At 42.2% G+C, this 124,856-nt stretch overlaps 1 protein-coding gene across 3 annotated transcripts, besides 2 other annotated features; it reads right to left on the bottom strand.

The window, feature by feature from the left end:
- Positions 17,657 to 95,789, bottom strand: ACTN2 (actinin alpha 2). Of its 3 annotated transcripts, NR_184402.1 has the most exons (23): positions 95,489 to 95,789; positions 64,316 to 64,430; positions 63,275 to 63,394; positions 62,097 to 62,183; positions 56,268 to 56,355; positions 54,532 to 54,610; positions 50,974 to 51,055; positions 47,770 to 47,855; positions 46,568 to 46,653; positions 45,620 to 45,730; positions 45,074 to 45,166; positions 42,756 to 42,986; positions 39,245 to 39,392; positions 37,512 to 37,662; positions 34,513 to 34,621; positions 33,024 to 33,164; positions 30,636 to 30,818; positions 28,207 to 28,341; positions 27,090 to 27,269; positions 24,656 to 24,802; positions 22,499 to 22,564; positions 21,115 to 21,273; positions 17,657 to 19,827 (listed from the first exon to the last, which is right to left on the bottom strand). NR_184402.1 is itself a non-coding variant. In NM_001278343.2 (21 exons), the coding sequence occupies exons 1-21, from the start codon at positions 95,612 to 95,614 to the stop codon at positions 19,669 to 19,671; spliced, it is 2,685 nt and encodes an 894-aa protein (NP_001265272.1). In that variant the 5' UTR covers positions 95,615 to 95,789; the 3' UTR covers positions 17,657 to 19,668. The 3 variants fall into 3 exon arrangements, 2 of the variants coding, with proteins under 2 accessions (NP_001265272.1, NP_001094.1); NM_001278343.2 differs by lacking the exons at positions 45,620 to 45,730; positions 46,568 to 46,653; NM_001103.4 differs by lacking the exons at positions 45,620 to 45,730; positions 47,770 to 47,855.
- Positions 91,873 to 94,205: an enhancer, noted in NCBI's record as "VISTA enhancer hs2135". NCBI's record gives its function as "enhancer in: heart[3/5]" and the evidence as "EXISTENCE:transgenic organism evidence [ECO:0001131][PMID:17130149]".
- Positions 95,844 to 95,933: a silencer, noted in NCBI's record as "silent region_2005". NCBI's record gives its function as "represses an Ori minimal core promoter by ATAC-STARR-seq in GM12878 lymphoblastoid cells {active_cell/tissue: GM12878}" and the evidence as "EXISTENCE:reporter gene assay evidence [ECO:0000049][PMID:35858748]".

Raw genomic sequence — 124,856 nt, 5'->3', positions numbered from 1 at the left:
GTGCTTTGGGGATAACAAGGATGTTCGAAATAGGATTTCTTCCCCAAAGAGGCTGCAATATATAGACCAAAAGTGGATATAAATGAGTAAGAACAGATCATAATAAATGAAATAATGGAAATACAAATGAGAAGCTACTGACTGGAGAAAAGGAAGAAATTAATTTAAAATATGAAGTATTGAGAAGGATTCATGGAATGAGATGGGTTTGAACTCTAATGCAAAAGAGAAGGAAAAAGAGTAGCCTTTAGTTGCAAGTAATTTTTGAAGAAGGGCACATGCATGATAGATGCTTTAAGCTCTACTATATATAAAAGGTCTTTCTATTGCTCATATACATGAGCAACTAGTTGGCTGTCTATGAAATTCTTTTATTTTTAATTTATTTTTTGTAGAGATAGAGTCTGGCTATGTTGAACTCACAGCTTCAATCAATCCTCTCTGCCTTAGCCTCTCAAAATGTTGAGATTACAGGCGTGAGCCACCATGCCTGGCCCTTCTAAATTCCTGAATGACAACCTTTTGCCTCTCAAAACTGATTGCTGTGTTATGATCACAACTTGTTCCCCTCAAAGTTTTTTTTAAAACAGCTTTATGGAGATGCAATTAACATACCATGTAAAGTGTACAGTGCATTGGGTTTTGTTACGTTACATTATTATTTTTATTATGGTAAATTATTTATAACATAAAATTTACCTTTTAACTATTGTTTAAATTTATTTTTATTTTTTTTTAGAGACAGAGACTCGCAATGTTTCCCAGGCTGGACTCGAACTCCTGGGCTCAAGTGATCCTCTTGCCTCAGCCTCTTGAACAGTTGGGGCTACTATTTTTAAGTACACAATTCAGTGACGTTAATTATATTCACAATGTTGTGCGACCATCGCTATTTAGTCCCAAAATTTTTCACCACCCCAGACAGAAACTCTGTAAGAAGAAAGCAATAACTCCTTACCCCAGCCCCTGGTAAATCGCTATTCTACTTTCTGTCTTTATGAATTTGCCTGTTCTAGGTACCTCATATAAGTGGAATCACACAGTATTTGTCCTTTGGTGTCTGGCTTATTGCACTTAGCATAACATAATGTTTTCAAGGTTCATGCATGTTGTAGGATGTATCAGAACTTTATTTCTTTTTATGGACTTACCTTCTGTCAATCTATTTCTGTACTTACCTTCTCTCTTCTGGTTCTATCAAATTATTGAAAGTGGAGTACTGAAGTCTCCAACTATTATTGTAGAACTGTCTATTTTTCCCTTCAATTCTGTTCATTTTTGCTTTATATATTTTAGGGCACCTTTGTTAAGTATCTTTATGTTTATAATTGTTATATCTTGTTGCTGTATTGGCACTTCTATCAATATATAATGTCCTTCTTTGGCTCTTATAAACTTTTTAAACATAAAGTACATTTTTCCTGACAGTAATGGAGCCATCCCAGCTCTTTTTTGGCTACTATTTGCATGAAACATCTTTTTCCATCCTCTTTGTGTCCTTATATCTAAAATGAGTCTCTTGTAGATAGTATATACACAGATATACTATCCTTACTTACTTTCTTACCCTTTTCTTACTATATCCCGTTTTCTTACTCAATCTACCAATCTGTCTTTTAATAGGAGAGCTTAATCCATTTATGTTTAATATGATTACTGATAAGGCAGGAACAAATATTCCTGCCCTTTAGCTATTTGTTTTTTGTGCATCTTATGTGTTTTTTGTTCTTCAATTCCTCCATTACTGTTATTTTTGTATTTAGTTACTTTTTGTGGTGTACCATTTTTATTCCCTTCTTTTCTGTATATTTTTAGTTGCTTTTTTAGTGGTTACCTTGGTGGTTACAATTCGCATCTTAAACTTATAACCATTTAGTTTGAACAATACCAACTTAGTTTCAATAGTATACACCCTGCTCCTGTACATCTTTGTCCCTTCTTTTTTATATTGTTATTTTCAGAGACTACATCTTTATAGGTTGCATGCCTACTAACATTCATAATTATTATTTGTATATCATTTGCCTTTTCAATCACCTAGGAAAAAGAGAAGCTACAAAGCAAACCAAAAGTACAAAAATACAGGCATTTGTATTTTATACATACCTATGAAATTACCTGTCCTAGTGTTCTTTACTTTTTTCTCGTATCTTCAAGTTACTGTCTACTGTCCTTTCATTTCAGCCTGAAGGACTCCATTTAGTATTTCTTGTAGGGCATACATACTGCTATTTGTGTATCTGGAACAATTTTATTTCCAGATAAACTTGCATTCTTTTTATGTTTTTTTTTTTTTCGAGATAGAGTTTCACTCTGTTGCCCAGGCTGGAGTGCAGTGGTGCAATCTTGGCTCACTGCAACCTCTTCCTCTTGGGTTCAAGTGATTCTCCTGCCTCAGCCTACCGAGTCGCTGGGATTACAGGCATACACCAGCACGTCTGGCTAATTTTTGTATTTTAAGTAGAGATGGGGTTTCACCATGTTGCCCAGACTGATCTTGAACTCCTGACCCAGGTGATCCACCTGCCTTGGCCTCCCAAAGTGCTAGGATTACAGGCATGAGCCACCTCGCCCAGCCTAAACTTGTATTCTTGAAGTATCATTTTGCCACATGTGGAATTCTTGGTTGACAGTTTTTTTCTTTCATGACTTTAAATTCGTCATCCACCTGCCTCTGGCTCATATGGTTCCTGATGAGAAATCATCTGTTAATCTTATTGAAGATTCTTTGTACTTGACTCTTAGTTTCTCTCTTGCTGCTTTCAAAATTCTCTCTTTGTGTTCAGGTTTCAACCATTTAACTACAATGTGTCTCACTGTGGATCCCTTTCAGTTTATCTTGCTCAGAATTTGTTGAGCTCCTTTCATGTGTATATTCATGTCTTTCATCAGATTAAGACCGATTTTGGCCATTATTTCATAAAATATGTTTTTCTACCCTCTTTTCCCTTCTCCTTCTAAAATTCCTATAATGTATATGTTGGCACACTTGATGGTGTCTGATGTGGTTAGGCTTTGTGTCCCCACCCAAATCTCATCTCGAACTGTAATCCCCAGGTGTTGCAGGAGGAACCTAGTGGGAGGTGATTGGATTATGGGGGCAGTTTCCTCCATGCTGTTCTCATGATAGTGAGTGAGTTCTCATGAGATCTGATGGTTTTATAAGTGTTTGGCAAGTTCCTCCTTCGCTCACTCTTCTCTCTCCTGCCATCTTATGAAGAAGGTGACTGCTTCCTCTTCCACCATGATTGTAAGTTTCCCAAGGCCTCCCCAGCCATGAAGAATGGTGAGTCAATTAAACCTCTTTTCTTTATAAATTACCCAGTCTTGGGCAATTCTTTATAGCAGTGTGAGAACAAACTGGTGTCCAACAGTTCTCTCAGACGTGGTTCAATTTTTTTTTTTTAAACCATGTTCTCCTCTGACAGGATAATATCAAATTTCTTAAGTTCCAGTTTGTCGATCCTTTCTTCTGCCTGCTCAAATCTGTTGAGTCCTTGTAGTAATTTTTAAATATCAGTTATTATAACTTTCAGCTCCAGAATTTCTGGTTGGTTCATTTTTATAATTTCTATCTCTTTATTGGTATTCTCATTTTATTGCTATTTTCATTGTCCATACATCACTTTTCTGATCTTTAGTTCTTTGCCCATGGTTTCCATTAGCTCATTGAACATATTTAAGACCATTGATTTAACATCTTGGACCAATAATTCCAATGTCTAGACTTCTTCAGGGATGTCTTCTGTCAAATTCTTTATTTCCTATGAATGGGTCATACTTTCTTGGTTCTTATATGTTTTGTCTTTTTTTTTTTTTTTTTTGAAATTGAGAACTGGACATTCTGAGTATTGTGTTGTAGTGACTCTGGAAATATAATTCTCCCACTCCTCAGAGATTGCAAGGTTTTCTTTGTTAAGGACTAGAGCCATCCTTTTGTGACCCTTTCAAATTATTGTTGCAAATTGAATATTCCTTGTTGTATGTGGTAACTGCAGTTTCTCTTCATTGTCTCGTCAGTCAACTAGTGACCTTACAAACATTTCCTTAAGTGTCTGGTTCTCAAAATAGGCAAAATAGATTATGCCTCTTGAAACTCCTCTTCAGTTCCTGTAGGTTGAAACAATGGATGACCTCTGTGCTGGCCCTTTAGCAATCAGCAATCAAAACACACAGCCCTGATTTTTGGAGGGCAAGGTTCTTATTGCCCACCTGGCTCCAGCAAGCCACACCAAGAATGCTTGCTGCCATCCCTTCAGGTGCCTGTTGCAGGTTTAGGGGATAGGAGATGGTAGTGGCTACTGCTGGAAAGCTAAAATTTTCTGAAATTTACCAGTCTCTTTATCCAGCACTCTCTCCTGGGTGCTGCATGTGTTCTACTAGAACCAGAATTCCAAAATACAGTTGATCTTTAATCAACATGGGAGTCAGGGGCACTGACCTCCCATGCAGTTGAAAATCTACATGTAACTTTTGACTCCCCCAAACTTAACCACTGATAGTCTACTGTTGACCAGAAGCCTTACTGATAAAAAAGCATCCAATTAACACATATAATACATATGTATTCTTACAATAAAGTAAGTTAGAGAAAAGAAAATGTTATTAAGGAAATCATAAGGAAGAGAAAATATATTTCCTATTCATTAAATGAAACTGGATCATCATAATGGTCTTCATACTTGTCATCTTCACGTTGAATAGGTTGAGGAGGAGGAGAAAGAGGAGGGGCCGATCTTACTTCCTCAGGAGTGGCAAAAGTGGAAGAAAATCCCTGAATAAGTGGATCTACGGTTCAAATTTGTGTTGTTAAAGGGTCAACTGTAGTTGTTTCAGATAGCCTCTGCCAGTTGACTTGTTGCTTTGGTGGAGGGACAGATGCCTGGACTTCCATTCCAACATCTCCCGACATGTGTGTTGTATTTTGGCATTTAATATGAAAGAAGAGAAATATGAACCTAGAATAATTTGTATTCTTTTGTGGATTATCTTTTTTTCTCTTTCTCACTTTTTCTGCCTGGTTAATTGTAGATTTTTTCCTTCTTTACCTTTATACATTTTAAAGGCAGCATGTATCTGGGTGTTTATTTTAATTCATTTTTTCTAGTTCATTGCATGTCCTTTTGCCTTGCATACTTAAATCTTTTATTCAGTTCAAGCAAGTCTTATTTCATAATATCTTCAATTACTGCTTCTGTTCCATCTATACTCTTACTTCCTCTAAAATAATTATTTTGGGTTTTTAAAAATTTAGGTTAGCTCTCTGTTTCTTATTTCTATTTTTTGCAAAACAATTTTTGTCTTTTAAAAAGCCATTTCCGGCGGGGCGCGGTGGCTCACGCCTGTAATCCCAGCACTTTGGGAGGCCGAGGCGGGCGGATCACGAGGTCAGGAGATCGAGACCATCCCGGCTAAAACGGTGAAACCCCGTCTCTACTAAAAATACAAAAAATTAGCCGGGCGTGGTGGCGGGCGCCTGTAGTCCCAGCTACTCGGGAGGCTGAGGCAGGAGAATGGCGTGAACCCGGGAGGCGGAGCTTGCAGTGAGCCGAGATCCCGCCACTGCACTCCAGCCTGGGCGGCAGAGCGAGACTCCGTCTCAAAAAAAAAAAAAAAAAAAAAAGCCATTTCCAAATGCATATTTTAGTTCTGCTGTTGCAACATTAGTTTCCTTTCATACCTATCCTTTTTTTATGTCAGCGCTTTAAAAAAACCTTTCATCTTAATTATTTTCAACTCTTTATGATTCTTCCAAATGGCTTTCTGGCTCCTCTTCCATGTATTTTCGTAGTCTAGGATTACTTTTTCTGTGGTTCCTATATTATTTTATTTCATTGAGTTTAAGACCCTTTGGTTTGTGCTTTAAAAAAAAAATCTTACTAACGGGGCACGGTGCCTCACGCCTGTAATTCCAGCACTTTGGGAGGCCGAGGTGGATGGATCATGAGGTCAGGAGATCAAGACCAGCCTGGTCAGCATGGTGAAATCCCTTCTCTACTAAAAATACAAAAAAATTAGCCAGCCATGGTGGCACGCGCCTGTAGTCCCAGCTACTTGGGAGGCTGAGGCAGGAGAATCGCTTGAACCAGGGAGTCGGAGGTTGCAGTGAGCCGAGATTGTGCCACTGCACTCCAGCCTGGCAATAGAGCGAGACTCCGTCTCAAACAAAACAGAACAAAACAAAACTTACTGAAAGTTATCAACAGAAGATTTCACATAACTGTGTCATGACTGACACCTGCCTAACAGCAATTTAAGACAGCATCAATTATAAGATGCATTCAGATTACAGAGATAGTAAAAATGGAAAAACCAAACAAATTAAAATTGGATCATAGAATAGAAACAGTGTGCCTAATTTTCAGAGTGGATATCTTTCTCTGAATTAATCAAGATTGTATTATCATTCTCTTTTACTGCCATTTCTTTCATAAGCTTTATTTTGTTTATTCTTTTAAAATTTATTAGTGAGGGACACCATAGCATCAAAAGATCTTCCCTTTTGGAAATGGGCTCATGTGGGTTCAAATTAGAGCTCCGCTTCTTACTGTGTGACTAGAGTAGTTTGGGTATAGGCTAGGCTGTTATGCAAAGAAACCCCAAAATATTGGGGTTTAGGTAAATCAGGAATTTTTTTTCTCATATAAGAGTCCAAAGGTGAGCAGTCCACTACTGATGGAACAAGTCTGCCATCCTCAATATCATAAGAATGTTTATATTGACTTCCGTAATACTGCTGGCCATCCAAGTATAAACGCTACCTCAAATACTTTTTAAAGTATTTATAGTAGAAATATAAATACTTAACAACAAAATTAAGCATATGTTTTAATAAAAGATACATCGTTATCTATTGGGTAGCACAATCTATTAGGAGTTAGTTGAGATCAGCAGACAGAAAAATACATAACAGCATTACATGATGAGTATCACCATGTGATTTATTTTGGGGTAAATCTACATGCTTAAGAAATAAGTAATGTAATTATTATACTTTTCTGTAATATAAAGAATCTTTAGCACACTCTGGCTGTCCCTCTGGGTCCCAAAGTACCCTTCAAGACAGGATGACTTTTTGAGTTCTCATTTACCAGCCATGCTAGCAACTATATGCAGGATGCTTGAGAGGAGATTGAGGTTGAGAATCCAGTAGGTGGTGCTCTCAACAATTGGTACAGAGTGACCTCAACAGGATTCCATTTGGGAGTCATACGGCTCAGTCTTCACTGTCCACGTCTCCTAATTCTTGACCCTCAGCAAGCAATAGTAGGCCCCAGTGAAAATGAGAAAGGTGTGCTCAGAAATTTTTGAATCCAAACTTAATATCAAAGTTCAGGGTGTCTTCTTTTTGTTTAATTCCGTTTCGCTATACGACTAAGGTATTCAGGAAAAGGCATGCTGAATGAAAAATATTGTTCATTTCACAAGTATAGGTTTCAGACAGGTTTATCAGAGTGCAGATAGGTATGGGGCACAAAAATTCTAACTGTGAAATGAAAAGGCTAACAAATAGCCTTTTTGTGTGTCAAGTGTGGGTGATAAGAAGAGAATTTAAGCCGGGCGCAGTGGCTCGCGCCTGTAATCCTAGCACTTTAGGAGGCCGAAGCGAGCGGATTGCCTGAGCTCAAGAGTTTGAGACCAGCCTGGGCAACAAGGTGAAACCCTGTCTCTACTAAAATACAAAAAATTAGCTGGGTGTGGCGGCGTGCTCCTGTAGTCCCAGCTACTCGGGAGGCTGAGGTAGGAGAATTGCTTGAACCGGGGAGGCGGAGGTTGCAGTGAGCCAAGATTACACCACTGCACCCCAGCCTGGGTGACAGAGCGAGACACCGTCTCCATTAAAAAAAAAAAAAAAGAGAGAGAATTTAAGCAGTTAAGAGACAGATCCAGTATTAGTTAATATCAACTTTCAAAAGGAGTCTATGTCAATCCAGTTCACTTTAGTCAAAGAAGATAAGACTAGTTGCGGACACTAAATTTCCAATTAGGATTGGAAGAATAAGCCAAAGTATCTTCTCTGTTCACCGTAGGCCAGGCCCTTATCTCAAATTTGGAATATTTCAGCAGCCTCCTCACTGAGTATGTCACTTTGTTGTCAGCAGATCTTTGGATAATTGTTATCACTATGCATGAAAGAATTCTGTGTTAAAACAGCCTTAGCACTCTATGGGGGTGGAAGGTGGGTGCTGTTGGTGTTTCTCTGCCTCTTTCCTGGTCACTTCATCTGCCCACTGCTCACTGTCTAACCAGCCCTCCTATAACACTTCTCATCAGGCACCTCCTTTATTCGCCAGTCAGCCCTCCTCCTTTCTGGCCACAATCTACTTTGAGGAAGTTGGCAGTGAGCTCAGAAGCATATATCCGTCTGCTCCACCAATGAGCTGACGTAGAGACAACTCATGCCCAGGAGCCGTGGTCTTTGGGAAGTTACTGGGGGCCTAAGCCTTGGAACAAAAAAAAAGGCAAACAAGCTTTGGCTAGTGGTGGGCATTGGCATGAGGCAGGTGCAAGCACCAACTGAGGCCATGTGTCCTTTGCCAAAGAAAACATACGTAGAGTAAGTTTAGATGTTATCATTCATTCAACAATGATTTATTGAGTACCTGCTGATGTAAGCGTTGTGATAAGCAGTGAGGATTCATGGATATGTAAAGCATGATCCCTGTCCTTAAAGAACTTGCCATCTATCAGGGGTATGGGCCAAAGGAAACCTTCCCTTTTGCACACTGAATGTTAGCTGAAAACTGAAAAAAAGATTAATAGGAGAAAAGACCTTTTAAATTTTACTTTAATGTGCATTGCACAGGGGAATCACAGAATTATTACCCAGTAATCCAGTGGGCACTCCAGATGCTTCTTCTTAGGGGAAGGAAGGGGAGATAAGGGAAATGTGGCGATTTGGGGGATTGTAAGTGATTTTTAGGGGGAAATGAATGGGCCAGGAAAACATAGAATGGCCTGGGACAAAGTCTATTGGACCCTCAGAGCAGACAATGGCTGGTAAATTATTCTCTTGGAAATGGGACCAAAGTAGAAGGCTATGATTTGTGACAAAAGTCTGTCCAGGTGTGTTGACAGAGTTCAGTCTTTCTTCCTGTGATATAAGTAGATGAAAACTGAGGGAAGGAACTAGATGTCATTGTTTTCTTCTTTGGCAGGTCCAGACCTCAGGCAGATAAGGGAACTGCAGGAAACAGCCTCTTTCAGCATCTGCTGGTGTCTAAGGGCCTTTCATTTAAAATAATCAGCGTACCTACCAGGGTTCCATATTCTGGGTATCAGTTTCTGAGGCCCAACACAGGGATAAAAAACTTCCAGGCCGGGTGTGGTGGCTCACGCCTGTAATCCCAGCACTTTGGGAGGCCGAGGCGGGCGGATCACTTGAGGTCAGAAGTTCGAGACCAGCCTGGCCAACATGGTGAAACCCCATCTCCACTAAAAATACAAAAATTAGCCCAGTATGGTGGTGGGTGCCTGTAATCCCAGCTACTTGGGAGGCTGAAGTGGGAGAATCTCTTGAACTGGGGAGGCGGAGGTTGCAGTGAGGAGAGATTGCACCACTGCACTCCAGCCGGGGCGACACAGTGAGATGAGACTCTGTCCCAAAAAAAAGAACTTCCAATTTAGTAATCTTGTTGGACACTAGACTGTTAAGGGAAAACTAGTGGGTTGGTGGGCTGCATTGTCTGAAAGACTTGGTTCATCTCTGATGCCCAGGCAGTTAAGTAACCTGTTTTACTGTTAACTCTTATAATAACTCTCATAATAGTATTGAATGTGTACATGTGTCAGGACATAAATAGAATGTAAATTTAATGTTTAAATTTAAATCCAGAGAACCGAAGGGCTTTCATACATCTGAAATAAACAAATAGTCTGCTTTTTATGTGTTTATTACTTAAATGAATATTCCAACAGTCTAGGAATTCATTTGGTTTTGAAAATTTTATTTATATAGTATTTCCATTTAATATTTTTTCCCGCAGTGGTCATTTTTTCTACCTATTTTTTTCTATGCCATTAAGTATGGAACATTTCATGCATAAAACAGAGTTGGGTGATTTAGACACCTGACCCTATGGGAAAAAAATGTGGATTTTTGATATGTTGGAGGATGGCTCCCACAGTCTACACTTGGGAAGGAAGTGGATGTGTTCTGTGTTTGGTTTTAGAATAAGAGTCAGAATCACTTACATTTAAAATTTATCTTGGGATAATGGATAAGAACAGTCTTAGCTGGGCGTGGTGGCTCACACATGTAATCTCAGCACTTTGAGACTCTGAGGTGGGAGGATCTCTTGAGCCCAGGAGGTCAAGGCTGCAGTGAGCAGTGTTCACAGCACTGTACTCCAGCCTGGGTGACAGAGCGAGAACTTGTCTCAAAAAAAAAATAATTAAAAAAAAAAAAAGAGTAGTCTTAGATATCAGAGATGTGCTTTCTTGTCCTGACTTTGTTGCCAACTAGCTGCATGACCAGCACTTACCCATGATTGTCTCAGTTTTCTAACGAATAAGGATAATAATATTTAGCTCAAGGGGACTGCTGTGAGGAGCAATTGTGATAATGTGTGTCTCTTGTCCTTTCTGAGCCTCAGTTTATCAAATGAAGGAATTTGGATGAGACTATCTCTGGGACATAATTTCCTGAAATCTTGATAATACCTTTAGATAGGTATTTCCCCAAATGCGGTTCACAGAAGGATTTTAGATACGTAGAAGATAATTTAATTATTAGTTATGGCAGACATGTGCTCAGGGTGTGTGCGCAAGGACTGGAGTTGGATTTGCTTGGCCTCACACAAACCCCGGCTGCCTGTGTACCATGTCCCACAGCTTTGCAGAATTACCCAAAAGAAGGAGGACAATGAACAATTTTAGGATAACCATTTGGGGGCTGTCAGATTTAGGAAAAGGCAATAAAGGTTGAATTGCATAGCAACTACTTGGAGCCCACACAGCTCCCCACTGGGATTCAGACACGAGACTCACTCAGCATATGAGCTTCCATGGGAATGCTGAAGTAGACCCCTTAACGGGAGGAGAGAGCTGTGTTCTGGGACCGCTGTGTACACCTCCTGCTCCCACTGTGACACCCACCGCAGTGCAAGGAAGGAACAGACAGTAGCCTTAACTCTTGTGGTCAGTTTCTCAGGCTCAGGGGCTGTTCCTTGGCAGGCTAAAGCTGTACAGTCTGAGACCAGGAATATTCTGCAGCAGCGAAGGCACTGCAGCAAACAATGGGGAAAGGACACCACACAGGTAGGAGATACCTATGTATTTATTTTTATTATAGTTACCTTCTATTTATGGAAAAGTAACTTTGCTTTCCCACTTACAATAATGATACATTTTCTTTTCTTCTTTTCTTGAGACAGAATCTTGCTCTGTTGCCTAGGCTGGAATGCAGTGGCACCATCTTGGCCGGGCTGTTCTCGAACTCCTGGCCTCAAGTGATCCACCTGCCTTGACCTCCCAAAGTGCTGGGATTACAGGCATGAGCCACTGCACCCAGGCAGATTTTCTGTTTTTGATATACGAAGTTAACTTAAAATAAAAATATTAAGAATACTGGGTAAAACATTGTGGTAGTGTACCAGAATGATTGGAGTTTGGGAAACACTGACACATTGTTTGATTGGATTGAATATCACTTGGCAAGTCTATTGAAGAGGAAAGGATCTTCAGGCAAATTCTGGAGATGGGAAAACAGGCAAAAACAACAAACAGGGCAGTAGTCTAGTCTATGGAACACAAAGCCAAGGAGGAGGAATGCAGGAGAAAATGAATCTGTGACCACAGAAAGAAGCAGAAAGTGAGAGGTCAAAGGGAAAATCAAAGGCAGCTTTTTCACACTGTGAAGAACCAAGTAGCTCAGTAACCTGGGGCAGCAAGCCTTGAGGCTGCCCAGATACTGACATCCAGCAAGAGGAGGGCTGATTGAGCTAGGGGACCCAGGGGGAAGAGAGTCTAGGCGTTATCTGAGAATGACAGAACAGGCAAGAAAACAATGAAGCTGTGAAATGTGAAGCCATTTTTGTGTGTGTGTAATTGAAAACAAAAAAAGGTACTATTGTTAAGCCTAGGAAAATTTGTTTATGAAACATGAGAAAATCCTCATTAGAACAGCCCTGAAACCCCTAACATACTCCATACTCTAAAGTGGCATTCTCTCTAATGCTCCCTTTAGTAGAAAGGAATTGACACATGTTCTTCTATCTCCACCAAGCTATGAAAACAGGTCTCAGCCTTTGTTCACACACTTTTACTTTTCCAGCCTGAGGTCCACACACATAGCCACAGTGCAGGGTGCCTCCAAGGGCATTTTCCATGGAGGATAAGGATAATTTGATTCACCAGGGCTCTGCAATCACAATTCCTTAGGCTAACATGCAAGCAAGAGTACCAGGCTGAAGTTCGTTTGTCATGACATGCCAGTATAACCAGCATCTCAGACACACTGGGTTCCTGGGGATCAAAAAAGAAAAATGACAAGATGTGAGGCAGTGCTGGCCAGGACCCTCCCCGTCGATGTTATCTGTAAATCTCATGAGAAAGCATTGCAGGACGGGCACAGTGGCTCACGCCTGTAATCCCGGCACTTTGGGAGGCCAAGGCAGGCGGATCGCCTGAGATCAGGAGTTCGAGACCAGCCTGGCCAACATGGTGAAACCCCGTATCTACTAAAAATACAAAAATTAGCCAGGTGTGGTGGTGGGCACCTGTAATCCAGCTACTTGGGAGGCTGAGGCAGGAGAATCGCTTGAACCTGGGAGACGGAGGTTGCAATGAGCTGAGATCACACCACTGCACTCCAGCCTGGGCGACAGAGCAAGACTCCTCAAAAAAAAAAAAAAGAAAGAAAGAAAGAAAGAAAGCATTGCAATGGAAGGTGCAAGTGGGGGATAAGACATTTGGCATACTTGGTCTTTAAGACCCATACCACGTGTTGTCTCTTTCATTAAACAAAAAATGTTCATAAACTATATTAAAGAGAACAAAAGGGTGTAGGTGGGGAAAGGGAAAGAATCTTGACCCCAGAGACATAGATACTCTTCAACAGCAAAACTGCTCACTTTGCTTTGATGGGAGTCAGATGGGTACTGAAGGAAAACTGTCTAGAAGAGAGGAATAAAGCATGTGAAGAGAAAACAAAGAGTGTCTTAAAATTGTGTTTAAACGTTCTGCAGTGCATGTAAAAATGAGTGAATGAATGAGTTGAATTTAGTACAAAATGTCATTATCTTCCATGATGAAAATGCACATAAATATCCATTGAGAGGGAAAAAAATGTGAAAATGTTAATAAAATCTAAAATATCATCAGTGTAGCTAGACAAGCTATGCTAAGTACACAACCAGGTCAGGAAGCTGTTGAGGTTAATTCTGTATTACTTAGGGTACAGCTGAGCTACTGTAACAGAGACCCTGAGTAGAGTGGCTTAAAGAACATACAAGTTGGTTTCTCTTTCCACATGGCAGTGTTGGGGTGAGCCAGCAGGGGCCAGCTATTCCTCACAGTCCAATAGGAACTGTGTTTCTTCTAAGCTGTAGTGGTGCCATCTCCTCAGACCTACCAAGTGACCACTAATTACACCTGCTGTTTTTCTCTGAAGTACTCCTTGTTTAATCCAATATAATCAGGAAGAGTTGGGGGAAATTGTTCATTTCAATACATCTTTGCTGATACTTTAAAAAATAATAAAATGCTTTTATATTATCATGTGGCTTAATTATATTTTCATCAAAACTTTGGAGCTGCAGATTTAGAAAACTGAAAAAATGGAAGACATCCCCCATGTAGCCTAATTACCAGTCTGTCTAAACAATTAGCTAGATTAGCCTGTCAGTTAAAAAAAAAAAAAAAAAAAAAAAACTGACTTCATTTTATGATTAAAATAAGCTGCTAACACATTTTGAGGAATAGTATTAAAACCACTGAAAAATAAATAATGCAACAACTTTTATAAAAGCAGTTAAGTCCAGATTAAAATGATGTTGTGCTAATATAATTAAACTTTTCACTATGTAAGTCTGTCTTTCTCATTTATTTATGAAATATATGTAGCTAATCCCAGCACTTTGGGAGGCCGAGGCAGGCAGATCATTTGAGGTCAGGAATTCAAGACCAGCCTGGCCAACACGATGAAACCCCATCTCTACTGAGAATAGAAAAATTAGCCATGTGGGGTGGTGCGTGCCTGTAATCCCACCTCCTTGGGAGACTGAGGCATGAGAATCGCTTGAACCCAGGAGACAGAGGTTGCATTGAGACGAGATTGCACCGCACTCCAACCTGGGCAACAGAGAGAGACTCCACTTAAAAAAAAAGGAAATATATGTAGCTACAATTTTAAGTTATTCATGAAGAAAGGAGGATGCTAAAAAGAGTGGTATTCTTTTGGAAAACATGCATGCGTATGTGTAAAAATCTTGTATCAAATTCAGAAATAATTCCATTATACCATTAGTTTTGTTGGACATACTAATAAAAAGTCTTTCCAGTGTATTTAAGGAAAGAGTGTAGACTGCTACAAATTAATTGGCCTGGTATGTAGTAAAAGTTTTATTTTTGGCTAATATGAATTAGAAGATACCACTTTAAGAGATGAAATAAAATCAAGATTGTAATTGGAATATTTTATGTGCTTTGATAAATATGTTTTGAGAACTTTCTTGTATAAGACACGCCAAATCTAAAATAAATCATGTAAAAAATTCCCGCAGGTTTTTTGTTTTTTGAGACAAGCTTTCACTCCGTCACCCAGGCAGGCTGGAGTGCAGTGGCATGGTCACGGTTCACTGCCACCTTGACCTCCCTGGGCTCAAGCAATCCTCCCACCCCCACCTCCCGAGTAGCTGGGAGTATGGGCATATGCTACCATGCCCAGCTAATCTTTTTGCATTTTTGTACAGATGAAGTTTCACCATGTTGCCCAGGCTGGTCTCGAACTCCTGAACCCAAGCAATCCACCCAACTCAGCCTCCCAAAGTGCTGGGATTACAGGTGTAAGCCACCGTACCTGGCCACTGCAGGTTTTATCTATAAAAACCTGAACACTATTGTGGTCTCAGAAGCACACTAGCCTATGCTGTTTGGTTGTCCAATGGTGATCGTCTAATTGAATAGCTAAAAAGAACTGCCTATGTTTAAATACATTTTTAAAAAGCCATTTTGATGGTTAATATCTCTTGTTGATGCTCTGGGATTTTCTGTTACTAATCTCCCTCATGAGCAATTCATGCTTGTGACAATAACTGAGGGATAGAAAAGGTAAAGTAAGCAAAACCTGGTATCACAGCCACCCCAATCCTTTATAATACATATATCTGATTTCAGAACCATAATACCATTTCGTTGTTTATACTAAGTATGCATATAATCTCCTTTTTCTCCCGTCTACAACTATTTACAGAATCTTTCTCCTCTGGTAGCTTGTCTTGCAAAGACTGTTAAATAAAGGTTAGCCTAAATCTGCCTCCTGACATATTTTAAGTTCAGCCTAAAGGTTTTTCCATACACAGTGAACTGTAACCTCACTGGATGTGTAAACAGATTGTAACCTACTTTTGTACCGATCACCAAGTTTTGGTGAATGAAAGGCAGCCAACTGTTCAAATTGTTTACATAAGGCAAACACCAAGCTGTAACCAATCCAGCAGTTTCTGCGCCTCACTTTCCCCCCTCAGTCCCCAAGTCCTCTCATGCAGCAGCACCAGAGCTGCTCTGTACCTGTTCTGATTCAGGGGCTGCCCAAGTCACAAATTGTTCTTTGTTCAACTCAACTCTGTTAAATTTGTCTGAAGTTTTTCTTTTAACAAGACCATGACAATTGGTTTTCTTATATCTTATATATCTTATATCTTATATTGGCTTTTTAATATCTGCCACTGTGGTTTCTTGGAAGTTCCCAGCCATGCAAAAGGATTTGCGAGTATGCCTTGGTGTACTCCCAGACATTCCATCCATTTTACAACAAGGAGGTCTGCACTGCTGGGGAGGTAACTCCTAAAAGACTTAAATCCCAGAGGGAATTCATGGCCAGGGGTCACTGACAAATCGCAACTCCTAGCACCTTAAAAAGAATAACGGTCTGTCAGTTGCTTAAGGATTGAGTTATTAATTAATGAATCTAAAAAGGAAAAACGACGCTGTCTTCTCTGCTGACTCCATCTGAAATATGAAAATGTCTCAGAGCAGTATAATTATTGTGTAGGCTCCAGGGAACCCGAAAGAGCTCAAGGACACAGTGGGAACTCAGTGTCTTCTTGTCAAATAATCCAGGGAAGCTGTGGGTGAATCTTTGTCAGCCTGGTAACAACTAGCAACTTCTGAAAATACATGTTTCTGACTCCGTATCACTTAGATTTGTTTCCTTTCATATGAAGCCTGTAAAGAGCTCATTTCCAGCTTATTTCCATGAACATAGATGAATCTGGTATACAGCAGGAATGAATACCAAGCCAAATGCTCTAATTTAAAACTCAGTTATGTCAAGCATTTCTGTATTACCAACCAGATGGCACAAGGGTTTGCCTGGCCATTTGTATTGCTCAACTATTAACCTTGCCAGTAAGGTCTTCTCTAATCATTTTATTAGACTTTTTTTCTTTTTTTTTTTTTTTGAGATGGAGTCTTGCTCTGTTGCCCAGGCTGGAGTGCAATGGCACTATCTCAGCTCACTGCAAACTCCACCTCCCAGGTTCAAACGATTCTCCTGCCTCAGCCTCCCGAGTAGCTGGGACTACAGACGCACACCATCAAATCCGGCTAATTTTTGAATTTTCAGTAGAGACGGGGTTTCACCATGTTGGCCAGGATGGTCTCGATCTCTTGACCTCATGATCTGCCTGCCTTGGCCTCCCAACATGCTGGGATTACAGGCGTGAGCCACCACGCTTGGCCGTTTTAGACTCTTGATTCTTAATGACCTTTCCTTTGCCTCTAATCCACGGGTTCTCATGGGGGGTTATTAGAAATTCCATGGAGTTTTAAAAAACTGCAGATGTCCAAGTCTTACCTAGACCTTCACAGCTTGAGACTCTGGGATTAGGGCTGAGTATGCATACATTTTAGAAAATATTTACTGAGGATTCTGAAGTGATCTCTTGGTTAAAAATTCCTTCCTAATCTATTCATCACTGATTTTTTTTTTTTTTTTTTTTTTTTTGAGATGGAGTTTCACTCTTGTTGCCCAGGCTGGTAGTGCAATGGCTCCATCTCGGCTCACTGCAATCTCCACCTCTTGGGTTCAAGTGATTCTCCTGCCTTAGCTGCTGAGTAGCTGGGATTACAGGCATGCAACCAAACCCGGCTAATTTTTGTATTTTTAGTAGACATGGGTTTTTGCCATGTTGGCCAGGCTGGTCTTGAACTCCTGATCTCAAGTGATCCGCCCACCTTGGCCTCTCAAAGTACTGGGATTACAGGTGTGTGCCACCATGCCCCGGGCCATCCATCATTCACTTCTAAATGGTTCATTGTTAATTCTCCATCTTATGTTCACCCTCTACCCAGTAAGCCTGTCTCTAATTCTTTAAGGGAGGCAAATACTAACCCAATGACTGTTTTTAATTCTCATGGAACCTTTAAGTGAGGAAGTTTGTTTGTAGTTAACCAAAGTAATGGTTATTTTTTGAAATAACAAAAATAGGGATTCTTTTTTCTTTTATAAATTAAGTTTAATTTAGAAACTTATAAACGTTTTAATTTTTGAGCATCCAGCTTCAGAAATAAAAATAATACCTAAAATGAGAGTATAAACATGTTTATTATTTTTCAGAGTTTACTTCCTTTCTTCATTTATTAGCAGATAGAGACTACTGACCCCCTCTCTTGCTGAATGTTGTAAAGAAATTAAAAGTTTAGGTAGATGAGTTACCCACACCCATCCTAAAACACCACAGAGCCCCCTAATAGCCTCAAAGGAAGCACAACTTTCTGGCTTTTCTATAGGGGTTTATGGCCGGGATATAGCACCTACTTGAAATAAAATAGAGTCAGAGTTCATCTAAACCACCCCAAAAGTGTTTGGCATTAAACTCAAGGATTCAAATATTTCAGGAATCTGGAAACTACCAATTACTTAATAATGAAGCAAATTAAGTGAAATTCATAAAGGTTGAAGGTTCTAAATGGCCCAGTGTAGGAAGAAGAGTCAAGCTGTCAGACAGCTTGGAATGGAAATATTACATTTCCAGCTGTTGGTGGAAATCTATAAAAATCTGAGCAAACAGACTGTAGGTAACAGACATGTTACTGCTTCTCTAGTAATGCTTTAATTGCTGTTTGCAACTGTTTTTGTTTGTTTGTAATCCATTTCCTGATCATTAAGGACTCAGATATAAAAAGAATTCCTGCTTTATTCTCTACAAGCTGTCAACAAGATGGAAAAACAGGGGGGAATTATAGCCTACAGCAGTATGAGCAAAAAGAAAGAATGAACATTCAACAGATCAAGATGTGCTAGCAGGAGTGCATGTAGCATCCTGTGTCATGGAGCAGGCCTTTAGACACAGAACCAGACATGGGACTTGTTAGGATACACTGTCCAATCCCAGGGGTGAACACACACCGCACACTAGCTAAAATATCTAGTTATTCCTACTACACAAAACATATGTAAAGCTTCCGCAAAAGAAAGAACTCACCTCCACTGCTGCTGAGAATTAGTCCTCTCCTACTCTAACTCTGGCTTCTCCTTAACCGGTCATAAAACTAGAGGCATAAGGAAGTCCTGACTGGAGAGCTAGAAGGATACTGGTTTCTGACTTGCCTTGTGATGAACCAGTCAGTACTACAGAAACCTGCTTATTTATAAACAGAGCACTTTTATGTGGTCATCTCTTGAGAACCTGTACTAATAAGCTCTAACAAAAAGCATGGGAACCTGGAATCAATAAATAATCCTAAAAACCTCATTTTACCTAGTGATTGCATCCTTCTCTCTGGCAATTAAACTGACTTCCACGTGTCCTTAGGTCTCTATTCTGGAGGATAAGAGAAGCATCAAAAAATCACTGACTGAGTTGACCATCCAGCCCTAAATAATGAAGAGATGACATAAACTATTTTAAAAATTGTAAGTGCCAAAAATCTTTTGGGTAGTCTTTTTAATCCCCGGCAGTTCCATCTCACAATATTAAATTCATTTGAAGATACAATAGTAATCTTTGGATAAGCATGAAAATAAAACATTAGAATCCCAAATATACTCCCCTAGGGGCAATCACATAAGCATATTAGAGATAAATGAAATTTTTTACAAATAGCAAACCTTTATTTACCAATTTGTGGTTTTTTCCCCCCGGTCTTAAATCTTGGGTATTTTGTATTTTCACATTTTTCACTTTCCTTCTGTCCCTAGATCCTCCTAATTTCCTATTACTCAAGTAATTTGTTCTGTTTAATCAAAGAAATCAACCTGATATTTCATTACATTTTGCTAAAAACTCAGAAATAAACCTATTTATGAAGCGCACTATGTCATATACTGTAAAAACTTCATTTTAGCCGTGTTATATTGCTGGCAATTACTGAACTACGAAAGGCTTTTTTTTTTCCCCTCTCTCTCTCTCAACTTAATAAAGCTTGTCAAAGTTTCCAGGAAACAAACTGTGACTTCCGCTTTTATTGCATTCTGATGGGATGAGTGATTACAGAAGCTCAGCATCACAGATCGCTCTCCCCGTAGAGTGCGGAAGAGAACGCAGCGTAATCCAGTGCACCAGGCACACTGCCTGGGCCCGAGTAGGCGGGCATCCTCTTGATGCAGTACTGGGCCTGATCCGGGGGCAGCTCCCGACGCAGCTCCTCCGCCAGGATGTATGGCTGGGAAAAAATACACACGTGTTTGCAGTCAGTTGCAGAAACACCACAACATAAACAGTCTTAATACTTACATATTTCTTGCATCTGTTTAATTTTTTAAAAGGACTAAAGAATAGGGAGTCTATTGGCATAGTAGTACCAGACAACCAACAGAAAGCCAAGTTTTACTTGTAGGAGCGTATCTAGAAGCGGCCTGGCCAGCAGGAAGGGTGATATGCTTCATAAAGGCAAATGGAGCATTACTAGTAGTTCTCAAACTGAGCCACAATGCGAGGATACGTACTATGATCTGCATTTCATACCAGAAAAGATGAAGCTTTTAAAAAAAAAGTTCAGTGGGAAATAGGACAATTCCAGCCAAATAGTCTGGTTGGTAAAAGTCAAAATAAGTAAATCTCAAATATCACATTATAATTTATATCATTATAGTTTGCATATTATATAATTTATAGTAGAAGTTTCTTAGTGGGGTTGGAGGAGCCATGGTTTCTTACCTTCTAAATCAGCTGGGCTATTTCCCATCCACCCTCACCCCATGGGTAAATGATTCATTTTAAAGAAAACATTATTTTAAAAATAGTTGGTCTTATCTGATTTTTAAGGTAATAAATATGGCTCTGTTACTGTGTTTTAGCATGCTAACCTCCTTGTGGTAATGTTCATTATCCTCTCAGCCAGAAAACAGGGTAAAATAATCCTGTCCCAAATTGAATTTATACATAGAGATGTTTTTATTGTTTGGGGGGTAAAATATTACAATTCTGAACTGGCAATTAAACTCCTCCTGAAGGTCTAGGCTACATGTAATGAAAAGCTTGCCAATTTTTTACTGACTGAACGGCTATATTTAACTTTGCTCCATGGCTGGGCACAAAGTCAGGGTCATTGATCCTTAGGAGAAGGTACCAGTTTTATAACATCTAAATTGCATAGTTTCTTCTTTCTGAGTCACATCCACCAACCTAGAATGTAAAACAGGGGTCGAACCAGTAGCGCGCACATACACACACACACACACACACACACACGCAAGTACAAATACACTCTTGTCCCTTCTATAAAAACTCAATGCAAGGCCAAGCACGAATGCCAGGAATGGCATGTCTGTTTCCTCTGTGCTGGGCGCGCCATTGTTGTGTGTCTATCTGCTGCCTTCTGAAATCAGTGCCAATGTTGTACAAAATACACCGGCATAAAAATGGTTTTTATTTACAACACTGTTGCCTTTTTTGTTAGAAGGATGTAGTGGACTCCTGCTAAAGCAGAAGGAAATCTGTCAATGCAGACCTTATCAGAAGCCAGGATCCGGAAGGAGGCGATGACCTGCTCGGCAGTGTCGGTGTCAGCCGTCTCTCTAGTCATGAAGTCGATGAAGGATTGGAAGGTGACGGTGCCTTGCCCGTTGGGATCTACCAGGGTCATAATGCGGGCAAATTCGGCTTCACCCTGGGGCAAAGTGGCAAAGAAACATGTACACGAACGGTACACAACTCTCAACAGAGCCGTTTTCATTCTTTCCCTGGTGACATGCCAATTCCTTTATGTCTGAAAACTGAATTATTACCTGCGTTTCCCTTCAGTCTTTGGACAAGATTCCCCTTAAGGGTGACTAAGGTTTACTGCTACCAAACAATTTTAAAAGTTGCTGGAGCTTCAAACCAGAAGCTTGTAAATGTCAGAAGTCTTTCCTCTCTGGGACCCACTGCTGGCCTTGATGGGTCACGTGACGTAATTATGGAAGAGGAGGTCAAAGCGGGAGCTGAGCCCTTTCCTCAGATTACAACTAGGAAAGCGATGCTGCCAAACTGAAGGCAGCTCAGAACATGGCTGTCACGACTGTAGTTTACAGTCCCAAAGAGAATCAAGGGAGGCCAGGTTAAAAATACTCATTAATGGGTAACAGAGAAGTGTCTGATATACTAGGACTATCCCAGCCCACAGGGAAATGTAAGTTTATCTTGGCTGATTTACGACTAAACCTTTTTTACCTTTCAGCATATTAGAGGAAAAAGCACTTGAAAAATCATTAGGTTCCTACTAAAAGCCACTGAAGTATACACTTTAAATGGGTAAACCGTAGTACGTGAGTTATATCTCAGTAAAGCTGTTTAAAACAATCAAAAAGCCTATGTTCTCATCTCCTTCACTAGAAAAAATAATCTGACCAATTATTGAATAAAAATAAATGCTTTGGTTCTGTGACTTTTTTTTTTTTTGATGGAGTTTCACTCTTGTCATCTAGGCTGGAGTGCAGTGGTGCAATCTCAGCTCACTGCAACCTCCGCCTCCCAGGTTCAAGCCATTCTCCTGCCTCAACCTCCCAAGTAGCTGGGACTACAGGTGCCCGCCACCACAGCTGGCTAATTTTTGGATTTTTAGTAGAGAAGAGGTTTCACCATATTGGTTAGGCTGGTCTCAAACCCCTGACCTCAGGTGATCCATCCGCCTCGGCCTCCCAAAGTGCTGGGATTACAGGCGTGAGCCACTGCGCCAGGCCTCGTGACTTTATTTTTATATAATAACAGTGAGACCTTCAAAAAATATTATCCTATATAATGAAAACGAACCAATCCCAAATGCACTACCTTGGTTTGAGCTTGTCATCTTTTATAACAGAAATCCAAATTCAATAAAATATCAAATCTTAGTACAATTTCAACTTCTGTCTTACCAGGTCATAACCCATGGAAATCAGGCAGGCTCTGAAATCCTCATGATCCATCAGGCCATTCTTCCTCTGTTGGCAAAAACAAAGGACAGAGCAGGTGAGCACAGGGCAAGATGAGCAACTCTACTTGACCAACTGAACAAAGATCTGGTAAGAGAAGCACTTTGAGCTCTGCCAAGGTCGTAAATGTCACCACTGACTTGCGAGAAGGATGGAGCCAGCACAAGGATGTTACAAACTAGTTTCTTAAAAATGAAAAAGAGGGGAGAGGAGGGTAAAGACCAGACAAAAACGAAAGGAGACCACACACTCAAGAAAACAGCAAAAGGAACTAGTCAGGAGCTCACTACTGCCACCTACTGACAAAGAATCATTCATGTTTAATTTGAACAAACTTCTAAACATGGTAAGTTCTGCATTGTACTCCTTGGACTTTTGTTGCAAAAGATTGTGATCATCTTGGATTCAAATCAATGTGCTTTCTTCCTATAAAGTAGCCCCAATGAGTGAGAGTGTCTTTCAACAAGAGATGGTTGTGTACAGGGATGACGATCCATCATTTCCCTCCTTGGAAGAAAAATGACTTGGGCTTTAATGAATGCAGATACGTCAAATCACAGCATGCTGCTGCACAATAAAGGTGTGCTGAAGCTATAAGAACGTCAATATCCATCTCTGTGGATAATTTTTTACTTATGCCTAGCTCTCTGATCAGAAGTCCACTGTCTGAATCCTCCAAAAGGCCCAAATCTGACTGGTCTATCTAGCCCAGAGGCATTTTAGGAACGACTGATGGACATTTGCAAATCATAACAGGGCTCCATGCAAAGTAATGGTACATCCCTTTTAGTGATCTTTAAGAATTGGAACGTAGCTAGTCGTGGTGGCTCACGCCTGTAAGCTCAGCACTTTGGGAGGCTGAGGCAGATGGATCACCTGAGGTCAGGAGTTCAAGACCAGCCTGGCCAACATAGTAAAACCCTGTTTCTAGTAAAAATACAAAAAATTAGCCAGGCATGGTGGCATATGCCTGTAATCCCAGCTACTTGGGAGGCTGAGGCAGGATAATCGCTTGAACCTGGGAGGTGGAGGTTGCAGGGAGCTGAGATCACACCATTGCACTCCAGCCTGGGCACCAAAAGCACAACTCCATCTCAAAAACAGAACAAAACAAAACAAAACAAAACAAAACAAAAAGAAAAAAGGCCAGGTGCGGTGGCTCACACTTGTAATCCTAGCACTTTGGGAGGCCAAGGTGGGTGGATCATGAGATCAGGATATTGAGACCATCCTGCCTAACATGGCGAAACCCCGTCTCTACTGAAAAAAAAAAAAAAAAATTAGCCAGGCATGGTGGCAGGTGCCTATAGTCCCAGATACTAGGGAGGCTGAGGCAGGAGAATTGCTTGAGCCCGGGAGGCGGAGGTTGCAGTGAGCCGAGATCATGCCACTGCACTCCAGCCTGGTGACAGAGCGAGACTCCGTCTCATTAAAAAAAAAAAAGAAAAGAATTGGAGTGTGCCTTAATAGTCACTCACTTCCAGCCACAGGATTAGTAAATAGTATTTTCTCATAAAGAATTGGTTCTACTCAATATTATTCAAATCAGAATACTAGATGATATTTTTAAAGCAGCACTTAGCTTTTTATATGCTTTTACTACAAAAATTATCACCATTTTATTGCTGCATGTCCTTAAAAGAGATCATGCATCAATTTTGTTAATTAAAACAGAAAACTGAGTTTTATATGTTGAAAGAATGGGTTAAATTATGACCAGATGCTTTTCCTAAACAGTTGCTTAGGAAAAGCATATCAGAGTTTTGTATTTAAGTCTTTACGAAATGACCTAAAGCCAACAATCACATTTTGTGAAGAATACACTTTGACTTAGAACAAATCAGCTTTGATGTCAACTACAAATGCATTCTATTAAGTGATCTGTATGAAACAGCACACAAACCTGGACTTTGTGTCACCTTGAGCAACATCAAAGCTTAGGACACTTAGTTTTGGTGGCTATTTTCTTTTGTCATTAACTATCCTGTTTCCCTGTAAATGTTGTGGAGCCTTAAGACTTAAAACGAGAGCATGCATATTATTTCAGATACATTGTTTAATGTCCCCAGTATTGCCCTTCAAATAAGTAGAGAGTGGTACCCTGTCAAAGTGGTTGAAGGAGGCTCTGAACTCATTCATCTGCTCCTGGGTGATGCCCTTCGCATCTCTCGTCAGGATCTGAGTCTCCACCTCATTGATGGTTCTGGCGATGGTTGTCAGCAGCAGCTCCCATCCAACACGAATGTGCTATTGAGGGAAAAGGGGAAAGATCAGTTCTAAGTCTCTCCAGCATGTCAACTCTGCCTCTTTACTTTCATAACAGTACAGCCGACTCAAAGGGCTTACTAAGCAGGGCTCATGATAGCCTTCCCCACACTTGAAAAAAAATTCTACTTTGTCATCTGTTGCAAGATTCTGTAGTGAGAAGTACTCACAAGCACCCACCAGGGTTCTAACAGTGGCAGCGGGCACTCTGCAGTATATACTCTATAACCAGGGTTCTAACGGTGGCAGCGGGCACTCTGCAGTATATACTCTATTACCAGGGTTCTAACAGTGGCAGCGGGCACTCTGTAGTATATACTCTATAACCAGGGTTCTAACGGTGGCAGCGGGCCCTCTGCAGTATATACTCTATTACCAGGGTTCTAACAGTGGCAGCAGGCACTCTGCAGTATATACTCTATTACCAGGGTTCTAACAGTGGCAGCGGGCACTCTGTAGTATATACTCTATAACCAGGGTTCTAACAGTGGCAGCGGGCCCTCTGCAGTATATACTCTATTACCAGGGTTCTAACAGTGGCAGCGGGCACTCTGCAGTATATACTCTATTACCAGGGTTCTAACGGTGGCAGCGGGCACTCTGCAGTATATACTCTATAACCAGGGTTCTAACGGTGGCAGCGGGCACTCTGCAGTATATACTCTATAACCAGGGTTCTAACAGTGGCAGCGGGCCCTCTGCAGTATATACTCTATTACCAGGGTTCTAACAGTGGCAGCGGGCCCTCTGCAGTATATACTCTATTACCAGGGTTCTAACGGTGGCAGCGGGCACTCTGCAGTATATACTCTATAACCAGGGTTCTAACGGTGGCAGCGGGCACTCTGCAGTATATACTCTATTACCAGGGTTCTAACGGTGGCAGCGGGCACTCTGCAGTATATACTCTATTACCAGGGTTCTAACGGTGGCAGCGGGCACTCTGCAGTATATACTCTATTACCAGGGTTCTAACGGTGGCAGCGGGCACTCTGCAGTATATACTCTATTACCAGGGTTCTAATGGTGGCAGCGGGCACTCTGCAGTACATACTCTATAACCAGGGTTCTAACGGTGGCAGCGGGCACTCTGCAGTATATACTCTATAACCAGGGTTCTAACAGTGGCAGCGGGCACTCTGCAGTATATACTCTATTACCAGGGTTCTAACAGTGGCAGCGGGCACTCTGCAGTATATACTCTATTACCAGGGTTCTAACAGTGGCAGCGGGCACTCTGCAGTATATACTCTATTACCAGGGTTCTAACAGTGGCAGCGGGCACTCTGCAGTATATACTCTATAACCACGGTTCTAACAGTGGCAGCGGGCACTCTGCAGTATATACTCTATTACCAGGGTTCTAACAGTGGCAGCGGGCACTCTGCAGTATATACTCTATTACCAGGGTTCTAACGGTGGCAGCGGGCCCTCTGCAGTATATACTCTATTACCAGGGTTCTAACAGTGGCAGCGGGCCCTCTGCAGTATATACTCTATTACCAGGGTTCTAACGGTGGCAGCGGGCCCTCTGCAGTATATACTCTATTACCAGGGTTCTAACAGTGGCAGCGGGCACTCTGCAGTATATACTCTATAACCACGGTTCTAACAGTGGCAGCGGGCACTCTGCAGTATATACTCTATTACCAGGGTTCTAACAGTGGCAGCGGGCACTCTGCAGTATATACTCTATTACCAGGGTTCTAACAGTGGCAGCGGGCACTCTGCAGTATATACTCTATAACCAGGGTTCTAACAGTGGCAGCGGGCCCTCTGCAGTATATACTCTATTACCAGGGTTCTAACGGTGGCAGTGGGCACTCTGCAGTATATTATCAGGATTCTAACAGTGGCAGCGGGCACTCTGCAGTATATACTCTTGTTTGTCACTAAAAATATTTTCCCATTTACCAAGTAGCAGGATGAGCCCTGAGTTATACCTGCTGGCTCCCAGGGAGATCAATTTGGGCCTAACTGGCAGAAATGCAACAGTCCAGTTTCTGGCACTCACCTTGAAGAAGTGTAGTGAATTTATGGTGGTGATAATAATAATGATAATGTCACTGTTGGTAATACCATATAGTCCTCGATATAGCTCACGAAGCATTTCCACAAATAGTGACTGGAAAGGCTTAAAGATCCCTAACTTTCATACTTGTAGGTCTTAACAGGAACAAAGAAAGACAAGTGCATGAAGAAAGCACCCTGAGGAGGTGGCATGGTCCCCGTGAGAAGTGAGCGGCACACGCCTGTCTGGCTGCCGTACCTCCATCGTGTAGTTCGTGTGCTTGTTGTCAAAGACAAGGGCCTCCTGGATGAGCTGATGGTCTCCCTCCAGCTTGTCGATGTTGTTCTTATAGTTGATGATGTTGTGCTCATACTGCTTCAGCTGGTTCATCTGGTCTTCCAGGGCTCCTGTGATCTGGATGGAGCTCCGGGCAATCTCCTGAGGGGGGCGAGTGAGCAAGCAGAGAGAGAAGCAGAGTGAAGTGCCCTCTAAGGGAGCTCGGCACGAGGCGCCGTTCCAGACCCTGCATGGGATGCTAGGCCAGCGTCAGGCAGCGGCCAGTGTCACTCGGTTCACTTTTCTCAGAGGAAGTGGGGACTGGGTAGCATCGCAGAACAAAACAAGGTCTAGTTCTAGTCTGTCTAGAAAATGAGGAAAAAGTCAACCAAGATCCAAAACAGAGAGGCAAGAGGGGTCAGAGATAAGTCCTTCAGCTTCTTGCTGTGGGAAGGAAACGCCCTCGGGCAGAGCTACCCTGCTCTGGAGGAGGCTGGGGGTGGGCTGCCTGGGTGGAGCTGCCAGACAGATTGAAGACCCACGGGATGCTTCCTCCATCAGAATTTCTTATATTTTTACATGGTCTCCGCTTTAAGAAAAAAGTCAATATTTCAACACCAAAAGGGTGGTGGGACAAGAAATAAGTGGGTCAATAAATGTCTCCTGGCTGTTCTTGGTGATCAAAGGACAACAGGGTTACTTAAAGACCACTGTCCCTGAAATGTTCTGAAAATGCAAAGTATTTGTGGGCCTTCACGTGTCCTCCTTGTAGGGATAGATGGTTTGAAATCCAGGCCCTGCAGAGGCCAAAAACGGAGAAAGCCCTGTCACCATTTTTAGTGAGAAAATAAACAGAACCCAGCAAGACCCCCCTCCCCTTCCTTGAGTGCCGCCTTCCTGCATTCCATATTGTGCTCTGGTTTGCACACTGTCCCCAACAGCCAGGGGCTGAAAGATAAAGCCGGGGTGATAACAGAACGGTGCTCCCACCTGACTGAGTGGGTGGCTGGAAACCACAGCATGTGCGGTGTCACTGCTGCGTGGCTAAAGGGACTTATCGCAAGGCTTGTGAACAGCGCCTGGGAGGGCGCTGGCTTACCTCCATCTTGTTCTGGATCCAGGGCCCAATGGCATTGGCTTGGGCAGCAAACTGGCGCCTCAGACGCTCGTTAGCATGCTGGCGAGCCAGCTCCTCCTGCAGGGATTGATCGCGGATGGGCACGAGTTGCTTCACCTGTCAGGGCCCAAGGACAACAAGGGTTAGAGGCCAGCTGTGGTCTCATAGGAACAACCACAGAATGCGGGAATAGTCCAAGGGGTGGGGGTGGGAGTGGAGAAGGAGAAACGAAGGGAGGAGGGTGTAGGGGGAAGGAAGAGGGAGGATAGGGAGGAGGAGTCCCTAGTCTAGGGACTACAGGATGAGCTTGATTTAGCTTTGACTGCCATCTAGTGCCACCAAGTGCCTGCTGAAAGACAGGATGAGCTGGAGGGTATTTAAGAGCCTGCATTAGGAGCAGCGACCATTCTCCTCCAGCCAGAGGCTCTAGGCCTGCTGCACAACTAAGTCAGGGCCAGGTCCAGAGTACAGAGGATTTGTGAACTTGGATGCAGGGAACACTGGCGTGTTTATTTTCACCATCTCGGATTAAAATGTAGCACTCCCTTTGTTTATGAATGACGTGGACAGCAAATCTGCAGCAGTATTTAGTAGTCCCTGTGACCTTATCACAGCATAAATCATAGACATTCCATACTAACGTTACGGTTATGCCTGCCTCTTGCAACAAATATCACGTACACTCAGCCCTACTCCAAAATTATTGGACCTGCTGTTAGTTCTTGGTTTTAAACGTGTTAGTAAAGAAGCATATACATGACAATAACTTTAAAGATATTTGAATAACTACATTTCAATATAATTTGTTTCCTTGGTAATATTAAATATTTTTATAAGTTTACAAACATTATTATCAGAAGGAATCCACAGGCTTCCCCAGACTGCCAGACGGGTTCATGACACCAAAATGTGAAGAGCCCATGCTGGGTTCATGAGTTCGATTCTTATACCTTGTTGGCCCACAGAAGAGTATACACCTGTCTACCTGCTTTCTGTTCCATTTGTGAGTTACATTTTAATGCTATGCCTCCATTCTCTTTCAATCAATGGAAGAGAAAAAACTACTTCAAAAATCTTTCTTTGTGTCATCTGCAAAACTGCTACTAAAAGCATTATTATTGTCTTTTTGTTTTCTTTAACAAAAATCCATTTGCTTTATAACTTACTGATGGGAGAAAAGTTTGTCTCACTTTAAAAAATGATATATTTCTGCCCAGGCGTGACGGCTCACACCTGTAATCCCAGCACTTTGGGAGGCTGAGGTGGGTGGATCACCTGACGTCAGGAGTTTGAGACCAGCCTGGCCAACATAGTGAAACCTCATCTCTATCAAAAATATAAAAAATTAGCCAGGCGTGGTGGCGGGCACCTGTAATCCCAGCTATTAGGGAGGCTGAGACAGGAAAATCACTTGAACCCACGAGGAAGAGGTTGCAATGAGCCGAGATTTTGCCTCTGCACTCTAGCCTGGGCAACAGAGTGAGACTCTGTCTCAAAAAAATAAACATAATAAAAACGAAAAATAAAAAATGATATATTTCCTCCCCCCGCCCCCACCCCCGCAAGAAAACTACTTAAATCAGTTTGTTTCCTGTCTCTCTTTGGGTGTTCGTTAGGAAGACCAGAGCTAAATTTAAAGCTCAGATGCACTAATTAACTACTGTTTCTCGGATAAATACTTTCCTTTTCCTCATACCTGTTTTTGTCTTTTGCGCTGTTTATAACTAACTTGCAGCACGTGTGTTTTTATAGTAAAAGCCACTTCAGACCCACGTGGTGGACTTATTCCTCAAAGACTATGATTGGCATACTGAGATGACTAATTGTGCTATAATTTCAACCATGAAAAGAAATGTCCCAATCTTAAAAATCAGACAAAAGGGCTCAAATTATCCCATTTGGACCATAATTACATTTGTCGATAGTTGCCCCAAATTTAAAAGGCTGCAAGTTAGTAAGAATACTTTCATTCCCAAGATGTCGTTTTCTAAGCAATTTTTCTGCATTTAAAATTCATACACATCTGGGACATGTCTATATCATATTCTAAAAATTCTTTTAAAAAGTACTGTAAGTACTTGTAACCAAGTTTTTAACCAAATTTCCAGTTGGGGCTTTAAAAACCATTTCCTTTATGGTATTAGGATCATAACCTACAGTGGTTGTGTCAACATTTATAAGATTTTCCTTAAGTAAAATAATCTCTGCTTTCTTTCCCCACAAACTGCAGACGCTGCTGAAGGGTCCTTAAGAGTTTGTCACGTTTTGCCTGTGAAATTTGGGATAAAGGAAAATCCTGATCATGATGCAAAATGAGGCCGTCACCCTAAGTCCCCGAGGCGTTAACTTCCTCCTTCGACGTCAGCTTCAAGAATGCCCCCTGGTCCCACACCAGGCCCTCAGCCACCCACCTTGTCCCACTTGGTCCGGAGCTCATCCATGGTGACAGTGCTGTACGGGTTGCTTGAGCTGATTCTGATGTTGTAGCTCTGAATCACCTTCTCCACCTCGTTCTGGATGGCCATGATGGACTGCCGCTCTCCGTCCGCCTCGGGCAGCGTGGCCTTGAACTGCTCATGCGCAGTGATCAGACTCTACACCCGAGACACAAGTGGAGAAAAACAATGTGGCTTGAGTGTTAATTTCAAAGGCTTTGATATTCCTTTCCGCACACAAGTAAATGCCTTGATGATTGCAAGAGTCTCTGGAGAAAAACACATTCTGAATGCTTTAGAAAAAACTCTTTAGGTACACAGAAGTCAAGTTCCTGGAAAATGGAAAAAGGATGTCATGATGACTATTAATAATATTGGTGGCTATTCATGTAGAGTCTTTTAAAAAATAATTTTTTTTAATCAGTTTTCCTTTCACTGATTTTGATCACCAGCTATTGTTTAGGTCTTTCTTATTTTCTGCTGACGAGCAGAACTTAACTTAGCGGCACTTCCTTTTTTTTTTTTTTTTTTTTTTTTTTGAGACAGGGTCTCGCTAGGTCACTCAGGCTGGAGTGCAGTGGTGCAATCATGGCTCACTGCAGCCTTGAACACTTGGGCTCAAGTAATCCTCCTGCCTCAGTCTCCTGAGTAGCTGGGACTATAGGGCATACATCATGATGCCTGGCTAATTTTTTTATCTTTTGCAGAGACAGGGTCTCATTATGTTGCCCAGGTTGGTCTCAAACTCCTGGCCTCAAGTGATCCTCCCCGCCTGGCCTCCCAAAGTGTTGGGATTACAGGTATGAGCCACCATGCTCAGCCCTTAGATGCCCTTTCTAATGGCCAGTGTTACCTTTGCAGTCCTACAAAAGCATCTAACATTTGCTACCATTATATCTAAAGAAAACCAGGAAGTACATCCCTATTCCTCAAAAAGAAAAGGTCACAGAAACCAACTCTTCCCAGAAGGCTCTCTAAAGAGCCATTTATCAAACCTATTCTTTGACCTGAACATGAGCAGCCCCACAAATTCAGCGGCTCAAAGACCTCACTGCCTCGTGGAGCACCTTTGAGTGTGAAGCTACTGTTCTCTTTAGGTGCAGCAACAGGTCAGCTGCCAACAGAGCTTTGACAAAGAGTGTGACTTCCAAGGCGTGCTTAGAGGTCTCACTTATTCCAAAAATAAACGATTTTAGACTGTTGGCCTGTGCTTAAGAGTGCACGCAGGAAACACCATCGGAGCCTCTTTCAAAAGGCAACTCCAATGTTCATGGAAGCACTTTCTTTCCCCTGGCGTGCAGGTGCAAACCCTTCTAGACGGCTCCTGGTAGGGAGGTGTGGTTTCAAATCCCAACCTTCAGGATTTCCTTTCTACTTGGATTCTTTTTGATGACATATCTATTTTACAGAAAAAAAAGAGTAAAAAGTATTTTCTCTTTTTATTCTATTATACATCAAATTCACTGTACAAATTCTCTAAATAAATTATGTCCTGGCTAACCGAGATTAACTTTCCTCCCTAACGTCACCACTTAGAAGCTTTGTTTATAGTTCTGAAGTTCCAGAAAAAACTATAAGCAGAACATTTTAGATTGGCAGTAGGCAAAAGGTAGGTGCTGATTTGTGGCTTCTTATGGTTTACAATCTGGCAAAAAACTCTGTAGATCTAAATAAACAGTAATATGCACACGTTTGCAAAGTAGTTAACTCAGCAGCTAGTACACTTACAACTTTTTCATGAATAACTCCAAGAGCACATATGTTTATTTTGCTCAATGATGCAGCAGTTGTTGTAGTTGTAGTTGTCGTTGTTGTTGTTGTTGTTGTTGAGACAGGGTCTCACTCTGTTACCCAGGATGGAGTCCAATGGCGTGATCTTGGCTCACTGCAACCTCTGCCTCCCAGGCTCAAGCGATCCTCCCACCTCAGCCTTCCCAGTAGCTGGGACTCCAGGCGTGCACCACCACACCCAGCTAATTTTTTTTTGTATTTTTTGTAGAGACGGGGTTTTGCCACATTGGCCAGGCTGGTCTCGAACACCTGAGCTCAAGCAATCCACCCGCCTCAGCCTCCCCAAGTGCTGGAATTATAAGCATGAACCACTGCGCCCAGCCTCAGCATTCTTTTTTAAAGAACAGAGCTTCTGAGACACATTCACCATTACTTGATTGATTTTAACGGGTTTGCAACACAGAGTACTAAACACATTTTTAAGCTAAGGTTCAAGGGTAATTTGGGCTTTCTAGCCACATTTGTTAATTTTTTTTTAAAGCAAGAAAACAAGAAACCAAATAACAGGACTCTTAAGTTTAAATGACAACTCACTTCTAATGCATAGGGCATACAGAGTTGCGGTTCCATTACCTGGATCTCCTCAATGCTGTGGACAATGAACATATCTTGCAGATCCTCCATAGCGCCCTCCATCCAATTGTTGAAAGGAGCAGCCCTCTTGGCAAACTCCAGGTGAAGCTGATCAATGGTTTCTAGCAATTTCTCCATTCTCTAAAGAATAAAGAGAAGCAAGCATTATCATAGACTAATTAAAAAATTCACTGAAAGTGTAAGTAGGCGTTCCATAAGAACAGACTATTCTCTGATATTCTGTTAATCGTATTAGCATGTGTCTACAAAAGATTACCCGATGCTCAAACAATTAGGCTGAGCCCTGCAGGTCTCTGAGGTGCCTTCTGAATCAAAGAAGGATTTCATAACATCCAGAGCAGCCTCATTTTTAAAGTGTCTAAAGTACTTCACTACATGCTACTTTTCTGAAAACTGAGACTCCACATACGGCATACTGTAACTTGCTTTCAGCTAAAGCAGGACTTTATAAGAGGACCTGATTCCCTAACTGTGCCAGATTAACAGAAAATGCAGGGCATCTTCCACGTTTTAGAGTCAACATGTGCAGAGAAGTTGTGTGCCTTTCCCAAAGTCACCTACCTAATGGAGAGAGAAGGAACTGCAGGTTCATGCTCTCAAATCCTCATTCAGGATTTAACACAGATCACCTCTTGCCTTTCTGGGCATATGAAAGCACAAGATTTCAAGCAACAGGATGATCCTGCGCTTGTTTCCCATGGCAGACAAGTGGGGGCAGAAGGGGAAGGCATCTCCGTAGCTTTAAGCCTTCCATAATTAGGTTCATTTTTCCCTCCTGTTCTAAAATGTTTTGTGCTGTCTCTGTTACATGTCTGGTCTTTCTCTTGACATCTCTTTCTTTAAGCAGATATGTCACAGCCATTTGGCATTTGGGAAGCTTGATATTGGGTTATCTCAAAAGTATCATCAGAGTCAAGCAGAAAAGACTCAGGGAACTGGTAAACTGCTGGTTTCTCTCACGTGGGAGATGTCTTCCATGGTTAAAGACAATTAGGGGCAGTTAAACACAAGATACCCACTGTGTCTTACACTTAGTCTTACACTTAAATAAGGCCAAATTCGTCCCAATTCTGTTTCCTATCAATGTACTCACTTCAACACTTGGTTCCATCTTCCCTTTGCACATCTCTGATTTCCCGACTCACTCACAGCTCAATTTACTCAGGTAGAAGGACTTTTGGAAACGTACTGTTACTACCAGATACAAAGTAGATTTATGCCGTAATCTCATCACCCCTGGATTTTTTAAAATTGAAAAATATACTTCGCTGCTGTCTGGATAAATTACAGCACAAAGCTCCCAACTTCCCATTTCCCTCTTTCTTCCACTTTTCATGTTTTCTTTAGAGGTTCCTTTCACTAGGCAACCTGTTTCATGCCACAGAGAAACACACAATGAATACCAGTGATTTAATTAAAGAGCTTCTATTAAAAGATTTCATGTCAACAAGTGGCTTCAATACTTCACCTCTAGGGCTTCTCTCCTCTTCTGAGTAAGCGTTCCCAGTCGGTCCCACTGGTCACAAATTTTCTGGCACCGATCATTGACATTCACAGCGTCGTGATAGTCCAGTTCACTATTAAAAGTGAAAATAAATAAAGATTAACTTTCCCAGATGATGAGAGAAAATGAACATGGGCTAAAAAAGAAAAATAACAGGGAAGTTTAAAAACAAAAACATCTGAAATGTATCCACATGGACATAGAGAGTGGGCTGATAGACAGTGGAGGCTCAGAAGGGTGAGGGGGTGGAAGGGTAGGTGGATGATGAAAAATTACTTAGTGTGATTTCATACAATGTATGTTATTTGGGTGATGTCTACCCTAAAAACCCTGACTTGGCCACATGTAGCAAAACTGCACTTGTGCCCCACCCCACCTACATTTATACACATAAAAGAAATAAAAAATAAAAATCTGATAGAGAACTGGGATGGTATTTCAGGGTTTTGTTAACTGTCATCACTGTAAACATCACTCCTCTCAGATAAATCACAAGAAGAATTCATAAAACTTTCGCTGGCCAACAGATTTCTAAACAGAGAGAACCGTTGTCTTCTTAATGCCGCAGGCTCAATTTATTTCCCCTTCCTTTTCTTGGAGAGGCCCCCAGAGAGCATTATTTCTAAGTGGCAATGTCCCTATGAGTGAAGGTCGGAAGACATCACTCTCTGACCTGGAGGACAGTCCTGTGGGCCAGGATGCAGCCACAGTGACTGGGGAGGGAAGAGTCAGCCTGCGCCACATTGTGTCCTTGGCTTCCCTAGAAGGGCACTTGGCCTCACCACTGGGTAGAGTATCAGGTCCAGAATGGCACCATGACTTTATCTAACATAGCGGGATTTCTGAAATGGGGCCGAACTGAGCCCTTCCACTTAGAGACAGAAAGGTTCTGACTCATCTAATGCCACTAGAGTGACAAGCAAGGGCAAAATGATTTCTCACTAAATCCTTACTTTTCCTTGCCAGATCCATCTATGCATTCTACCTGGGGTCTTTCTGTGCACACCACTGAAGCAATTTTTTTTTTTTTTTTGAGACAGGGTCTTGCTTTGTCATCCAAGCTGGAGTGCAGTGGGGGTGATCATACGTTATTACAGCCTCAGACTCTTAGGCTCAAGTGATCCTCCTGTCTTAGGCTCCCAAGTAGCTGGGACTACAGGCATGTGCCACTACACCCGGCTCTTTTCAAAAATTTTTTAGAGATGGAGTCTTGCTGTGTTGCCAGGCTGGTCTCGAACTCCTGGTCTCAAGCAGTCCTACCTCCTCAGCCTCCCAAAGTACAAGGATTACAGGTATAAGCCACTGCACCCAACCTAAAGCAAATTCTTAACTAGAAGCTTAACCCAGTACCTCCAGGGATAACAAGTTTGAATCCTGTACAAAACTTAATCACCTTTTTCATTCAGATATAAATCAAGAACCATGGAAGTTTAAAGACATCTTCAGGAGGCTGCTTCAAAAACAGTCCAGGATTAGACAACTTTGAAAAGTCCCCTCCTACCCTACCAAATCCATTTTCTTAAAGCTTAAGTTCGTTTTCTTTTTTTTTTTCTTTCTTTTTTTTTTTTTTTTTTGAGATGGAGTCTTGCTCTGTCGCCCAGGCTGGAGTGCAGTGGCCTGATCTCGGCTCACTGCAAGTTCCGCCTCCCGGGTTCACACCATTCTCCTGCCTCAGCCTCCTGAGTAGTTGGGACTACAGGTGCCCGCCACCATGCCTGGCTAATTTTTTTTTGTATTTTTAGTAGATACGGGGTTTCACCGTGTTAGCCAGGATGGTCTTGATCTCCTGACCTCGTGATCAGCCCACCTCAGCCTCCCAAAGTGCTGGGGTTACAGGCGTGAGCCACTGTGCCCAGCCAGAACGTGGCAGTTTTAAAACGTAATATATTGAAATAAATTTTTATTATTTAATTTTTGAAGTTACCATTATGTGACAGGCTCTAAACATTCTACAGATGTATCAGTGATTATAATGGTGGGGAAAGGAGTAGGAAATAAAATGTTGTCTTTATTACAAGGGAAAAGGACCTGAAGAAAGCTCAGAAACACGGCATGGAGGCTCTTCTCCCTGAGGGCAGCCGCACCCCAGGGCTCACACTACACAGAGCGGGAACTGAGAACATTCACTCCGTGCCAAATCCAGCCTAGGCTCAAATGTCGTGTCAGTTCTTCCCATAAAACCAAACGCATGAAAGTGAAACAGCACTTAGGGGATGATAAAGCAAAGTGGGGTCCTGACGTCTCTTCTGCACACGTGAGGCAGTGCCCACTTTTTTGTTTTATTTTGTTTTGTTTTTTGTTTTTTTGAGACGGAGTCCCGCTCTGTCGCCCAGGCTGGAGTGCAGTGGCGCGATCTCGGCTCACTGCAAGCTCCGCCTCCTGGGTTCACACCATTCTCCTGCCTCAGCCTCCCGAGCAGCTGGGACTACAGGCACCCGCCACCAGGCCCGGCTAATTTTTTGCATTTTTAGTAGAGACGGGGTTTCACCGTGTTAGCCAGGATGGTCTCGATCTCCTGACCTCATGATTCGCCCGCCTCAGCCTCCCAAAGTGCTGGGATTACAGGCGTGAGCCACCGCGCCCGGCCAGTGCCCTCTGTTTTGCTTGGTTTTATGTTGATTTCAGGACAGGCTATATTCTGCTTCTTGCACCTGGCCTGGGTGAGGCCGCCTTCCCATAGCTTTCTGGGCCCCAATATTCCAGACTTATTTCTCATCTTGCTGGAAGCGGAGCTGCCTGTGCTGAGGGCCGGGGTGCTGCTGGATGGTAGGACATAGGGATTCTACCACAATCTAAGAACCAAAATCTGTTTCTACATTTAAAGAAACAAGGAGAATCCCTGCACAGAGTGCCTCCAGCGTGGTTCCCTCTGCGTTTAGTCAGGAAAGGCAAGGCAGGCCTTTCTCTCCCCTCTCTGTGGAATCCCAGGGGCTCCCGGGAGGACGGAGGGCATCTGCACATACTTGAGCTCCTGCGCGATGGCTGCGATCTGCTCCACGCGGTCCTGGTGCGCTGCCAGGTCGCTCTCGAACGCCTCGTGCTTCCGCAGCAGAGCCCGCACCTCTGTCAGCGACGCCGACTCGTAATCCTTCTGCAGCAAGATCTGCTCTTTGCCTGCAAAGGTGGTAGCAAGAAAGTATGAATATGCTGAGGGCACAGCGGCTTCCTCATGCCAGCCACATTCTCAGGGAGCGGTGAGATTCCAAAGAACCAAGAGAAGGGGACAGAGAGGGGCAGGACTGAAGATGCAGGCCAGGGTTGTGATGGAATTCAGGCTGTTACCTGCTGAGGATGCCCCAGCCCCTTCTCAGTTTTGAAAGCTCGTGTCTCCAAATAAAGGGGAAAGGAGAGCATGCTGAGTGCGTTTTTAGAAAAAAACCAATTTGTAGTCTTCATCATTCTAAGTCACAAGTATCTGATTCCTGCATGATCCTCAGTTAAGTTACTAATTATTCACTCCCAAGAGCTACCAGGGATGCTTAGATAAAACCCCGGTGCTCCATTTGTCTATCCATGAGTCCTACCCCACCCTAGTTCCTTTTGTTTGAAAGCTATACTCTGTGTGCTTAAATGGAGCCTGTGCTTTGTTTTTCCTGATAATAAATATTAGAAATTTTCCTCTCTGACCCTCCACTTACATTTTCCCATATAAATATTTCTTAAATCCAGTAACTGCTGTGGTCACGAGTGGATCCACATTTATCCCCTGGCTAATGACCTTTAAGAATTCTATGAAATTGGAAGTGGAAAGCAAATGTTCATGTATTTAATGATGACGATGTACCACTTACTGTGTACTAGACGCTACTCTAAATGCTTTCTAAATACGAACTCATTAAATCTTCATAGAAACCCTATGAGGGAGGTCTTACGGTGATTCCCATTTCGAAGAGGACACTGAAGCCCTGCTAGATTAAGAATTCATCCGGGGCACACAGCTGCTATGCATCAGAACTGTGCCTCCAACCCACCTGGCTCCAGCTTCCTTGCTTGTAACTACCTGTCTATGAAATATTAAAAATCAAGCAACAATAAAAGCAAAAACCATAGAATGAGGAAAAATCTCCCCAATCTCAAAACAGATTATTATGTGATGGGGAAAATGCTTTATTCTTCTGCCTTGGCAAGAAGGACTATTTAGTCCAGGAGACAGCTAAAAAAAAAAAAAAAGGGCCATATTCTTATGTCTATGGAAACCGGCATGTGTGTAAGGCCTGAAAAAAGTAGATGAATGCAAGTGAAATAAGAAAGTTAGATTATACATGATATCTTGCATCCTCCCTCCCAGATTTTCTACATAGGATATTATGTTGCTCTGTGGCATTTAATATATATTCTACTGGCAGAGGCTAGTGGTTGGCCCAGGGCTATCTGACTACCAGTTAGGGAATGAGTGGATACTTGTGGAATCAAACAGAAAACATGGAAGGAGGCCAGGCCTTATGTAGGTAGGTATGTAAAGAACACATTTTGGGTGCCATTTTGGGAAGAAATAGATTACCTGCGTGATTAGAAACTAAATTTTCATGCCTACCTCTTAAATAAATTTGGCACTGAGACAAGAGCAGAGAAAGGTGACGACACCTACCTTTAGTGTCACAGACATTAGGCACAGAGTTAGTAAGGATGCATCATGGCTCTGGGCATGGCTCAACTCTGGTTTTTCAAAAATCCAATCTGACTCCTGTCTACTTACCATAAGCCCAAGTCTCGTGCGTTGAGGCCTTCTGCCTGAACTTCTCAGCCAGGTGTTCCAAGCGCTCCAGTCTCCGAATCTCATTGAGCAACCACTCCTCGTAACCCTTCTCAGCCTGCTCCAGCCTCTGCCAGGCACCAGCAATATCCTGGGATGGTTGGAAGCCAAGGGAAGCAAATGTGTAACAAGCACCTTCGTTACATTCTGGCCTCTCAGGCTTCTTCTATAAATCCCTCCACTACATTTTGATGGTGTTTTCCTTTTGTTTTCTTTTCCTTCCTTACCCCCCACCTCAATAACCATTCAATTATTTGGCTTCCAAATGTCTTAATTACAATTCACTGGGATCTTTTAAGACTAACATAGTTGTTATCAGCGATCCTGACACTTCTCCAGATGTGGACAAAGATGTAGAGGGCTGACAATTTCTGGCTACAAGAAGATAAAGCCTCAAGATGACTCAGTTCAAAACAACCCTTTTATTATGATTATTGTTTTGTTTTTTTTTAAAGAAATGGAGTCTCGCTATGTTGCTGTTCTCTAACTCTTGGGCTCTGGCAATCCTCCCACCTCGGCCTCCCCTGTAGCCGGGATTACAGGCATGTGCCACCACACCTGGCTTCCAAAACAACTCTTATTCAGTGACTGGGGTGAATTGTTCAGCCAGCCAGCCATCAACAACTAATTACTGGGCATCTAGCATGTACCAGGCACTAGTGAGAAACTCTGTAAGGGTAAACAACACCTCTAAAGTTCCCATGCAGCTTCCATGGTGGTTGGGGGAGAGAGACAGTCATTAAGTACTTAAGCAAGTTCATTTCGGAAAGCGATAAACAAAATGCCGTATGGGAAAAAAAAAGCAGGGTCAAGGGATACTGCCAGCCCTGCCCGTCAGGGTGGTCCCTGTGGCAGGTTACTTACAGAAGACCCCTCCGAGGAGGGGGCATTTGAGCTGAGTCCTCAATGACAGAAAAAGACAGTGATGTGAGGAAGTAGGAAACGAGGGCTCCTGGGCAAGGGGAAAAAACTCGAACGCCCAAGAGGGGATGTGCTGTGCGTGCGGGAAGGACGGCAGGCAGGGGGTGTGGCAGCGGTGGAGTGCCTCAGGGCAGAGGGAGAGATGCGTTTGGCAAGCATGCAGGCCCTTATAGGCCAGGATAATGAAAATGGATTTTACTCTCAATACTTTGGGGAGTCACTGGAGGGTTTTGAGAAGAAAGGAGATGAGATCTGATTCACATTTTTAAAAGACGACAGAGGCTGATGTAGGCGGGATGAATTTTAAGGGGCAAAAGAAAAAGAAGAACCGGTCAGCAGTTACTTGCAGGGTCCAAGGAGAGAGAATGGTGGCTTAGGATAGGCCAGTGGCCGTGGAGGTAAAGAGAAGGGGATTAAGAGCATTTACTTACGATGTATTCTGGAAGAAGAGCCAATGGGACTGGCTGAAGAACTGGATGTAAGAAAGTGACAGAAAGGGAAGAATCAAGGATGAAACCTGGGTTTGGGGGTTGGCAACTTAGAGGACAGTGATAGAATTTACTAGGATCGAGGAAACCGGGAGGAACTCTTTTGGATATGTTCAGTTTAATATGCTATAATATATCCAGGTGGATATACTGGCCTGGAATTTGGGGAAAAGTCAGAGCTGGAAATGTAAAATTTGAGAGGTATTGGCATTTAGGTGGCAATTAAAACCATGGGCCCGCCCAGGCATGCTCGCTCATGCCTATAATCCCAGCACTTTGGGAGGCTGAGGTGGGAGGATCGCTTGAGCCCAGGAGTTTGGGCCGCCCCTGGCAACACAGCAAGACCCCATCTCTGCAAAGAAATAATTAGCCAGGCATGGTGGGATGTGCGTGTAGTCCCAGCTACTCAGGATGTTGAGGTGGGAGGATCACTTGAGCCCAGGAGATTAAGGCTGCAGTGAGCTGTGATTGTGCCACTGCACTCCAATCTGGGTGACAGAGCATGACCATGTTTTTAAAAAAAAGGAAAAAGAAAAAACAAGCCATGGGCCTGGATGAGATCACCTGGAGGGTATAAAGATGAAGAGGGCTCAGCACCAAGCCTGAGAATCACCAACATCTACAGGTAGAGGGAGGAGGCAAGGCCTTGAACAGAGATGGAGAAGGCCTCGCTGGTGAAGGAGGAAGAAACAGGAGGGCCAAAGTAGGAAGAACTTCAAGAATGGGGAAATGGGCAGCTGGGCCAAAAAAACTGAGAATGTAAAAATAAAAATGATCCCAGCACTTTGGGAGGCCGAGGTGGGTGGATCACAAGGTCAGGAGTTCGAGACCAGCCTGGCCAATATGGTGAAACCCCACCTCTACTAAAATTACAAAAATTAGCTGGCCGTGGTGGCGGGCACCAGTAATCCCAGCTACCTGGGAAGCTGAGGCAGGAGAATTGCTTGAACTCGGGAGGCAGAGGTTGCAGTGAGCCGAGATCGTGCCACTGCACTCCAGCCTGGGCAACAAAGTGAGACTCTGTCTCAAAAATAAAAATAAAAATAAAAATGACTTGCTCTGACAACATGAATGCCATTGACTTTGGCAAGAACATTCTTGGTGGAAGCAGGGACAGAAGCCAGTTTACTGCAAGTTGAAGGGTAAGAGAAGTGAGTGAGTTGGGGCTGGGCGTGGTGGCTCACGCCTGTCATCCCAGCACTTTGGGAGGCCGAGGCGGGCGGATCACCTGAGGTCAGGAGTTCAAGACCAGCCTGACCAACATGGTGAAACCCCTTCTCTACTAAAAATACAAAAATTAGCCGGGCGTGGTGGCGGGCACCTGTAATCCCAGCTACTCAGGAGGCTGAGGCAGGAGAATTGCTTGAACCCGGGAGGCGGAGCTTGCAGTGAGCTGAGATCACGCCACTGCACTGCAGCCTGGGTGACAGAGTGAGACTCCGTCTCCAAAAAAAAAAAGTGAGTGAGTGAGTGGGGAGGGAGCGGAAATAGGTACCACAAAGAACTCCTTCTAGATGTTTTGCTGTGAAGGGGAGCCAAGAAGTTGCTCGTGGGAGATGTGGAGTCCTTGGTTTTAGCTTGTGACTGGCAGATTTGACAGCACTTTTGTATGCTGGTGTGCATGATTCGGTGGAGAGGGAGAAAGTGACAATGTGGAAGAGAGGGAGATAAATGGAGGACTCAGACTTTGCGAAGGTGAGATGGGTAGCTTGTAACAGCAGGGAACAGAAGACACATGATCTAGATGCTGGTGGACATGAGGGGCCAAGGCCATGAGGAGGGACGAGAGAAAGAGGCTGTTCATCGAGCGTTTCCTAAAGGTCTGCTCTTTGTGGGACACTGTACCCCAGTGGCAGCTGGATTCAAGAAGTACATGATGGTTGGGAGAAAAGTATTAAGAACAAAGTGGTTACAGGGCCAAAATGATATTCACACAACTAAAAAGATTCAAGAAGTCAATGCCTCCTCCTGACCCAGGTCAAACGCCTTTAGGCTAGAAGGAGGGCTTCCCGTGGCGCCAGGAGGGCTTGGCGCTTGCTACTCACCGACACCATCTTGCCCTCGGAGGGCATGAAGGCAGGACGGTTGCTGATCCGCAGCTTGGTCTGCAGCGTGTTGAAGTTGATCTCCAGCTGGCATTTCTCCTGCACCTTGGGTGGCTTGTGCTTCCGGCGGTAATCCCGGAAGTCCTCCAGCTTCTTCTGCATGGCTTGCATGGTCTTCTCGGGAGTCCGGTTCTCCAGCCAGGGGATCGTGCGACGAATCCATTCCAAAAGCTGCTCCGCAAACACAAAAATACTGCTGAAGACACCAGCAAGCCCCCTCCCCCAGTTAAAAAAAAAAAATGAGGCATCCAATAATTTGTAAAGGATGAATGTTCCTAAAATCACTGAGATGTGGTACCTCTACGCACAGAGGCATGAACGAGATGTTCAGTGTCCGCCCATGGCCGCGAGTGATCACCCCAACGATACCAAACACAGGTCGAAAACTTAAAGTGAGCACGTAAAGTCGTGTCTTACAAAAATGTGACGTTTACAAGAAACTCAGGGACCAGACATTAGCAGACAAATGCTGGATGGAGCTTTCAAATTAAAAAAACAAAAAACAAAACAAAACAACCCCAAAATACTTGACATGGCAGAACTGTAGTGTAATAAATTCAGCAAAGAACTGGATTTCACTTAAAATGTGTTTTTAAAAAATAAGCTCAAATCTAATTAGATTACTTACTACACAACTGTATTGTAAGCCTGGGCCTAACTCAATGCCAAAGTGTATTTTGACGTCTAGCTTTTAAGTAAATCTGCATGATAAAAGCGAACGTGGTAGTGAATCCCTAAGGACAAAATACACATGCACCTCTTGAATTACTACCTAGGTCTTAGAAATGACTTGCTGAAAACCCCATCATTTACACTTATGCCTACTGAGCACTTGGAAAATGACAGCAGATTCGAATGAAAAATAGTTTAAATGGTGATATACCTAGAGTCTAAGGGTTTTAGGAGGATAAATGAAGGACCCAGTAAGAAAAGGAAGAATTGAATTCCTAAGGATCCTCTGGCCTTCAGTACTGGCCATGCTTCATGTCTGGCAACCCTGTCACTGCCATTCAACAATGCCATCAAGCTTAATTTTTCTATAGCAGCAGTATGAAGATATGAACTCAGTATCATAAAGTTACACTACTATTTATTGGAACATTTATTCCAAATGTCCTGATACTTTTCCCAATAAAGACCAAATATCAGCTAAATTAAAAAGAAGGCCAGGTGCGGTGGCTCACGCCAATAATCCCGGCACTTTGGGAGGCCAAGGCGGGTGGATCACCTGAGGTCAGGAGTTCAAGGCCAGCCAGGCTACCACGGTGAAACTCCATCTCTACTAAAAATACAAAATTAGCTGGGTGTGGTGGTGCACGCCTGTAATCCCAGCTACTTGGGAGGCTGAGGCAGGACAATTGCTTGAACCCTGGGGGCGGAGGTTGCAGTGCGCCAGGACTGCCCCACTGCACTCCAGCCTGGGCCAGAGAGCAAGACTCTGTCATAGAAAACAAAACAAAACAAAACAAAGCAAAAAATAAGGCTTGGCAAAAATTATTTGGTCTGAAGTATGTGTCACTGTACTTGAGTCCAATTTAGAGAGGAGGTGGCTGGGGGCCTCATGCAGCCCATGCTTGTATTTGGGAAAACAGTGCAGATGCAGCGAGGATACTGCGTAGTCGCTACGTATGCTATAACAAGAACGAAAAGAAAAACAACCTGGAAACTGCTGTCCTAACCAAGAGTCTAGCTGAAGAGCTCTGGAAAGGCACCACAGAAACTCATGCTCAAATATTCTGCAGGGAGGGCTCTGTCTTCCCCAGATTTCCTCTGGGTATTTATACAGACACACGAGCCCGAGCCAGCTCCGCACACCAGGCTGGGCCAGTTCCTTTGACACTGGGTCCCTATGTGGAGTGAGGCTTTTGCATATGGAGTGCATCCTATGTGATGTTGGTAGCCAGTGAACAGGAAAAAAAAAAAACAAGTAACCCAAGGTCGTCTAGGGGTGTCCAACCCTGGAGGTGCAGAGCTGAGCAGAGAATCGCATTCTCCTATCTTCAGACATGCAAACTATACCTTTCTGCTTTGGGATCGTTGGAAAGACCACTGGGGATTATGTTTTTGCCAAAAGTTAGGTTACTACAATAGGAACAACCTCAGAGATCAAGTGTATTTTCCTACTTTCATCCTATCTGAGATGAAAAATGCAAAATATATATATATATATATATGCCCCCACGGAGTATTTTTTCACCCTCTGTGCCTCAGCCCCTGCGTGAGGATGGACAGAACTGCAGGTCACCAGTTTCCTTTACCTCACTCGCTAGCCTCTCATATTCTTCCATCAGCCTCTCATTCTCTTGATTCACAGCAAGAACCTTACATATCCTGTTAGCCGCTGTCTCGGCCTGTAAAACACAATAGGTAAACAGGACGGCTCTGTCGACGGGAATGCGCACACACAGCATGGAACGAGGTGGGTGATGAGAGGGGACGAGGAGGGTGGCGTGCTGTAGACGGTGCAGAGTCTAGCTTAGGGTGCGGTCAGACTGAAGGCATGGCTTATGCGTACTATGAATCATTTCACACCTTTGTTACAGTTTTCACACAGACTTACACGGCAGGCTGATTAGACTGTAGGGAATAACGGGGAGAGAGCATTAGTCTAAAACACAAACTCGGTAAACATCCAGCAAGTTAGTCACAGAAATATTTGGGTCCAGGAAACCAAGATCTTGGGTCCCTGAATGTCCACCTGAACTCTCCACTGATCTCATGACGATGGGATGGAGACTCCCTGAATAACATTAGCCTTTGGAAATCAAGGCAAAAATAACTGGGGCAGGAAAATCCAGATATACCATTGCACTTGAATTCACTGAAGACCTCCTCATCTCCTGATATGAACATGTAGAACTTTCTGGAGGGGGATCCTTCCACAGAGCTGAGTGTGCTTTAAGACTTTGTCTAACCTAGATGAGAAGTCATTGAGGTAATACACAATTCTCTGTCATCTTTCGTGGAAAGGAACTTGGGGCAGGAGTGGCAAAGCGCCTTGAACCATAACTGTCTGATGGAACAAGAGAAGCTTGCCTAACTGGCTTCTGGGCCCGCAGCCTGTCCCCAGGCCTTTCCTTTAAAGTCCTCATCAGCCTGTTAGCATCCTTTCCCAGTGATGGGCTTCACAGCGGTCACTGAAATAATGCATACTCCGCCCACTGCAGTCTATCAAGATCCTCCAAGGAGAGGAACAGAAACAGGTGAATATGCAGAAAGCTGAGGGCCATTCTTCCTCAAGGTCCCTTGGGCTATTTGTCTTGAGAAATGTGAAATTTTTTGAGGTTCCAACTCTGTTATCCCCTCCACTATTTCACTTAAAATAAGATTAGTCTTGAAGGATGTTAGACCAAATCACGGAACTGTGAAGGCAATTTCTAAGCAGAGAACAAGGCCGGGTTGGAAAGGCATTCATTTCTCCTTGCCACATTCCCCCTTTACCATTCAATGCATGTGGCTCAATTTTCATGGCATTTTTTTTCTAAAGCACAAATACTTTCCACAACTTACTAATGAAATAAAGGAAATGCATTAAAAGTAAAACACATAAAAACATTTCAGGAACTGTCTAAAGTTAAAGCTGTTAAAAAAAAGTTTTCACAGTTTAGAACTTGCCATATGAGGTTATTAGAAAACACTCAGAAAGATTCCAAGGTAAGATGTGAAGCGCACAAACACACACTCAAGTATGCACACACAACTAAAACCAACAGAGAGTAACACAACAGCCCGGACGGACAAGTGTTGAGTACCTGCTCCGCGCCCGCAAAAGCGTGGTAGAAGCAAGAGACGTACGTCATGATGGCTCTTTCATCGGGTTTAGGGGTGTTCACGATGTCTGAAGGGGGAGAAAATAACACAGGACGCGCGCACACACACACACCACACACATACAGACGAAGGAGAGAAACCAGGGAGAACAGAGGGAAGAACAAATTGGTTTACACTGACCAGATTTCTGTGTTTCATGGGCCCGTGGTCCCGAACCTCAGGAAGGCCATATTGTATCGAAATGATTCGTGAACAGGATGGTTTGAGCCAGCATGTTTTTTAAGGATCAAACTGAGGGCTTGTTTTCTCCCCCACCCCTTGATGGGCTTTTAAAGGTGCATTCAATGCTTTCACATGGAAACCTGGTCTGTTGCAGATCAGAGCTTGTTACCCCTTCCTCGTGACTCCGGTCCTCCAACCGCATCAGGGCACCCGGCCCCTCTGCTCTGGGGAACGCAGGTCACTTTGCAAGATGCGGGGAATATTCACAGGGCTGCAATGGGCTATCTGTCTTCCCACTTCCCCTTCCCCACCCAAACAACTGTTGGGGATTTCTACTCTGTAAAGTGCCTTGCGTGAGGATGAAATTCACTGGAGAGGGCAGCTCTTTTAATAACTTCAATACATACTTACCATACCGCTTATAGAAATCACCAAGAATAACAAAACATCTAAAGAGAAGGGTCTACATGGCTTGTGCTTATTAAGACTCGCTACTATTTCTACTAATTGCTGAAACAGCCAAAAGGAAGACAGAAAACAGAACCATGAAAACCTACATCCTTTCTTCCTCCATCTTGGCAACACCATTTTTCGGTAAGTTGCTTTTTAACCTCGTTCATAAACTTGGGTCAGTCAATGGGTCAGAGTGAAGTTAAAAAGATACCTGACAATTCCCTATGGTGAAACCTAGTCATTGGGTTTGCAGAGACTATGAACAGAAAGGATGTGGGGTTGTGTAACTATAGAATCTTCCAGAAAACAAACATGAACGGCATACCACTGCATGAACAGAAAGTAAGTTTCAAAGAAAGCTAGACTAAAAAAGACAAACAACTGCCTCCTGGGAACCAGACAGTCTCCTTACTCGGAGGAGAGGGGGGAAAAAAGAGGAAAACAATTGAAAAAAAATTAAGACACAGAAGGTGAAGGGTGAGCAGTGACTCATGGTTTACATCCTCACCTTCTGTGCACCAGCAAAAGCATGATAGTAACAGGAAACATAAGTCATTATGGCTCTTTCATCGGGTCTGGCAGTGTATACTAAATCTGTGTGGAGAAAAGAAGGTTAACCGCGTGGATGTTCTAATACCAGCAGGCTTCTGCTAAGCACTTCCTCAGAGGTGTTGGAATCAGGAATCCTCCCCCTTCGCCCCCATACACTTATGTTCCTAACATTTTGGCTCAAATCAAAGAAGTCACACCTGCAAAGGGATTACTCTCTGTGCACTTTTGAGAATAGTCAAAGGAAACAAAGGAATTGCCAAAGAGAACGCCAAGGCTAACCCAGAAGAGCCCTAACCTAGCAAGAAAGGCACCTCCACGGACAGAATTAGGCCCTCGGAATTGAACAGAGTGCACACACCAGCACACTCACCAGGACTTTCTATTACTACACACATGGAGGGCCCAGGGGTCCACAAGATCACTTCTGCAGGTTTTCATGGAGCAAATGTACCCACAGTTCTAAACCTAGTCTGCACCTCAAACAAAGATTTGTGGAGGGAAATAGAGAAACAATTTTTACAACCTTGTAAAAGCACAGTAGATAAGTTTAGGAAGAGTTTCACCAGTTTTTGCTACAAATAACAGTTCATGGGTGAGTGGGCCGATGAGTCACTTGAAAATCCCCACTTGGGTTCAGAGACCAACACAAATGACAGGAATTAAGGTCCATGGCAGCAGACGGGAAGGCAAGGATTTACCAAAAGGCACTCATGATCTGAGGAGACCTGGACCTGACATTACCATCAAAGAGCAGCAGAAATTTTAAACTGCTGATAGAAGGCATGGGAATACAGGAATACAGGGAATGCGTGGCTAAATCTGTTAGGCAGTGATGCCACCGCACGCTCTACACGCTAGGTGGCCAAGTTCAGAACTGTTTGCCGGAAGATTCTTTTGAGCAATTATTCTGTAAAGATAATAATACAGCGTGTGAGCATTCTTCTGAACCATTAAAAGGGAAAGACGAAGAAAAGTATGGAAGATGAGGAGGAGGAAATGAACACAGTGCTAACACACCCCATCTGCCTGGAAGGATGAGCAGAATGGACATCTGCCCAGATCAGGACTCAGAGACTAAGGAAAAACCAAAGAACTGAGAAGAGAATATTAGCAGCGCCAGAGTAACACTGATGATGATCCTGCCAATAATTCTACGTGAGTGAATAGGAAACTCATCCCCAGTTTAGGATACTAGGGAGGCATGAATAAACTGGAAAATTTACTAACTGTTGCCTATTTTCTCCTCTCTTTAGTACCCTGGCTATTAACCCAAGTGGGAAAACTCGAGATAGTTATTTATCATATGAAAGGTCAAAAGAAAGAGCATACAAATATAAACTTAGCTTAGGACAGATGGAAAAAGAGGAAAGGAAATTTCCTATGTTCCTACTTCAGTGTTTTATAGACTTTGTCCCTCTAATGACTTTTAGAGAAACTATAAGTAGAATTCCGAATAATGCATTCAAGTATTAATAGCCAATAATACAGATGTTTGATTAAAATGATTAATTAATGAGCAAAATTAGAGTTCTAATTGAAAGATTGCTGTTTTGGGTTGAACTGCATTTCCCAAAAAGATACAGTGAAGTCTTTACTTCCAGCACTCCTGTGAATGTAACCTTATTTGGAAGTTAGATCTTTGCAGATATAATCAAGTGAGGATGTGGTCATGCTGGAGTAGGATGGGCCCTTAATGCAATGTGACTGGTATCCTTGTAAGAAAATATTCACAGGCCAGGCACAGTGGCTTATGTCTGTAATCCGTGCACTTTGGGAGGCCGAAGTAGGTGGATCACCTGAGGTCAGGAGTTTGAGACCAGCCTGGCCAACATGGTGAAACCCTGTCTCTACTAAAAAAACAAAAAGTAGCTGGGCATGGTGGTGCATGCCTGTAATCCCAGCTACTCAGGAGGCTGAGGCAAGAGAATCTCTTGAACCCGGGAGACAGAGGTTGCAGTGAGCCCAGATCCCACCACTGCACTCCAGCCTGGGCGACGGAGTGAGACTCTGTCTCAAAAAAAATAAAAAATAAAAAATAAAAAATAAAAAGAAAAAGAAAAGAAAATATTCACAGAGGGGAAAAGGCTGTGTGAAGACAGAGGGAGAGATTGGACTGATGCTGCCACAATCCAAAGAATGTCTGGGGCTTCTAGAAGCTGGAAGAGGCGAGGAAGAATCCTCCCCTAGAGGCTTAGGGAGCTGCCTACTCCTTGATTTCAGACACAGCCTCCAGAGCTATGAAATTTCTGCTGTGTGAGGCTGCCCAGTTTGCAGTAATTTGTTACAAAGGCCATAATACAATTACCAAAAGCAAAGAGGAATGGAAGATTGACGACTGACTATAATCAATTTCCTTAGTTTTCCCCAACATCACTAATTAGTGGAAGTAATGGACCACTAGGGAATAATAATATTTACAATAACGAACAAAGTAATATATGAATATAAGCTTCTTGAGGGCATAAATCATGAATAAATAAAATGAACGAATGGTGTCCACACATTTGTGCTTTCAGTGGTCTGCTGTAGGTACAGCTCACACAAATTCACCATATAAAAGGGACAAAAAGTATTTGAAACAAGTCCCCAGAATGAGTGATACTGAAGTGCAAAATATATGGAAGTTCTTTCAGCTCTAAATAAATTAAATTTAGATGAATTAAAAACAATATGTGAAAGTTTGGATGGTACACTGATGGTTGAATGCTCCATATTCTATATTTCAATTCTCTAACTTCTGGCTGGAAGGAAGGAATTTTTTTCTCTTAAGTATGTCACAAAGGGATTTATTTGCTACACTTGTCTCTAAGTGGTTAGGGAGAAAACATTATGTTGTTGGAAAAAATAAATACAGGAAATGTTTTTTTAAAATTATAAATAAAAGCATTTTGTTTCTTAGCCAAAGCTGAACTTTTTACCAAATCCTTTTCCTGTAATTTTGCTGGCTTGTTTGAGGGTACAATTTTTAAAAACAAATTTTATGAACAAGCTACACATGAAAATCTCTACTACTTATGTGGCCAGTGACAGAAATTTGTTAGGAATCCAAAGTACTTCGGATGTAACTTCGCTATAAAATTTTGCAAGGTCCCAATGTGTAGCCATAACATTTGTAGTCTTCAAATTTCCTGTAACTCAGCAAACACAATTTTCATCTCACCTTCAGCATCCAACATTTTAGGAATATCCAGGTGCTTCTCAGCGATTTCCATGGCCAGGTTAATATTTCCTATGGGGTCATCCTGTATGAAAACCAAGACAGTCAGATTTTTAAAATATATTTTGAAACAAGACTTATGAAGAATGTTTCTTATGTACCTCACTTTAGGCCGGACACCTTCCCACCCACACACAATCATAATAGTGTAACTTTCCTTTTCATCTTTTCCCAATCACTTCAAACATTTAGAGAAACATCAAAAATGACAGAAACCACAAAATCCATGCACACTCCAATCATAAAGTGTGAACAAAGAGTTTAAGAGAACAGATGCATTGACAAGAAAGGACACACTGAATCCATCAGAACTGATCTTCAGGCCTAGAAATAACATTTAAATCATTCTAAATAATGAAACATGCATTTTCCAGACTTGGAAGGGGATCTTGGAGAACCAGCACCCTGATTTTAAATATTGGAAAGCTGAGGGGTAAAGAGATGAAAGAAAAATGTTGCTAGCTAAAACTTTTAGCTGACTAAAGAGTGTTACTAGTGTTACAAAGGGCAAAACTCATGTTAAAGCAAGAAGAAATGACAAAACCTGAAAATCATTAAGTGAATTCATGAAAAAAATTTTGTTCTTAAAATTACATTTACCTTCCACCGTAAAAACTAGTTAAATATACATAACATAGCAAAATAAACTTAACCAGAGGTATATAACTAAAATAGTGAAAACAAAGAAGATGCAACATTTCTTATTTTGATCCACTAGAGAAATTCAAAAGAAATTAAGAATTTCAAAAGAAATGGAGGTAAGATAGAAAAATCAAAATGAAATGTGACTTTAACGAATTTTAATAACAAAGTCATTTCAATATTTTAGAAACCGCAATGTTTTCCAATGAGCACAATCATTTTTATACAGTGAAACACTGAAAAAGTGCAGGTTTCAAATATATTCACAGTGCTCAATGAAGAAACCAAAGTCAGCTTTCTGGCCTCACAGAGTATACAGCGATTTCAGTAAAAAAAAAAAAAAAGTGTTTAACTAAACGTTCTTTTAACAAAGCTTATCACCTGAGACTTTGTGAAAGCTATCTCATTTAGAGTGTAATTTAAATGATAAAATGTGCCAATTAAGTATTGATTTCCTACCTCAGCTATCGGCCATGTGGCCTCTGGTAGATTACTAACTTCCCACTTTCTTCATCTGTAAAACTGGGATAATAATAGTACCTACTTTACAGGGTTACTGTGCATTGTGAAGATTAAATGTGCACGTGGGATTTCATACATATGCATATATGCATGTGTGAATATACATGTATGTTTATTTGTTTATAACAGTGCCTGCCCTGGTGCTATATAAGTATTACTTGCTATTGTATTATCATTTTTCTGCTTTCTTAAAGATGACCAATTACTACAGATCTACGGATGTTTTGTAATACAAACTGACCATAATAAATTGCTAATGAAACTGGGTCTATGCAGTACAATCCCCTCATTTTGCAAATGAGATTAAGATTAATTGAAAAGAACTGTACCCTGTCTATATGCTTGGAACATTTCAAAGTAATTCAGGGGATAAGAAAATACATCCATTGAAAAGCTGGGAAAAAGTTCCGTTTTCATGGGCTACCTTAAAATATTTCATTCTTAACCTTTAGGATACCAGTAAACTCTTCACATGCTACCCTGTATGCCATGGAGGCAGGCTGGGGGCAGGAGGTAAGCAAGGGATAACTAAAAAGGTGGTGGAAGCCAGGACACTCTTCTTACGACCATCCATGCCACACGAGTGAGGTCAGCATGCAAAAGGGCTGGAGTCCACGCCCAAACACAGCAACAGCACGTGAATGGCGAGCTCAGCACACCAGCACCCGGCAGGAAACGTGTAGTGGCTACTGCAGAAATGTGTAGTAAGGGTGGGCCTTGCTTTTACCCTTAAGTCTTTACACACCATTCTTTCTTTTCTTTTCTTTTTTGAAACTGAGTCTCGCTCTGTCGCCCAGGCTGGAGGGCAGTGGTGCCATCTCGGTTCACTGCAACCTCCGCCTCCTGGGTTCAAGCCATTCTCCTGCCTTGCCTCCTGAGTAGCTGGGATTACAGGCGTCTGCCACCACACCCGGCTAATTTTTGCATTTTTAGAAGAGGCAGGGTTTCACCTGCCACCACGCCTAGCTAATTTTTGTATTTTTAGAACAGACAGGGTTTCACCACCCATGATGGAAAAAGAAATCAAGGTCCCTTCTGAATCTTGTGGATGCTCTGTGCTGCCTTAGTGAATCTTGTGGACGCTCTGTACTGCCTTACACACTATTATCTCTAAGGCAGCACAGAGCAGCCACAAGCTTCAGAAAGGACATTGATATCTTTTTCCATCATAGGTTACATTGTAACTACGTTTTTGTTTGGGAGTTGGTGTGTCACCCTGTGGCCCAGGCTGGAGGGCAGTGGTGTGATCACAGTCCACTGCAGCCTCAAACTCCTGGGCTCAAGCAAGCCTCCTGCCTCGGCTTCCCAAAGTGCTGGGACTACAGGTGTGAGCCACCACATCCGGCCTTAAAACTACTTTTAAAGAAAGAATTTGAATACTAATCTGAGACTTAAACACACTAAACCTTTACCTTAAAGGCAGAATTGCAGTTTTCTAAGTTAAATTTTCTGAAAAAAAGCAAAACTAAAAAAAAACGCCTGCCCCAAAAACTTCTTATGCAAGGCTACAAATGATATTTTCTAACAATAACAAGACAGTTATGAAGTAGCCCTTGTGTGACGGACGAGTTAATCAATTCTGAATAAATATGTCTACAACTAAATCCTCCAGAAAAAGTCAAGGGAACTTGACTTTAAAAAGGCTTGGATGGGCCGGGCACAGGGGCTCACGCCTGTAATCCCAGCACTTTGGGAGGCTGAGGCGGGCGGATCACGAGCTCAGGAGATCGAGACCATCCTGGCTGACACGGTGAAACCCCGTCTCTACTAAAAATACAAAAAATTATCCAGGCGTGGTGGCGGATGCCTGTAGTCCCAGTTACTCGGGAGGCTGAGGCAGGAGAATGGCATGAACCCGGGAGGCGGAGCCTGCTGTGAGCCGAGATCACACCACTGCACTCCAGCTTGGGCAACAGAGCGAGACTCTGTCTCAAAAAAAAAAAAAAAAAAGGCTTGGGCTATCTGAATCTTTCTTCCCCGCAAAAATAGAGGTTTCACTTCTCATATTTAGAATCCAGGAATGTAAAATCTCTAAGGAACATATAGAAAGCCTTCATAGTAAATCAAGCCAAATCATCAAACATATCTTGATATGGGCAAAAAGGGATGACTTAACTTTGGGTCTTGTTTTCCCTGATTTTAAGAGGTAAGTGTTTTCCTGGCCACTCTTCATACTTGGATCATGGGAAAGGCTAGCTGGGAGAATGTGCTTTTTCCTGGTGGCCGTTTCTGCAGGTGGCCCTGGGGTTTGTGCTAGGCTAGTGCTGATGTGCTCATTTGCAGGACATGCTGAGACGCGTGGCTGGGGACACTGCATGCCAGGCCACCCAGAATAACCTTGTTAAGCTTTGAGTAGTCAATGAGGTCAGGCCGGTGTCGGTGGATGAGGGCACAGAGTCCAAGGCCATCTTTCCAGCTTCACAGCCGTCGAGAAGAACAGGAACACGTGTTAGTGGAGAGAAAGAAGCAGCCAGCATCTGCACTCAGTCAGATGTTGGCCTTCCTTCTGTCTGACTTCATGCACGGAGGGCCCCATGTAGCTTCCTCTTTACCCCGCCCGGTGAGCTTGAACACTCATCTTCTTCCCAGGGTCCACGGTACTCCTCTCCTTTTGACTTCCTTGCCTGAGACTTGCCCTGTCTCCTGCCCTGATCTGGTCCGTGCTGGCACAGGCAGTGACAGGAAGGGAGATGTCTCTACTGCTGTCCCTGCTCGGCCAGTCCCAGGGTTCCTCTCTCTTCTCCAACTCTCCATTCTGGCCCTTACCCCTGAGTCTGCCCAATAAATATACACAAGGACGTCTACCCTGCAAATGTCCAGAACACACTTCCTCTAAAAGTTTTTAGGACGCTTCAAAAACCTCCATTAGGTCCCAGATACTCCTCTGTCTTTAAGTTCTTTTTTTTTTCTTTTTCTTTTTTTAAGGCAAAGGCATGTAGGTGAAGGAGGACATGCAATTAGCAGGGCAGATGTTTATTTCTGGTCTGTTCCGCCGTAGACACCAGCTCTAAATGCCCCATAGACAAGGGCAGGCCAGAGCTTGCTGGCGACAGCGGGTTCAGTGACAGCAGAGTGTGGGAGTTCTGTTCCTCAAAGGGTCTGGGGAAGGAGACCTCCGTGAGAGTTATCAGTGCTACAATGCTGAAGTACTTGGGCCAACTAGGAGCCAGAAAAAGAAAAGCAAGATGAGTGGATGCAGATCTGGGCACTCTGACTTTGACACCTGCAGAAAGTCCCAGCCCTTGGTAGCTCCTCTCATCTGCCAAACAGCATGGTGTAGGGACAAAGAAGGATTCTCTTCCCCTTTGTCTTCCCAAGGCCTGGCTCAGTGCCTGACACTTGGTAGACATTCTGAAAATATTTGTTCAACTAGAAGAACCTCCCCAATTTTTCACCGTGGTTCATCCTTATCTTTCCTTTTTCTGATTATCTCAGTGGCCTTTTTGCATTCATGGGTAACCTAGCATCCAAAGGTGAAAATATAACCAACTCTTTTACTTCAACATCATAATGACCACTCTACATGAGAAAGACTGAAGCAAGTGACAGAATCATGCTCTCCCCTGATGTCGAGATTTCATTCATCTCATTTCCTACCATTTTTCAGACATAATTTTTCTCCATCTTTTGAATTTCAGCAGAGCAAAGCTGATGGATGAAGGATCTATTTCCTACAGGGCTGAGGGCTGAAGAGTCGCTAGTGGGGGGTACGCAGACTCTGCCAGGGTCTCCCTCATCCCTGAGAAACAACAGCCATTCCTGCTGCCTTTTCCCAATACCAGGGTGAAGGCTAGAGTAAGATGCATGCTTACACCCCCAAACTCAGTAGCATCCTTCTGGTACTGCAATACCATTCACTTACAAATACAGTGCTGTTTACCAGCATGCTAAGGCTTAATCCAATGTTTTCCTCTGGGAGACTTTAAGCATCAAGAATTCTACAGCCTGAGTTCTCCTCGATACATAAAAGGCTTCTCAGACAGGAGGAAAACACGGGTGCACACAAACACTGTTCCCCATGCTACCCACAGATTCCACTGAGAATACAAGGACCAGGGGCCCTGGGTGCTCACCTAGTATGGAAGTTCTGAATGTTCACATTTCTATAAGGAGCAGTTTTCCTCTGACACCAAAGCAGCAGACCTTCTTTGGCAGATGTTTCTGTAATGACAGCCAAGAAAAAGTGGCCCCAGGGAAATGCCGCTTAGTTCACTTAGCTCCTAGTCACTTTTGAAACAGACCTCCCAGGGGGTCGATCACCCAGGGGGTCTCTTCCTACAGCCTCGGCAAGTGCATAGGAGCCAGAACCCTGATCTTGGTGAGTAAATTCTGATGACACTTAGGGACTTCAAAAGGACAATGCAGGAGCAGCCACAAGCTCCAACATAAAAAGACACTAAAACTAGACTTCAGGGTGGTTGGTGACTCGCCCCTTTTTAAATGAAAATACTTTTTTTAATTTTTTTTGAGGCACAGTCTCACTCTGTCACCCAGGCTGGAGTGCAGTGGTGGGATCTTGGCTCACTGCAACCTCTGCCTCCCGGGTTCAAAAGATTCTCCTGCCTCAGCCTCCCGAGTAGCTGGGACTACAGGTGCCACCACCATGCCCGGTTAATTTTTGTATTTTTAGTAGAGACAGGATTTTGCCACGTTGGCCAGGCTGGTCTTGAACTCCTGACCTCAGGTGATCCACCTGCCTCAGCCTCCCAAAGTGCTGGGATTTTAGGTGTGAGCTACTGTGCCCAGCTGAAAATAAATTTTTAAAAACTGTGTATACCCCATTGTGTGAGGTGACACTGGGGGCACCTATTATTCGGACCAGAGACTAAGTGTCCAATTTGAAAAGGAGGCTGTGGATGCTGACAGACCTTTCCCTGCCTCTTGATTGACTGCATCCTGAAAGTACTAGCAAAGTTTAATACTGAGCACAATCTGTAATTGAAGTGAGTCTTACAGGACAATTGGATCCTTTGTATTCACTTAAGGTTTACTGTACACAATCCTGAAAAATATGCAAACATAAATAGTCTACAGTGCAACTCACATGAAAAAATAAACTGTGTGTAGTTGATGACAACTAATCTGTCATTCATCTGGTTTGTAATTCATACTCTTAGGTAAATGGAATTCACAGATGCTACCACATCTCAAATGTATTCCTTTGCCCAGTGATTTTGTAACACTTAAAGGGTTTTATTGGTAAATTTCAAGTTTGGCCAATTGACTTCTCACCAAAAAAAAAAAAAAAAAAAAAAGGAAAAACCCAGCACCATCTGTGATGACCATAAAAATGTGCCGCTCAGACGTCCCACGGCTTCAGCTGCGAGCACAGGGCAGGCAACTGACGTGCCAGCTGCAGCCCCCTGAATGCACCACACCCCTGCATTCCCACTGAGGCCACATTCCCCAGAGCTGCTCCAGCCAAAGACTGGGGGGTGAGCAGCAGAGCTGAGACACCCCTATGCGACGTGAGACTCCTCTCAGGGCAGCCTAGGATTAAAGACTCCATCAGCCTGGCGAAATTAACCTCAGAACTGCACTGCAGTCGGAGACCTTCTTCCCCAAGCCTCCTCCCTTCCTCTTCTCGGCCCAGGTGTCAGCCAGGAGCTCTGGTCTGAAGGCTCCTCAGGCATCTCCTGCTCCCTCCCCTTCATCCTGCATAGGCATTTTCCCCAAAAAATCTCCTGCACTTCTGGTATGGCCTCAATGTTGGTGTCTTCCCGCCCATCACCAAATTCATATGTTGAAGCCCTAGACCCTAATGTGCCTGTATTTGGAGATGGGGCCTTTAGGAGGTGCTTAGGGTGAGATGAGGTCACGAGGGTGGGGCCCTCATGATCGGATTAGTGTCCTCATGAGAGAGACACCAGGGAGCCTGCTCATTGGCAGGTTCTCCCCCACCCCCACCCACCACGTGCGGCACATCAAGGCAGCAGCCATCTGCAAGCCAGGAAGAGGATCCTCACAGAACCAGACCATGCTGGCACTCTGATTTTGGACTTCCAGCCTCAAGAACTGTGAGAAAATAAAGGTCGGCTGTTTAAGCCATCCATGCTATGGCATGTTTTTATAAAGGCCTGGAAAGACTACAACAATTTCTAGTAAGTCTTGGCACTTGCTTCCTGGAGGACCCAAACCGACACACATCTAAACAGCTCCTCAAAGCCACTTATATAACTTAGGATTCCGCCTATATTTAAATGTTAACAATTTAGAAATTCCCTAAAGCATGTCGATTCCTAACTAACATGGGGCCTTCCATCTTAGGAAGGGGTTGAAGTTGATTTTTTCAAATGAAAATAATTTTGTAATTATTTATCTAAATTGTCCATTTTTAGGCCAGGCACAGTGGCTCACACCTGTAATCCCAGCACTTTGGGAGGCCGAGGCTGGTGGATTACCTGAGGTCAGGAGTTCAAGACCCAAGATGGCGAATCCCATCTCTACTAAAAATACAAAAATTAGCCGGGCACGGTGGCGGGCACTTGTAATCCCAGCTACTTGGGAGGCTAAGGCAGGAGAATTGCTTGAGCCTGGGAGGCAGAGGTTACAGTGAACCGAGATTGCACCACTGCACTCCAGCCTGGGTGACAGAGTGAGACTCCTGTCTCAAACAAAACAAAACAAAACAACACAAAACAAAAAACTGTCCATTTTAGTTCATACTTTCTTGGACCCATAACCCAGATAAAATACACACACCCCTAAAGTTCCATGTGCTATAACTTGAACAACTCCTGTGCATGTCTTTTAATTAGCAAGTGCTAGTTAAGGGAAAATAAAGTGAAACTGTTAAGACTTAATTAAAATGTGAATTGATATGGACATTGAAATCTGGAACTCCACAGCCAGTTGTTCTGCCTGTCTTTGCAGTCCTGACCAATGAAATTAAGAAGAAGAAGTACATCAGGAAGAAATAATGGGATGTATTTAATAGAGTTTAAATAAAACTTACCAGGTTAGAAAAGCAAACAAAGGTACAGTATATCTACAACACCTTAAAATTGCCACTGAAGTTTAGATTTACAAGTCACGGAGTTTCACTTAATTTCTGCCTGAATATGTGTGAACACTCTTGGGCCATGAATGCCGAACAAGGCTTTTTCCTTCTTCAATTGGTTACTACAATCAAAGCTGACCCTCCTCCAACCCCAAATCCAGTTTTAGGCTTTCAGCAAAAGGTTAACAACCTTGTGTGAATTACGTACATTACTGGAAAACCTACTCCCGAAAGGTGTATGGGAAAGTGGAAATGCGGCCATTTGGCACAAACAGGTCCACACACAAAACCCTGATCATGGTATAAAAAGCATGTTACAGATTGGCAGTAACATTTCTCATTGCATCACAAAGCACTGAATGACACCCCAAGGAGCTCCATCATCTACTTACATCTGCACTGCCTTCATCAACAGATATATTAATCTCTCATTTTCTTTTTCTTTTTTTTTTTTTTTTTGAGACGGAGTCTTGCTCTGTTACCCAGGCTGGAGTGCAGTGGTGTGGTCTCAGCTCACTGCAACCTCCACCTCCCAGGTTCAAGCGATTCTCCTGCCTTAGCCGCCTGAGTAGCTGGGATTACAGGCACATGCCACCACACCTGGCTAATTTTTGTATTTTTAGTAGAGACGGGATTTCACCATGTTGGCCAGGCTGGTCTCGAACTGCTGACCTCATGATCCACTCACCTTGGCCTCCCAAAGTGCTGGGGTTACAGGCGTGAGCCACCGCGCCCGGCCTAATCTCTCATTTTCTTTCTTGGAAGAGGCCCATCATTTTGCTGAAGGAAACTCACTCCTCAAAGAATTGTTTCTTTGATTCTAATAACAATGAATTTTTCAACATACCACACATCATTAAAACAAATAAAGATGATTTTTCTGTAGACTTACAGAAGTTAAATGAGGTTGTTAAACAATTACTCCATGAAACTAAAACAAATAAAAATATAAATTAGCAAACTGACAGTATCTACTGTGTTGGACACTGCAGAACCATCTGCTTGAAGAGATCTAGTAGGTACTTTCCTAATAAAATTATAATTTTTTAATGTTTAATTTCTTAGTCTTGTGAAGAGCAGATTAATATAGCCTTTTATCGCAAAATTTTACAAAATATTGTGATTTAGCTATCTTGCTTTGGGCATGTTAATAACAATTTTGGGGAAAACTCTAATGGATAATACCATTCATACCTACACTTGAAATATAATTAAGTTTGAATTCATATTATCACTAATTTAAAATTTGTAACCAATCAGAAACAACTTGAGGTCAACTTCACCTCTGTAATATTTGTGGAAAAAGGATTTGCTAGACCAGCAACAGTGTGACCAAGATTTCTAAAAGTAGTATTTATTTAAAGTGGGTTCAACAGTTTAAATATTTAAATTTAGAAGTATATAAAAACTGATAAAATTATTACAACTTACAATTTTTAAATAAAGCAAGAATTTTAGGAAGCCTCTTGTTTCTTTCATTAGCATAAAGGAAGGTACTGTAATAGAACTATATTGTACAAAAGTTTTCAAAGTCAGACTATGTATTAATTCAAGCTGGCTGTCATTCCTGAGCTTGAATTGTTTTAATGCCATTAGATTTTAGTTTGACTTTTAGATGACATAAGTCGGTCTCCGGTGCCAGAAGGGAATAATTGAAGTGAGTTTGAAGGTCCATAAGGGCAAGTACTGCAGGCTTCATGTCAGCTGGTACAAGTAGGCAAAGTGTTGTTTCTTAATGTTTGTTGGTTGATGAGTACCTAAAATCACTTAAAAAGACCAGAGTCTCATGCCTGTAATCCCAGCACTTTGGGAGGCTGAGGCGGGCGGATCACGAGCTCAGGAGATCGAGACCATCCTGGCTAACACAGTGAAACCCCGTCTCTACTAAAAATATGAAAAATTAGCCAGCATGGTGGTGGGCGCCTGTAGTCCCAGCTACTCGTGAGGCTGAGGCAGGAGAATGGCGTGGACCCAGGAGGCAGAGCTTGCAGTGAGCCAAGATCGCGCCACTGAACTCCAGCCTGGGTGCCAGAGTGAGACTCCGTCTCAAAAAAAAAAAAAAAAAAAAAAACAAAAAACAAAAACCAGAGTCAGAGGCTACTGTGGCCTGGGCAGAATTATAAATAACGTCTCCACCCCTTACCACTCAGGTACCTGGTTACCTACTGGATTACAGAGTCAGAAGGGGCCAAATAGTTGGACAATGCAGCAGCCCTGAAACACATTCTGCAGTTATACACTTTGTGATTTGAGGGCCAAACAGGCAAAGTTCCAATTTTAAGAATGCCAATTTGACACTTTTCAACAGTGCTGAATTCATCAAAATATTTGGGAGTGTAGTTGGTGTAAAAGACTAAAGATTTTTATCTTCAGTGGCAGTGTCAAGGATTAAGATTCTATGATAATGATGAAACAGTAGTTAGGCCAAAAGATACAGTGACAATAGAGGTCTTGTTTAAAAAGAAAAAGAAGAAAAAAGAAAAAGAGAGGGAGAGAGATAGGGAGGAAGAAAGTTAAGGAAATAACAAACATGGGTTGCAACAGATTCTTTTTTTATACCAGGGGGAAAGAAAGTGTTTCAGTTGTAAGACTAAAGAACTCTGCCATAGCTGTAAATTTACTAGTATAATAAGCAATCAAGAAGCTCAATAAATGCTCATTTTAAAAAGCGACTTCTGTTCTGAACATGTGCTCATCTTTTGCAAACCGATTCCACCCCCATGAATGAAACAGTGCTGCCGAGGTCTTTTCCTATACACATACAAAATTTATAAGAACCCACTTACATGTCTCTCATTCAATCATGTAAGTGACTGTTGGACTTTAAAACATCTTGCTCAAATTTTAATTCACAAGCTCAATTTACAGATTATACAATTAGACTTTTAACCATGTCTTTTACCTTCAACCGAAATATCCTGAATAGCAAAGCGAAGGATGATGGTCCAGATCATACCCAGGGTCATTTTCACGTTGCCATCAACAATTTCTGCAGGTAAGAAAACAACAAATTAATGTAAAGATAACATAGTCTGTACGTAACTTTTTTCCTATATATAAATGTTGACTTCAGAGCTATTGGAAAATGTGCATATGGATGGAAAGACCAGTTTATGTTTTTATAAGCACCGCAGTATGTCTGGTTATAAATACAGTATTCATAACCAAATGTCTCTAGTTTAAATAAATTCTAAGTTAATAATAAGCACAAATCTTGCATATGTATTATCAGTGAAAACCACCCGGGAGTTTCCAAAGTTTTAAGATGTAATAGCTAAGGTTTTTTTTTTTTTTTGAGATGGAGTCTCACTCTGTCGCCCAGGCCGCAGTGCAGTGACACAACCGTGGCTCACTGCAACCTCCGCCTCCTGGGATCAAGCAATTCTCCTGCCTCAACCTCCTGAGTAGCTGGGACTACAAGGACTACAGGCATGCGCCACCACACCCAGCTAATTTTTTGTAAATTTAGTAGAGATGGGGTTTCACCACGTTGGCCAGGCTGGTCTTGAACTCCTCACCTCAGGTGATCTACCCGCCTCAGCCTCTCAAAGTGCTGGGATGAGCATGAGCCACTGTGCCCAGCCATGAGCTAAAGTTTTAAATAATCAAATAAAGAGAACACAGTCTCATCTTTACCCTGACCCTTCTTACGGCATTCCGCAGCTGACAAGTAGCAGGACTCAGTTGTGCATACAGAGATATGGGTGGAAATCTCAGCTCCCGCTGACCTCACCAAATTCCCAGTCTCCCATAGAGAACAAAGAGGCCACTTCCTTCCTATTAGTTAGTTCTTATTAAGAGTCATTGGGATGTGTAAGTTCTTTCTCAGTCCTTTAAGTCTTCTGAAGATGACAGCATTATATTTAATTCTATGCTTTACAAAGAACCTAGAGCTTGGTCTCCCACTCATGGTACCATTTGTTCTTATCTTTGTGCACCGAGCGCCCTAAGAGAGAGCCTGATACAAGGCAGGTACAGTAAATGGTGAAAGGGAGGGAAGAAGGGGAGAATTCAAGTCGCAGCCCACACCTACGCTATTAGGTCAGTGTGGCAGACAGGACCACCCACCACACCTCTCACCTTCAGCGCCAATGGACACCAGTTTCACCCCTTTGCTGGCTATGTAATCCAAAGCTTTGTTGACATTAGCAATTTTGTGGAACCGCATTTTTCCCCGGTCAGGTTTGGGCAGCCTTTCCCCTGTTGGATGAAAAGAGAATCATGCAGACATAGAGACAGTGACCTCTTGATGCGGAATCAAGATGCCAAAACTAAGCATCCATCTTTTCCTTAAAAAGAGAAGGTTACATGACTATTTCTGATGTGTGCCTGGTCTCTCTAAATCACAGCAATGAGGGAACACTAACCCAGAAACTTTCAGAATCAAATGGACCAGCAGGGAGCCATACTATGAAGGACACATGCTTTTCAGATCTGCAGGGAGAGTCTGGTTTGGCCCATGATCCAACTTACAAATGAGTAAAAAGAGAAGCTGGTTAGAGTCCCTGGAGTATTCAGAGTTGCTGGCTAACGGTTAGAGGAAGTCAGGATGGCCAGTTAAAATCACAGAGGTGGCTGCCAGGGCTCGTTCGACACCTGATTATGAAGACAGATGGATCAGGGCAGATCTGCCATAATCCTTCCCAGTCACACTTCTCCAAAGGTGATCCATTCTCTAGTCCAAAGTCTAAATCAGCCAACTGAAATTCAGGACAAATCATAGCCCCACTGGGATTTTAGCTTATATGTTCAGAGTTCTGCCAACATGTACAGTAGATTTTTGGATACAAGATGATTTCTGGAATACACTCTAGCTGGACGAAGAGTAGAAAGGGCAGCATGGAGGGAGTCGTGTGAAGTCATTTTTTCTTCTCTTATTTTGTTTCAAGCTTGGTGGTATAAACATTATTTTAATAAGTGATTTTTAAAGAGAATTCACTCCTTTTTTTAGAACGGAAAAATAACTCCAGGCAGATTGTTCTTTGGAAAGGTTTTCTTTGGCAATAATACCATGTTCTTGCCCAGCCAAGTTCAAAGCGAACTTCTGATGTAGTCATCTTTAAATAGATGCTCACCTACTGATAACACATGAAAGCATAGGATGGGATATATAACACCAACCTGAGATGACTTCCAAAAGCAGCATGAGCTTAAGGCCATTCCTGAAGTCTTCCTCGATGTTCTCAATCTGGGTGCCGGCTTTCCTTAGGTGGGAGTTACACCAGGCAGTGAAGGTCTGCAAAGAAAACCAAACACGGTTTAGCACAGGTCCATCGGATTTCAGATCCCTTCCTCACAGACGACACTTGACACCTTACACGTTCTTGGGAATCTACAAGGCTGGGGCTGCTTGGGCTTCTAGAGGATGCAGAATTTGATGGAAAGAAGAACTGGAAACCCAAAAGAACGATTTTAGTAAATTTTCCACTTTAGAGATAAAGACTCTCTTATTGGATATTCCAACCTGAAGAATTTTTGCCTTCCATTTAAAAAGACACCACATTTATACCTGTATCTTCACCTTTTGAAACCCTTTTACTTTGTAGAAAAGATAGATTAAATTAAGATGTGCTTATTTCTTGCTCACAAATATGCAAAATATGCTTGCTTGCAGCAGAATAGATGAATAAATAACAGTGTTTTGTTTTGTTTTGGAGACAGGGTCATCCAGCTCTGTCACCCAGGCTGGAGAACAGTGGTGTGATCATGGCTCACTGCAGCCTCAACCTCCCAGGCTCAACTGATCCTCCTGCCTCAGCCCCCTAAGTAGCTGGGACTATAGGCATGCACGACCACACCTAGCTAATTTTTTTTTAGAGATGGGGTCTTGCTATGTTGCCCAGGCTGGTCTCAAACTCCTAGACTCAAGCAATCCTCTTGCCTCAGCCTCCCAAAGTGCTGGGATTACAGGCATGAGCCACCATGCCCAGTCTAAATAATGTTTGAAGAATGTTCAAAGGCCAGGTGTGATGACTCACACCTGTAATCCCAGCACTTTGGGAGGCTGAGGCAGGGCAGATCACTTGAGGTCAGGAGTTCGAGACCAGCCTGACCAACATGGTAAAACCCCGTCTCTACTAAAAATACAAAAATTAGCTGGGTGTGGTAACGTGTGCCTGTAGTCCCAGCTACTCAAGAGGCTCAGGCAGGGAAGTAGCTTGAAACCAGGAGGCGGAGGTTGCAGCAAGCCAAGATCATACTACTGCACTCCAGTCTGGGTGACAGAGTGAGACTCTGTCTCAAAAAAAAAAAAAAAAATGTTCAAAATGTGTTGCTTTAGAGGAGAGGGTGGGTGATATTGTGTAGCAGAAAGAAGAGAGAAGGGACCCATAACCAGTGATAACCTAGAACTAGTTTATCTCGGGTGAACAACAGTTTTAAGCTACTAATTAAATCAATTAAACAAATTTGCAGTATAGTCTATCATTGAAAAAATAATAACAATAACCTCCTACAAGCATATTCCAAGCACTGGACTACATCCTGGATCTCAAAGGTGACTATATTCAACCCTGCCTTTGGAAGGGATCACAGTCCAGTCATATTAACAAATTACTAGGGCAAATCTTCGGCTGAAAATGGACCATATATTAAGTGACATCTAAAGTTATTCTGTTTATTTTTCCAGCTTCTTTTAACTTGGCTTCCACTTGTGCCCTATTTCCTGCCAAAACCAGATTAGAAATGTTTCTGGCAGCTGCTGGCTAAGCATGCAAAATGTCCCCTCATCCCACAACAGCTGCTGGGCTTGAGAACAAAGTGCCTGGCACATCAAACTGGGGAGTAGGGGACACACAAACAGGGTTTGTGTTCAAGATGAAAACTTCAACCTATCAAAAACAGGCTGCTTCTAAGTCAGACTACAGAAAGACAAAGTGTCCATAAAAATGATTTTCCTGGGTGATAAAGAGGATTTTCAAATCTGACTAATAGTTTCTCCTTTCAAGAAGGAGGTGACAGCATTTAATTCAAGGACCAAAAAAAAAAAAAAAAAGAAGAAGAAGGGATTTTTTGGATTTACAGTAATAAATTTTACCCTGAGAGCCTAAACTAACAATTATGTCTAAGCTTTAGTCAGGTCTAAACAGAAAAGATACTCTAAGCCATCCACTTTATTTATTTTTATTTTTTATTTTTATTTTTTGAGACGGAGTCTTGCTTCCAGGCTGGAGTGCAGTGGCATGATCTCAGCTCACCGCAATCTCCGCCTCCCGAGTTCAAGTGATTCTCCCGCCTCAACCACCCTAGTAGCTAGGAATACAGGTGCCTGCCACCACACCTAGCTGATTTTTGTATTTTTAGTAGAGACGGGGTTTTGCCATGTTGGCCAGACTGGTCTTAAACTCCTGACTTCAGGTGATCCATCTGCCTCGGCCTCTCAAAGTGCTGGGATTACAGGCATGAGCCACCACACTCGGTCTTAAGCCATATACTTTAGATCTATACCCAATCAGTGTGGTAGCTCCTAGCCAGAAGTAGCCACTTAAACTTAGACTAATTAAAATAAAATTTAAAAATTAGCTCCTCAGTTGCACAAGTCATGTTTTAAGTGATCAAAAGCCACATATGGCTAGTAGTATTGGATGGTGCAAATATACAACATTCCTATCATCACAGAAAATTCTACTGGACAACACTATAGATAATTAAGTTTTGTTTTTTGAAGGTAAGATTATGATAAGAATTCATTACTTATTTTTTAACATATTAATTTTATGTATTTATTTTTTGAATGAGTAATAGGTTTCTTTGGTATAAAACTTCAAGTGGTAACAGGGTGGGGGGAGGGGGGAGGGATAGGATTAGGAGAGATACCTAATGTTAAATGACGAGTTAATAGGTGCAGCACACCAACATGGCACATGTATACATATGTAACAAACCTACACGTTGTGCACATGTACCCTAAACCTTAAAGTAGAATAAAAAAAAAAAAAAGGAAAAAGAAATTCAAGTGGTACGAAAGGGTTCAAAGAAAAATCCATCCTCTCACCTTTGTTCCTTGGCTACCCAATGCCCTACCCCATAAGGAATGAAGCTATCAGTCTCTTGCATATCCCTTCAGTGGTATCTGTGTATACATAAACACACAGTGAGGAATGAAGCTATCAGTCTCTTGCATATCCCTTCAGTGGTATCTGTGTATACATAAACACACAGTGAGGAATGAAGCTATCAGTCTCTTGCATATCCCTTCAGTGGTATCTGTGTATACATAAACACACAGTGAGGAATGAAGCTATCAGTCTCTTGCATATCCCTTCAGTGGTATCTGTGTATACATAAACACACAGTGAGGAATGAAGCTATCAGTCTCTTGCATATCCCTTCAGTGGTATCTGTGTATACATAAACACACAGTGAGGAATGAAGCTATCAGTCTCTTGCATATCCCTTCAGTGGTATCTGTGTATACATAAACACACAGTGAGGAATGAAGCTATCAGTCTCTTGCATATCCCTTCAGTGGTATCTGTGTATACATAAACACACAGTGAGGAATGAAGCTATCAGTCTCTTGCATATCCCTTCAGTGGTATCTGTGTATACATAAACACACAGTGAGGAATGAAGCTATCAGTCTCTTGCATATCCCTTCAGTGGTATCTGTGTATACATAAACACACAGTGAGGAATGAAGCTATCAGTCTCTTGCATATCCCTTCAGTGGTATCTGTGTATACATAAACACACAGTGAGGAATGAAGCTATCAGTCTCTTGCATATCCCTTCAGTGGTATCTGTGTATACATAAACACACAGTGAGGAATGAAGCTATCAGTCTCTTGCATATCCCTTCAGTGGTATCTGTGTATACATAAACACACAGTGAGGAATGAAGCTATCAGTCTCTTGCATATCCCTTCAGTGGTATCTGTGTATACATAAACACACAGTGAGGAATGAAGCTATCAGTCTCTTGCATATCCCTTCAGTGGTATCTGTGTATACATAAACACACAGTGAGGAATGAAGCTATCAGTCTCTTGCATATCCCTTCAGTGGTATCTGTGTATACATAAACACACAGTGAGGAATGAAGCTATCAGTCTCTTGCATATCCCTTCAGTGGTATCTGTGTATACATAAACACACAGTGAGGAATGAAGCTATCAGTCTCTTGCATATCCCTTCAGTGGTATCTGTGTATACATAAACACACAGTGAGGAATGAAGCTATCAGTCTCTTGCATATCCCTTCAGTGGTATCTGTGTATACATAAACACACAGTGAGGAATGAAGCTATCAGTCTCTTGCATATCCCTTCAGTGGTATCTGTGTATACATAAACACACAGTGAGGAATGAAGCTATCAGTCTCTTGCATATCCCTTCAGTGGTATCTGTGTATACATAAACACACAGTGAGGAATGAAGCTATCAGTCTCTTGCATATCCCTTCAGTGGTATCTGTGTATACATAAACACACAGTGAGGAATGAAGCTATCAGTCTCTTGCATATCCCTTCAGTGGTATCTGTGTATACATAAACACACAGACACACGTCTTTTTTTTCCCTTTGGTCCCTTTAACACAAATCATAGGATATACATTGTTCTATACTTTGCTTGGCACAGTGGCTCATGCCTGTAATCCCAGCACTTTGGGAGGCCAAAGTGGGTGGATCACTTGAGATCAGGAGTGCAAGACCAGCCTGACCAACACGGAGAAACCCTGTCTCTACAAAAAATACAAGACTAGTTGTACATGGTGATGCACACCTGTAATCCCAGCTACTCGGGAGGCTGAGGCAGAAGAATTGCTTGAACCCGGGAGGCAGAGGTTGCAGTGAGCCAAGATCGTGCCATTGCACTACAGCCTGGGAAACAGGAGTGAAACTCCGTCTCAAAAGAAAAAAAAAAAAAGAAAAAAGAACAATATATATAACCTAGAGATCATTCCATATCAGTATAAATTCTTTGTTTTTATGGCTGTATAGTATTCCACTGTAGTGTATAAACCGTATTTTATGTAACTAGCTCCCTATGAACGAATATTTGGGTTGTTTCCGGATAATTAAGTTATTACAGTAAAATACACCCCAGGCCCCATCTTCAGCAAGTAAAATTACTTTAAAGGAATTTTTAAAACTGACAATATTAAGACTAATCACATACCTGAGTTTTTGGGAAAGGCACAAAAGAATAGTAGGTTGTTAAAAAAAAAAAAAAGCAACTGATGGAGAGAACATATAATGAGATAAACATTTATAAAATTTTTAAAATTTAAATTCTACTTAAAAAGTGGGCAAATATTGCTGGTGAAAGTCATCATACTTTGTCTGTTATTTAAATCTCTTCATAATACAGGCATCAGAAGCACTTCTGGATATATCCCTAAAAGCTGCTCATGAAATCCCAAGCTTCCTGACCCCAAACCACAGAAAGTCTGTTTGAAAGTACCTGTTTTTTGTTTGTTTGTTTCTGTAAAGAGATAAGACGGTCTCGCTCTGTCACCCAGGCTGGAGTGCAGTGGTGCTATCATGGCTCACTGCAGCTTTGAATTCCTGGGCTCAGCGATCCTCCCACCTCAGCCTCCTGAGTTGATATTACCTTTTTATAGATATATATACAATGAAGGTAATTTACCATAGGTAATTATCCACTTGTTCAAATCCAGAGAAGGTCAATTTATTTAGTTAAGCCTAATGAAGTTTCCCTATCTTTAATGAATACTCATAAGAGTCAACAAAGGTGGTGACTAACTTAAATGCAGAAAAAAGACTCCAGCTGTTCTGTGGTAATAGCTTATAAAGAGCCCAGTGCCCTCTGAAAATGAATTTTAAGCTTTATTAGAATGTTTAATTTTTATTCTATTTCCTGTTTTAATTACCATTGCCTAGGGAGACTGTTCCTACGCATCCCCTATCACCCCTGTTTCTGTGAAAAGTCTGTTAATCATGGATAAGATAAAAACAACAGTAGCAACAAAACCCCACACATTTGAGCCGAAGCCTTCTTTGTGAACTTTCTTGTTGTTTGTATCGCAACATGCATCTTTAGGGTTCTTGAAAACTAAACCTTAGAGAACTAAAGTGGAAATGAAAGTGGGTCCATGCAATTCTGGAGGCAGGCTCTTTGGCTTAAAACAGATTACCAAGCCATATGTCCTTTCTTAAGGGAAATGTTGCTTTACTGAATCAGATACAGACCACAGAAGAAAGAGGCCAATGTCTCCTCAACTTATAGCTCAATCCAGAAGCTGCCCTGACACATGCAGAACCCTCCAACCTCCTCTCTTGTTTTCAACTTAAAGCCTCCTCTACCTCTCTCCTGAATAACAGCTTATTCTCTGTTTCTCTGCACCTAGCCATAAATATAAACACTTTCAGCATCCCAAAAAGTAGGCACATAAAAAGTTTCAGAGCCACAAAAAGAAGACCGAGATGGGAAGCCACAAAACCATCTATCCCCAGAAAGAAAAGACAGATGTTTGTAGTCCTGGCCAAGCGTGGTGGCTCACACCTGTAATCCCAGCATTTTGGGAGGCCAAGGTGGGTGGATCACTTGAGGCCAGGAGTTCAAGACCAGCCTGATCAACACGGTGAAATCCCATCTCTACTAAAAATATAAAAACTTAGCCTGGCGTGGTGGCGCATGCCTGTAATCTCAGCTACTCAGGAGACTGAGGCAAGAATCGCTTGAACCCAGGAGGCAGAGGTTGCAGTGAGCCAAGATGGTGCCACTGCACTCCAGCTTAGGCAACAGAGTGAGCCTCTGTCGCAAAAAAATAAAAAATAAAAAGACATGTTTCTAGTCCTTACCACCCACCACAGAAGTTAAGACAAAGCTAAGGAAAACAGTGTTCAACAGTGTTCTATAGATGGAAATGCGGTGGAAGACAGTCTCACTATGTATATTCCTTAGACAGCTGGAACAAATATTAGGATCTCTTTCCTAAACATAAAGAATTGCAACCAGTGAGTCCCTGGCCAGGGTGGGCAGTCAGTGGGTGCAGATGCTCTCCACTGGCTATACAGGCCTTCCCTGGATGCAGATGGAAACTCTCCTGGGCACCACGTTCCCGTGCCTTGGAGTCATACAGATGCTTTCAAGTGTAAGGACTGAAGGATACTCAAATGATCAGCAGTCTCTGCCTCCATTATATTCCTGAACATGATCTAGAACAGCGGTCCCCAACCTTTTTTGGCACCAGGGACCGGTTTCGTGGAAGACAATTTTTCCACGGGTGGGGGGTAGGGAAGGGGGATGGTTTCAGGTTGAAACTGTTCCACCTCAGATCATCAGCCATTCGATTCTCATAAAGAGCGCACAATGTAGATTTCTGGCACACAGTTCACAGTAGGGTTTGCACTCCTATGAGAATCTGATGCTGCCGCTGATCTGACAGGAGGCGGAGTTCAGGTGGTAATTCGGGCAATGGGGAGCAGCTTCTGCTCACTTGGTCATCCGCTGCTCACCTCCTGCTGTGCAGCCCGGTTCCTAACAGGTCACGGACCAGTACCAGTCAACAGTCTGGGCGTTGTGAGCCCCTGATCTGGAGACCCGGAGGATGTTCCTCAACCTCCAAAACATGGTGGTTGAGGAAATATCAGTTGAAGGGGTTTTCCAGAAGCATTTGCTGGCTACAATTGTCAGTCTCATTCAATGGCTTGGAGGACTTGCTAGCAAAGTCCCTAATCCATGGGAACTACAAGAGTATTGCTTTTCTCAAAGTGAAATTATGTAACAGGACAATCAGCACAATGTGCTTAACGGCAAAAAGAAAATGTGCATGTCCTTACTGAATTGTTGAGACAAACCAGTGTTATTCAATCGCTATGCATTTGTATTTGATTTCTTTTTAAGTTAATGAAGCCTACATCATATCAACCTACATTCCCTAAGGTAAGGGTAGGAAAAGTCTTTTAATCAAAATGAGTGAAAAATGTGATTATTTACATCATCCTCTTTGACTACGCATGTGCACAATTTTACCTAGAAGAGATTATTACCTAGGTACACAGACGGGGACCCGAAAAATCAATCATGAGTCTGACATGGTTCCCTGAATATCAGTCCATTTCACTTATCAGTGAATTATTAATTCTTTTAGCAATACGGTTCTAAGCCTGGGCTGGCTTCTGTAAAACTATCTGTTCAACCTTCATCATTCCATTTTCTCCAAAAAAAAAATTTGGCAACATATCTATACATTTCCTTTATACTTCTTTAACTAGCTTTTTCTTTAATAATAATTACATAAAATAATCATTTCAGATCACATTTCCTAAAATGGAAACTCATCCCAGACGTAGGGCTTTCTGAGTGAAATGAACCAGAGTCTGCTGAGGACTGGGATACCCAGGCACAGCAGAAAACTCAGGGGTGAGCAGGCCTGAAGAACATGTAGCTTTTAAACCTACCAATTATAAGACAGCATTGTCTGTCAGGTGAAAAATGGTCTGGGGTGCTGCTGAGCGTTCTCTGTTGAAGTTGCATATCATTTCCTTTCCTCAGGGAGCTGAGACATCAAGAGGTCTGCTTGGTCAATTCCAAGCCTTCCCCAACACTCATCACGACCTGCATCCTGTGGGGTGGGACAAGCAAGCCCCAGCTACAGCGGCAGTGGTCCCCGAGATGGGGCATGGAGGACAGGCAGAGCTCGGTCCAGCCTGCAGTCATGGCTCAGAACTCGAATTGTATTTCTGACTCTGACACCATGCAATTATTTGTCCTTCACATCCTGATCCTTTCCCAGATATACATACATATATATATATACACACACACGTATATATATATATACACGTATATATATACATGTATATATATACATATATACGTATATATACATATATACATATATATACATATATATGTGTGTGTGTGTGTGTATATATATATATATATATATATATATATATATATACAGTCATTTGTCATGATCAGCTTTATGAAATAGTTCAAAAGATTATTGAGAGGAGAAGAAAGAGGCCGGCCAACACTACCTGTATCACGATGGTTCTGAACACCCTCTCGTGTGAAACTACTGGAAACCACAGCTCTGTTAAACTGCTGTTCTAAAAATGCTCCATTTATTTTTCTATTTACAGCCATCACTTTAATAGTGTTCTTTTCCACTTCACAAATTCCCAATTTGCCAAGATTACCTCTAATCGGTTTCCTGGTTCTTTCTAAATATTAGAAAAGTAAGGAGGCTCTGGAAAGCTGCATATGTCGTAAAAATCACTGACTAAAGTGGAAGAGGAAGGTCAAAGCCGTCTCTCCAAAGTAAATGCAATTTCCGTTTTACCCTTAAGAAAGGAGGCTCTGCCCTCATAGAGAGTAGGTGGCCTAACCGTCTGTGAGGGCAAAAAGTCCTGCAATCTGCGTGGAGCAGAACATACTGGTTCACTACAGAGCGTCTCAATCCCCCCAGCCAGCAAGGCCCAAAAGGTACATACATCACACGAACTGCGCTGGAAGCAGTAACATCTCAACCAATGAGCTGCCCCAGAATCACCAGCAGCAACCTTACATTTAAATGTTCAGACACTCAACCGTCTTGAAAAACGTTTAGAGAGTGTTGGCATCTACATTAAAATCAAGAAAGTCTACACTAATATCAAGGAAGTTCTCTAGATCCACAAGCCACTCATACTGGTGACTAACCACTCAGCACAACGAAAACTGAATAATCATGACTTTGAAAATATCCCTCCAAATCTTCAATGTTGCCAAGTACTCAGATACACCTTTCAACTATCCACACAAAATTTTAAAAATTTAATCAAAGTAAGGATTATGTAAATGAGTGTGTTAATCCCAAGGATTTTGCTTGTGCTACAATCAATTATCAGGATGTCCTGGAAGTCCATTTGAGGCCTTAATGTTCTCATAACTTACATAATTAGGCATCTAACTACGCAGCAGCCCTTTTATTCTCTGCCCACGAATCTCTGCTTGGTCTCCAAGGTCCTGTTAGATAACATGGTATGCAACAGCTCAGTCCAGCAATCCCTAAAAAAACACAGGCCTTAAATCTGAACCCTGGCTTCGTGACCTGCTTAGTGTCTAGTGTGGACAAGTCAGCTCATCTCTCTGTGGTTTGTTCCCTCCCCCAAGAAATGCATTATGATGGCCAAGTGCGGTGGCTCACACCTGTAATCCCAGCACTTTGAGAGGCCGAGGCGGGTGGATCACGAGGTCTAGGAGTTCGAGACCAGCCTGGCCAATATGGTGACACCCCATCTCTACTAAAAATACAAAAATTAGCCAGGCGTGGTGCCTTGTGCCTGTAGTCCCAGCTACTTGGGAGGCTGAGGCAGAAGAATCGCTTGAACCCAGGAGGCGGAGGTTGCAGTGAGCCAAGATGGTGCCATTGCACTCCAGCCTGGGTGACAGAGTGAGACTCCATCTCAAAAAAAAAAAAAAAAAAAAGAAAAAAAAGAAAAGAAAAGAAAAGAAAGAAAAGAAAAAAGAAAAGAAAAGCACTATGAATCTAACTCAATTAGTTTGCTGTGAGGTATGATGGATTATAAGCGACTAGGAAACATTTCTATGTGCCATAGAAATACAAAGAAGAGCAATCAGCGACGGCAATTCCAAGAAACTTGAGTGGTGCCGTGGGGTTGAAACTGAAAGAGAATTAAATCATTCTAAAATCTTACTCAGGTAGGGCGAGATTGCTCAGAAAAATAAAGACAGCCTATAGTCACGATTTAAGCCTACTTGAGCATAGGAGATATTCCGCCTCCAATAACTAAGGAAAAACATGCTGTTGCTTAGCACAATTCATGGAATATTGCTGCAGAAAGAAAAGGGGTGCAAGAAGGTCTCTGATCTAAGAATCCAGAACCCTGCCAATTCTTCATCTTTTCCAGATTCATCACAAGTATTCATACCCCTGCTGGAGAGCAAAGAGCATCATTAACATATCTTCATTTCCTCTGGTTAGAAAGTGTTCAGAACATCCTTTTTTACCTATAGGGGGCAAAAATATTGCCCATGCAATTGAAATAAACTTATTATTAAGGGACAATTAAAATAATGGGTGACATTTGAATCATGACTTGGTTCATAATACACCATGTCCAAAGAGCCTTAAAATTAACTCTTGTAAAAAGGCAAATCCCATTGCTTTCCATTGCAAAAGGAAGACCCACAACCGGCTTCCCAGGCTGTTACATGTCTGCATGCATACGTATTATTAATCAAAAAACCCAACACAAGGTAGTCTCTAATCCTGCCTTATTCACCTCTGCCATCACTCAGAAAACCCAGCACCCAGCAGGTGCGCCTGCATTCGCACACACAGAGCTTGTACCTGTTAAAGTTTTCAATACTTCCAAGTTTAAACTGTGATGATCTCAGTTATAAATAAAGTGGAACTTCAACAGTATCAAAAAGCTGCTTTTATTAGGTTGGTGCAAAAGTAATTGCAGTTTTTACCATCAAAAGTAATGAGTAAAATAATAGCTTGAGTTCCAGTTACATTGATATAGACACTGAAATATACACTGATACATACCCAAAGACAAGGTAAGAGAAAGAGAGGCAGCCTTCTGTTCTGTTGATTCTCCCCCAACAAACTCTGCCTGGATGCAGGATTCAGAGTCTCTTTCTACCCAATGCCATTGTATATCTAATGATCTCAAATTAAAGGGTAGGAAAGCTCACAAACAACTCAAGCATTTTCCGAGGCCCCATGACCACCACCATTTGAACATTCTAAGAAATGCTGGTGAAAGTGACACACAGAGAAGCAGGGATCTTTGTTTTGGGCTCTGGACAGTGCCCAGAACACAGTGGCATTCAGTAACTATTTGTTGAATAAGATCCATTTGTCAGACTTTCTGGAACCAATCAAAGAGGATACAAGTCAACATTTTTTTTAATAAAAAGAAACCTGAGAAGCTAAAAATGTGTATCTGCTCAAGTTCCAGGTTTTTAAAATTTCTTATTATCATGTCAAACTTAACTACAGAATCCTTAAATGTTAAGAAAGATTCTATAATCTTGCCAAGAAAAAAAAAAAAGAAAATACCTTGCAAAAATAACAGGCAACCTCACAGCTGAGGGTATCTAAAAATAGAATCAGGCTAATGGATGACACTTTAAGTGGAGAGGTTAAAGATGGTTCTCCCAGCACTTGAAAAGATTGTCTTATCCAGGTCTGGTTTTAATCAAATTCTGCATCACAAATTTCAGGCTTCCACTGCCAGGCTCACAAGACTGATTTCCATTTAGTCCATGGGCTATTCAAAATACAGAAAGAAAGGCACTAAGCTCTGAGACTGTATAACAGGAAACACTCTTTTCAGGGTTTTCAACAAAGCCAAATCTAGCCCCGACTAATACTGGTTTGAGGAATGACCTCTCCGATATATGGAATCACCCCCATAACTTCCAGAAAGGATGGAAACTATGGAATTTGGAAAGGTGAAATGCCTGATAAGGCAACTTTATACAGGGAAAAATCTATGCTCCAACGGGAAACTTCTGCATTGTCCATAAGCAGCCCTTCTAGGCTCTTCTACAAATCTACAGGTCACAGACAACTGATAGCAATGCAAAATAATTCTGTCTACAGACATTCAAATAAATCAAAGTAGAGGGACACTCCACCTCCCACAGAAAAAAGGGCCCCTCCATGTGCACATTCATTTCATTCCTGCTCCACAAATGTGTCTTACCCTTTGGATGCTCTTTTGGACTGGTTGTAACGGCTTACCAGTTTCCTCATTAATGAGTTGAAGAACATGTTTAAATATTCATCTTTATATTTGTATGACAGTCATGATTCTACTTTTATTTGAGAATTGTATTTTAATACTTTCTGGGTCTTTCTTCTAAGAAGAGTCCCACATTCCAATAAGCTAAAATATTCATTTTCTGATATAAATTTTAGTAGTTTCTGTGATATTTTTTATATATATATATTTATACACACACAGGTATATATTTATATGTTTTATCCATTGTTCTTGGCTCATAACTCTCATAGCCCTTGTTACAGTCTTTTGCTGTCATGCTAGGGTGGCTCAGGCCTCAGGAGCAGGCTTTCCCTGGAGGGACTCTAATTTTCCCTTGTCTTTCTGGCTTGGAGCTGGCCGTAAAGCAATGATCTGACCTACCTTATCTGACTGTCGGTCATAAGACCCTCATTTCAGAAGGAGTCCTGCCACAAACCTGGGAGAAACGAAGGCTGCACAGACAGGCTAAGAAGAGTCTGAACAGACAGGCCTTGTGGGGATTTTCCCACTCAGCCTATTAGTATTAGATCACAGCCTTTTTGTCCAATCACATTTCCCCACGGTTCTCCAAGCTTCAATTATGCCTATCCAGTGAGGTCTCCTTCAAAAGCCCACGAGGATGGAGTTTGGAGAGCTTCCAGGTTAACTGAACACGTGGAGGTTCCTGGAGGGCGACCTGCTGGGGAGGGCATAGAAGCTATGCACCCCTTTCCCCCATACCTCACCCTATGCATCTCCTCATCAGTATCCTTTTAAATCTCTCATATCATAAGCCAGTAAATATACGTACCTGTTTCCTTGAGTTCTGTGAGCTGCTCTAGCAAATTGATCAAACCCAAAGAGGCATGAGAACCCCAATTTTAAGTTGGTTGGTCATTAGTTCTGGAGGCCTGGACTTGAGATGGTGTCTGAAGGGGGGCAGTCTTGAGGGACTGAGCCCTCAACCTGTGGGATCCGGTGCTATCACCAAACGGACAGTGTCAGAATCAAATACACTGGAGTACACCCAGCTGGTGTACAGATTGCCTGCTTGGTGTACAGGGTGGCGGAAAGTGGGAGGAGACCACACACATTTGGTCACAGAAGTCTTCTGGGTTGACTGTTGTGGTGTGAGAAGAGAAAACACAGTTTGAGTTTTTTCCACACTCAACTTCCATGAAGACAGAGAGTGATTAATACACAGGAATGATACACAGAACTGAAGTCCATCATATGTTGATCTCAAATTACAGTACGCTTCCCTTGTCCTGTGAAACTAACGACTGTCTTAAGTTGAAGCTTGAGGCAGTTCCTTTTCCACGTCAAATTCTACATTTAAAACTCCGTATGCATCCTCATGTTCCCTCTTATCCTGATCACCATAAATAATACTAAATTTGGGTTGAATTATTTAGCATTTTTCCTATTTCATAAAGATCTTACATTTATCAAGAAGCTAAAGTATTTCCATCTGTTAATTTCCTTCCTGCTTAAGAAAATTTCCTACAAACATTTTATTACCATTTGCAGGAGTCCTTAATACTCAGTCTCCTAATTCTGATTTTTCAGCTGCAATTACTTATCTCTACCTGTCTTTAATCCTCAAATTAGAGTGAAGCAACATAACAAGGTCACCAAACATTCGGAGCTGTGGATTCCTGAAGCTAGTTTGCAATTCAATCTAGCTCTACATTAATTCCAAGGGCGTTTTAAAATTCTTGAAGGAAGATTTTAATTATTAAAAAAAAAAAAAGATAGAGCATTATCTCTCCTAAATGAGGGTTAGCAAATGATCCTGATGAAACCCTTCCCCCACCTTTTAACTGTTAAATTCAAGAGTTAAGACTAGAAATATGAAGATTCTTCCCAAACTATTTTAGGGCTAGAAGCATATGTTAAACTAACCAAATCAAATTATCTTTAGAATCAAAGTCTAAGACATGTTTGCTCTAAAAGGCAAAAAAAAAAAAAAAAAAAAAAAAGGTAGTAGGCCCAAAGGAACGCATGAAAGCTATTGGTGCCTGGTCATTTGAGCTTCAAGATTTTCTAAGCCAGGAGCCTGACTTAGCCACTAGCTGAATGTTGTGTGGGGTCACACCTGCCTCCCCCAGGCTGGCACAAACTACGTGGAGAATTCCTTTGAGGACTTTCTGGTAAGTAACCATATTAAGGCTCCCAACAAACAGCCTTACATCTGATTGATCCTGAGCTATGCTTCTCAAAATAACTTGTTCCCTTGGAGCCTGGGTAATTACGTGCAAGATGTGGCTCTGTGACAGGGCAGACCCAACTGTTGCTCAGTTTTAGGCAGCAGCAGCAGCATTTATTGTACTTTCCTCATTCTCTTCTTAGGGATGAATTCAAGCTAAAAGAAAAGCACACTGATGATTCTCCTCTCAACCCATCCGGCAACTGGGGAAGCAGCTTGTACTACACAGACAGCAAAATAAATATTCTTTAATTTAAGTTCACCATACTGCTACTATTTTCAGGGACCCAAATAAATGGCTGCCTACACACAGAGATGCAAGCATTCATTTAGAATGAAACAGCTCTCTGTAATACACCATATTCTCTGCATTGCTGTCCCAGACCAGAGAACAATTCTAAGTAAGGAACAGCCCACAGTCAGGTACAGCTATAGCTTTCCCCTACATATGGGGAAAACTCTGATTAACATATGCAATAAAAACAGAGAAGCTGGGCATTTCCAATGTTCCTGCCAACTCCACACCGGAGGGAATCAAGCTGGGATTTCCTCCTCCAAGAGTTCTTCCCCAGGGCTCCTGCTGACTGGTATTCAGGAAAATGGGTAATAAAGTCTTTACATCTGGAGCCATTTCAGACCATAGCATATTAGAGTATAAAATACATAAATAGATGCTTCTAGACTATAGCATAAAGTGAGCTAGTAGGCACTCGGCAAAATGTACACACTTGTTTTCTCCAGGTTGTGACTTTTTTAATATTTAAAAACTTCTAATTTTAAAATGTAATATTTCCTAAATATTCTACAATAAACAGGTATTTCTTACGCAATTATTTAAATACATATCTTTAAACAATAATTCAGGAGAGCATAAACATTCATTAGCCTAGATTTCTAAGTTATTTTCTTTGCCCTTCCCTAGTTGTCTGTAATGATGTCGGCTAGCTTTACTTCATTAATCGTCCATATTCCTAATGGAGGGGGAAAAAAACGACTTAACTTGGATCCAATCCAGCAATCCTAGCGTTCTGAAGTTAATTTTGCTCAATGAAGCGCTACTTCAAGACTTTTTTTACAGCTTCACATTCAAATCCCTGTTTTGATATCACATTTTAAAATCCTACTGGAAAGGGTACAGACTGCCCTATCCTAGGACTGCAGAATAGAAATCCTTTAGAGTCCTTAATATCCAGTTACGCAGATACCAGTTACAGCAATAGAACTCACCGTCACACATCAGGCATTTCTGACATGATTTTTCCTGCTTCCCTACCAAGTTCTTAAAGGCCTCCATGGTGACAGCCCTACCTGTGTCTCATTATAGAAATGAGGGAACTTGTTCTATTCAACATGATTTATCACACAGTAAATACATTTGTCACCATTTCACTGCTAGATTTTCAAGTGCCTGAACATAGAAATAAATTCTTATAATTTTCAGAAAAGACATACTGTCAAAAGAGCAAATCTACAGACAGGACTTTGGTAACTGGTCCAGATCTTTAAATAAGGTTTAACTCTTCATTTTGCAGATGTGTAAAATAAGTGTCATTAATGCCTGGCCCATATTAACATCAAATTGTCTAAAGTGTAAGTATAAATGACATTTATAAAACCATATACATAGCATATAATACAAAACCAAAAGTATAACAGTCAACCCCGTTTCAGAGGGCAACCTGGCCCGCAGGAGGACTCAGCCGGGCTGGTGGCCCCACAGCCCTCCAGTCACAGGGCTCACTTTCACGGTGTTCTACAAAGCTTGGTCTTCTAAAAGATTTATGAATTAAAAGATTCAGAATTACTAGACTATATATGAGATATATATACATATATCTCAAAGTATTAAAAATCTCACTTCACCAATGTTTCCATTTTTAAAGTTCCAGAAACAGGCCAGCACTTTCAGAAAAGGCATTACTACCCTATGTACAAATTACTTGGGGGAAAAAAAAAGTCACTTGGGTGTCAATATGAGTTTAACCTTCCATGAGGCTGCCTGTGTATGTCCTCAGAACAGGGAGACCAAAGTTTGTAGTCTAAACTGGGCCACTTCTGAGAGTCAAAGGAGGTGCTATTTATAATTCCTCTGGGACAAAAGCCACAAACTGGGATTGTCCCGGACAAACCTGGAGATAGGGTCACCCCACCTCTGAAATTACTCCAGCCACCTTGGTGTCAGTTCATTTCATAAGGAACAGAGGCCCTGACAGATGAAGTGACTTGCCCAAGGTCACCGGCTACTGTGCTGCTCCTCACACCATCTCTCATCTTTCAGGGTTAAAATGAAAGGCCCCCCAGCACTTTTCTGAGGCTACCCAGAACATTCCCAGATATGTGGGAATTCACATCTTTAACAGGGCAGGGGCCTGCTGTGTCTAAATAAATTCCCCGGAAGCAGTCTTGGCAAGACGGCCCCTAAAAATAACCTTTCCCGAAGAACCTTTTCAATGTCTGTTCTGCTCCTTCCTCTGGCTGTATTCCGGGGGTGGTGGAGGAAATACAGAAGCAGAAGTATCAAATTCAGCATCCTCAGACATTGTTCCCACCTCCTGTCTCAAAGTCAGGCTTATCACTCGAAGCAGTAACAGCAATGGTCAGTGGAGCTAAGGGAGGACTCATCTCAATAAACCTGATAGGGATGAGGGTCAGTTTATAAGATCAGGGTGCAGTACGAGGAGAGGGCTGTGCCTCACACACAGTAAATGTACTACCAGTACTGACTTCATACCTGGGCACTGTGGTAAGCCACCCACATATACAGGCCTCCCCATCTTCCGCTGAGCCTGAAATTCACTGGAATTAGACAACAGGGTTATTGCCTCAGAAAAGTCACCTCTAAAAATATCAGTGACAATTAGCTGGGTGTGGTGGTGCATGCCTGTAATCCCAGCTACTCGGGAGGCTGAGGCAGGAGAATGGCTTGAACCCGGGAGGCAGAAGTTGCAGTGAGCCGAGATGGTGCCACTGCACTCCAGTCTGGGCTATAGAGAGAGACTCCGTCTCAAAAATAAGATAAATAAAATAAAATAATAAAATAAAAATATCAGTGATCCCTAGAAAGGCAGGTCTTGGGAATCTTTCATTTTTAGGCATAGAAAATGATGACAGTAAGTGCATGAAAAATCATAAGGAGAATGTGGGGTCTGGGGGTGGTGTACAGGTGAAGCAGACCTAGGTGGCCAGAGGCAGCTGTGGGAAGTAGGGGGCCTTGGGAAAGAGGATTTTGAAACAGGGTAAAGCAACAAGCAGTACTCATTAGCCTACTTCACAGTTTTACTTCATGCCAGTTTCTTTCATAGCAAAGTTTTTATTAACCATTCAAACTTATTTTCCTTTTAGTCATCACCTATTCATGAAGCTTGGTTTTTCCTTGGCCTACTGGATACGGAGAGATTCATTATATTCTCTCTGCTTTGGGGTATGATTAAAATTTCCCATAATAAAACTTTAAATAAACAGGATTTTTTTAAATTGCAAAGTGAGTTCTCAGTACTGCCATTTCAAAAGATGCTAGGCTCAGTCCCTGTGGAGCTCTGATCTGAGAGGGCATTCCTGTAGATAAAGACACGGCACCCGTAGGAGGATAACTCTAATCTATGCTCCTGCCTCTGAAAGTCTCATTTTCTAGTTCCAAAAGGGAGTTGACTCAGTGTCTCAGGCATCCGGGCTTCTTTTGGAAGTGCGTCAGACATATCAGCATTCACTCCGATAATGTGCCCTTCATGGGACGGCCCCTAAAACTCTCAAGAAGTTTAGCTGACTTCTCCTGTGGCCCCTTCCCTCCCACTTTGGTATTTCTGTTGGACAATGCAACTCCTAAAGCTTGACTGGGGGAAAATCTTGGAATGACAATATGGACCATGCCTCAAAATTCCGTTTTCTCACTGTTATCAGACATTCCCAGTTGCACCAGTTTAGAAATTAAAAAATTCACACACACACATATGCCCTTCCACAAAGGTAGGAGGTTTGTAAGTGGAAAATCAGAAATACTGAATCCCAGGCTTCTGCTCTGGGTTGGTTACAAATCCGAGCAGAAAGCAACAAAAACAGATAAAGTTTAGTGATAAAAATCAAGACCCTTACAGTTAAGCAGCCTGGATCTGAAATCCAGCTCTACCACTTTCAGACCAAAAATATGCAATAAAATAATTAGTATCTCCATATTTATAAAATTTCAATTATAGGAGAGAACTATTTCTACATACATTAGACAAAATTCTGTGTGCATTTTCCGGCTACCACTTCCCCACCCTCAACCACTGCTGGGCAACTCACTTAACTTGAGCCTAGCTAAAATAATGAAGATAATATTCACCTTTCAAGATGGTTGTGAAGATCCAGTAAAATCATACATAAGGTTAAAACAGTGCCTGGAATTTCTCAATAATAGTTGTTTCTCTGTCTTCTTCAGCAAATCATTTGGGATACTAGGAATAATATGTGAAAATCTCTCATTTTTCAATTCACTGGTAAAAATCCACATATTATCACTTTTACTGTCTGATCGGAATATTTTTTGGCTTTAGTGTTAGACTGAAAAAAATTACAACATCCTCTGCTCCAAATTCTAACATGAAAGGCCAAATATGCAATAAAATAATCAGCCACCTTATATTTCATAAAATTACAATAACAGAATGGAAATATTACAGTCTATAAAACACAAAACGCATGGTTTGTATTTTTCTAATCTGACCACCTGAATACCTGCCTCCCCTCAAAAATGTGTTTGTTTCAAAACAGAAAAATATTGCCCTCTACACATAATCTCTAAGTGGATTACGGTTTTCTATATGGCTTTTACGATTTTCATGACTGTTCTTTCTGACACCCAAAACATCTACAATATGTTTTAAAACCTTAAAACAAAACATCTAAATGAGAACAATAATTCATTTCCTTAATTCTATAAATGATACAACTGAAAAAGGAAGTCCTATCTTGGAGTTTAATTCTACATCATGTTTTTTTTTTTTAAGGCATCTTACAAATGTTCAATAAAGCCTTCTTTAGCAAAGCCTATCAATGACCATTCTGAGTGCAGAAGAATTTTATGTCACAGACTTGAGCACACCACCGTAAGTAAATTCATAGTTTTTTGCTTCCTTTGAAAATATAACTTGTCTGGGTCGGGTGCGGTGGCTCACGCCTGTAATCCCAGCACTTTGGGAGGCCACGGCAGGTGGATCACCTGAGGTCAGGAGCTCAAGACCAGCCTGATGAACATGGTGAAACCTTGTCTCTGCTAAAAAAAAAAAAAAAAAAATACGAAAATTAGCCAGGCATGATGGCAGGTGCCTGTAATCCCAGCTGTTCAGGAGGCTGAGGCAGGAGGCTTGAACCTGGGAGGCGAAAGTTGCATTGAGCCAAGATCGTGCCATTGCACTCTAGCCTGGGTGACAGAGTAAAAGACTCTGTCTCCAAAAAAAAAAAAAAAAAAGAACTTGTTTCGTGAGCTAAAAGATATTGCATTCCACAGCACCAAAGCTTTGGTTTCTGTTCCAGTAACTAAACCAACTTCAATGCCAGATTCAAGCCAACTGGCAAAGTTCCAATAGAATACCAAGGTGAGATTTCTCCAGAAAGAAAATCAAAGACATCTTGACAGTTCAGATGGTTCCAAGTTGTCTAATACATGATGTTTTCATCCAGAAAAGCAAGACTTCCATGTTCAGTTCCCAACATTGCTTCCTCTAGGAGTCCTCTAGTCTTAGCTCACTTTAGTGCCTTCTGGGTAGATCCTCTTCCACCTATCCCCTCAGAGTTGCAGCCATTGCATATGTAGATAACTTCCGTACCTAAATCTCCAGCCTTGACTTTTCTCTTTTATCCATTGGATATCAAGCCCTCAATCCAAATTCCCCATATTTTTTTTGAGACAGGGTCTTGCTCTGTTGCCCAGGCTGGAATACAATGATGTAATCATGGCTCACTGCAGCCTCAACCTCCCCAGCTCAAGCCATCCTCCTGCCTCAGCCTCCTGAGTAGCTGGGCATACAGGCACACACCAACACACCTGGCTGACTTATGTATTTTTGTAGAGATAGGGTTTCACCAGGTTGCTGTACCTGGCTTCAAATCCCACATTTTTAACTTCTACAAAACTCAAGAGCCCCTTTACTTTTACAAATGAATACCAAAGACATTAGAGATAAGGCTAGAAATGATTAGAATTCAGTTTTACAGCCTGGCTATTTTGTGGTATTGGTCAAGGGCATCAAATATAGTGGGACAACAATGGCCGGGCACGGTGGCTCATGCCTGTAATCCCAGCACTTTGGGAGGCCAAGGTGGACGGATCACGAGGTCGAGATCGAGACCATCCTGGCTAACATGGTGAAACCCCATCTCTACTAGAAATACAAAAATTAGCTGGGCGTGGTGGCGCACGCCTGTAGTCTCAGCTACTCAGGAGGCTGAGGTAGGAGAATCGCTTGAACCCGGGAGGCGGAGGTTGCAGTGAGCCGAGATTGCGCCACTGCACTCCAGCCTGGCGACAGAGCAAGACTCCATCTCAAAAAAAAAAAAAAAAAATAGTGGGACAACAGCAGTAAAGTTGTTTGGGTTGAAATAAAGAGACTGTAATTTTTGGAGGTCAAAATGGTCAGCATCAAGTATTTCATATCGTTCTATCTTACATATAAATTATCTTAAAATCCTCATAAACAGCAATGAGATTACCTACCTTCTAAAAGTTAATTGTCATCTTCACATCTTGTTTGACTATAACAAAATAACTTAAAGACTCCACATGACTTTAGAAGATAGGATTTCTTGATTTGTCTTTGCAATCTCAATTATAACTACCTTTGCAAAACTCAATCATAGCTTCATATTAAATACTGCTCCCATTCCCCCAAAACAATCTTTTTTTTTTTTTTTTGAGACAGAGTCTTCTTCTGTCACCGAAGCTGGAGTGCAGTGACACGATCTCACTGCGCTCCAGCTGTGAGTGCAGCTCACTCACTCCAATTCCAATGAGTCTCCTGCCTCAGCCTCCCGAGTAGCTGGGATTACAGGCGCATACCACCACACCTGGCTAATTTTTGGATTTTTAATAGAGATGGGGTTTCACCATGTTGGCCAGGCTGGTCTCGAACTCCTGACCTGATGTGATCTGCCTGCCTCGGCCTCCCAAAGTGCTGGGATTACAGGCTTAAGCCTCTGCGCCTGGCCCCAAAACAATCTCATATTCACCTATTTGTACATTTGGTTCTCACATTCACTAATAAAATATAGGTCTTTTCTAAGATAGCATGGCTTTTTATGAAAAGGTTGTAATGGATACTAATAAGAATCTGTTTTCAGTGTATAATAATTTCTAAAGACTATGACCAACACATTTACCCCCTAGCAAAAACAAATAAGACAAATCAAAGTTATGCCAACTTCTTGGTCTAGGGCTTGGCATGTATGAAGACTGCATATGCCAGTTCTTTCCCAGGACCACAGAATCACCTGCAATCTTGTCTCCATTTTCCAATTCCAGCACTGTGAAGCACACTGCATCTTCAAAAAAATTTCCCCATGTTTTCTATACAAAAACAAATTTAAATTTATACGTCTCTGAATCATAAATGAACTTGGAATTTTCTTTATTAAGTGGGTGAAGGTTTTCAATCTGGGCAGGGGGGGGGAACTCATTTCAAATCAAATTCAGGTTACCAGAACTTTTTCTCATAAATATGGTGACAAATTTTATTATGATATACATAAATCTGTATAATTATTTTTTCAATTCTAAAAGCTCTAAATTCCAATTATTGATGTTCTTTTTTTTTTTTTTCAGACACAGCACATCTCTTAACTTTTTTTTTTTTTTTTTGAGACAGTCTCACTCTGTCTCCCATGCTGGGGTGCAGTGGCATGATCTTGGCTCACAGCAGCCGCCGCCTCCCAGGTTCAAGTGATTTTCATGCCTCAGCCTCCCAAGTGGCTGGGATTATGGGCAGACATCACCATACCCAGCTAATTTTTTTTTTTTTTTTGTATTTTTAGTAGAGACTGGGTTTCGCCGTGTTGGCCAGGCTGGTCTCAAACTCCTGGCCTCATCTGATTCACCTGCCTCAGCCTCCCAAAGGGCTGGGATTACAGGCATGAGACACTGTGCCCGGCCTGAACATTTTTTAACGAAAAGCTTATTTCTCACTCTGTCACCCAGAGCGGGAGTGCAGTGGTGCCATCATAGCTCACTGCAGCCTCAAACTTCTGAGCTCAAGCAATCCTCTCACTTCAGCCTCCCAAGTAGCTAAAACTACAAGCACACGCCACCATACCGGCTAATTTTTAAATTTTTTTTGTAGAGACAAGGTCTCTCTATGTTGCCCAGGACACTCTCTAACTCCTAGCCTCAAGAGACAGCCTTGCCTCAGCCTCCCAAAGTGCTGGGAATATGGGCATGAGCCACCACACCCGGCCTCGACAGCTCAGACTTACAATAAAAATCAAGTCAGGGAACTCTTTTCGGGGACCTGAGAAAATACTTCAAGAGAACATTTTTAAAAAGCATTAAATGAGTATGAGTTGGGAGTTAACACATTCAGAGCTCAAAAAGTCATAAAGACTGCCAAAAAAGATGTTAATTGTTAAAATGAAAGTTTTTTTAATTTAAAAAGTAATTGTACTAAACGTTTCTTAGAAATGATTCATAATTTCTTCATTCAATAAATGTCAGTGCGGGCCAGGCGTGGTGGCTCACACCTGTAATCCCAGCACTTTGTGAGGTCGAGGCGGGTGGATCACTTGAAGTCTGGAGTTCAAGACCAGCCTGATCAACATGGAGAAACCCCGTCTCTACTAAAAATAAAAAAATTAGCCGGGCGTGGTGGCAAATGCCTGTAATCCCAGCTACTCAGGAGGCTGAGGCAAGAGAATCACCTGAACCTGGGAGGCGGAGGTTGTGGTTAGCCGCCGAGATTGTGCCATTGCACTCCAGCCCGGGCAACGACAGTGAAACTCCGTCTCAAAAAAAAAAAAAAAAGAAAAGAAAAAAAAAAATGTCAGTGCAGACTCTGTGTGAGTCCAATGAGGCACAGGGACCTACAGAGAAGAGCTACTGCTCATAGCCCTTGTTGGGGAGACAGAGCATCAGGTGACCCCTGCTCTAGAAGGCAGACCTCTCAGTAAAGCAGCTGCAGAAGGAGGTACTACTAAGATAGGTGGAGGAGGGAGGGTCTATGGAAGAGACAAGGGCTCGAGTCAGACACAGTGACAGGCAATCAGGGACATGAGATCTTTAAAAACCTGCAGCAGGGATACTGGGGTGGTGAATGAACAGACGATGGGGCTAGTTCAGGCCTGGCCTCACAAACCACCATAAGAGGCTTGAACTCTCTCCTGAAGGCAACCAAGAACCACAGAGACACTTGAATCAGGAAAATATCACAACCAGGCTTGTGTCTTATTAAGATCATTTTTGGCAGCATCTTGGAGAAAAGCCAGCAGACGAGCATGACCCTTGGAAGGGTGACAAAAAGGGAGGCCACCACCCTCATCTCCGCAGGGAAGGTGGAAAGCCTGAAGGCCTTGGAGCACACAGGGAGGGGAAGAGGCAGGGTCCAGAGGACTCCACGGGAGGTGGTGACCCAACGGCCGTGGTGTGGGAGAGGAGGAGGGGGCAAGGGTAACACTCGGGTTTCTGGCTTGGGCGCCTGGAAGAAAGACATTTCCATTCACCATGAAGGGGAACCAAGCAGGAGGGTTTGAAACACCTTTGGCTTTGAAAACACCTTCCTTACACCAGCCTGGCTGAAGCAGATGCCCCTCCTCTGTGCTTCTCACAGACCACTCCTGTCTCTTGAACTTGGCTGTAAGCTCCTTAAGGGCCATGGTGGTGTCATCAACTCTCTCTGCTGGTCCCTAGGACTACAAAAATGTTTGCCAAATGAATGAAAGAATGAACCATCATGCTTGTGTTCCATTTATATTTTGCTCCTCACCAGGGTTGCAGGTAAAAACACCTTGTAGTTTCCAATCTAGAAAACTCTGTGTGTGTGTGTGTGTGTGTGTGTGTGTGTGTGTGTGCATGTGTGCAGATGTTTGTACCAAAAATTTTCCTCAGTCTTCTTCAGAAAGGCCAAATTCTTGCACTTAAGGTTTTCCTTCCTTTGAAATTTGTCTAGCATAGTAGTTTGCAAGCGTCTCCCCCAATCTCTGCTTTCTGTTCTTTCTGGAAGACTTAGTGCCGTTCCCAGGGAAACGGCGGTAGGATTCTGACTGTCCTCCAACGCATTCCGTGTGAACTCCTCTGCTCATCATGGTAGCACCCTCACCCACTCCAGAACTGCGCCTTTTCTGTAGGTGTCTCCCAGCTGCAGCAACCGACTGCGGTGCTTTCTGACAGTTTTCTGAGGCTGCGTTAATTAAGTTTCCCTGCTAAGAGTTATATTCCTCCTCCCACACTCTGGAAAATCTTATAATGGGCTTAAGTTTCTTACCTGGTGAATGTGGCTGAAGGCCTAGGGCAACCCCGGGACACATCACGGTGTCCCAAATAGGATGTAAAAGCAAAGAGTGTTTTTTGTGCCTCAGAACTCCTGCACCTGTGATTCTCCGTAGCAAACCACATGTATATTTATTACAGTCCCTCTGGGTGCAGAGGTTTCTTAGTGCCCACACAAGACCCTGCCTTTAACCTCTTCTTTGACACTTCTGCCCATTAAGAACTTTCTCTGGCTCTCAAAGACTATCTACAATTCCACCTCTCCCTCCCAGCAATGGCCACATGGACACCGGATTTGCCACCTCAGCACGGTGGCTCCTTTCCCTGCACAGAATAATGACACATCCTGTAAATACTTAACTTCTTATCCAGACACAATCTCCCAGTGGATAAACAGACTCTCCTCATTAGTTTGGTTGTTGCTTGTCAATACCACTGTCTTGACATTAAAGCCCAGGAGCTCTAATGGGGAGGATCATATCTACTTAATTGGATTTATACCACAGCCTACTGTGGAACAACATGTGGTTATTTAATACTTCGTATAATCCCTCCTGATCACTCTCAAATTGATGCCTTCCTCACCACTGCTTCTAACAGCCCCCTTGTTCTAATCCTCACCACTTTATCTGGATGGTCCCATAACAGGCTTTTGCCTGGGTCCCCCAGCCTCAGGCCCTTGTCCACTCAGATTTATCTCACCAACAATACTAGTTCTGTAAGCATGGGTCTTCCCAGCTCAAAAAACCTCTGGAGCTCTGCATGTCTTGGAGAATGAAGTCTGCACTCACCTTAGCATCCCAGGCCCTCTATAACCTGGCCCTTTTTCGTGGATCCAACTTTCTAAGTTTGAATATGCATCTTTAGCATCGGGTATTATCTCCCTATCACACGTGCACAAACACACCATGAGCCACAGACATATCCGATACAGAGCTAGGCTTTGGGAGACCTGAGTCCTGGTCTAGCCACCTTGGTTACTTTCTCCTTCTATACTCTTACCTTTGAACTTCTCCCATCTCTTGATGAAAGGGTGAGTGAAGGGATGTAAAAGGGCTTTGATAGTGTCAAAGGTAAACACTTATTATACTACACTTATTATTTTTTTATTTTTTGAGATGGGGTCTTGCTCTGTTGCCCAGGCTGGAGTGCAGCGGCACGATCACAGCTCACGGCAACCTCAAACTCCTGGGCTCAAATGATCCTCTGGCCTCACCCTCCCAAGTAGGTAGGATTACAGCTGTGCACCACCACACCTGGCTAAATTTTTTATTTTTTTTGCAAAGACGGGGTCTTGCTGTGTTGCCCAGGCCAGTCTCAAACTCCTGGGCTCAAGCAATCTTCCTACCTTGGCCTCTCAAAGTGCTGGGATTACAGGCATGAGCCACTGCACCCGGCTAACTTTTATTCTTGCACTTATTATTAAACAATTTCTTGTTAAATATGCACTTATTATTAAACAATTTCTTATGTTCCAAGTGTTCCAGTATATAAATCCTATCTTTAAAAGTACGCCAGGCTGGGTGCAGTGGCTCACGCCTGTAATCCCAGCACTTTGGGAGGCCGAGGTGGGCAGATCACAAGGTCAGGAGATGGGAGACCATCCTGGCTAACACAGTGAAATCCCGTCTCTACTAAAAATACAAAAATTAGCCAGCTGTAATCCTAGCTACCCAGCACCTGTAATTCCAGCTACTGTAAGGCTGAGGCAGGAGAATTGCTTGAACCCGGGAGACGGAGACTGCAGTGAGCTGAGATCACACCACTGCACTCCAGCCTGGGCGACAGAGCAAGACTCCGTCTCAAAAAAAAAAAAAAAAAAAAGTACACCCGAGGAGGGGGGAATGGGAAGCTAGTTTTTAATGGGTACAGAGTTTCAATGTGAGATGATAGAAAAGTTCTGGAGACACAGAGTGGTGATGGTTGTACAACAATGTGAATAGACGTACCACCACTGAATTGTACACTTATGATTAAAATGATACATTTTCTGTTATGTGTATTTCCCCACAATTTTCAAAGTACATCAAGGTCACCAAGGGCCAAATCTCATGCTCACAAGTCCCTCACAAGTCTAAGCGCAGTGCTGATTAACAAATATTCGGCGCACAAGGATAATAATATTTGAACATTTACAGATCACTTTACAATGTATAAAGCCGCTTCACCATAAAACAGTTTAACCATTTGATCCAGACAAAAAACCCTGTGAGTTAAGAAAGACAGGTATTTATCTTCATTTTCTAGGTGAAGAAATTGAGACTTGAAACATTTAGTGATTCAACTGTAGTCGGGTACCAGGCAGAGCTTCGACTCATCTGGGTCTCATGAATCTGAGAAATGTCACAAGCTTTCTGTTAATCATTGGAACAAACAATTAGTGCCTTTTCTCCTAGGAAAAATTTATGCAAGAGTATGTGTCATTAGGCAGGAAGAGCCTTCACCTTGTGCTCTAAATCAGCAGCTGCTGCCCACAGAACAAGGGCAGGGGCAACTCGAAGGCTCCCAGGCTCTCTATTTAATCCGAACCCTGTGGGCGGCTGCCTCTGTACACGCATCCTGCCAGGCTGCCTGACCCAACATGGCAACACATTTGCCTAAATGCCAGACTGACAGGAGGTGCTCCAAGGTGAATCCAGCCATCTCAACTGTGAAGAGTACAGAAGAATCTGAATTTCTTTAGGGACTATTAAAAACAATCAGAACACTTAGAAAAGTTTATCTATCATCAAGCCACGGACTGATTATGGACATAAGGACCCTTTACGTATCGACACATATTTCGTGTCCTTAAAAGGTCTGCTCTAGCCTCCCAGTACAGTTAAGGACAGCGTCCTGAGCTTGTGAAGATAGCAAACATATTCAGCATTGCTGCTCTGACAAGTCACCTCCCAATTAGGCTTCAGTTGAGGTACAAGCTCTATGTGTTCCTTGGTTCCAGGAGATGTTTACTTCTAGACACCAACACTCTAAAAGTTTCAACAGTCCACTGAAGAGGTCCCAATTTACTTAGAAATTGATATCCCTAAACTGTGTTCTATATGGTAGAACATTCTAACTCCAAGAGTGTGTCTCAGCATTTCAGTGTCTTAAAATATTGTATCTGGGGCTGAGCATCGTGGCTCATATCCTTAGTATCAGCACTTTAAGAAGCCAAGGTGGGAGAATGGCCAGGAGTTCAAGACCAGCCTGGGCAACACAGTGAGACCCTGTCTCTACAAAAAAAGTTTTTAAAATAAAAAAATTAGCCATGTGTGGTGGTGCATGCCTTGACGTCATGGAGGTCACTTGAGCCCAGGAGGTCAAGGCTACAGTGAGCTATTATCATGCCACTGTACTCCAGCCTGGGCAACAGAGAAAAATCCTGTCTCTAAACATTACATATTTTATATATATATATAAAATATACATATGTGTGTGTATATATATATATATATATATATATATATATATATATATCACATCTGTAATACTGCAGGCATTTTTCTTCTACCCTTGAGTTGTATGAATTAAAATACTTCTTTATAGAAAATATAAATATTCCTAACCCTATTAACACACTCTTCTGTGTAACACACTCTTCCTAACACACTCTTGAAAGAGAAGGTAGACACGTTGAAACGCCTATTCGCACTCATGCTAAACCCACTATCTTCTGCATTCCCTTCTCTTATAAAACTCATTACACTTTTATAAAGTCCTTCTACAGCAAGGCTTTCCTTCCACACCACAGAGCAAGGATTACCATAGCCCATGAGACTCTCTGAACTGTAGATATAATTAGGCATCACATCCATTATAACGCCACGGACGTCATCATGTGCTACCAGCATCTGTTGACAGATCTCATACCCAGCATATCACTGAAATGGCAAGTGTGGAGAAGGCAGCCCACAATAGAAACAATGGTATTTTACCCTTGTCCGGTTCCAGCAGTTTGTCTCATGGGACATAAATAGAGGCCACTGCTCTGGCCACACTGAGCTCACAGTTCAATATTATTTTACTGACTTGAGCAGGGTCTATACCAAAAGTAGAAATAGAGAATCTTCTAGATCTCTCCTAATGTAGTTTTTGCCCCCCAAGCATGTACAACATTCAAACTATCTTAAAAAAAATTCTCACCTTAAACTTTCTAACATTATTTTGGACTGGGATCAGGAAGTATGTTATTTTTAAATAATCAACTTTACTTCAAGTGCTATGCAATTATAATAATACAGTCAACATAGGAATCCCAAACCTAAAAGAATTCGAAGCCATATATCCAAAAATACTGCAAATAAGTTAAAAGATTAAATATGGCAGAAGGGATGTCAATGTGGCCTCTGGAAACTGTCATTACCTCTATCCTGCTACTGTACTGTACTTAAAAAAAAAAAAGGCAACAGAAAGCACTGTGATTAGACCATCACTTTCAAAAATGATGGGCAGACTACCTGTCCAATTCCTTAGCTATTTTACAATTCCTCATAAGAAAGCAATTTTTAAAACAAAGACCCGGGAGTTATCTTTTTTTTTAATCCATGAAAAGTGCAGTAATCAAAATTTGGGGAAATTCTTTTAAAAAAAAACACTCACTGCTAAAAATTAAAGTCACTTTTTAACTTCGTGCTGATGGATGATGCATCAGCTGGTCCAGATGACACATTAGTAATCCTCATGCCTCGTACTTCCTTCACAATCAGTCCTTTAAACAATAGTAGACGGCTTGAAGTTTTGTTTTTTTCTATTTATTACTCCCATTTTCTAAGAAAGGTAGGGATGGTAAAAGCCTTAAGAAACTCGGGGAGAGACTGAAATGTAGCTAAATTAGAGCTTTAAAATAATAATAGTAAATGGTATTTTAGGAGAGAGGGTAGACAAGAGACATCCTGATATAAAAATAGTGCTTGGTTATTTGATAATCATCTCTCCTTCCAGCTAACGCTGTTTGCTGCGAGAGGAGTTTGGGATGTGTGTTCTCCACCATCATACCCCTATTCACCAAATACTATCGCACAATCAGCTACAGTACCCATTATACAGAGATTCCCATACACACTATGGTCACCACAGGCTATCCACCTAAAGCAGGTCCTTAGAAGGGAAATCTATCTTGCCCCACGCCCAGAAAAATAGGCGGAAAAAAGTTCAGAGCGTTTGGCTTTTGCCATAACCCCGTTATCTTAAGGTTGGGTTGGCAGGTCTCTGTTGTCATGTCTGACCCAACCAGGCTCCCTGCCTAGTCAAGTAAGAGGCGGGATTAAGCCTCCTGGTGAGCATTCCCTATTTATTCCAGCCAAGAGGATCAAGAGGAAACCTTGAAAAAGTGGAATGTTCCACTGGGCCCCCAGAGAACGCCAATCAAAATGGGGAGGGAGCTTTTAGAAGCTGGCTGACTCCTTCGTCCCTGTGTGCTTACCTCAATGAATTATAAATAGAGTGTGAAATAATTGTCACTATCGGTAAATGTCTAGTGTTCATACAACATCCCTCTCCAAGGAACCCAAAAGATTGAATAAATGACTTTCCATGACTCTAGGGGCAGCCCGGTGGAAATTGCAATGAAGCTGATGTTCTTTTGCTTCTTTCAATGGGGAAGAGAGAGGCTGGGGTAAATGGACACAAGCGGGCCAGGAGAGTATAACTCGGGGGCCAAGGTCACAGACTCAAGGGGTCAGGAGCAGACCAGAGACCCCTTCAGATCTGGTCTAACGCGGGTTGGTGTGAGGAACAGAACCACATCTGTACCTCCGATGCTGCTAGCGCGCGCGCACACACACGACGCCCAGTGTCCTGCCTGTCCCCGGACGTGTCCTCTTTCCTAAGGGGCCCCCGGGGCTGCGAGGGCACAGGACAGCACAGCACCTCCACAAAGCGCCCTCTCGCCAGTCGCCAGGCCACGCGGCCACGCGCACGGGAGCCCCGCGGGGGACCCGGCCCCACCACGCGCGGGCGGCCCGCGGGCCCCTGCTGACCTTCCTCTGCTGCTTCTCCCAGGCTGGGTCCAGGAGCAGGTCGCGGTCCCACTCCTCCTCCTGGATCATGTACTCATCCTCGTCGTACACGTAGTTGTACTGCACGCCGGGCTCTATCTGGTTCATGGCGCTCGGTTGGCCGGGGCTGCGGCGGGGCGCGAGGGGCTCGGACGCACGGGCTGACTGGCAAACGGACCCACGGAGGCGGCGGGCGGCGGGCGGCGGGCGCGGGGTGACCTTCGCGCGGCTCCTCTCGGGGCGACACGCCTGGGCGCTGGGTCTCGGGCGAAGCACCAGCTCCGGCTGCGAGCAGCTGCCGCGCGGCTTAATAGCCGCGCCGCCCGTCACGTGGCCGCCCGGCCACGCCCCCGCCGCCACCGCCCCCGGCCCCGCCCGTCGGGCCCCAGCCGCCCCGCCCCGAGCACGTGCGGGCGGACAAGGGCGCCGGGCCCCTCCACTGTCTCCCCTGCAGCCGCCGCCCAGAGGCCGCCTGCACGCCTTCCGCCGAGGCCTCCGGGAACGTGAGGGGAGCGGCCGGCCCCGAGCAGAGCCACGCCTGCCACCCACGCTCTGAGAGCGGCTGGTTAGCGGCGCGGGGTCCGTCGGTGTCCCGGGTGGGTGATCGCGAGCCAGGGGAGGGACACCTAAGAGGCTGGGTCCCTGACCACCCCAACACAGCCAAGTTTTCCAAATATCATTTGGATATTCGCGTTTTCCATATATTCCCACATATTCATTGGAGACCCCTCTTCTCTCTCTCTCATCTCTCTCTCGTGCCTCTCTTTCCGCTCATCGGTCCCTCTCTCTTGTGTCTGTCTCTCGTCTGTCTCTCTCTCATCTCTGTCCCTCTTTCTCCAGTGTCTCTCTCTCATAGATCTCTCTCATATCTCTCTCTCATCTCTGTCTCTCCTGTGTCTCTCTCACATGTCTCTCTCTCCTCTCATCTCTCTCTCTCTCTCGTGTCTCACTGTCTCTCATCTGTCTCTCGTGTCTCTCTCCTCTCCTCTTCTCTCCTCTGTCTCTCTCTCCCGTGTCTCTCTCTCTCTCGTCTCTCTCTCTCTGTCGTGTCTCTCTTTCTCTCTCTCATCTGTCTCTCTCTCCTGTGTCTCTCATACCTCTCTCATCTCTGTCTCTCTCTTCTCTCTCTCTGTTTCTCTTCCTCCCTCTCACACACACACACACATACATACATACAGGCCCCTAAGGAGTAAAGTTTAAAAGCTACAGAACCCCCCTCTTCTTTCTCTCCTCCTCACCCTCACCTGGGGAAATCAAGGCACAGGATTTGGATCCATCCTATTAAAATGTTAGGAACCAAACCAAAGGCAGGAAGTGTCAGCTCTCACCTACCGGGCATAAATTTAAGAGAGCTGACAATGAAGGGCAAGCGGCCAGCTTCGTGTTATATTTCCATGTCGCCCTGTGGGTTGCACTTAACGCCTTTTCATCCCCCTAGTGCTGGCTAGCTGTTCCCTATCAGTTATGCTGCCGCAGGAAGCAAAATGAGGACCCTTGGGACAAGTAGGCTGAAATTTTTAAATCAAATATGTATTAAGCAACTACTGTAAACCAGAGGTTGCCTTAGGCACCAGACGAGCTGATGGGATGCCTGCCTGCAATTCAGTTTATATCTCAATTGAATAAACGTTGCCCACAGATGCTACAGAATTTTTTGTGATTCAGGGCTACTAATTTGTGGACATGTTTCAAGTTGAGTTTGTCTGGATTTATCATTGTTCCTTAGAATTTTTACATCACTCACCGTTACTGTTTGGGGCTTTATGCAGAAAGATAACAATTAGCAAACAGGTTGCATTAACTTTGTTTTGTTTTGTTTTGTTTTGAGATGGAGCTTCACTCTTGTTGCCCAGGCTGGAGTGCAAGAGCACGATCTCGGCTCACCGCAACGTCCACCTCTCCGGTTCAAGCGATTCTCCTGCCTCAGCCTCCGGAGTAGCTGGGATTACAGGCATGTGCCACCACACCCGGCTAATTTTGTATTTTTAGTAGAGACGGGGTTTTTCCATGTTGGTTAGGCTGGTCTCGAACTCCCAACCTCAGGTGATCCACCTGCCTCAGCCTTCAAAAGTGGGGATTACAGGTGTGAGCCACCACGCCCCGCCACATTAACATTTTCAAAAACATTCTCACTAGGATGTAAATTCCTCAAACGCAGGGATTTTGTCTCGTCCACAGTTGTAGACCCCAGCAACTACAGGCGTGTCCACCGCACAGTGGTGCTCATTTGTTGAGAGAAGTAGTATCCCTGGAAATAGTGACTGAGCTAATTTACTTGGATTTAAATTTAAAATTTAGAGTTTATATTTTGGATTAAAATCATACTCTTGAAACAAGTGGATCAATAAATTTTACCTATTAGAAACTGGGCCGGGCACAGTGGCTCAGGCCTGTAATCCCAACACTTTGGGAGGCCGAGGTGGGTAGATCACCTGAGGTTGGGAGTTCAAGACCAGCCTGGCCAACATGATGAAACCCCATCTCTACTAAAAAAAATAAAAATAAAAAAATTAGCTGGCTGTGGTGGCATGCACCTGTAATCCCAGCTACTCAGGAGGCTGAGGCAGGAGAATCGCTTGAACTCAGGAGGTGGAGGTTGCAGTGAGCAGAAATTGCGCCACTGTACTCCAGCCTGGGCGACAAGAGCAAAATTCCATCTCAAAAAAAAATAAAAAAAGAAAGAAAGAAAAGAAAAGAAATTGGATGTACAATTACAAAAAGTGCTACATCGTTCAACTTAGTTTTCAAAAATTAACGTGGGGACTTCATGAGATGGAAAAAACAGCGCCAGATTTACCATCCTGCCTGAAACAACTAAAGCCTGGGGAAAAAAACACATAAAACAATGGTTTTCAAGACATTAGTCATCAGGCAAAGAGGGACAATGAACCCTCAGAGGCAGAAAATAAATGATGTGAGTACTGCAATTGCCCCAGCTTACAGTCTGGAGAAAACTTTCAAGATGCAATGCAACAAAGAGGTACCCAGGCACAGCTTACTGGTCTCCATAAACTGAGAGTTCAGAGAGACCAAACATTAGAATTTGCAAGGCCAATTACAGCAGAAAATGGAGCTGCAAAGAGAGAGAATCCTGGAGATTTGCTGTTCCCTGGAATCTGATCAGTGAATACATGAGAGGAAACTGCCTGAGGCCAAGGAAAGAAGGTCCCGAAAGGAATAGAAGGAATGATTCTTAAATTCATAACGGGCCAGGAATAGTTCCTGTTTCCATCAGCCAGGGTGGAAAACCTTATAATCCACAAAGCATCAGAGTACTCCAACCTGGAGGGAAATTAGCTCCTGATGAAATATTGTACTTGTCCTGCCTGCAAAACCTGAAAAGCATGACCTGAAAATCGTAATTTCCAAGTAACTTAACCATGTCCCAGATCAAAGCTCAAACATATCTATAGGAATATGAAAACATTCAACACTCAAATTTTACCCAAAGGTAAAATTTGCAATTTCTGCCACCTGTGAAATATTACCAAATTTTTCACAGGTGTGCAAAGAAGCAGGCACATATGATCCATAATGAGAACAATCCATCAATCAAAACTGACCTAGAATTGACACAGATGATAGAATTAGTAGAAAGGAACATTAAAAGAGTGATTATTGCTATATTCCATATATTTAAGAAGCTAGAGGAAAGATTGAACCTGACAAGTAGAGACAGAGGAGATATGAAAAATTTAATATCTAGAGATGAAAACTACATCTGAAATTTTAAAATACACTAAACGCGTTTGCCTATAGATACTGCATTAGAAAAGATGAGTGAACTTGAAGGCATAGCAGTAGAAAAAAATCCAGTATGAAACACACAGAGAGAAAACAGGTTTAAGAAATGAGCACGGCCAGGCGCAGTGGCTCACGCCTGTAATCCCAGCACTTTGAGAGGCCAAGGTGGGCGGATCACCTGAAGGCAGGAGTTCAAGACCAGCCTGGCCAACAGGGTGAAACCCCGTCTCTACTAAAAATACAAAAATAGCCGGGCACGGTGGTGGGCACCTGTAATCCCAGCTACTCGGGAGGCTGAGGCAGGAGAATCGCTTGAACCGGGAGGTGGAGGTTGCAGTGAGCCGAGATCGCACCACTGCACTGCAATCTGGGCAACAAAGTGAGACTCCGTCTCAAAAAAAATAAAATAAAATAAGAAATGACCAGAGGATCTGTGAGCTGTGAGAAGCCTTCATGCAGCTTAGTATCCAAGTAACTGGAGTCTCTGAAGTGGGAGAACAGGAAAAAAAAAAAAAGTACTTTAAGAAGTAACAGACAAAGTCAAGAAGTTAGTAAGGGGACTTCCACTTGTGGCGAAGGTGGAGTATGGGGAACTGGGATAATTCTTCCTGAAACAACCACTGCCTTCCACCCGCAGGACTGGAAAAAACTGATCATTCACAGAGCACTGAGTAGAATACTTAGGAAGGTCTTGCCTCAGCAGTGCCGAATGATTAGTCCTAAATAGAGCACTGCTCTAAGCTGGTTAACCAAATCATAAAAACAAGACCCAAAAGATTAAAACCATTTCCAAGTAACTGCATCACAAAACAAAGCTCAAGAATATTTATAGGCATACAAAAATATCCAGCACCCAACAAGGTAAAACATCACAAAACCTGACATTCAATACAAGATTACCAGGCATGGCGGGGCGTGGTAGCTCACACCTGTAATCCCAGCATTTTGGGGGGCTGAGGCGGGTGGATCACCTGAGGTCAGGAGTTTGAGACCAGCCTGACCAACAAGGTGAAACCCCGTCTCTACAAAAATACAAAAATTAGCCGGGTGTGGTGGTGGGTGCCTGTAATCCCAGCTACTTGGGAGGACGAGGCAGGAGAATCACTTGAACCCAGGAGGCAGAGGCTACAGTGAGCTAAGATCACGCCCCTGCACTCCAGCCTGGGTGATACAGTGAGACTCTGTCTCAAAAAATAAAAAAATTAAAGTTAAAAGATTACCAGACATACCAAGAGACGGAAAACACACCCATAATAATGAGAATATAAATCAATTGAAGCTGACTTAGGACTAACAGATGTTAAAGTTAGCAGATAAGGACATTAAAACAGTTTCTATGACTGTATTCTGTATGTTCAAAAACTTAAATACAGATATGAAAGATACGTTTTAAAAGACTCAAATAAAACTTCCAGAGATGAAAACTAAAATGTCTGAGAAGTAGAATACACTGAATGGCATTAAGGGAAGATTAGACAGTGGAGAAGAGATTAGTGAACTTTGAAAGCATAGCAATAGAAACAACCCAAAATGAAACACAGAAAGAAAAAATAATCCAAAAGAATGAAAAGAGCTTCAGTGAGTTTGCTGAAAGAACAATTCACCATCTGTCCTGAATATGTCTGCACATTCTTGCTGGTCTGCCAGAAATGATAGGACCCTGACAGCTCTTTACCCCGCCCATTTCTCAGGGTTGTGTTTGCAATGTGCAGCCTTGACAAATGCAGTAAGATCTACTCCCAAGCAAAAATGTCTTGCTTTTGGTTGCTATAAAAGTTCCTGCGGCACAAGCTCAGTGTTCCTCTTCTATAACGAGACTCACTGTGTGTGCAGGCTTTCATTATGAGCCCTTTGCTGTCACCTCAATGGGACTTGGAGGTTATGGGGAACCAGCATGAAAATCAAGACAGGTCATTTTCAGGGCTGTAAAACAACTCTCAATAAATTTAAAAAATTCAATCATAAAGTGAGTGTTCTCAGATAACAATGGAATTAAGTTAGTAGTCAGAAAGATCTCTGAAAATTCCTTGGATACCTGAAATTCAATAACACATTTTTAGTTAACCCATGGATCAAAGAAAAAAATTTTAAAGAATTTTAGAAAGTGATTTTTAACTACATGAAAATTAAAGAATTTGCAGGATATCACTAAAGCAGGACTTAAGAGGAAATTTATAGCACTAAATGCCTATATTAGAAAAGAAGGATTTTATATCAATGACCTCAGCTTCCACCTTAAGAAACTAGAAAAAAGGGGCAAAGTAAAGTATGCAAAAGAAAAGGCATAATAAAGATCAAAGTAGAAATCATTGACATTCATAAACCCAGGAGAGAAAATCAATAAGCTCAAAGCTGGTTCTTTGAGGAAACAAATAAAATTGATATGCTTCGAGCCACACTGAAAAAAGAAAGAAGACACCAATTATATATAACAGAAATGAAAGAGGTGACATTACTGCAGTTTCTATAGATATTAAAATAATAATCTGTGAATATTACTATTAAGAATATACTTAATATGTGAATATTTTAATATTCACATATTATTCTTTTGTATCTATACTATACTTTCATACCTATACTGTATGACAATCAATTCAACAACTTAGATGAAATGGAGAGCTCCCTTTAACAACACAAACTACAGATCAATATCCTTCATGAAAATAGTTGCAAAAATTCTTAACAAAATTTTAGTAAATTGGTTTCATGGTGATCAAATGGGTTTATTCCAGAAGTGCAGGATTGGTTTAATATTCAAAAATCAATTAATTTATCATATTAGTGGACTAAAAGAGTAATACCATATGATCATCTCAATAGATACAAAAAAGCATTTAACAAAATCCAACATCCATTACAGATAAAATTCTCAGCAAACTAGAATAGAAGGGAGCCTGTTAAAGGGTATCTGTGAGAAAACCTTCAACCAACACCATTCTTAGTGCTGAAAATCTGAATGCTTTTCTCCTACAATCAGGAGCAAACCATATGTCTGCTCTCACAACTTCTATTCAACATTGTACTGGTATTGAAAAAGAAATGGAAAGAAAAAGGCAAGGCAAGTAAATAGCCAGATTGAAAAAGAAGAAGTAAAAATATGTTTATTTATAGACATAATCATCTATGTAGAAAATATGATGGAAACTTCAAAAAAGCTACTAGAACTAATAAGTTGGTTTATCAAAGCTGTAGGTTGAATATAAGATAGATGTACAAAATTCAATTGTACTAAGAAATCTCCAGGTTCAGATGGCTTCAGTGGCAGAATCTACCAAACATTGAAAGAAATAACTCTAGCCCTGCACAATCTCTTCCAGAAAACAGAAATAGAAGGAACACTTCCCAGCTCATTTCAGGAGACCAGCATTACATTGGCACCAAAACCAGACAAAGATAATGCAAAAAAAAGAAAGAAAGAAAGAAAGAAAGAAAACAGACCAATTTTCCTCATTAACACAGATGCAAAAACCCACAACAAAATATCAGCAAATTGAACACAGTAATGGTAAAAAGAATAAAAATATTTTCAAATCACATATCCAACAATGGACTTATATCCAAAATACATAAAGAACTCTCTAAATTCAACAGTAAGAAAATACTCAATCCCAATAAAAGGTTGGCAAAAGACTTTAAAAGATACATCAGAGCATACACTAATGGAAAATAAGCATATGAAAAGATGGTCAACATTATTAGTCATTAGAAAAATGCAAATTAAAACCACAATGAGCTACAACTACCCACCAATAAAAATATCTAAACTCTAAAAGTCTGAACATATCAAGTGTTGGGAAGGTTATGGAGAAACTGGAATTCCCACACATTGTCAGTGGGAATATAAAATGGTAGAACTACTTAGGAAAACAGTTTGACAGTTTCTTAAACAGTTAGACACATGCTATATGATTTAGCCGTTCCACTTGAGGTATTTATCCAGGAGAAAAGAAAGTGTGTGTCCATACCAACATTTGGACATCAATGTTCGTAGCAGCTTTATTTGCAATAACCAAAAACTGGAAACAGTCTGAATCTTCATCAATGGAAGAACAATTGTAAATTCATGAATAGAGTACTATTCAACAATAAAAAGCAATGAACTATCTCAACATCATTATGTGGAGTGTAATAAGGCACACATAAAAAAGTTCATATCTTATGATTACACTTACAGAAAATTCCAGAAAATGCAAGCAAATTTACACTGACAGAGCACAGATTGGTGGTTGCCTGCAAATTGGGAAGGCCTGGGTGTGGGTGGGAAGGAAGGATTTCAAAGTGGCATAAGAAAACTTTTGGGTGATATGTTCATTATCTTGATTGCAGTGATGGTTTTGCAGGGATATATGTACATATCATATTGTACATTTTACATATGCACAGTTCATTTTATGCCAACTATATCTCAACAAAGCTGTTTAAAAATGAACTGTGTGTTTCTCTGTTGCCCTAACAATTTGGACTGGATCGTGATTCTTTCAGTATATCTCACAAATTTTAATTTTTAAAACTCTGCCTGTCTTTGGAGGCCCATCTGAAATGCCTTCTCTAAAACACCTCCTGATAATTTTAGCCAGAAGCGACTCACCTCTGTATTTCAAAAACCTTTCGAATACCAGTTATGTGTAACTAACAAATACTGCCTTGAATCATAAATAATTATATATTATTTCCCTTAGAAGATTATACACTCCTGGAAAGCAAGGACCTGACTTTGTACAGTTTGAATTTTCATTACACCTGGTACCAAAAAAAATATTTAAAAAAGTGCATATAGATGTCTATATTTTTTTTTAAAAAACTAACAAATATAGCTAACATTTATTGGACACTTTCTGCAAGGCACTCTGGGAATGCTTTGAATGCTAGCTAATTAAATCTCACAGCAAGTTTATGTCTGAAGCAAGTATAACCATCCCCCATTACACATGAGGAAACTGTGGTTTACAGAGATTAAGTAACTTGCCCAAGCTCATACAACTCATAGTTGGTAAAACCTAGAACTTGACCCCAGGACTGTTGCTAACCACTGCTAAGGGATTATGGGACTTAGTTGAGATCTACTAGTTAGTGACAGAGCCACAGTTAGAGGTCACAATTCCATTTCCACAGGTTCCTCTTCAGGCCTTTGTTTCAGGTCAACTGCCCAAACTCTCACCCAGCCATTTCTTCACCTCAAGGTAATGGAAAATTCCAGGACCCAAGAATCAGAATCGGAATCTCTGAAATGTCCTTGACATGCATAAGAATCCCACTCCCTGCCAGGGATACTCAAACCTTGCTTGTCTGCCTCCCCGCTGCCTTCCTTCTTCCATGGTATTAATCTTCAAGCCCCCCTCTCATCTTGCCCGAGACCCTCTCAGTCTTCTTTCCAGTTCTGCACTGTACCACATCATCGTGCAGTCCTTGTTCCTAAAAGAAACTTTAATTTTAGGTACTATTAATTATTTAAGGAAGAATAACTCATGTTGTAAATTACCCGTTCTTTCTTCTCCTTCAGGATACATAGATTTAGGGTATTTTGATGTGTACCAACAACTTTCAGATTCAGGAGACAGAGACATTTAAGAGCTAGTAAATGTTATCTAGTCTGAATTCCCACCCAGTACAGGAGTCAACTAAAGAACACTGTTAAAGACCAAAAAAAATTTAAAAAAAATTTAAAAAAATAAATAACTTGCTTACTTGCATTATTTCTAGACCTCTGGCATAGCTGCTGTGACCCAGAATGTAATTTTTCAGTCCTAGGAAGTTCACTCTCTCACAGTGACTCATCTGAAGGTGGATTTACTGAAGCTTAAACTTTAGAGACCCTCACTTGCATGGCCCCTTCATGACTCAGTATCAAGTTTAGGATTCATAATTTCGTATACTTTGTTCTTAAAGTTCACCAAATTGAACAACCTATGGTCCCCCGAATTCACCTTAGTTTTGGAAGAAGTGATGTAACTTCTACCCATTAGTAGCTCCACCTTTCTTCTGGAGCTCCAGAGAAGATGTCTAATCTGATTCAAACATTTTAAGGCAATCAACAGTACACACAAGTTCTTTGGTATTATCTCACGATACTTGTTCTCCAGGTTCTTCACCATAGTAGCATCTATTAAGAGCTCTCTGTGTGGGAAACATTGTGGTCATCATAAATCATCTCAGTAATCTGCACAGCTGCCTAGGAGGAAGAAACAAAGATTCCCGTTTTACAAATGAGGAGGCCTGATGCTATGGCCCACACCTGTAATCCTAGTGTGTTCAGAGGCTGAAGCGGGAGAATTACTTGAGGCCAGGAGTTCGAGAACAGCTTTGGCAAACAGTGAGACCCCATCACTACAAAAAGAATTTTTTTAAAAAAATTAGCTGGGCATAGTGGCATGCACCTGTGGTCCTCCTAACTCAGGGGCTGAGGTGGGAGGGTTGCTTGAGCCCGTAAAGTCGAGGCCACAATGATGCCACTGTACTCCAGCCTGGGTAACAGTGTGAGACTGTCTCCAAAAACAAGCAAACAAACAAATTAGAGAACTGAGGGTGGGAGATGTTATATAATATGTCCAAGGTCAAACAGCTTGTAATTTAGGAGTCATAATTTCATATCCTTTTTTCTTAAAGTTCACCAAATTGAACAATCTATGGTTCCCCGAATTCATCTTAGTTTTGGAAGAAGTGATGTAACTTCTACCTATTAGTCGCTCCAGAGAAGATGTCTAAGCACCTGTGGTCCTACTGACTCATGGGCCGAGGTGGGAGGGTTCTTCACCATAATAGCATCTATTAAGAATTATTAATTATTACAAAAGCTACATATTCCACAGCTATGTCACATTGCCTTCTTAATTTTTTTCTGGACAAACTTCTGCATGTATATATACTGTTTCTAAAAGGTGATTTCGATGCAACCTATTTGGAAAGGATTTGTAACTAATCAAAAATTGTAATTGTACCATTTGACTCAGAAATTCTGCTTTTTGAATCTACCGTACAGATCCAGACAAATGTCCATGTGTAGGGGACTGATTAATGATTATGAAACATCTCTCAATTTTGATGTTTGTGATTTAGAAATGAAAAACGAATTGTAAGATGAAATATTTGCATCTGGAAGAAAACATCCCAAACTGTTCCTATCAGAGAACTGTGGGGAATAGGTAGGGGTGGAAAGATGGGGGAACTAAACTGTGTTTATTTCATACAATTTTGTACTATTTGTTTTTCTTTTTACAATGAGTACATGTTACATTTATAATAAATGGTAGCCTTTATTACTAGCTGCGTTCTTGCCAGCTCAAAGAACACTCATTATCAACAACTGAACATCACATCTAGTAGTGCAATTTAACTTTGCATTTGATTTTTTTGTCCGCCTACAGAAGCTTCTATTGAACTTGCCATCAGTTAAGACACCTAGGTCTTTTTCACAGAGTCAGAAGACAGTATAGGTAAAATAACAAAAGATAAAATTCAATCCAATAATTGTTACTTATTGTTAAGAACAGACTTAACACAAGAAGACATCCTTGGCATTTTCAGCACTGATTCTGCATCAACCCACATTCTCTTTCCTATTGATGATGTTTACAGTTCTCTTGAGTTACCATGAAGTGCAGAGCCCCTTTAAAAAGTGAAAAAAGTACAGGTGGGTGGTATGCAAATGTGGCTGTTCAATAGTGCTTGATCTAATGCAAATGCGGCTGTTCAATAGGGCTTAACCATTTGTTTTTTATAAGTGTGCATTTATAAATGTAATGCTTTTTCCTAACCATACAAACAACCAATGTTAACAGAGTCTTGTGATCCTTTCAGAATTTTTCTATGCATATTAACTCATAACTATTATTTTTTAAAAACTTAAATAGGATTAAACTATACAAACTGTGGTACAGCTTCCTTTTTTAATGTAACACTGCATCTTGGATATCTTTCTATATCCCTGCATGGAGATCTTCATTCCTAAATGCAGTGTTGTCTCAGTAAGGTTGATTAATTTTTTTTTTTTTTTGCAACAGAGTCTCACTCTGTTGCCCAGGCTGGAGTTCAGTGGCACAATCTTGGCTCACTGCAACCTCCACCTCCCAGGTTCAAGCAATTCTTTTGCCTTAGCCTCCCAAGTGGCTGGGATTACAGGTGCGCACCACCACGCTCAGCTAATTTTTTGTATTTTTAGTAGAGATGGTGTTTCACCCTGTTGGCCAGGCTGGTCTTGAACTCCTGACCTCAAGTGATCCACCCACCTCGGCCTCCCAAAATGCTGGGATTACAGATATGAGCCACTGCACCCAGCCTGAACTTTTTTTTACCATCCACCTTTGCATGTATTTGGGAGAGATGGGGGTGAAGGGACAGCAAGGAGGGAAAGAGAGGGGGAAGGAGATAGGTCCTTTTGAAATTTCAGATGGCAAGGAGTTTCAGAAGTTTATTAGCTCAAAAATTGTGTTCCAAACATTCCACTAGCTGGAGAGCTGTTTAGATGGCTAAGTTCTTCATTTAGGGTATAGATGATTCTACAGGTTACCTGTGTATCACAGCCCAGTAAACACTTGGGCAGCAGCAACCCTGAATGCCTGGGAACCCCAGGCATTCCCAGAAGTCTCCTCCCATTTGCTCAGTCCACCCAGGTTCTAGTCCCATTTCCCTGGTTCCTGCATTCCTTGGTTTTTTACTCTATCTCCTAATGTCAACCTCAGTTATTCTCTCATTTTCTAACCATGTCTCCCACCTGACTTTACTTCCGTTCCATTTTGATAAACTTGAATCTCTAGGGCAGCAGCCCTCTCCCTGCCAGACATGCCCTTCAGGATCCACTCAAGCTAAGATAGCCCCAGGAGTGCACTCTTACTTTCCAGTGGGGATTGGGAAGTTGGAGGGCATATAGGGGTTAAGTTCACCCATTCATGAATATCCATCTGGGCCAATTGTTTGATTCAGGCAATGTCTGAGACAGACTTGATGAATCTGAGTTTGGGTTCTGAGTAGGGAGATGTAATTCGGACTTTTGAAAAATGGAAGGATATATGCACTGTTTTTAGGATGTAGGATGTTTTTAGGATGTAGGATGTTTTTAGGATGTAGGATGTTAGACGGTGAAGACCAGGGCACAGTGCTAGAAGACAATGAGGAAGTGAGAGAGGTGGGCAAAGACTTTAATTTTGACTGGAACTCAGGTGGTGGCTCGAATAATTCCTTAAGAACATCTTTAATGCCACTGGTATATTTATGGTTTCTTGGAGCATCACTGTCTGAATTTTGGATGTCTGGACTAGTATGGATTTACTAATAATAATATCTACCACATGTTAAGAGCATGATATTTGCCAAGTGTGTGCTAAATGCTTCACTAATGTTAGCTCTCACTGTCCCCAGAATCTGGAACGATGCCTGCAACATAGTAGACCATTAAAAAAAAATCACTGTGCCATCAATAAGTAAATCAGCCTACAACTAGTAAATGTTGCAGTCAAGATTCAAACATAGATCTATCTGATATCAGACTTCTGAGTCACTATAACACTGTTTCTCAAAGCAGTATTCTCAGTCTATCTCATTTTAGCTGGTTGATTCTGATCCAAGGTATTCAAGTCTCCTCTGATGCAACTCTTGTATTTAGTCTAATGATTCTCTCCAGAGACCATAAGGAAACACAAGGCAAAAGAATTTTCCAAACACGAGCTTGGGGGAAAGTAGTTTCAACTTTCGTTTTCGAATGACCCACCTCCCTGGGCCACTCCAATTTAGGAATATTCCCATGTAACAAAAGTGGAATTTTTAGAATTTTCTCCTAATCAGTTCTGGCTCAGCCAAGCAATTTGGATAAGGCAGGTCAAAAAGGAGTGATGAGTGATATATATCAATATCGTTCATTCATGTCTCTATTCAGCAAATGTTTTTTATGCTTATTCTAAGTGCTAAGCACCATGGTAGGTGCTGGTGATACCAAGAAGAAAGTAAAGTGTTCTCACCTTCAAGAAGCTCATGAGCTAATGAGGAGAGAATCACACACGAAGAGCTCTAGTGCAATCATCTAAGAGCATTAACGGGAGTGTGTGCAAATGTGAGGTTGTATAGGAAGATTGGAATGAGGTCTGACTCGATAGGGCAAGACAGGCTTTGCAGAGGAAGTGGGATTTTAGCTGATATGTGAAAGACAAGTAGAAGTTTCCCAGGTTAGTAAACCGGGGTTAGTGTTTAGAAAGAAAGAACAACACGTGCAAAGGCATGGAGCCCCTTTACAGCCCTGAGCCTGAAAGGTGGCACAATGGGGCATGGCAGGAAATAAAACTGGACACATGGGCACGTGGGCTGGTGCAAACCATGAGGAGGGGCCTTATATGCCACACTGCACCATAAAAATTGGTTCTATATGTCAGGAGGAGCTACTGGAGAATTTGCTCAGGTACACACGGTTGGATTACCATGTTAGAAAGATCATTCCAGTGGCAGAGGATAAGAGGGAGCTGGAACAATGGCAGTGGGGATGGAGTCAAGGAAATGGGCATGAAAGACATCTGGAAGGTGAAAGAAGGGGATGTTTTATTGTATTTTTTGTTTTATTATTATTATTATTTTTGAGATGGAGTCTTGCCCTGTCGCCAGGCTGGAGTGCAGTGGTATGATCATAGCTCACTGCAGGCTCGAACTCCTGGGCTCAAGCTGTCTTCCCACCTCAGTCTCCCAAGTAGCTGGGACCACAGGTGTGCACCACCACACTTGGTTAATTTTTTTATTTTTTTCTAAAGACGGGGTTTCATTATGTTGCCCAGGCTGGTCCCCAACTCCTGGACTCAAGCGATCCTCCTGCCTTGGCTTCCCAAAGTGCTGGAATTACAAAAGTTAGCCACTACACCCAGCCAAAAGATAATATTTTAATTGATTTGATGGAGGCAGAGGAAGATAGAGAAAGGAATCTAGGTTTCCTCTTAGGTTCCTGACTTGGCCAGTGGGTGGATGTACCACTCCTTGAGACAATAGAGAGAAAGGAACAGGTATAGGAGTATGCAGAAGTCATAGGGAAGATGGTGAATTCAGTTTGGGGACACGTTCAATGGTCAGACCCAACTTGTGGATCTAGGGCAAGGAGAGTGATTTGGTTGGAGGAGAGATTTGGAGGGCATCAGCCCTGGCATAGATGAAATTGCCTTTTGAGAATCTGCTACTCAGGTATGTTATATAGGTATGGTTATATAGGTATAAAGATATGTTATATAGATAAGGTTCTATGCTTGGGACAAAGCCTATTGGTAGGACAAACCTTCATCAAGATTTAAATGGAGATTTAAAAATGGTTATTATGGCCGGGTTTGAGTCCAGCCTGGGCAAGTTAGCAAGATCCCATTTCTAGAAAGAAGAAATAGCCATTGTTTATTCAAATTGTAATCAGGATGTATGGATCTACCGAATGCATCAAAAGGCTAGTTTGTTTCATTTTGGCAGAAAGCCTGAAATTTTGCCATTCTATTTTAATCTTCTTTTTCTTAATTTTGTACATTATATTGAGTAATGTGCTTTCATTATCTTTGTCTGAACATTCATACAAATACACTTGCTATCTGAAAAATCATAAAATTGTTAGAAACTTTTATTTTCTTTATCCAAGAGAAATCTCCAAGCACATCTTTCAAAGATCAATTACACTGAGTGTCTCTTTTCCAGTGCTTCATAATGGACCCTGAAGATCTAGACAGAAAAAAGTCAGGTGGTGGAGGAAGTGTAGGAAGCCCACCACTGAAGGGTTATTAAAGGTTCCTTCTGCAAGACTTGGCAATGATAAAGGGATTCGATGATGAGTTTTGTTGTCTCTTAGTCACAGAAAGTAAGCCAAGTTCCAAGTCTCCCCCGGTAATTTAGTCCTTAAGGCAACTTACCTGAAAATAATACAAGTGTTATGAGGCAAAAGGCAATACAATTTTCTCACTTGATAGGGTCCGAGAACCAGAGGACTCTCTTCTAACTATGGACAGGGTACATCTGCACTTGACATTTTATTTTAAACACTACTTTGTGCTTGGGTTAATTGTCTTTGGTCTAAAGTTCTATAGCAGCAGATGACTCATTTTTTCTCCCTCTACTCTTCTCCAATGTGAGAAATAAGGGAGATTAACTATTAGCGAGTATTAGTGATAGGGGAATCTTAGTGTTCATATCCAGGCCTCTCATTTTAAAGATAAGGATATTGAAGCTAAGAGATTAAGGAGTCTGCCCCAGCTCTAATTATCACTACTGTCTAGAGAGGCAGTGTGCTTCGTGAAAAAGAACTGATATTAGAGCCACGTGGACCCAGGTTCCAGTTCCCTAATTATGTGACTCCAGGCAGCTTTCCTTATCACTCTGAGCTTGATTTCCTTCTTTTTTTTTTTTTGAGGCGGAATTTCACTTTTGTTGCCCAGACTGGAGTACAGTGCCATGATCCTGGCTCACTACAACCTCCGCCTCCCAGGTTCAAGCGATTCTCCTGCCTCAGCCTCTTGAGTAGCTGGAATTACAGGTGCCCGCCACCACACCCAGCTAATTTTTTTGTATTTTTAGTGGAGATGGGGGTTTTGCCATGTTGGCCAGGCTGGTCTCAAACTCCTGACCTCAGGTAATCAACCCCCCTCGGCCTCCCAAAGTGCTGGGATTACTGGCATGAGCCATCACGTCCAACCGGGCTTGATTTCCATACATGTAGAAAATGAAAAACTTGGGTTAGAAAACCGCTAACGTCACTCCAAGTTCTAGCATCTGCAAGTGTTTTCTTAAGATTAGAGCCAACATAACCTGATCCCTAGTCCAGGACATTTTAAATCACACTTTACTCCCCCTCACATTATAAGTCATTGTTTATTTGGCAAAAATCTGCTAAATCCTTGCAATTTCAAATGCTTCTGTCTGCAGACCTGCAGCCTCGCCTGGGAGCTTTACACAGCAGAGCCTTGAGACCTCGCAAATCAGAACCTGCATTTTAACAAGATCATCACTGGCTTGTATGCACATTAAAGTTTGAGAAGCACAGTGTTTAAACAGTCTGTGCTGTAGTATCGATCATAACACCTTTAATTAACCAGTTAATGTTTTAAGCTTAAAAATATACATTGGAGGCATATATAAGCAAACTATTAACCATAAGGATCAAACTCACGTCTCACATCGGCAGGACTTCAGAATTTATATTCAAGATCTGGCATTATCACTTATTACCAGCGTGATGTTAGACAAATTATTCTTCAAGCTTCAGCTTCCCCAGCTGTAAAATGTGAATAATTCTTGCCTTGCATACTTCACCAGGGGTATTACGAAGAACAAATAAAATAATGAATGCAAAATAACATTGTAAATGTTTAATACCATAGAGAAGCAACTTTTAAGAAAGGGAATAGTCCTGACTCTACCAATAATAGAACAAAATGCCTTTGAGAAGTTGATAGGATGGATTTTGTTTATAGAGAGAGGTAATTGCCTTCATACTGAGGTCTATGAAATAATGGGAAGGTCTCTTCCATCCTCCCTCATTCATTCTGTCACCTGAGCAATGTTAAAACTTTTCTAGTGGGAGCCGAGATTTCGTAAAGTTCAATACAATAAATAAATAAAAAGACTCGGCCAGGTGTGGTGGCTCACACCTGTAATCCCAGCACTTTGGGAGGCTGAGGTGGGTGGATCACCTGAGGTCAGGAGTTCAAGATCAGCCTGGCCAATGTGGTGAAACCCCGTCTCTACTAAAAATACAAAAATTTGTCAGGCTTGGTGGCGTGTGCCTGTAATCCCAGCTACTCAGGAGGCTGAGGCAGGAGAATTGCTTGAACCTGGGAGGCAGAGATTGCAGTGAGCTGAGATCACGCCACTGCACTCCAGCCTGGGTGACAGAGCAAGGCTCCGTCTCAGAAAAGAAAGAAAGAAGGAAAGAAGGAAAGAAAGAAAGAAAGACAGAGAGAGAAAGGGAAAGGAAAGGAGGAAGGAAGGAAGGAAGGAAGGAAGTAAGGAAGGAAGGAAGGAAGGAAAGAAAGAAAGGAAGGAAGGGAGAAAGAAGGCTCCATCTTAAATCATGACACTGAGCGAAAGGGAAAAAAATCCTCCTCTAAGAATTTATAAACGTAAGCTGGCCCTCACATTTGTTTGGCCTTACAGTCCAAAATCATACTTCCAAAAATCTCAAGCGAACAGTTTAGCTTTAAATAGTCATCAGAAAGATTAGTGAATTTGAATACTTAGCAAGAGAAGTTATTAAAAATTTTCTTTTTAAGACGGAGTCTTGCTCTGTGGCCCAGGCTGGAGTGCAGTGGCCCGATCTCGGCTCACTGCAAGCTCCGCCTCCCGGGTTCACGCCATTCTCCTGCCTCAGCCTCCCGAGTAGCTGGGACTACAGGCGCCCGCCACCACGCCTGGCTAATTTTTTGTATTTTTAGTAGAGACGGGGTTTCACCGTATTAGCCAGGATGGCCTCGATCTCCTGACCTTGTGATCCGCCCGCCTCGACCTCCCAAAGTGCTGGGATTACAGGCTTGAGCCACCACGCCCGGCCAAGAGAAATTATTAAAAATTTTAAAAAGAGAGAAAAGAGAATTAAAAAACAGAAACAGAACATCAGTGAGGGTGGAACAGTAAGCAGCCTAATAGACCAAGTAACTGGAATCCTGGAGAAAGAAGAGTTAGAGGAGAGCACAGGAAAAACATTTGAAGAAATAGTGACTGAAATTTCCCCCAATTTAATGAAGACCCATAGAGTGAATATATTCTGTGAAGATGAAGCAGAAGAAACATGAAGAAAACAACATCAAATTGCTCAAAATTTGGGACAAAGAAAAAAATCTTAAGAATAGCTAGGGGAGGCCGGGCATGGTGGCTCACGCCTGTAATCCCAGCACTTTGGGAGGCCGAGGCAGGAGGATCACTTGAGGTCAGGAGTTCAAGGCCAGCCTGGCCAACATGGTGAAACCCCGTCTCTACTAAAAACACAAAAATCAGCTGGGCGGGGTGGCTCGTGCCTGTAATCCCAGCTACTCAGGAGGATGAGGCAGGAGAATCGCTTGAACCCAGGAGGCGGAGATTGCAGTGAGCTGAGATTGCACCATTGCACTCCAGCCTGGGTGGCAAAGTGAGACTTTGTCTCCAAAAAAAAAAAAAAAGTAGCCAGGGGAAAAAAGATGTGTTATACACAGAGAAGAAAGACAGGTTATGAACAGATAAGAATTATAACAGAGTTCTCATTAGAAGCAATGCAAGCCAAAAGGCAGTGAAATAACATCTTAAAGTACTGAAAGAACATTGTAAACCAGGAATCCTATACCCAGTGAAAGTGTCTCTCAAAATAAAGGTAAATACTTTTTCAGACATACAAAAGTGAAAGAACTCATCACTAGAAAGAAATGTTAACATCCTTCAAGTTGAAGGAAAATGATGCCCCATCGAAATAGGGATCTCTACGAAAGAAAGAAGAGCGTTAGAAATAGTAATAACATGAGTGAACATAAGATTTTTTTTATTGTTGAAATATCTCTTAAAATGAATGAACAGTTTAGAAAAATAATAACAATGTAATATGAGATTTATAATATATAAAAGTAAAATGTATGGCAGCACTAGCACAGAGTTCAGAAAAAGAGAAATTAAAGAATATTATTGTAAGGCTTGTATATTGCATGTGAAGTAATAAAATATAATTTCAACATAGACCTCTGATAAGTTAAAGATATATACTACAATCCCTAAAACAATTATTAAGATAACAAATCAAGGAGTTAGGGCTAAAACACCAACAAAGGGGATAAAATCATTAAAAATATTCAATTGATCCAAAAGAAAGCAGGAAAAAAATAGGAAAAAGAATAGATGAAACAAATAGGGAACATTTGGAAGATGATTGACTTAAACCTAACCATGTTAATAATCGCATTAGATGTAAATGGTCTAAACTCCCCACTTACAAAACAGATTATCAGACTGGACAAAGAAGTAAGACCCAACTGTATGCTGCCTATGCAAATACACTTTATATATAAAGTTACACAAAGGTTCAAAGTAAAGGACATCAAGAACTAAAGTACATAAAGTATTTACCCTACTTGCAAGTTAATAATCTGGACTGCTCCAGTTTCATGGATGCTGGTAAAAGACATGAGACTCCTGGGTCAGAGGCAAAGGACTTTATTATTCACATCAATAGCAGTAGCCAGAGTATCAACATTTTTGCACTGCTTTCCTGAGTTTCAAATGCGAGATTCTATGAATATTAGAACGATAATCAAGGAATATTTTTTAAAAACTGTATGTCAAAAATTTTGAACCACTTAGATAAAATGGGCAAATTCCTTAAAAGATATCAATTACTAGATTTTACTCAAGAACAGACACTCTAAATAGCCTGATTGAGGAAATTGAAAGTGCAGTTTAAAACCTTACCACAAAGAAAGCTCTAGACTCAGATGGCTTAACTGATAAATTATACCAGAGACATCATTTCTTTTTACTTTTCTTTTTTTTGAGATGGAATTTCGCTCTTGTTGCCCAGGCTGGAGTGCAATGGCGCGATCTCGGCTCACTGCAACCTCCAGCTCCCGGGTTCAAGCAATTTTCCTGCCTCAGCCTCCCGAGTAGCTGGGATTACAGGCATGTGCCACCACGCCCAGATAATTTTGTATTTTTAGTAAAGACGGGGTTTCTCCATGTTGATCAGGCTGGTCTCGAACTCCCAACCTCAGGTGATCCACCCGCCTCAGCCTCCCAAAGTGTTGGGATTACAGGCGTGAGCCACCATGCCCGGCTGACATCATTTCTATATAAACTTCCAGAAGTTGTACAAGAAAGAATGCTTCTTAATTCATCTGGTAGGGCCAGCGTAACTCATACCAAAATCAGACAAAGTCATTACAAGAACAAAAACTATAAGAAAATATCTTTTTATGAACTTAGATGCAAAATATTCTAAAATAAATTGTGTAAATCAAATACAGTAATATAAAGACCCATAGAGTGAATACATTCTGTGAAGATGAAGCAGAAGAAACATGAAGAAAACAACATCAAATTGCTCAAAATTTGATGTTGAGCAAAAAGAAGAATACATCATGACCAAGTGGGGTTTATTCAAGTATAAAAGGCTGGCTTGATGTTCTAAAACAATCATGTAATTCACCATATCAAAAAGCTAATAAAGAACAACCATAGGCCGGGCGTGGTGGCTCACGCCTGTAATCCCAGCACTTTGGGAGGCCGAGGCGGGCAGATCACTTGAGGTTGGAAGTTTGAGACCAGCCTGGCCAACATGGTGAAAACTCATCTCTACTAAAAATACAAAAATTAGCCAAGCATGGCGGCGGGTGCCTGTAATCCCAGCTACTTGGGAGGCTAAGGCAAGAGAATCGCTTGAACCCAGGATGCAGAGGTTGTAGTGAGCCGAGAACATGCCACTCCAGCCTGGGTGACAATAGTGAGACTCCATCTCAAAAAAAAAAAAAAAGAAAAAAGAAAAACCGTATAATTATCTTGATAGTTGTAGAAAAGACAATCCAAAATCCATTCCTGATAAAAAATAAAAATAAAAATAAAGTCTTCGTGAGCTAGGAATATAGAGGAACTTATTCAACCTGCTAGAGAATAAAACAGAAAACATCATACTCATTGGTGACATATTGAATCCTTCTGTTAACTAAGATCGGAAAAAAACAAGGATTTCATGGTTATTAGTTCTATTCAACATTGTACTGGAGGAAGTATCCAGTGTAAAAAGGCAAGAAAAATAAGTAAAAAGTCATCCACATTGGAAAGGAAGAAGTAAAAGTGTCCTTATATAAAAATGACTTGATTATGTAGAGAATCTGATGGAAACAACAAAAAAGCAACTAAAACTAATAAATGACTCTTATAAAGTTTCAAGATGCAAGATTGATGTACAAAAATCTAGGCCAGGTATGGTGGCTCACACCTGCAATCCCAAAATTGGGAGGCCAAGAAGGGAGGACTGCTTGAGGCCAGGAGTTCAAGACCAGCCTGTGCAACATAGTGAGACCCCATCTGTACAAAAACTTTTTAAGAATCAGCCAGGTTTGGTGGCATGTACCTGTAGTCCTAGCTAAGCAGGAGGCTAAGTAAAGAGGATCACTTGCACCCAGAAGTTCAAAGCTGCAATGGGCTATGATCATGCCACTGCATTCCAGCCTGGGTGGCAGAGTAAGACTTTGTCTCTCTAAAAAAAAAATTGTACCATCAAGAACAATCAGAAAATGCATGACAATAATAGCATAAGTCAGGAACGGGTGCTCAGTGTTGCAGTGGTCTTTAGGTCCTCGTTATTGTCCTGGAGGAGGATAAAGATGTCTATGACTTTAGAAGTTGATATCTTAAATGTCATGTTAAAATTCCCATGTTAACTACCAAAAGAATAGAAATAGAATTTATGGCTTTCAAAGTAGAAGTGGGGAAAAATTGGATCGAGGAAAAAAATACTTCCTTTATCTATAAAAAGACAAGAAAGAAGTGAGGAAAACAGAAAATTGGAGCATATTAGAGCAAATGTGAATGTTGAGGGAAAGAATCCAGAAAAGGAGGAAGTAATGATCTGAGGGAGAAATGGGAGATATGGATCAAGGTATCTATGAAAGGAAGAAAGGAATGGGATCAGAGAGCATGAGAAGGGGACAGACAGGGGCTCACTGAGGGAGGAGGGAAGATGGAGATGTGTGCAAGGATGCTTGGGAGTTTGGTCTCAGGGAGATGAGACACTCATGTTCGATGGCTTTTAGAGCCACCAGGGAGGAAAGGGCATCTGCTGAGGGTACCAGAGGAAGAGGGTGGGGAGGTATGAGATGCTGAGAAGTTCTGCCTACTCAGGAAGCGTGGAAAATACCACAAATAGCAAGAGAGGCAAACTCACCCCTTTACAATTGTGCCTGGTTTCCTAGAAGCCTCTTTCCAGATGGTAGGACCATGCAGAAATATAGCTGAGACTGATTTGAAATCATAGAATGGAAACTGAAACCTTTCCTTTCATTTTTGCTTCATGAGCCATCCAACTTCCCCATTTTGCAAACATTCCTGTGAAATCAAGTCACAGAATTATGGAAGCTTAATATCTTAGAGCTTGGAGATCATTTTTACAGATGGGAAAGTCCCAGAAATATTAATCCAGTTTTTCTTCTCCAGACACCTGCTTTATTGCTTTTATTTGAAATGAACACTGTGGTAGCACTAGGTGATTAGCAGTTAGCATTTCTGCAGGATTTCATTCATTTTACTTATTTGTTCTTTGAGACAGGGTCTTGCTCTATTGCCCAGGCTGGAGTACAGTGGCGTGATCAGCCTCAACCTCCCAGGCTCAAGCGATCCTCCCACCTCAGCCTCCCAAGTACCTGGGACTACAGGTGTGCGTCACCATGCCCAGCTAATGTTTGTTTTTTTTTGTAGAGACAGGGTTTCACCATGTTGCCCAAACTAATCTCGAAATTTTAGGCTCAAGTTATCCTCCTGCCTTGGCCTCCCAAAGTGTTGGGATTGCAGGCATGAGCCACTGTGCTGGGCCCTTTTTAAAAAAATTATTGTGGCAAAATACACCTAACATAAAGTTTATCATTTTAACCATTTTTAGGTGTGTGCAGTTCTGTGGCATTAAGTACGTTTACATTGTTGTATAACCATTGTCATTATACTTCTCTGGAAGTTTTCACTTTCCCAAACTGAAACTCTGCACACATTAAACAGGATTTCATTCTTAACTGAACACTGACTGGCTCAGTAGGCCTCATGTGCATAATAGCAGGGTCTCGGGCCCCCTCAAAGTATCCTACAGTTATTTTTGGAGAACTTAAAGAATGCACACACATAACTATATTGTATGTAAAAATTTTGAAAGTACAATTTTAGGCCATGGTGGTGGCTCACGCCTGTAATCCCAGCATTTTGGGAAGCCGAGGCAGGTGGATCACCTGTGGTCAGGAGTTTGAGACCAGCCTGGCCAACATGGTGAAACTCCATCTCCACTAAAAAAAAAAAAAAATTAGCTGAGTGTGTGAGTGTGGTGGCGTGTGCCTGTAATTCCAGCTACTCGGGTGGCTGAGGAAAGAGAATCACTTGAAACTGGGAGGTGGAGGTTGCAGTGAGCCGAGATTGTGCCACTGCACTCCAGCCTGAGTGACAGAGCAAGACTCTGTGTCAAAAGAAGAGAATGATTTTACATAATTTTTAAATTTCATGCTTATTTTTGAGCAGTTTTAGATTTACAGAAAAATTGAACAGAAAGTACAGAGAGCTCCTATACACAATCTCACCTACATCCTCCCCAACAGTTTCCTCTATTATCAACATCCCCTACCCAAGCAGGACATTTATTACAATTGATGAGCCATTCTTGACATATTATTGCTAACTAAAGTCCATAATTTACATTACGGTTCACTCTTCATATTGTGTGGTTTCTTTTTTTTTTTTTTTGGAGACAGAGTCTCACTCTGTCCCCCAGGCTGGAGTGCAACAGCACAATCTTGGCTCACTGCAACCTCCACCTCCCAGATTCAAGCAATTCTCCTGCCTCAGCCTCCGGAGCAGCTGGGACTACAGGCGCACACTACCACGTCCGGCTAATTTTTGTATTTTTAGTAGAGACGGGGTTTCACCATGTTGGCCAGGCTGGTCTCAAACTCCTGACCTCAAGTGATCCACCCGCCTCGGCCTCCCAAAGTGCTAGGATTACAAGCATGAGCCACTGTGCCCAGCTGGTTTTGGAAAATGCATAATGACAAGTATTCACCATTATAGTATCATACTGAATAGTTTCAATGCTCTAAAATTCCCTGTGCACTCCCTATCATTTCTCCCTTCCCACAACCCCCTGGCAATAGTGGATCTTTTTACTGTCTCCATAGTTTTACCTTTTCTAGAACTTGTATAATCAGAATTACATAGTATGTAGCCTTTGCAGATGGGCTTCTTTCGCTTAGTAATATACATTCAGGTTTCTGCCCTGTCTTTTCATGGCTTGATAACTCGTTCCTTTTTTGTGCTAAATAATAATGTATTTCATTTTCCAGATGTACCACAATTTGTTTATTCATTCACTTACTTCAGTAAGCGACATCTTAATTGACCCCAAGTTTTGGCAACTATGAATAAAGTTGTTATAAACATTCATGGACCGGTTTTTCTAAGTACGTAAGTTTTAAGCTCATTTGGGTCAATACCAAGGAGCACTATTGCTGAATCGCGGAAAATGATGTGTAGTTTTTAAAAAACCGCCAAACTGTCTTCCAAAGTGGCTGGACCATTTTGTACTCCCACTAGCAATAAACAAGAGTTCCTGTTGCTCCTCATCCTCACCAGCATTTGGTGCTGTCAGTGTCTTGGATTTCAGCCACTCTAGTAACTGGGTAGTGGTATCTCATTGTTTAAATGTTCAATCTTTAATGACATTTAATAAGCCTCTTTTCATATGCATATTTACCACCAATTATCTTCTTTCTTGAGGTGTCTGTTCAGCTCTTTTGCTCATTTTTTAATTGAGTTGTTTGTTTTCTCATTGTTGAAGAATTCTTCGTATATTTTGGATGCCAATCCTTTATGAGATACACATTTTGCAAATATTCTCTTCGAGTCTATGGGTTCATCTTTTCATTCTCTTAACAGTGTCTTTTGAAGAACAAATGTTTTAAATTGTAATGAGGTCCAAAATTATTTTTTTCTTTCATGGATTGTACTTTTGGTGTTGTATTTAGGAAGTGAACACCAATCCCAAGGTCACCTAGCTTTTTTCCCATGTTATCTTCTACGAGTTATATAGTTTTGTGTTTTACATTAGGCCTGTGGTACGTTCCATTTTCTTTTGTGGCCAATACTCTCCATAATTCCTCAATTTAACTATCGAATTAAAAGGTCACAATATTGTGATATTTTCTATTTTGCACTATAAATTGCACTCTGAAAATTAGGCTATCCTCTTATGTTCTTTTCTTTATTTTTTTTTTTTTTATTTTTATTTTTTGAGATGGAGTCTCGCTTTGTTGCCCAGGCTGGAGTGCAGTGGCGCAATCTCGGCTCACTGCAACCTCTGCCTCCCAGGTTCAAGGGATTCTCCTACCTCAGCCTCCCAAGTAGCTGGGATTACAGGTGTGTGCCACCACACCTGGCTAACTTTTTGTATTTTTAGTAAAGATGAGGTTTCACCATGTTGGCCAGGCTGGTCTTGAACTCCTGACCTCAGGTGATCCACCTGCCTCGGCCTCCCAAAGTGCTGGGATTAGAGCATGAGCCACTGTGCCCAGCCAATAACCTTGTTTTCTATCCCACTATGTTTTCCTATTTCTTTTCCATGGGTATTTCTTCTATAGCAATCCATTTATGGCATCTGTATTGCTTGGACACATGCAGAAACTTCTTTAATCATGAACATATTATGAAATTAGTAAGTTATTAAAAATTCCTTCTTTACTAATGGCAATAACCCAGGCCTGAAAAGGAACTCATTTACTAAATATCTATCTCAATATGTATTACCCAACCCAAGTGAAATCTCACAGCTAAAAAGCTGTGAAGACTCATAAAGGGTCCCGAAAATGGAACATTCAAAGAAAGCGCGGTGTTCTAAATAAGCTTGAGCTTGTATTATGCTATTAATGAAACTGCACTTGGCCTTTGCAGCCTAACACATAGGGTGACAGGTGGAGAAACTACAAATAGCCTTGGCCTAAGAATGGAAAAAATGATAAGCCGGGGCCAAGGCTTTCAAAGTGACTTAATGACAGGAATGCAAGGGGCAGACCTGAGAATACAGAATAGTGAATTACAGGCCTCCCAAAGAACCTGCGAGTGCAGAGGGTTTGGGCTACATGCCACCCTCATGGTGGCCCCGCTTAGACTTAGAATGGTAAACTCCACAACGTCAGTTTGTGGGGGTGCTGAGATCCATGTGTCCACATAATGTGTCTCATGAATACTAACTTCCCAAAAGCAACAGAACACCCCCGAAATCCCTGTCATTGTACCACATGGTGGAGGCACTTTGAACTGCACATTTCCTGGGATGATCGGGCTGTGCTGGTTCCTCTTGGGTTCTGATGCTATTGCAGAGTGGAAAGTGGCTTAGCCCACCTGCTGGCTGTATCATATTACCTGAAGGCTGGGGAGAGGGCCACAGACAGGGGATTTGGGAGCTCTGGGTTTTAACCTCAGCTCCACTTGTCGACTCATTGAACACTTATGGCGTTTTGATTTCCTCATCTTTAAAATTGGGATATGAGCTGTCTTTACCGGTAAGCTGACTATGAGTAATTAACTAGTGAAATAGATCATTTGGTGCTATATATTCAGTGGAGGAATAGGGAGCTAAACATAAATTGTAGACCTCACTGTGCCTCACCCTGCCCTAATTCCCTCATAATAAGGAAATCCTCATGTGGGTAGCCCACATGATCCCAAAGATCGCTTCTATTCCAAAATCTATCATTCTAGTCATTGCCTGTGTTAGCGGCTCTCAAACTTGGCCATGAGACAGAATCACCTGGAGGTGATCTCGTTAAAACACAGATTGGGGCTCAAGGTTTGGCATTTCTAACAAGTTCTCAGATGTTGCTGATGGTCCTCTCCAGGGGACCACAGCCTAAGAACCACTAATTTATGGCAGGTAAGAAAACTCTTGCCATGGCCAGGTGTGTTGGGTCACGCCTATAATCCCAGCACTTGGGAGGCCAAGGCGGAGCTCAGGAGTTCGAGAGAGCCTAGGCAACCTGGTGAAACCCAGTCTCCACAAAAAATAGAAAAAAATTAGCCTGGTGTGGTGGTGCACAGGTGTAGTCCCAGCTACTTGGAAGGCTGAGGTGGGAGGATGGCTTGAGCCCAGGAGGTGGAGGTTGCAGTGAGCTGAGATCATACCACTGCACTCCAGCCTGGGCAACATATTGAGACCCTGCCTCAAAAAAAAAAACAAAAAAAAAAGAAAAGGAAAGAAAAGGAAAAGAAAAGAAAACTCTGGCCAAGAGAGAGAGTGAACAAACCTTATTCACGGCTGTTTCATGGGTGCACAGCCTGCGTAGTCCTACAGTCTCAGACCTCACCCTCAAGGGTCCTGTGCTTGATTTAGTGCTCGGCTGTTACCAACAACCTGAAATTCTTAATGTTTGAACAAGATACCCCCACATTTTCATTTTGCATTGGACCCCCTAAATTATGTAGCGGATTCCATTCATGGTTTTGGTTTTTCAAATGCACAAAGGTCATTTTAGAAAGGCACCTGAAAAACTCCTAAAAACCTTCAAGCTACTTCTACACCCAAAGAAACAGATTTATATAGAAATTGTTCTTTTGGTTACCTGCATCTTGCCCGTCTGCTAATCTACCCAGAAGAGGCTGGTGTGCCCATGTGGCCAAACCCTAGGCCGACACAGGGCAGAGTGAGATCTGGTCTCATCTGTCCTCTCTGAGAACCTCTCCTCCATCTCTTGCCTTCTTTCAAAGTTCCAAAGCCACTTTTACATTTCTAGGAATTGGTATAGGAGCACCCCCCTTCTTGATAGCAAATACTGTCTTAGTCAGCTTTAACAAATCACCACAGTCTGGATTGCTTAAACAACAGAAACGTATTTCTCACAGTTGTGGAGACTGGGCAGTCCAAGATCAAGGTGCCGGCTGATTTTGTGTCTGACGCCGCCCAGGCTGAAGTGTGAGTGGTGTAATCAGAGCTCACTATAACCTTGAACTCCTAGGCTCAACTGATCCTCCCACCTCAGCCTGTCTAGTAGGCAGGGCTGTAAGTGTGCACCACCATGCCTGGCTAATTTTTTAATTTTTTGTTGAGACAGGATCTTGCTACGTTGCCCAGCCTGGTCTTGAACTTCTGCCCTCAAGCAATCCTCCCACCCTGGCTTCCCAAAGTGCTGGGAACACAGGCATGAGCCTCTCCAGGATTGCTAGCAGGAACACCTGCCTTTCAAAAGAAGAATACCTCCAGGGAGAAAGCAATCTTGTTGTATAAATATACATGATTTTTTGAGGGTGGAGGACTTCACCCTTTGAATTATAGTGTGTACAGAATTGTCTGCCTGGCCTGTCTCTCAGACTGGGCTGCTACATAATCTTACCCTTAAGAGGAGAGGCTGGGCACGGTGGCTCACATCTGTAATCCCAACACTTTGGGAGACCGAGACGGGCAGATCACTGAAAGTTGGGAGTTGGAGACCAGCCTGGTCAACATGGTGAAACCCTGTCTCTACTGAAAATACAAAAATCATCTGGGCATGGTGACAGGCACCTGTAATCCCAGCTACTTGGGAGGCTGAGGCAGGAGAATTGCTTGAACCTGAAAGGCAGAGGTTGCATTGTGCCAAGATCGCACCACTGCGCTCCAGCCTGGGAGACCAAGCAAGGCTCCATCTCAAAAAAAAAAAAAAAAAAAAAAAAAAAAAGGAGAGATATTTTAGGTGCCTAACCTGAAAGCACACCCAAGCACGACTCCAACTACACGGCCAAGCTGACCGCACATAGTCAAGGCTAAGGCTGCTCACCAGCGAAATGAAGACATCCGTATCTTTTTTTAGGATGGGAATTCCTACCCTGGCACACCTCTTGGACTTGTTTTCCTTTTGGTCAGAGCTGATAATGGCACTTGGGTTTTATATAGTCCTGTAGTTGTCAGTGTCAACAGCACGGGGAATTACAAAGCTAAAAT

Source organism: Homo sapiens, chromosome 1, assembly GCF_000001405.40.
Source record: "Homo sapiens chromosome 1, GRCh38.p14 Primary Assembly".
Classification (NCBI taxonomy): domain Eukaryota; kingdom Metazoa; phylum Chordata; class Mammalia; order Primates; family Hominidae; genus Homo; species Homo sapiens.
The sequence above is the reverse complement of the archived record's forward strand: the minus strand, read 5'-3'. Positions and strand labels throughout refer to the sequence as shown.

Bases quoted from the DNA above. Each gene is read 5' to 3' on its own strand.
- ACTN2 (NM_001278343.2), bottom strand. From the start codon at position 95,614: ATGAACCAGATAGAGCCCGGCGTGCAGTACAACTACGTGTACGACGAG. The intron at 27,270-28,206 runs GTAAGCCAGCGC...CGCCCCCCTCAG, and splicing joins GGATCCAGAACAAGATGGAG to GAGATTGCCCGGAGCTCCAT. The intron at 19,828-21,114 runs GTCTGCATTGAC...ATTTTTTCCCAG, and splicing joins GGATCCTGGCTTCTGATAAG to CCATACATCCTGGCGGAGGA.